The 118,274-nt window shown below is 58.5% G+C and overlaps 1 protein-coding gene across 5 annotated transcripts; it reads left to right on the top strand.

Annotated features, from left to right (window-relative positions):
* Window positions 1–13,120: 13,120 nt before the first annotated feature.
* On the top strand, window positions 13,121–113,092 carry ROBO3 (roundabout guidance receptor 3). 5 transcript variants are annotated; one of them, XM_075909598.1, is made up of 28 exons: window positions 13,121–13,308; window positions 65,851–66,177; window positions 85,279–85,436; window positions 85,816–85,936; window positions 86,190–86,328; window positions 87,049–87,176; window positions 91,926–92,050; window positions 92,280–92,451; window positions 95,137–95,342; window positions 97,108–97,189; window positions 97,964–98,132; window positions 98,543–98,709; window positions 99,452–99,573; window positions 99,906–100,122; window positions 100,883–101,001; window positions 101,119–101,290; window positions 102,061–102,255; window positions 106,249–106,272; window positions 106,900–106,942; window positions 107,043–107,167; window positions 107,441–107,659; window positions 107,788–107,935; window positions 108,890–109,117; window positions 110,283–110,464; window positions 111,067–111,174; window positions 111,381–111,545; window positions 111,939–112,093; window positions 112,702–113,092. In XM_075909598.1, the coding sequence occupies exons 1-28, from the start codon at window positions 13,161–13,163 to the stop codon at window positions 112,711–112,713; spliced, it is 4,176 nt and encodes a 1,391-aa protein (XP_075765713.1). In that variant the 5' UTR covers window positions 13,121–13,160; the 3' UTR covers window positions 112,714–113,092. The 5 variants fall into 5 exon arrangements, with proteins under 5 accessions (XP_075765713.1, XP_075765712.1, XP_075765709.1 ...); XM_075909594.1 differs by lacking the exon at window positions 13,121–13,308 and adding an exon at window positions 50,950–51,267; XM_075909597.1 differs by lacking the exons at window positions 13,121–13,308; window positions 108,890–109,117 and adding an exon at window positions 50,949–51,267.
* Window positions 113,093–118,274: the final 5,182 nt, after the last annotated feature.

A 118,274-nucleotide genomic window follows, 5' to 3' on the forward strand; every position in this document is an offset into this window, starting at 1 on the left:
AGGGGAAGAGAGAGGGTGGGAGAGGGGAGTGGGTAACCTGGGAGGAGGGAGCTGGAAGGGAGAAGCAAGGGGAAGAAGTGGGAGGGGAAGCTCAGGGCCCAGGGTTGGGGGTCTCGCCGGACCAACTTGATTTTCATGCAAACCTTCTCCTGGGTTCACATGTGGCCTTTGGTGGCCAGACTGGCAGCTATCGTGCCATAGACGGCATCAACCCTGAGCCAGTGAGTTGTATCCCGCAAAAGCTTCGGGCCCAAGAAATCGGTTCACTCCGAGGTGCTACCAGGCTTCTTGTTGGTATTGCTGAAGCAGACTCACACGCCAGTCCCTGAACCCAAAAGAGAGACGAGGCTGCTCTGGTCTGACCCCCTGTGGATGACACCAGGCTGGTTCCCATTGGAGCACTGGCCGCTGCAATTGCCTCCATTAGCCAGTGTCCCTGGGACGGGACAGGTCGGGAGTGAGGGTCCCTGGCCTGCGTCCCTCCAGCTCTCAGAGACGGCAGGTTAACATCAGTGTGGGGCCGCACCCCAGGCCTGCCCTTCGACACCCACCCACCCAATGCTAAAGAGGTCCAGAGCCTTCTTGTAAGCACATTTGCCCTGCCCAAAAGTGGCTGCCACGTCCCAGACTTTCCTGTCACGTTGCCTAGTGGCTTTTCATATTTCACAACCCTCCTGGAGCCCCAGAACACGGCTGCAAAGCCAGGGCTGCGCGTGGGATCCTCCTGGGGGCTGCAGAAACACAGGTCCCGGGGGCATGGGTTCACAAGCCACTGTCTGCGAGGGAGCTCGGACCATCGTGCAGTGAAAGACGTCACCACACCGAGAAAGCATTTGGTGACTTCCCCTGAGACCATGGTCACCCAGCCCCCAGCTAACCCTTGTATGTGCGCGTGCGCACGAGTGTGCGCGTGTGTTCTGGGCCTGATTCTGAGTTAGTTTGCTCTGGGACAAATCAAGTGTAATTCCCTGAAAGCCGTGGGTGGCGGGTAACCCCCTGTTCCGACAGGCTAGCCCACTGGCCCCACCCCTTTCCCCTGAGGCCTCACTCCCACCTACTGGGCCCCCAATGCCCTCACCCCCTGTGGCTGGAAGAGCCCCAGCCTGCTTGCCACAGCTGCCAGCCAGTTTGCCCCAGCCACACCAGCTGGCCAAGCACTGGTCTGAGTACCCCTTCTCCCTGGGCCATCCCAGCTTCTAGCTGTTGGCCAGCCCGAGCACCAGGTCTCTGGCTTCAGGGCGGGGGGGGGGGGGGAAATGGGGTTAGGGTTTGACCCCCCCCCTTGGCCTATGATCCCTGACACACTGCTGGAAGCCAGGGCGCTACCCCAGTGCTCGCAAAAGGCATCTCGGACTCAAGCTGTCTGGCAGCAGCATGGCTCCTGCTGGAGGGACTAGGACCATTGTGGTTTGAAGGCTCTCGCTACAGTCCTGCGTGGAGTCGCACCTGCCAGAAGGGCCACAGATCTCCATGGGTTTGCAAGGCTCTAGGTCGCCTCTCGGGGGAAAGCTCCCACATGCTGCATGCACTAGGGACCCTCCAGTCTATCTCGGCTAGGGCTGCCAGGTGTCCGGTATTGACCCGGATAGTCCGGTATTTTCACCTCCTGTCCGGTAAAAAAAATTCAGAAAATACTGGACACCTAAAATGTCAGGTATTTTCTGATTTTTTTCCCAGCCAGGAGGCAAAAATACTGGACACCTGGCAACCCTACGACACACTCAGCAACCAGAGCCAGTGCCTCCCGCCCCCACTTACCTGGTTCTGCAGAGGAGCTGTCTGGCCCGGAACAGGGGGACAAGATGGCCAGCAGCTGCCTGTTAGGAGAGGCAGAGTATTCTTAAAGGGGCCACGCTGGGTTTTTTGTTTGTTTTTTTTGCTTACTAGCTCTCGGGGTCCTTTTTTTTGTTCAACAGCTTTGGTCTCCCCCCTTTTTTTTCCTCAACAGAATTTTTTTCCCGGTGGCTTTTGTGTGTGTGTGTGTGTGTGTGTGTGTGTGTGTGTGTGTGTGTTTGATATTTTTGGTTTAAACCATCTGGCAACCCTAGAGAGGACAGTAAATAGCATTCTGGGACTTTTAAATCTGTATTTATTCCTGCCGTATAAAAACATCTCCTCTAGGCATGCAGGAACTGCTTAATATTAAGAATAACTGAAATGTACTAATGTCAAGAGACTGAGCTGAGCCCCCCCACGGGAGAAGGGGTTACAGCTTTAGAGTGCTAACCCCAGCTCCAGAAGTGGCTTTATCGCCTTTACCCAGGGAGCCCAAGCCCAGTGTCAGAGCGATCCACAGACCGGCCAATGGCCTCAGTGAGTGAGACTAGAGCAATGTTGTGTCTCACTTCTCGGGAGGGCTGTGAGTTTGCCATGGAGGTCACAGGAGTCACAGATTCCCTGGCTTTCTGGGATCTCTGAGGGAGCCTGTGGCCACATGGGGCATGGGGAGCAGGGCTGGGAGGGGAAACAGGAGACATGTCCCCCAGCCCTCCCCTGCCAGAGTCCCCAGGGTTCTGGGAAGCCAAGCACATTGGGAGGGTCCCAGAGGGACTGGAAGTTCATTCCCAGTGTTCTGTCTAGTGCTGGGAGTCAGGGGGCTGATGGGGAGAAAAAGCCCCTGCTCAGGGTCTTCACACTTCCCTCACCCGGAGCCTATGGGGGCCCTGCCCTACGCTGCCTCCCCCCACTAGGCAGAGCCTGAGAGTCAGATCAGGCTCCAGCTTGCCTTACTCTCAGGGCTCCTTCCCTGCAGGCCTGCAGTTCCTCCGTCCCCATCTCTCCCGCTTAGAGTTGTGCAGTCAGAGGGGCCTTCGCAGACACAGAATCGCCCCACAGTGCTCCCCTGAGCTTTGTGGGGCAGGGCCAAGGCTTGCGACGCTATCCCTGCCCTGGAAGGCTGGGTCTGCAGAGCTGCTTTTCACAGCCCCCACCACCAGGCACCTGCGTTGCTGCTGGGGCACTGGGCCCTTTCGCTACCTAGGAACTGTCTGGCACCACGTGACCGTCCCCTGTGGCACCATCAGTGAGCTCTGGCCAGGCAGCACATCCCTCCATCCCTTCCCTGCCCAGTCCTTGGCTCGGTGAGGTGCCTCTGCCCCGTTTGAGCAGCTCCCCTTTCCCCCGACCCATAATGGCTCCCTCTCTCTGTCACCTGTAGCTTGGGTCCAGCTTTCCCTTTGCCCTACATTCCCCTCTGCTTGTGCGACGCCTGCCCGTGCGCCTCACATGCTTCCCTGCTGGCATTCAGCGGGGAAACCCTCCTATCTGGGTATCTCTGGGCCTATGTATTATTCATGCTCTCTCTTGTTCTTGGGTAAGCAAAGAAACCAAATAAATATTCATTCCAGAGGCACACAGACCCCTCCCTCGCTCCTGCCGCGGTGTGGGGCGCTCAGGGATACAGGAGCATTCATCCAGCGGCAAAAGTGGGAAATGAATGACCTGAAAAGTAAGAGGTTATCAAGCAATTATCACAGCAATTGTTCTCTAGTCATTTGAATGAGCTGCCAGGTTCTGCTGACATATTCAATGGAGCAGGAGCAGCCGTCCAGAGTTTCACACACTGAAGAAGTCAGATCTTTTGCCAGGATCACACCAGCTCAGACTGGCGGGGGCTCAAGCCCACAGCTGGGTGATGGCGGGTGTTGCTGTAAGAGGAATTTGCTGGTCTCTGCAGAGTTCCCACTGCCACCAGCAGACCCTCCTGGCCTGGGGCAGAAAGGAGCTAATGGAAGAAAGAGAGTGGGGATGGGGGCGAGGAGAGGCGGTAGTTTTCATTGCTCCTGCTTAGGTTGGCGAGAGAGACCAGTTTTCACACTACAGGGAGCTGTCTCCCAGCCCGGATCTGAAGATGCACTCTGTGTGGCTCCACACTGGTCTCTCTCACCAGCAGAAGCAGGGCCAATAAAAGTTCTTAACTCTCCCACCTTGCTCTCTAGTGTCCTGGGACTGACACAGCTGCAGCCATGCTTGATTCCACAGACAGCCACAGCCTCCGGCTTGACAGCAGGCTCAATCCAGTTCCTTTCTGTAGTAAAAGCAGCTGGGGGCTTTGGAGTGACTGCCCATGGCACCGGGGCCCATTGATGTCACTGGGCTTAGGGCCCTACATTCCTGTGAGGGCTGGACAGAGATCCAAGGCAGATAGATTAACAGTCTGCAGACTTTGGGGCTAGGATGCTGGCAGGAGTTTGGGTGTGTTGGGCAGAGAAAGCCAAGCAACGTGAGCGGGACCTGGACAGCAAGCAGAGACAGAGCTTGCTGGGCACAGAGCTCACGGCAAGAGCAGCTGCTGCTTTCTCTCTTGTGTTCAGGGGAGCAGGGCTTTGTGCATGTTTTATGGATATACAGGCTCACACCAGGAACAGACTGATCTGTATTGCCAGGTTCTTGTCTTCATGGAAACAACCCTGCTGGCAGCCCTGGAGTCCTGGTGAGCCGCTCGGGCAGGAGGGGCCTGGCTGACCTGCAAAATCAGGCAACTCCCAGAGCTGCTTATACTGGGATCTCCGCTCCCATCCAGGCCTGCCTGTGTCCAGCCCAGAAGGTCGCCCCTGCCTGTGCTTTAGGGTGGATGGGCACAAGGCAGACCATGTGGGGCTGTACAAACACAGAGAGGGGTGAAGGGCAGGTCAGGCTAGGAATAGAGTGCTCTGGATCACATGGCAATCTGGGCGCAAGCACCCCCCCCCCCCATTTTATGGCTGGGCTCAGCAAAGGGAGGACCAGCGACATGGTCACAGCCTGTCAGTGCCTGCCTGGGGACTACTGGGAGTGACACACATTCAGGCAGGAAAGAAGGCATGCCTTCTTGGCAGGAACCACCGGAACAATTTGCCAAGGGACGTGGTGGCTTCTCCATCACTCACCACGTTAACAACAAGCTGGTGCTTTTCTGGAAGCCCTGCTCTAGAAATGACCGGGGGTAGGACTCTGGCCAGTGTGGTGCAGGGGAGCTGAAAGGGCCCTTCTGGCCTTGGAATCTCGCCCTCCTTTGGGCCAGCTCTGCATTTGCCTTTTGCAGGTGAAGCTGAGAGGTGGTGGCTAGCCCCTGGGGACTGGTTTCTTGCCACACTGTCACCTCTCACTGAATATCTGCAGCTAGGGCCAGCCTCTTCCCCACTTGCTCCTGCCAGGCACCTAGCATCCCTGCTCCGCCTGGGCCAGACAAGGGCCACAAAGCCTGAGTAGAGCTGCGATGGCTCCAGCTTTGCAGGGCAGAGTGAGTCCTGCCATCAGGAGCTGTAAGCGCTTTCCAGAGGAAGCTAATACCATCAATTGCAGATCATCTGCCTTTCATCTCCCTCCTCTCCTGTTCTGAGCTGCGCCGGGCCCCTCGTCTGCTCTCCGCCCCATGCAATCAGCAGTGCCGTGATTGCTTCTGTCGGGTCCATCTCCGCGCCTGGCTGCCATTCCGCCCTGCCCCCACTTCATGGCCGGGCCAAGCAGCTCACTTGTCGCAAGTGAGATTTAATGAGCTCTGGCTGAGGGAGATTTATTCCAAATGGCGCATTCGGCCTGGGTCTCTCCCCCACCTCAATTCCCTCTCCAGGCATCAGGCCCCTTGATTGCCGCTTGTCTCCAGCACGCCCTCCGCTCACCCATTGCTGCGCCAATGCAGATGGATCACGGGTTATTAGCCTGCTGCAGCCGCTCTCTCTTCTGCCCACTTCAGCTGCAGCTCATTGTCTCCTGTCTCAGGACTGCAAGGGCTGTCACGGGCGCTCAGCTCTGTGGTTCACACAGGGCCCATCCTGCGTGGTCCCGGTGCAGCTGATCTCAGTGCCCAGGCGCCAACCCCTCGCTAAGGTTGCTGCCGAGATTAGCGTTGCCAGATGGTTTAACCAAAAATACCGAACACCCCCACCCCACACAAAAAAACACCAGGGAAAAAATTCTGTTGAGGGGGAAAAAAAAGGTGGAGACCAAAGTTGTTGAGAAAAAAAAAAGAAAGATTCCAAGAGTTATTAAACTAAATTAATTAATTAATTAATAATAAAACAGCATGGCCCCTTTCAGAGTGTGTGCAGAGTCAGAAGAGGGATAGGAACAGCGGAGCGGTTGAGCACTAAGACCCAGGGAAGGCATTGCTTCCCCTTGATCTTTAGGCTTTTTGCCGGCAGACATTTTGTTTTCTTGGTCAAGCCAGAATGCAGCTTCCCAGTGGAATCAGGTAAGCAGGGGGTCCAGGGGCGGGTGGCTGGGGGTATCAGGGGTCTGAGGAGGGGAGGCCAGGGGCTGGGCCCAGTTAGCAAGTGTGTTGTAGGGTTGCCAGGTGTCTGGTATTTTCGCCTCCTGGCTGAGAAAAAAAAAGAGAAAATATCGGACATTTTAGGTGTCTGGTATTTTCTGAATGTTTTTACCGGACAGGAGGTGAAAATACCAGACTGTCCGAGTCAATACTAGACACCTGGCAACCCTAGTTTTCAGAGCGGCGAAAGTCAACAAAGGCAACAGGAGCATCATTTCCAAAGGAGCAACTGGCTGTCGGGTGGAGAATGCAGCCCCCTCTTGGGGGCCCCCGAAGGCTTCCTGGCCTTGCCAGAGACTCTTTTCCTAGTTACTGAGGTTCTTAAAGAAATTTGGCAGTGGATCATTTTTGTTTGCCCCTGCATGATGGTAGCAACAGAACATCACTGACATTTCAAAGCATCCATATATTTAACGTTAATTGAAATCTTGTGTATAGGTTCTATCTCAACAAATGAATTGTTAATGAAGCTAAGTTATTAGCAATTGTTGTATCTAGGTCTTACGATTACATAGGCCATAAACAGGCCAGGTCAACAGTCTTTTAAGTGGAACTATTGTGACATCAAAGGCAAATCAACCAATCACAATCTTTCCTCTACAGCTACATTGCATGCAACAATTCTAATAGTTATTAAAGGACTTGGTGGTATGAGGGAGACTGGACACATGACAGGATTTCTAACTGGCACAGCCACTGCTGCTCTGTAAAGATTCTGCAGCTGAACACTAGTTTCTGAGTTCCGAAAGCACGCACCACACCTCGTGCCTCTCAGATTTTGGGAAGCGTTTCAGATTCTTACACCTGGGTTTGAGTTCTGTAGCTATCATTAGAAATCTCACCTTGGCCCTTTTTTAGTGACTTTATCTGCAGTGAAATTGTCCTTACAACAAACATGAATTATTTGGCAGAATGCAGGTAAAACAGAGCAGGAGTTCAGTTGATGAGGCAATTAATGCATTTTTAATGAACATCATCAGCATAGAGGCATGTCCATTGGAATGGTGGCCAAAGCATGGATGTTTAGCACATCTGTCAAATAAATACCCTGCAGTTCCAGCTACAACACTTTCAAGTGACATTATTAACAAGAAGCAGGCAAAAGTATCTCTGAAATTGTAAACAAACTTGTTTGAGCAGTTGTCTGAACAAGAAGTAGGACTGAGTGGACTTACAGGCTCTAAAGTTTTGCATTGTTTTAATTTTTAATGCTGTTATATTTGTACTTAATTCTACATTTGTAAGTTTAAGTTTAATGATAAAGAGATTGCACTACAGGATTTGTATGAAGTGAATTGAAAAATACTTGCTTTTGTTTTTATAGCATAAATATTTGTAATCAAAATATCGAAGTGAGCATTGCATACTTTGTATTCTGTGTTGTAATTTAAATCAATACATTTTAAAATGTAAAAAACATTCAAAATATTTAAATAAATGTTATTCAATTATTGTTTATCAGTGTGATTAGTGCTGGGGCGACAATACTATGTAATGGGGAGACCCAGGGAAGGGACCAGTCCCTGAATTCCAATGTATCTGTGTGTGAGGGCTCTCTCTGCACTCTAGTCTGTTTCCCTGTTAGTCCTGCCTTGATGTGCAGGAGGCTACCACAGTCATGCCATGGGGAGCTTTCTAGCACTGATGGGGTCATGAATCTTGAAGCAGCAGTGACATTTGGGCCAAACAACTTACTAGTGAGAACTCCTGATCCATAAACCCAGTCTCGTTTCTGCCACTGACTCCTTATGAGCTCAGCCACTGAGAATGGAGCAGTCTCAGTGGGCTCTGCAGAGGATCTATGCTGTGACGGGGCACGGCAGGGCCAGGGGGCTTTTCTCGGGGTCTGATTTGGCCATCCCTGGGGGGCAGCATATTCACATGACTAGGCCCACGGCCTGCAGGGTGCTGGTTGTAGGAGTGGGTTATGGCTCATCACGCATGTTGCAGAGACGGGCTTTTGAGCCCCCTAGTGCTCCAGCCAGTATGCCCACTGATTCCTAAGGCAAGACACTGGCCCGCTTTGGGTAACTAGGCCGGGCATGCCCCCCAATGCAGAGGGAGCCGGGCTGGGCGGGCCCTTTGCTCTTTAAGTATCAGAGGGGTAGCTGTGTTAGTCTGAATCTGCATAAACAACGAGAAGTCCTGTGGCACTTTATAGACTAACAGATTTATTGGAGCATAAGCTTTCGTGGGCAAAAACTGACTTCATCAGATGCATGTCATCTGACAAAGTGGGTCTTTGCCCACAAAAGCTTATGCTCCAATGAATCTGTTAGGGTACGTCTAGACTACATGGCTCTGTCGACGGAGCCATGAAACTAGTTTACCCGACATAGTCAATGAAGTGGGGATTTAAATAATCCCCGCTTCATTAAAATAAAAATGGCCGCTGCGCTGTGCAGACAATCAGCTGATCCGGCACAGCACGGCAGTCTAGATGTGGATCAGTCAACGAGGGAAGCCTTTGTTGACCGCTCCCTTATACCTTGTGAAATGAGGTTTACAGGATCGGTCGGCAAAGGCTTCCTGGTAGGCCTGAGCTGTCCTGGCATATTAAGGACCCGTCAGGAAGCAATAATAATGGGCAAAGGGGCATTTCCCATGAGAGACAGAGGGTCTGCGTGGTGCTGGAAAGAGGAGAATTCCCTATAACAGGCTGGAGGCAGGTGAGGAGGCCTGAAGGCAGAGCAAGAGGAGATCTGGGTATAAATCTGCTAAGCAGGAGACACAGCTTCCAGCCAGTGTGGGGAAAGGACCCTTCCAATAGGCTTCAAACAGCAAAATGAACAGGTTTGGGGGATGGGGTCGGGAGCAGCAATTTCTGCAGCAGGGAGCGAAGAAGCAAAACTCCATCCAGGGGGAGAATGGCTGCCAGGGGACAGGGGGAAGGGAAAGGAGAAACTCCTCCAAAATGTCTGCATTGGAGGGGGAATGGCAAGAGCAGCCCAGCTCGCCCGTGATGAGCTCCCAGCCATAGGGCTCCCCAACACTGCAGGATCTTTGCAGCTCTCACTGCCCCAGGGACACTCCCTGCTGCTCTCCCAGCATCAGAGGCCTTGGGTGGAGTCTTGCCTGGCCAGGCTCTTGCTGTGGGGCTGGGACATGCACAGGGACTGGTGAGGGGTTAGTATACAGTGATCACGCCGGTGGGCTGGGCCAGAGCCAGAAAGCAAGCCGTGGCCTGCTTCTCTGCCACTCCATTCCTGATATGGGGCGGGAGGGTGCCCTAAAGTGACTGGGTACCTGGGACCCTACAAGCCCTAAGGGTGGCATGTAACACATGGCTGGAAGCCACACGGATCAGTGCTATGTCGCATCATGCCCATCCAGGAAGCCTGCTGATACAGACTGGACACACATGTGTAATGTCATGTCTGGCAAGTGGCGCTATGCCACGCTTGAACCAGACAGAGGCATGTGGTTCTGTCTGCCCGAATGTGTCACCAGTGGGAGGCCAAAACCCAAGAACAGCAGATTGACGTGCACACTGAACAAATCCATCCAGAAAGCCAGGAAAAGCACTTCAGCATGCAGCCAAGAAAGCCTCCTGCCTGTGAAGCAAGCCAGGGAGCATTGGGAAGAGACAAGGAGGGAGAAAAGGCCATATTGGCCTCCTCCCTGGGAGGGACTAATGGGGCCAGAGCCCTGGACGTCACAGAATGACAGGTCCTTCAGCCAAGGGGGCTGAAGTGTGCGGGAACTGAATAGAGAGGAAAAACCTGGGTATTTTTGGAATTTGTTGAGCCCTACCAGTTCTCTCCAAATAGGAGGGCAAAAAAACTCTCTCATCTGAATGGAAACAGAAAGTCCTGGATTCACATGACTCCAAGAGCTGGGGATTTAAGAAAACCACTAAACAGCAGCAGGTTCATGATGACTCTTGAGTGTTGGCCGCCTGCATGGAAAGCAGCAATTTTACCTGCATTTCCTGGTCAGGTTAGAGGCCCACTCCGGCAGTTGCCAGCTGGGGACAATTATGTGAGGGTGTGAAGGGAACAAAGCAGCTTTTTTTCTGCTTTAATAAACCATGATAAACGAGGAAACTTCTGTGGTGGGTGACAAATGAAGGTCCTTGCTGCAGGGTAAGCTGGGGAGGGCTAGCCTCCCACTAGTTTGAATTAAGTGGCTACACAGCCCTTAATTCGAACTACTTAATTCGAACTAGGCGTTAGTCCTTGTAGAATGAGGTTTACCTAGTTCGAATTAAGCGCTCCGCTAGTTCGAATTAAGTTCGAACTAGCAGTTTGTATGTGTAGCGCCAATTAAAGTTAATTCGAACTAATGTCTGTTAGTTCGAATTAACGTTGTAGTGTAGACATACCCTGTCTTATAAACCTCTACCTTTTCCCTCTGCTGCCATATCTCCTCCCCTTGCTCCATCAGCTCCCCTGGTGCCTGCTGCCCCCCCCCAACCCGTCACCCTCCTCTGCTGTCCTGACCCCTGCCCTTCTCACTGCCCTCAGCCTTCCTGAGACCTGCCCCCCTCCACCAGCCCTTCTCTCCTCCCCATGCCCACTCTTCCAGTAGCCCCATTCTGATCATGTAAGCTACCCCTCCTCATCCATTCTCCTAACACCTCCCACTACACACCTGCCCTGCCTCTCTCCACTGGTGCTGGTCCCTCCCCTGCAGGTGTCTGCCCTTCTGCTTCACCCCCAGAATTCCCTGGCATTGGTCATTGTCGGCAGACAGGATACTGGGCTGGATGAACCTTTGGTCTGACCCAGTATGGCTGTTCTTATGTTATGTTCTTATGTCTCTAGCTAGATTGAGCTCGTTTTGTGCCTTTGCCTTTCTAATCTTGCCCCTGCATACCTGTGTTATTTACTTATATTCATCCTTTGTAATTTGACCTAGTTTTCACTTTTTATATGACTCCTTTTAGATTTTTAGATCATGCAAGATCTCCTGGTTAAGTCAAGATGGTCTTCTGCCATACTTTCCATCCTTCCCATACAGTGGAATAGTTTGCTTTTGGGCCCTTAAGAATGTCCCTTTGAAAAACTGCTAACTCTCTTCAGTTGTTTTTCCTCTTAGTTTTGCTTCCCACGGGACCTTACCTACCAGCTCTCTGAGTTTATCAAAATCTGCCTTCCTGAAATCCATTGTCTCTGTTTTGCTGTTCTCCCTTCTACCATTCCATAGAACCATGAACTCTATGATTTCATGGTCACTTTCTCCTAAGCTGCCTTCTACTTCCAAATTCTCAACCAGTTCCTCCCTCTTTGTTAAAATTGAATCTAAAACAGCTTCCCCCCAGTAACTTTCTCAACTTTCTGAAATAAAAAATTGTCCCCAATGTAGTCCAAGAATTTATTGGATAATCTGTTCGCCTGCTGTTTAGTTTCCCAACATATGTCTGCATAGTTGAAGTGTGTGCTGGGTGGGTGTGCTGGTGACTGGACATGCTTGAGTGATGGTGTGATAGTGCTGGCGACTGCACAACAGGTGACTGGGTGGTGGTGCTGGTGACCATATTAATAGGTGACAGTGTGATGATACTGATGACTGGACAGTCGGATGATTGGGTGGCAGTACTAGTTAGTGTATCATCAGGTGACTGTTGCAGTGCTGGTGACTGCACAATTGGGGTGACTGAGTGGCAGTGCTTTTGACTGTATCAGAAGATAACTGCCTGGTGGTACTGTATCAGCACTTGACTACACACTGGGGTAGCTGTTGCGGTTCTGGTGAGTGCACACAAGGGTGGCCATTACAGTACTGGTGACTGTGCACCAGAGTGGCTGTCGCGGTGCTGGTGACTGCACATTGGGGTGGCTGTTGTTGTGCTGGTGACTGTTGTGGCAGAGTGGGGGTGCTTTCTGCGCTGTGACCTGGGGTCCCCCTGCGCTGTGATGGGAGATTCTCACTGACTCTCCCAAATTTGTATTAACCCAGACACCCAGGCGCAGCCTCCCAGGGAGAGACAAAGGGAGGAGGGCGGAGACCAGCACCTGGCTGGGGGGCAGGGCTGGAGGAGAGTTTTAGTTTCTGGCTGGTATCATGGAGGAAGCAGCCTAGGCAATGGGCTGGGATTTAGGGGCCCAGACTCCCCCATCTCAAGGGGGGCTGAGGCATCCTAGGCCTGCCCTGTACCCAGATTCCATCTGTGCTGTGCTGTATCCTGGAGCAGCAATAAACTCCCTCTGTTCTACTGGCTGGTGGAGTCTGTTCGTGCCACTACGGGGGTGCAGGAGGCGGGAACCCCGACGTGCCGCCACAACTGTGCACTGGGATGCCTGCCCTGGTGCTGGTGACTGCACACAGGGCTGGCCATCGCGGTGCTCGTGAGTGCGCACGAGGGTGGGTGCGCTGGGGCTGAAGGGCGGTGGCAGAAGGAAGGGAGCCCAGAATTTTATTTTTCTCATGCAAAGTAGAAAGGGCATTGCAGAGCCCGGGCTAGTCATCCGGCCATGAGCTGCCACCGACCGGGGGGAAGGGGCAGTTTCACGCTGCAGGGGGGAGGCGGGGAGGAGAGCGGGCCCGGGGACACACCTGCCCGTTATGCGCTGAGGCTCCAGCACCGCTGGGCTCTGACTCCTGTGAGCGGCGCGCGGGGCAGCTCGTCCGGGCTGGTGCGATTCAGGCCTCGTCTCCCCAGCCCCGCTGAGCCACCCGAGCCCCAGCGCCCCTGGGAATAGCGGCCCAGTTGCGCCGCGCCCCTCTGGACCCGGCCGCTGGACCCAGCCGAGCCTGCGGGGGGAGCGGTCCTGGCGCTGCAGCGCGCTGGGCTGGAGCCGCTGCCCCGCCCCTGCCCGCGCCCCCCGGGGCCATTAATCCCGCAATTAAACATTTATTGGCCCCCGCACCTGCTGCCAGTGTCCGGGGCCGGGCGGGAGACTGCGGCGCTGCCCGCTCAGAGCGCCGGGTGCTCGCGCGGCGCCAGGCGGCTCGCTCCGGCTCGGCCATGCTGCGCTACCTGCTCAAGACGCTGCTGCAGATGAACCTGTTCGCGGACTCGCTGGCGGGGGAGGCGGGCAACTCCTCCGAGCTGCTGCTCGCCCTCAACGCCTCGCTGCCCGCGCTGGACCTGGCCAACCTCACCCACGCCAACGGTAGGAGCGGTGGCGCCGAGCAAGTTCCCAGCCGGCGCCGGGCTGGGGAGCGGCTGTCCCGGGACAGCGGGCGGGCGGGCGGGTGCGGGGTGGCTGTCCCGGGACGGCGCGGGGGGCGGGCGGGTGCGGGGTGGCTGTCCCGGGACGGCGCGGGGGGCGGGCGGGTGCGGGGTGGCTGTCCCGGGACGGCGCGGGGGGCGGGCGGGTGCGGGGTGGCTGTCCCGGGACGGCGCGGGGGGCGGGCGGGTGCGGGGTGGCTGTCCCGGGACGGCGCAGCGGGCGGGCAGGTGCGGGGTGGCTGTCCCGGGACGGCGCAGCGGGCGGGCAGGTGCGGGGTGGCTGTCCCGGGACGGCGCAGCGGGCAGGTGCGGGGTGGCTGTCCCGGGACGGCGCAGCGGGCGGGCAGGTGCGGGGTGGCTGTCCCGGGACGGCGGGCGGGCGGGCGGGCGCGGGGTGGTTGTCCCGGGACGGCGGGCGGGCGGGCGGGCGGGCGCGGGGTGGCTGTCCCGGGACGGCGGGCGGGCGGGCGCGGGGTGGTTGTCCCGGGACGGCGGGCGGGCGGGCGGGCAGGCGCGGGGTGGCTGTCCCGGGACGGCGCGGCGGGCGGGGTGCGAGGCGTCCAGCCCGTGTCTCTACTCCGGGCAGGGAGCTGGGACCCGCCTCCGGGGTTTCGGCGCTTTAGTCCCATTTTTAAACGTGACCGAGGCATTAGCTCGCTCTCACTAACCGCCGGTCCCCGGGTGACTTGGACGCGCCAAAGGGCGGCTGCGCAGGGGCCGCTCCTGGCCGTGGCTGATGCCAGGCGAGCCCCATGCCCGCGGGGGGCGCTGCAATAGGGGGTTCCGCCGGAGGTGGGTGCACCCGAGGCTCTCTGGGCCTTTGCCCGGCTTCGCACCTGTCCCCGCTCCCGCTGGGAAGCGCCGTTTCGGACGCGGAGGTGGCACGTGGACGGGCCAGCGGGGCTGGAGGAGACTTGCCGGACCGGGCGGCTGCTGGCTGGGGAGGCCCGCGGGGCTCTGGAGAGGCTGCGAGGCGTCGGGACTGCGCTCGGGAGCGGGGCCCGAGGAGCCCCTAGGAGGTCGGGTCCCAGCTGGGCGGGGAACGCGGCTCCCTCCGGTAGCTCAGCCCGGGAGCTTGCGCCTGTTTGGGGCCCCGCTGGGGAGCGCGGCACAAGCGGCCCGGCCCGATTCGGTTCTTGCAAAGCTGCCCAGGCCTGCCGGCTGCGCAGAGCCCGCTCCTGCCCCAAGGGAGCGCCCACCCGCCGGCGCCGCGCCAGGAGCACCCGGAACGGATCGCACCTCCCGGGCCGGGACCTTCCCCTCCCTGGGGCGCGTTTCCCCGCAGCTGGGGGGAGCCGGGAGCTGCTGTTTGCGGGGCTCGAGGCTTTGCCTCGCCGGGATCTCAGCTTCCGCCCGGCACAGCTGGGACACTGAGGCAGCCGAGCTGCCCCGCGGCTCGGCGAGTAGCACGGGGGCGGGGCAGGAGCCGGAGTGCGGTAGCCCTTGGCCGGGGACTTTCCCGGGAAGCAGCCCCTGGGGCCCCCTCACTGGGCGCTTTCCCTGCCGGGCCAGGAGCGGGCAAGCCGGATTGTGTAAGGGTGGATCGGGAGGGGGCGAGATGTCCCAACGCCCCTGAGAGCAGGGTCCGGCCGCTCCCCCGCTGGGCCACACCGGGGGATCCCCCTTTGTCTGCGCCTTACCGTCCCCCCCCCCCCGATACTTCCCTGCAGCTCTTCCGCCCCCCTCCCCCGACCTGGGGCTGGAAGTGTCGGGTGAGGGGCTGGGGCAGAGCTGTGTGGAGAGCCTGGAGCTGTGGGGGGACGGGTTAGGGCGGAGCTGTGTGGGGAGCCTGGGGCTGTGGGGGGACAGGGGTAGGGCGGAGCTGTGTGGGGAGCCTGGGGCTGTGGGGGGACAGGGGTAGGGCGGAGCTGTGTGGGGAGCCTGGGGCTGGATACAGATACTTTGCATCACGGGGTTTTTACGCAGATGGAGTGCGGGGCTGGCCGGGCCCATCCCGGGGGTCTCTTGTTGCACTCCAAGTCCCAGAAGGCGGGAGGAAAGTGAATGTCCTGTCACTGTCCAAGAGGGTGAACAGGGTGACCCAGCTAATTCTGGCCTGTCAGCCTGCCAAGGAGCCTGGGCACCACAATGGAGCGCCTGAGGCAGGCCTTGCTGAATAAAGCCGCAAGGAAAAGCAGGATAATTGGTGCCAGCCAACAGGGGCTTATGGAAGTTAAATCCTGTCAAGCTAAATTGAGCCTTTTCCTGCTGAGATTGCAGGTGATAAAGGAAGCAGCGTCGGTTTCATATCCCCAGAGCTCTGACTTAGCGCTGCGGGCCATTGGGCAAACCCCTAGCACAATATGAAATGACCATGGCGCACAGGGCAGGGATTAAAAGCTGGTGCCGGCTCAGTCTCCCCCTGGCTCTGTAAGTCACCGAGCAGGAGTGTTTCTAGCGGGCCTCGCAGGGCTCGGCCCAACGCTATTTAAGCATTTCCTAATGAGCTGGAAGAGAACATAAAATCACCGCTGAGCGAGGGAGTGGTAACTAACAAAGGGCACAGTCCCTGAGAGAGTGATCTGGTGCCCAAGTGGTGTCCCCAGTGACTGCGGGCCCTGGGGCGCTAATTTCCCTGCTGTGATGGGGAGCAGGCTTTTCTTAACAAGCAGTAGCCGGGAGAATTGTTTTCCTTTGGGGGGGGGGGGTAGTATCTCGAGCAGGGAGCGGATGCTGGTTTCATAGAACCATAGAATCTCAGGGCTGGCAGAGATCTCATGAGTTGAGTCCAGCCCCCTGCCCAAAGCAGGACCAACCCCAAATCAATCAACCCAGCCAGGGCTTTGTCCAGCCAGGACAACCTCCAGGGATGGAGATTCCACCCCCTCCCTAGGGAACCCAGCCCAGTGCTTCACCCCCTCCTAGGGAAATAGTTTTTTCCTAATCTCCAACCTAGACCTCCCCCCCCTTCCCGTCCTCCGTGTTTGTTATGCAGCATGGAAAGCAGGGCTATACCAGGGATCTCCACAGCCTCCTCTGTGCTGGACATGGATGCAAAGAAACCATTTAACATCTTTACAATGTCCTCATCCTCCTTAACTGTGCCCTTTGTCCCTAGCTGTCCAGTGCCAACAAGCACTCTCACGGGCACCTTGCTGCTGACTGAGATTTTCGCCTCTGCTCGTTCTTATGCCTTTGGTGATTTGCTGGTTGGAGTCTCTATTGCATCCTAATTTCCACTGTACATTTCCCTGGCTGGGGATCCTGAGCTCAGGGCACATGCCTTTAGTCATCTGATCCGTGACCCAGAGCTGGCTCCCGAGCCCCATGTGTGACCAGGCAGGTGTGTGTCTGGCTTACCTGCCTCCTTGTGGGTTGGGGGTGTGACTGTGCCTTCAGAGCTTGGGATGGGTTCTTTCTTCACCTTTGTGCAGGTTCAGCGGGCTTAATTCCCTCACTTCTGTCCTCAGGGCTTTCTGATGAGCCTCTCCATTTTCAGATCTCCTGTTCTGGAGCCTTGTGGCTCCTGACTACACTGGTCCCTTCCTCCACCAGCCAGGCTGGGCTCAGAGCTGAGTCTCCTGGTGAAACGAGGTCGGGGTAACGCATTGCTCAGGGCAGGGGGTAAAGGGCCCATGCTGCTCCCCGGAGCTCGCGCTATGTAGACAGTGAGGTTTTTCCCGTCACCCTGGCCATTGCCTCTCAGGGAGGGGGAGCGCGGCTGCAGCCCTGAGTTACACCGTGGGAACTTGACAGCTGCTCCCTCCTGAACCAGCTCCCATGTGGCTGTCAGGTTTGGGTGGTGTGTCCCTTGCCTGCTCCCACAGCTGTTCCTGGGGCAGTCGGTTACAGTGTCTGTCTCCTGCCCTACATGAGGTTTGGCTCCTGTCCCCATTGCTAGCGCTGTATTTAATGCTGCCTCCCAGCCTCCCCATGCTGCAGCCTGTCCCAGCCCTCGGCTTGCAGCTGGCACAGCGCCCCAGCCAAGCCTGGCTAGCTTCCTAGCACTTGAGATTTGCCTCCCTACAGATTCTACTTTGGGCTCCAAATGAAGCCTAATCCGAACTATCTAGTCCGTGCCGCGTGTAGCCGCGCGGCACGGGGTTCGCACTAGCCGGCTTTTAAAAATGGCGGCGCCGGCTTTATGCTAATGAAGCCCGGGAAATTCAAATCCCGGGCTTCATTAGCAAGTTCAGTATGCATACATTACCCCCCTAGTTCGAACTAGGGGGGTAGTGTAGACATACCCTATTTTCTTAAATGCTAGCAAATATATATATATAGGTCTTAAAAATGGTTACAGGAAAAAAAAGGTAAAGATAGAAAATAGAAATAATGGTACCAAGTGAAGGCTTAATCTTTAAAGAGCTCTAACACTATGTATATATATACTTAAACAAAGGACCACATCCAGGTACAATTTTTACCCCCTTCTGTGCCTCTCGACTCCAGCGTGTCAGGCCAGGGTCGGTCCCTCAATTCCTCGGAAAGACAAATACGAGGTGGGCGTCTCCTCTGGAACCTCGGGAGGTCAAACACCAAACCCGACCAGCAGATAGGTGGTAGATTGACGCTCAGAGTAAGTGTGCTGCTGGACTCATCTTTATCCCCCTGGGGGCCCGTATTCTCTTTCTTATCTTAAGATGCCAAATTGTACTGGTCCGTTTTGTGGCGCCAGTTCTTACAAGCAAGTTTCAAGTTAATTTACACTTGTAAGAGAGGCAGATAGCTAAATTAGGAGTGCTGGATGTTCTTGCTGGGCGGGAGATTCCTCCCCCCCCCGCGGACGGCTGTGTGTTCGTATCAATATGGGTTAAGTCAAGGGCACTTCTGTGCAGCCTCTTGGTCAGCGATTAGTTTGACCACCCTCTTATCTCTGCTTACAGTTGTCCATGGTCACTGAGCCAGCATATCTAAACCTCCTGCTCCAAGGTTTTCAAAGATCATGCTGTTTTTCACTGCTCTGTGTGCCCTGCATGCTTTCAAGCAGACAAAGATGGATGTTAAAATGGGGGTTCATGTCTGGCTACAGAGAGGTCCAGGTTGGATATTAGGAAAAACTATTTCCCTAGGAGGGTGGGGAAGCCCTGGGCTGGGTTCCCTAGGGAAGTAGTGGAGTCTCCATTCCTAGAGGTGTTTAAGTCTCGGCTTGACAAAGCCCTGGCCGGGTTGATTTAGTTGGGATTGGTCCTGCTTTGAGCAGGGGGCTGGACTTGATGACCTTCTGAGGTCTCTTCCAGATCTATGGTTCTATGATTCTATGAACCCTTTCTAATGCCAAAATATCTTTTTTGAGGTGAGGAGACCACATCTGTACGCAGTATTCAAGATGTGGGCGTACCATAGTTTTATACAGGGGCAGTAAGATATTCTGTGTCTTATTTTCTATCCCTTTTTTAATAATTCCTAGCATCCTAATTGCTTTTTTGCCTGCCGCTGCACACTGCGTGGAGGTTTTCAAAGAACTATCCATGATAACTCCAAAATGTCTTTCCTGATTAGTTGTAGCTAAATTAGCCCCCATCATACTGTACGTATAGTTGGGGTTATTTTTTCCGATGTGCATTACTTTACACTTATCCACATTCAATTTTATTTGCCATTTTGTTGCCCAATCACTCAGTTTGGTGAGATCTTTTTGAAGTTCTTCAGTCTGCTTTGGTCTTTTGCAGGGATGCAGCCAGCTGCCTGCTGCACCTGCAGGGGTGGCATGGAGGGACGTGTAGTTGGGAACCACAGTGCCGCGCCCCTGCTGCCAGGTTTCCACTCTCCTGTGGCACTAGCCCAGGAGGTGGGGGCGGGCAGCCAGGAACAGAGGCCAGTAAATCATGGCTCCCAGCAGGGCTGTTGGCCCCCAGCACTCACCACAGGCCAGCGACGCTGGGACAGGCAGGGCCAGGAGCTGTACAGAGCAGCCCCTGGGGCAGATCTCGTGTGTGTTTCTTCCCCTGCTCGGTTGGTTGAGGGCAGAGTATGGGCAAAGGGCAGGGGAGACCCTCCCCTGATGCCCATCAGCCTGGCTGCATTGGCTGACCCCCGCTGGGCTCCAGTCCGGTCTGCCCCATGCGTGGGGCTCAGCAACGGGCTGGGCTAGAACCAAGACAGAGCGGGAGGGGAAATGGGGGAGAAAGCCAGGGGATCTGGCCCGGCTCCTCCCATGGGAGCTGGCTGCTTCCCTCGGCAGCGGAGGAGTTAATGGGCTGCTGGTCGAGGGCCGATGGCCTGGCCTGGCCAGTGCTGTGCATGGGGACCATGGCGCGTCTGGTCGCTGGGCTTGGCAACCGGCGTGCAGCCCCTCCCCGTGCACGTCCCATGCTGGGCGCTGAGCGCTGGCTAATTAGCTGCAGCAGCGGGGGCTGAGCTGAGCTGGCGCTTGGCTGGCGGGGGCCCGGAGACAGCCGGGCTGCCACCTGCAGCGTGCTGGGCCTGGCTTTGAACAGGGCCCTGCAGGGGCTGCCTTTGCTGGGGCTGTGCAGCCAGGGAGACACGGCCTTGTGACATCCTCCCCATCCCTCCCAGGGCTGTGCCTGCCCTGCTGGGGGCTGCAGCAGGACGCTGGCCCTACAGGTCTGTGCAGCCAGAAACAGGCTCCCGCGCTGGGAAACTGGGAGGCAGAGTTTAATGCAGTGACAGCAATGGGGGGAAATTGCCTCCGGGAACCCCGAGTGGCTGTGAATGCGAACGCGCTGCTCGTCCAGCCGGGCTCCCAGCTCGCCTGGCTCTGGCTTTGCCCACCCAGGGCTGGGAACATCGGAAGCCAGGAGCTGGGCTGCCGGCTGCACTCAGGGGTATGAGGAAGTGCCCCTGATCCAGGGTGGGCTGCTCTTCCCACTGGCTTTCTGGGATCCACTCTGGCTGCAGCCCCTTTGTCTGCAGCTGGAACGAGGCACTTGCCAGGCAGGGCCCAGCTACCTGCTGGAGCTGGAGAGCAAGGGTGGGGGGTGAGCTGCCCTGGGCAGTGCTGGGGGAACCCCCCGTGGGGCTGGCAGAAGGCTGCTGTGCTCAGCCTGGCAGGGGACGTGCTGCTGCTGCCTCCCCCAGGGGGCTCTTTCTCTCTGGATGTGGGGGGTGTCTGACAGCTGGGCTGTGCCACATGCTGTTATGCCCCCCCCCATGTTGACTGTGCTTAACAGCCTGCCAGGAGCTGGGGCAGCACCCCAGTGTCAGCGCCAGGCCAGCTGTGGGGCTGCAGGATGGGTTGCTGACAGTGCCTGGGGCTCAACCCCCACGTCCGGGGTGGGAGCGCTGGGGCACGAATCCCGGCTGGAAGAGCAGTTGGCTGCAGTCAAGTCTCGCGCATGCTGGCACAGCTGGGTGGGTTGGGCAGGAGCCAGTGGCTAGAATAAGGGAGGGTGCAGGCTGGGACTGGGGCTCCGCAGGATTGAGGAGTGTGCTACGAGTTGCCCACATATGCCATGGGGCTGGCTCGTCCTGCTTTGCCCTGGCAGGGTCCTTTGCATCTCTGCAGAGTACTGTGTCCCCTCCCTTCAGGAGTGGTAATCCCCCAGCTGGGGAGGGAGGGAGACTCTGATGTGACTTTGCCGATTGACACGTACTCATCAGGTCCCTCTGGGCCTGGGGGCTGCCTGGCAGAGACCATTGGCATCGGGGCGTGCTCAGTGCGTTCTCTCCTGCAGGGCCCTGGGCTGTCAAGTGCCCCTCACGCTCTGCTGTGGGTACAGATAGCTGGGCTGGATGGTGCTGAGCTCTCCCGTGGGTACGGAGTCTTCAGGGATGGGCAGCTCCGGTGCTTGGACAACTCCTGGCCGTGCCCTGGCAGTGAGCCAGCTGGGCACAGGGACATGCCCAGTCAAGGCAGAGGTCACCACTAATGGAGCCGCATATAAGTGCCCGTCCCACCGGGACTCAGCCAGGAGCCTCGCCCCCCCCCCCCAATCCTGCAAGGGGTTGGGGTGTCACATTGGGAGTGAGAAGAGAGGTGGCGGGGGCAGTAGGGCAAGCGGGAGTGGGGGACAGTGACATAAGGAGGGGGCAGTGCTGGGTAAGCAGGTGTAGTGAGGGCACTCGGGCACCACAGGACACAGACGGGGTGATGCAGTCGTGTGAGTGTGGCATGTGTGTGCAAGCACCTGTGCTTGTGTGAACACGTACCTGTGATTGGTGCTTGTGTGAGCACGCACGTGTGCGTCCCCCTCTGTCGGTGGTGGGGGCTACCTGTGCAAGGGGGGGCAGATGGAGCTGTGACCACACAGGTGTGTTAGGTACTGATGACACCCAGTGGCCATGGAAGGTAATTGCAGAGGAATAGCTGAGCTGGGATATAACATGGGGCCAGCTCCTTCTGTCCACGTCTGTCCATCTGCTTGTCTCAGAGGGTCTGTCTACACTACAAAGTTAATTAGAACTAACAGCCGTTAGTTCGAATTAACATTCATAGACCCTACACATACAAACCGTTAGTTCAAACTTCATTCGAACTAGCGTAGCGCTTAATTCGAACTAGGTAAACCTCATTCTACGAGGACTAACGCCTAGTTCGAATTAACTAGTTCGAATTAAGGGCTGTGTAGCCACTTCATTCAAACTAGTTGGAGGCTAGCCCTCCCCAGCTTGCCCTGGTGGCCACTCTGGGCCAAGCCAGGGAAACTCTTCTGCCCCCTCCCGGCCCCGGAGCTCTTAAAGGGCCACGGTTTGGTTACAGTGCCCATGCCAGGTGCAAGCCTGCCAGCACCCAGCCAGCAGACCCTGCACCTGGCACGGCATGAGCCAGCCACCTGCTGCCACCCAGCTCTCTGCCTCTTCCCAGGACCAGGCTGACGGCTCCCGGGAGCCTGCCCAGGACTACAAGAGGCGGGCGCCCACCTGGTCTAGTGCGGAGATCGTGGACCTCATCCAGGTTTGGGGGGGGAGGCCTCCAACGTCCACAATCTCCGCACTAGGCACAGGAATGCGGCCGTCTAGGGCAGGATAGCTGCCAGCCTGGCCACCAAAGGCCACATGCAAACCCAGGAGCAGGTTTGCATGAAAATCAAGGTAGTCCAGTGAGACCCCCGACCCTGAGCTTAGAACATAAGAATGTAAGAACGGCCGTACTGGGTCAGACCAAAGGTCCATCTAGCCCAGTAGCCTGTCTGCCGACAGCGGCCAACACTAGGTACCCCGGAGGGGATGGACCGAAGACAACGACCAAGCCATTTGTCTCGTGCCATCCATCTCCAGCCTTTTACAAACAGAGGCCAGGGACACCATTTCTACCCCCTGGCTAATAGCACTCCATGGACCCAACCTCCATGACTTTATGTAACTTCTCTTTAAACTCTGTTCTAGTTCTAGCCTTCACAGCCTCCTGCGGCAAGGAGTTCCACAGGTTTACTATTTGCTTTGTGAAGAAGAACTTTATTTTATTAGTTTGAAGCCTGCTACCCATTCATTTCATTTGGTGTCCTCTAGTCCTTCTATTATGGGAACTAATGAAGAACTTTTCTTTATGCACCCTCACCACACCACTCATGATTTTATAGACCTCTATCATATCCCCCCTCCGTCTCCTCTTTTCTAAGCTGAAAAGTCCCAGTCTCTTTAGCCTCTCTTCATATGGGACCTGTTCCAAACCCCTAATCATTGTAGTTGCCCTTTTCTGAACCCTTTCCAAGGCCAAAACATCTTTTTTGAGGTGATGAGACCACGTCTGTACACTGTACTGAAGATATGGCATATCATAGTTTTATACTTCCCCTCCTCCTTTTTCCTCTGGCTTCCCCCTTCTAGCTCCATCCTCCAAAGTTTCCCTCTCCCCTCTCCCACCCTTTCTCTTCCTCTCTCCCACCTCCTTTTCCCAGTCTCCCCAGAGGTTAATCCTCCCCTCCCCCCAGTTTTATTAAATGAAGAGAGTTTCTATTTTTGAACACACGTGTCCTTTATTTTTTACATCAGGAAGGGGGGCTAGGAAGGGGTAAATGGTAGGAGGTGAGGGAGGAATGGGGCACAAGCCCCCGATGGGGAGGACTGGGGTGGCTCTGCGGGCTCCTCAGGGTGGAAGCTCTCCTGCAGGGCCTCCTGGATCCTGACAGCCTCCCGATTGACCCCCCCGGATGGCAGCCTGTGGCAAGTGCAGCCGGGCTGATGGCCGAGTGCTGTGATGTGCCGAGTGTGGGCACTCAGAGCAGGTCTCTGCTCCCCCCCCCAGTTCACACCAGGCCTTTTCTCCCTTGCTTGGGTAGGTGGCTGAGCCTCCTTGGACAGCACCAGTCTCCTCCTATGCCCCTGCAGGCTCTGCAGCCAGAGTTTCCATAGGGACCTGCCTAGAGCTGTGCCAGTCACGCTGAAGGGACGGTGTAGGCACAGTGTGCCTGGCCCAGCTCCCAGCAGGTCTATCTCTCAGCACAGTAGGCAGATCTGCTTGCAGTGAGTCAGCCAGACCTCCCTCTCCAGTGAGGAATGGGGCGATGTGGAACACATCAAGACCAGGAACGTGAGCCCCACTTCGCACTTGCCAGTGGTTCCTGTCTCTGTTTCTTAAAGGCAACTTTCTCCCAAAGTCTCTTTGGTGGAGCTGCTGGTTTCCTTGGAGGTTACCCCAGCGTCAGTCAAATGCACCAGTGATGCTTCTCTGGGGCCTGGGGGTGTTACACGGCCCTGCTCTGGCTTCGAGCTCGTGGCCGGAGGCGCTCTGAGGCAACGCAGGGCTTGCTGCATGTGAGTGCGCTAGGCGGCTGGGCTGGAGAGAGGCTCTCCGCCTTTGAAAAATGTGGGTTCAATTTTGCTATATACAGAAAACGTTTATTCTCCTCTGTGCCTGCAACTCATGGTGCCATTCCCCACCAGCGAGGCATCGGCTTCCCTGGGGCAGCTGACACGGCATTCTGCCTGGTGAATGCTAGGCCCACACTGAGTGGGGTGGAGTGAGTTTGTCAGGCCTGTTGGGAGTTGCTGCTGCAGAGCGGTGAACTGTTTGCCAGCTGGCTCCTCAGCCCTGTCTTCCACTGGCGTAGCACGCCTCTGTCTGGGAGCGGCCGAGGCTCCCGGCTTCCAATGCCCAGAGCTCTGCTCTGCTCTTGAGTGCCCCCGGTGGCACACGGGCTATGCACAGCCATGCACTCTATGGAGCACCCGGTATCTAACCCTGCCATTTAAACTTAACAAACAACAAATGGTCTGGTAGTACTTTCTAGACTAACAAAACATGTATCCGCCCACTTCTTCACATGACCGGAGTTTTGAGTTTAGGATGGGCAGACCCAAAATAAATAGGGGAGATGGGGGAAGGGGGGAAGGGAAAAAAAGGAAAGGGGGCGAGAAACAAGGAGCAAAGGGTATGAAAATATCAAAGGGAAAAACAAGTCGGCAGAACTGGTAACCTATAAGCACCTGAAGATTGGATAGTTAAAAGAAGCAGATAAGGATCATAGGATAGCAATTAGATAGGAAGGGTACTAATGCAAGAATCTACACAGACAAAGAACTGTTGTTACCTTCGTTGAATGTTAGGTTGATAATGTCCCAGCCATCCATTATCTCGACTGAGGTTTTCAGTGGAGGAATTGAATTTGTGGATGAATTGTAATTCCAACTGCTCTCTGTGTATTTGGCTTGTAGAACTGGTTTGTGACAAGACAGCTACCTGGAGATCTTTTAAAGAGTGATTAGGTAAACTGAAGTGTTCTCCAACAGGTTTCTGTATGTTCCCTTTACGGATATCTGATTTGTGTCCATTGAGTCTTTCCCAAAAGTGTTACACTTTGGTTCGGTGATGTGATGGGAGCCTTAAGGGTTAAAGCTGACTACCCAGTGAAAACTACTGGGTGATGGTGAAACAAATTATTTTTATTAAGTGGAATGATTTTTTCATCAAAACTAACAATTAGCAAATGTTTTTTTTTAAACTAGCAATTGCTCAATACTTTTACAGGGTAGAAAACCCTAAACTTAGCTGTACTTAACTAATTACAAACTTCTTTGATTACAATTCAACCATACCAAATCACTGTCTCTAATTTGCTTAACAAAAATACAAAAACAAAGACAATATAATGATAATAAAAACTCCGTCTAAAGCCAGCCCCTCTATGGTTATTTTAGGGCAGCTGGTGGAGTTAGTCATAAATCTCCTTTTACAACTTAACAACTCCAGGGCTTCTATTTCTAACACTTATACTTAACCTAAATACAACACTACTATACAACACAAAATTATACAATTTACACAGTGTGGTTAACAGAACTTAGATACGCTTTACAGAATTACACAGTGAAATTAACACAATTTAACTATTAATTAAACCAATAACTAATACATTTAAGCAATACTTACAAATCCAGCAACGATAACAACACAAAGACACACTAGAACTCGGAGCATGCTCAGGACTCGTGCACCTCTATATTTGACTCGAAGGGTGGGGAGGCTGCCTCAGGGTGATCAATCCTTTAACCGGGCAAAAAAAGACACGTGCCCTCAATACACGGAACCTCTGTCGAACAAAGGGGTAGAGGATCTTTTATACAAAAATTCGGTGTCTAATGCTGTGATGGCGCGTTGGGGGTTCCCCGTCTCCTGCACCCCGAAATGGCACAAACAGACTGCACCAGCTAGTGGAATTGAGGGTGGTTTATTGCTCCTCCAGCACAGCACAGCACAGATGTAATTTGGTTACAGGAATTGGGGCTAAGAGGCCTCAGTGCCCCCCCCTTGAGATAGGGGAGTCCCAGCCCCCTCCCCAGCTCCTTATTCCCTGCCTTCCAGCCAGGAACTAACTAACCCTCTTCCAGCCCTGCCCCCCAGCCAGGGCAGCATTCCACCTTCCTTTGTTCCTCTCCATGGGGGGTGTCTGGCCACTGGTTCAACAAGTTTGGCAATACCTCTGCCTAGTGAGGCTTTCCCTGCTGGGTCTTGCTCCAGACAGCAGGGGTCACCACATCCCAGCAAGTACCCCCACTACGTCACAAATGCCATGCTAGGGTCTGCATTTGGCAGGGCCTGATAGGCTAGTGATGAGGTAGTTTGTCAATACTGCCCTATAGGAATGTTCGTGATGTATGCATGATCCCCTCGTGGACAGGACCAGATGGGGCATAGTTAGTGTGAGACAGTTGTGTTTTATTACCCTATGTTTGCTTTTTCTCTTGCTCCTAAGACCGGTCAAACTATGGTCAAATGAGGCTTATCTGTAAATGCAGCTAGGCGCTATCTAGTCATGCTCACCTCCCTGTTTTCTGGTGCCTCTGAGTCCCAGGATGCCTGTAAGGTCAAATTCCATTCACAGTAACTGCATTCTGCTTCCCATGCTCCTCTGAGTATCTGGGTTTTGTGTGAGGGGCCTTGTGTGGCAGGATGGGCTATACGCGAAGGCCGTGGACAGAAAAAGCTTGCTTTATAACATGCCCCTGTGGCCATGGCCGAGCGGCCCAAATGCCACTGATTGCATCTCCTCCTCGTCCTCATCGCCACCTTTATTGGTGTCAAGTAAAGGTTTCTGTTCAATGAGAAGCACTTGTGCAACAAACAGGCTTTTAAAACAGCGCATCCTAGAACAAGACAAACAATACATGTTATGAATGTGATGAAAATAGAAACAAAAAGTTCTTTGTATCATCCTAAACTAAACCATGAGACTAGCCATTCCAGTCTGAAAAGGGTGCACGATTCCCTGACATCCATGACAATTTGCTCAATTTTTTCAATTACATCACTTACATTTTGTTCAATTGACTTAATTTCCATATAACATTTATCTTTAAACATAGAACCATATTGTGACTCATCTAACCAACTACAAAATCCATTTTCTTTTGCTAACAAGTAATTAAGAGCTAATCTATTTTGCATAACATACGCACTTCTCCAGGTAGCTATTTCAGTTTTAGGAATGCTCTATAAAGATCCTGTAGGTGTTTGTCTCTGTCTGTGGGATTGGAGTAAATCTGGTTGTATTTTAGGGCTTGGCTGTATACAATAGATTGAGAAATGTGTCTGGGATGGAACTGGAGGCATGAAGGTAAGTGTGGGTTTCTGGTATAGGGTAGTGGAAATTTGTCCATTATTTAATTGTACTGTAGTTTCCAGGAAGTGGATTTCTCGTGTGGACTGATACAGGCTGAGGTTGATATTGGAAGTTGTTGAAATCCTTGTGACATTCTTCAAGAGTCTCTTTTCCGTGGGTCCATATGATGAAGATGTCATTAATGTAGCATAAGTAATAGGGGTGTTAGGGGGCAAAAGCTGAGAAAACGTTGTTCAAGGTCAGCCATAAAGATGTTGGCATATTGTGGTGCCATGCGAGTGCCCATGGCTGTGCCGCTGACTTGGAGATACAAATTGTCTCCGAATTGGAAGTAGTTGTGGGTGAGGACAAAGTCACAGAGCTTTGTAATCAGGTGTGCAATGCTGTCATCGGGGATGGTGTTCCTGATAGCCTGTAATCCGTCTTCATGTGGAATGTTGGTGTAAAGGCCTTCTACGTCCATAGTGGCCAGGATGGTATTTTCAGGCAGATTACTGATGTTCTGAAGTTTCCTCATGAAGTCAGTGGTGTTGTGGAGGTAGCTAGGAGTGCTGGTAGCATAGGGTCAGAGGAAGGAGTCAATACAGCCAGATAATCCTGTGGTAAGTGTGCCAATGCTTGAGATGATGGGCTGTCTGGGATTTTCCTACCATTTCAGTCAGTTTCTGTACCACACAACTGGCTAATGTGACACTGTCGTATGGTTCAATTTATTTTAGATTCAAGGGAAACCAGGACACTTCAGGGCTACTTAACCACTTTCTTATTTATTGCAAACCTTAAGCAGTTAATACAATTGTTTAAGTTTACAAGCATTAATAACAATGACTATACAATTTAAATCTTAAATACTATATATTCTAAAGCAAATAAAACAGCACAAAGCAATGCAAAAGCAATTACTAAAAGATTTACTATATGCAATAATAAACCCTAAGTCACTTACACTTCACCCACATGCTACCTACAGTGCCAGGCAGGAGATTGTGGTTCCGTCTTTTCCCACCCATAGTGTTGCCAGCACAGAATGCCCGAGGGAGCAACAGCTGGGTTCGGTGCCCGGTGTGCGCGCTCCAGTAAACACACCGGTGTGGAGAAGCAAAAAAAAAGTGTATTTGAACGCTCAAATAGGTGCCAGGAGACTAGACATCTCAGATCAAGCACACCAACATAAGCCGTTTTCCCTCCTTATATACCCAGGTTGTTTACTTGCAGGAAAATAGTGAACTGTAGCAAGTTTCCCACACTGGGACATACTGCCAGCCCCATCCTCTCCCTCCCCTCTACAGAGACACATCTGAATTCTTCTTCTATACCACTGATAGTAACTAGGCAACCTCAAGGTCTGTCTTGCCGTTCCCAGCTATTAGCGAGCTAGAGAAAAGTTATGCCTGGGGGGGGGAGGGAAAGGGGCGGAAGGGGGGGTGCTTTTAGGGTGCTTGGGCCTAGAGCGGGGGGCTTCATCAATTCTTTTGATCTTCCACTCCTCCGAGTTACCTAGGATCATGCCCAGTGACCCCAACAATAGGAACGCCACCACTGATGTAGCTGGTGTGAAGGGCCTAATCACTTCTAATTACCTGGAGCAGGACATGTGGGTCAACCCTGCCCGTTCCCTCCCACCGATGGTTCTTACTAAACCCTATTAATAGCAGAGAGAGACTTGGTCGTTCTAATAATATTTACCAATTGATTACGTCTTGTGTAGGATACCTAAGAACCCCAATGCCCTATTAGCGGCACATCCTGCTTCTGAGGATGTTGCTGCTCTGTGCGCAGTTCACAGTTTCATGGCTGCATCTGTACTTTGTGCTTATCAGAAACAGAAGTACCAGTGCACGCTGCTTGCCCTGTGTTCTTGACGTGGTCTCGAGTACCAGGCTTAATGGGCATTGTGATGCAAAACAGTTCCTGACTCTCGGGCCTGCCTGCGCGCTTTGTTGCACCAGACTTGAGACCAGCCAGAAATCCACCCTCTAGACCAGGGAGACATCACCATTTATTGCCAAGACAGGGTGGCACAGGGTCCCCCACAGACAGGTTTTAAGATGGCCTCCAGGGGTGACCCCTGTGACTAGAGGCTGGTAGGCCTGACTTCATCCCTGGCTGAAACTCTAGCTTGTGCTGGTGTGTCCATGCCCGGGGCTGCCCCGGGAGGCAATTCCCTGTTCCCGTGCGTGGGTCGCTGTGGGAGGGCATATTGTCAGCGTGTCTGAGAGACTCCAGCCAGGTGTTCTAGAGCTGGGCCAGGGCGCTGTACACAGCACCACTTGCGCTGAGCCCAGTGCAGTGCCAGGCTGGGGTCTGGCCCTCCGAGCATTTGTGATGTGATGCAAAGTAGAAATGTGGACCCTCCTCCACTCTGTCCCCTCCTTGAGGGCGGGTGGGAAGGAGGCTGTGGGTAGTGGAGATCAGGAAGACATGAGAGCATGCTCTGCCACTGCCTTCCCATATGCCACTGGGTACATCACTTAGTCTCTGTACAATGAGGGTGTTGGAGGCTAGACACAGTAAAGCCCGTGACACACTCAGCTACTCCAGTGCCACAGTAGCTCCATAGAGAAAGGTCAGTATTTTATCTAGTTCAGTGCTTCTCAGCCTTTGGGGCCCAGGACCTGTTTGTGGCCTGTTGTGGGTGCAGGCCCTGGGATGGTTTCCATCAGATCCTCGGGTCCTGCCCCACACTCTCCCCACAGCAGCAGCTCCTGAGCGTGTGCTGGCTGAGCTTGGCTCTGCTCAAAGGTTCTGTGCTGCTCAGGTTCGGGCCCTGCCTAGACCACATCTGTGTGAGCTGAGCTGTGGCCTGGCTATAGGGCTGCAGGGCCACTCCCTCTCATCTGCCCTACACGAACTCCTGTCTCCATGACAGCGGGGCCAGGCCCAAGGGGCTGCAGCCGGGAGCCGGTGGCAGTTTGTGCAGTCAGAGGCTCTGTCTGGGGATGGAGGATCTTTGTCAGCGGCCCTGCAGGGATGCTCTGTGAAGGGTTGTATCAGGAAGGAGGCATCTGCCATTTTCTAGCTTAATTTCAAGGCAAGCACGTCTGCCCCTCCCTGTAGCTGTTTGCTAGCAGCTTGCAAGCCCCAGTGTGCAGTCCTGGACTGGCCACCAGGCCACATGCTTGGCCTGTGTGCTGCACCTTGCAGGCTCACCTGGGGATGTCTGGAAGCGCTGCTGTCCCCACATTCCACAGCAGAGGGCGCCAACGTCCCACCAGTGGCTTCGTTACCTCTGGCAGGAGCTGAGCTAATTGCTGGGCTTTCCCTGCACATCACATTAATGGAGAATTCCTACCCCTGGTCCATCGAGCCCAGTATCCTGTCTGCCGACAGTGGCCAGCACCAGGTACCCAGAGAGGGTGGACCGAAGACAATGATCAAGCGATTTGTCTCCTGCCATCCCTCTCCAGCCTCTGACAAACAGAGGCCAGGGGCACCATTTTATCCCCTGGCTAATAGCCTTTTATGGACCTAACCTCCATGAAATTATCCAGCTTCTCTTTAAACTCTATTATAGTCCTAGCCTTTACAGCCTCCTCTGGCAAGGAGTTCCACAGGTTGACTACACGCTGTGTGAAGAACTTTCTTTTATTAGTTTTAAACCTGCTACCCATTAATTTCATTTGGTGTCCTCTAGTTCTTCTATTTAGGGAACTAATAAATAACTTTTCTTTATCCGCCCTCTCCACCCCACTCATGCTTTTATAGACCTCTATCATATCCCCCCTCCGTCTCCTCTTTTCTAAACTGAAAAGTCCCAGTCGCTTTAACCTCTCTTCATAAGGGACCCGTTCCAAACCCCTAATCATTTTAGTTGCTCTTTTCTGAACCCTTTCCAAGGCCAAAATATCTTTTTTGATTTTTGATCAGGCTCTGTGCAAGTGTGGCCGTGGTTTGCACTAGTCACTAATACCATTGCAGGTGGCATTAACATTGGGGTGTGGTAAATAATGAAGAAGTTGGTTCACTGATTCGGAGCCATCTAGATGGCTTGGTAAAGAGCTGTAAGGGGGCTACATGTAAATGTAGAGGAGCAAAGACTGCAGGCCATCTGACAGGGTGGGGGACTCTCCCTGGGCAGCCAGGACCCTGCCACAAATCTGATGGGGGCGGGGTGTGGATAAGCAGCTGAACAGGATCTGCAGTGTGGCCCAAAGCAATTCCTGCTCTGGGATGGAGGGGTGCTGTGCTACAGAGGTCAGAGAGATGATCTAGCCTTGGGGTCAGAGTCCGCTGATGAGGGACATGCACTGGACAAGCAGGTGACCTCTGAGCAGGCCCCAGCCCAGGTGAATGTGAGCCCTCCCAGCAGCCGTGGCCCGATTCTGCCCTGCAGGATATCATGAAGTCATGCTCACGAGCTCCTGCAGATATGTCCATGGCCAAGCTCCATGTGGCTTATCTCTGCTTTCTCTGGCACTCCAAGCCAGCCTGAGCCCCGGGCAGCGTGCCAGGCAGGGCTGCCCGCACTGGGAGCTGATGGGTTTTAGCTGAGCATTACTGGTGGGTGCTTTAGGAGGCTAAGGAACTCCTAGGCTGGCCTCACCCCACAGCTCAACTGTGCCCAGCTTCAGAAAACAGGCTCTGCACAAAGGCTGTTGCCCAAGCAGGACAGGCCCCCTAGGGATGGCCTGTCACTGAGACCTGAACATGTTGGGATCCTTCCCTCACTGCTCCATCTGCACGGAGGCTCCCTAAAGGTCCAGCCACCCTGGTCTGTTCCCCATGCTCCCCATCTCTCCAGCAGGCTGGGTACCGCAGACCCTGCACTACAAGCCCTCTGCTGCTCCTGTCAGGGAGCGGCCCCACCTTTCCCTGAGCCCCTGCTCGGCATCTGAGCTCCGCCCCTGCATCCCTTCCAGGAGGAGGGGAAACGCCCATGATGAATTGCAGACTCTGCCCTTCAGCATGACCTGTCAGTAGCTGCGGTCTGTGACTGCCCACGGCACCTGGGATGGACAGATCTCCCCTCCCCTTTCCCCCACCTCCGCAGCAACAGCCAGATGTCTTCCAGAGCAGGCGCCCCCACCTGAAGGTCACCATCTGGCCCAGCAGTGCTGTCCCACCTAGTCATGAGGGGGCTGACTGTTCATTGCAAGCCAATTGCAGCCCCCTCCTCCTCCCCATTCCTGCCAGCCACAGAAGCCAGGCTCTGCCGGGGGTGGTTAGCCCCAGGACCCGGGGGGTAGAGGTTCCAACAACTGCCATACAATTAGCCCCATGAGCCCGAGTTGGCTGGCACGGGCCAGCCACAGGCATCTCCCTCTGGCCCTGCCACAGGCTGGCTCTGCAACCCTGGGTAAGTGACGCTGCCTCTCGTGCTGCAGCTTTCCCATTATGAAGCAGGAGTAAATTCCCAGCCTCAGGAGAACTGCAAGGCCAAATCTGTCTGGGGGGCACTCGGCTGTTATGGAGATGAGCATCATGGAGAGAGGCAGCTGCCAGGACTGCTGTTCTGTCTCTCACGACCAGTTCTGCACAAGGACTCCTTAAGCTTCTTGGGTCATCAGCTATTTTTCTTTCCACAAAGAGTGATCTAGTGAACCCCAGCCACTCCCTGCAGATGGGGCTGAAATGCAAAAGAATTGCTGGGGTCTGACTTGTCTGGGCCCCCACAAGGCTGGGAGCTGGGCTCTGGGCCCCCACATTTGAATGGTTATGGATGGCACAGGAGCATGTGAACTCAGCACAGGCCCCTTCTGCCCTGTGCCGGGCGTGTTGCGCCGTGGCAGCAGCGGCGTCCGAGAGGTGCCGTGTATCTGCCAGGAATGTCACCAACCTCGGGGAATTACCGACAAAACGGCTTGGCTGATGGGCTGTGACCTCTGACCTCAAGTCATGGATTCCATTTGGGACACGTTGGTTCTTGCACCTGGGAAATATGCAGAGGTCAAATGACAAATGGAGAGCTTTTCTCTCCCCTCGCCCTCCTGCGCTCATTAGAGGAACGCCTGTCAGGCTGCTCAGGCAGCAGAGAACATATGGGGAGAGTCGCAAGATTCACCATGGTGTGTGGGTGCTGGTGCCCCTCTGCCAACAGGGCGATGCCCATGGGAGTGCAAGTCTCAAAGCCCTCGTTCAAATGTGTTGCATGAGCTGACTCTGGCAGTGAAATGACATTTGCTGCTCTAGGCGTCGCCTGACTCTCGGGGTTCTTCTGTCCCAAGTGGGACTTTGCACTTGTCCTTGTTGAACCTCATCAGGTTCCTTTTAGCCCAACCCTCCAATTTCCCTAGGTCACTCTGGCCCCTCTCCCTACCCTCCAGTGCACCTACCTCCCCCCTTGCTTGCCCATTTTGTGGCTGTGGCTGCACGTCCTCTCTGCTGCTTGGCCTCCTCAGACACGGCACGTCTGGGAAAGGCAAAGAGGAGCCTCTGGTTTACATCAGTACAAAGGGTCCCATCTGCATTTCCTGTCCCCGCCTGCACTGCTGCCTTTCTAGCCTGGCTGCCTGCCGCCCAGGCTCCGGAGGGACCAGAAGCCACTGCCCCACCAGCGCTCAGGGCTTTTGGCTGGTGCTAACGATCTCTGTAATTATGAGTTGGACTCCTGGCCTGCCCAGCTTTCCTGGTGCCTGTTAATCATTCCAACGGTCGGCAACTGATGGATCATTGATTTTTGCAGCCACCACATTGCCTGCTAATTTTGTTGCTATTTGTTTGTTTGCCCCACTCAGACCAGTTTGTCCCTTCTGCATGGAGCCTTGCTGGGCAGCTCGGAGCTCCAGTGCCTGGGTACAGGTGTCCCACCAGGTTCAAACGCCGGCTGCATTTCTCCCTGGGCCCTCTCTGGCTGCAGTTGCTGGCATTCAAACAACTGCATGTTTCGTTAGCCTGCGGCATGCAGGGCTTGGGAGATGAGCCTGTGGGAGACAGGGGCTGGCTTCTACACCGGGAGGGTCACTAGGCAGGTGGGACTTGGCCATCAAGCAGACTAACTGGTGGGGAAGGAGCAGGGTTGCTGTGCGAGGAGAGCAGTGCACAGATGGGAATAGGTGCGCTGGCTGGGACAGCTGCTTCCATGGCTCTGCTCTGGAAACTGCCCAGTTTTAGCTCCTGTGTCCACCCTCAGCCCCGGTATCACCGGGGGTCGGGATCTGGAGCTCAAGCAGGCCACTGTGGCCTGTTCTCCTGCCCCACCTGTGCACTCTTCTGGGATGTCACCCACCACAGTCGACGCAGCCCCACGGTGCACCAGCTGACAGTTTGTCTCTGGAGCGCTTTAGAAGCGTGGGTAAGATGTGCGCAGCGGCAAACGCACCTTGTGCCTGGGTAGAGATCAGCCCATCTTCCTCGAATGGTGCTAGCCAAGCCCCTTCCTCGTCCAGCTGCCCCCGTGTCCTGCTAGAAAGGAGTGAGGCCCTGGCGATTTAGTACCTCGTGTCAAACAGCCTCCCGGGCCGAGGCGGAAAACAATTCCCCAAGCTATTAAAGGGATTTATGTCGTTGTGCAAACGTGTCAGCTGTGTTAACAACTCTGGTGGGGAAGAAAAATTCAACCTAGCCCTCCCCCACTGCAACTTGAGACCGCTGCTCCTCGTTCTGCCATCTGCCACCACTGAGAACAGCCTCTCGCCAGCTTCTTTGGAACCCCCCTGCAGGAATCCCTCCACCTCTCCAGCCGCCTAATCATCTTCGTTGCCCCCTGCTGGACTCTCCAATACGCCCACGTTAAGGCTCTAACAATGGGGCCGGGATCGCTGGTCTCCATGCCCACGGAAGGCAGGGCTGGAGGAAATGGCAGAATGTGAAGCAAGCCAGGCTGTGGTTAGACTTTTGATCTCTCAGGGAAGTTTAACCCTGGGAGGTTGTGAAATCCCCATCCATGGAGGTTTTTTATAGACAGACTGGAGAAGCTCCGGTCTGGGCTGGTCTAGGGTTATTTGGCCCTGCCTCAGCACAGGGGGCTGGATTTAGTGAACTCATGGTCCCTTCCAGCTCTACACTTCACCCTTGATTAATTCCTGCCCTGCTGATTTTAGCACGTCCATGTCCCAGAGCAGGGCACTGAGAGTACGTCTAAACTACATGCCTCTGTCGGCAGAGGCATGTAGATTTGTTTGTTCAGCAAAGGCAAATGAAGCCGCGATTTAAATGATCGCGGCTTCATTTACATTTACATGGCTGCCGCGCTGAGCCGACAAACAGCTGATCAGCTGTTTGTCGGCTCGCGCGCTAGTCTGGACGTTCCCCCTGTCGACATCAAAGCCCTTTGTCGGCAGCCCCGGTAAACCTCATTCCACGAGGAATAACGGGGCTGCCGACAAAGGCCTTTGATGTCGACAGGGGGAACGTCCAGACTAGCGCGCGAGCCAACAAACAGCTGATCAGCTGTTTGTCGGCTCAGCGCGGCAGCCATGTAAATGTAAATGAAGCCGCGATCATTTAAATCGCGGCTTCATTTGCCTTTTCCTATGTGTCTAATCTACATGCCTCGGCCAACAGAGGCATGTAGTCTAGACACAGCCTGAGAGCCTGAAAGCCCTTTGGAAACAAACTCTTGATAACACCTTCTTCTTTATGGTTCCTACACCCAAGGGTTGCACAGCCCTTTATGGCCACTTGATAGTTTCCTGTCCAGTGGGGAAGTATCTTCTTTGAGAGCTGGGTAAACTGAGGCACAGGCTTGTCCTAAGTCAATATTAGAGCCAGGAAAGGAGTCCAGCTCCCTGAGCTCCCATTCCTGTGCTTTAGCCAATGGATTGCACCTCTTTCCACAGGTGAAGAAAGATTAATGTCGATGTATGTCCTAGTCTCATTAATTTGTATGTTATATTTAGTTAAACCATCACACTCCAATTTACAACCATTATCCCTAATGTCTTGACTGTCCCCTTACTTCTGTTTGCTCACTTGCCTGGTAATTAGCGCCTTTAAACATTTTCTAAGTGGTTTGTATTTATTGCCTCAAACATCAGTGTATGATGGGTACAAATATTGAAAAGAAGGTTTGGTCTGGAAAAGGGAGCTGCGTCTCTCACTGGCTCAGCACACCATACAAACGGGATAATCGAAGGAATTAAGAGTAGCAAGGTCAAGAGCAGCAGAAAGAAATATACACCATGGCTGTGTCTAGACTGGCCAGTTTTTCCAGAAAATCAGCCACTTTTCCGGAAAAACTTGCCAGCTGTCTACACTGGCCGCTTGAATTTCCGCAAAAGCACTGACGCTCTCATGTAAGATTGTCAGTGTTCTTGCGGAAATACGATGCTGCTCCCGTTCGGGCAAAAGTCCTTTTGCGCAAAACTTTTGCGCAAAAGGGCCAGTGTAGACAGCCCAGATTTGTTTTCCGCAAAAAAGCCCCGATCGCGAAAATGGCAATCGGGGCGATTTTGCGGAAAAGCGCTGTGATGGCGCGTTGGGAGTCCCCCGTCTCCTGCACCCCGAAATGGCACAAACAAACTCCACCAGCCAGTGGAATTGAGGGTGGTTTATTGCTCCTCCAGGATACAGCATAGCACAGATGTAATCTGGTTACAGGAACTGGGGCTAAGAGGCCTCAGTGCTCCCCTTGAGATAGGGGAGTCCCAGCCCCCCTCCCCAGCTCCTTCTCCCCTGCTTTCCAGACAGGAACTAACCACCTCTCCTCCAGCCCTGCCCCCAGCCAGGGCAGCATTCCACCTTCCTTTGTTCCATTGGGGGTGTCTGGCCATACTGGTTTGCATAGTGACTCATCCTGTTTTGCTGGGTCGTGGTACCCACGGCAGCCAGTGGGGGTTACCCCAGAGCCAGCAGCATAGAAACCAGCCAGGTACCCCCACTACGTCACAAGCGCGTCTAGATTGGCACGGACGCTTTTCCAGAAAAAGTGCTTTTGTGGAAGAGCGTCCGTGCCAATCTAGACGCTCTGTTCCGAAAATGCTTTTAACGGAAATACTTTTCCGTTAAAAGCATTTCCGGAAAATCATGCTAGTCTGGACGTAGCCCATGTGTGATTAGCCTGTGGGACTCCTTGCAACAGGATGTTGTGGAGGCCAAGAACTTGGCCTATTCAGAAAGGATATGGACATTTGTGTGGATGACAAGACTTTCCAGAGTTATCATGGTTAACGAGAGCACAGATGTTGGAAGGGATATTAACCCTCATGCCTCAGGCTTTAAGCAATCTCTAGCTATTAGCAATAAGGATTGGACCTACTATGGGGGCAGATGAGCCCAGGTCCCATTGCATGCTACTGCCACGATATTCTTGCATTTTTCTCTGGAGCATCTGGCATTGGCCCGTTAAAGACAGGAGATGGGGCTGTATGGATTTGGGGTCTGATGCAGTCTAGTGATTCATGCGGTTTTTATAAAGATGCAAAAGAGCCCGTTTCACAAGGGCTTGCTGCAGACAGCTTTCAGTGTAACATGCACACCCCTGAACCTGTATTTGGTGAGGGCATACACTTCCATAGATGCAGCCTGGGCAAGAGGTGCTGTTGTATGCCTGGGCCTTTCTGATCATTAGTAGCAGCCAGGAGCCCAGAAAAATACTTCAAAAGTGGGGGAGGGGACAGGAAGGAAGAAGGAAGATAAAAGCCACAGCACCTATGAAATCAGTGTCACAGCAATTTCATCCCCATTTTTCTCCAAGAAAGGCCTGGCAGGAAATGGAGCCCTGGGAAGAGCTCAATATATAGACATAGAGGCAAAACAACCAATTAGCATTGTACCCAGCCCCCAGCCGATCAATCGGATGATAAATTACAAATCCATACAGCGTTTCCAGAGGAAGGGGCAGGGAGCCCGTTCCAGCTATGGACTTCAGCATTCACATTGTTTGCAGTGACATGGCAAGCTCCCAGCAGTGATAACCCATGGAGCTGTGAGAACTAGCTGCTGAGCAGGAGTTCACTAGGTTTGGCCATTCCTCTCCCTCTCGGATTCAAGGGTGGTTAGCTGAGCTCTGCAGGAAGTCAGGGGCTCTTCGGAGTGACTGAGACAAGCCCGCCGTGCCAAGTGCTCTCCTTCAACGGCTCCGGGTGCCTCCGAAAAGGCTCCATTCTGCGCCATGCCCCAGACCTGCAGACTAAGCGTTTACAGGGCACCCTGCTCTCCAGCCCAAGACATAGTGCACGTTCTGCAGCGGCTGCGCTGTCCTGCAGTGAGCTGTGCTGGATCTGGTTTGATCTCTGGTGAAAGACGGGTCCCTTCTCCTTCGGGAGTGTGTTTGTTATGTGGTGTGAGGCTCTGTGCCAAGCAGGGGAGGAGACGGTCCTTGCTCCCAGGAGCTGACAGGTCTAAGAGGCCCAGGGGAGGGGAGGGGTCTAACACAGCAGCACAGTGAACCATGTGATGGCAAAACCTACGTGGGAGTGCCATGACTTTGGGGCAGGGGTTCCTTAGAAGGGGCCAGCCAGCTGGAAAGGAAGGGGAAAGGAAGGCAGAGGAGAGAGGGGAACAGGGGAAGGTGTAGAGTGAAGGGAGGGGAGGGGAAGAGTGGGGCCAGGCAGCTGGCCAGCATTGGGCAGAGAGAGCCACAGGACCAATGTCCCTGCTTTTGTGGCTTGTGCCCCGTTGCCTGGAGTCTCTGCCATTTGCTGGGGTTCACACGCTGCCATTCTCCAGGCTGAGTGGTGTTTCACGTGACAACACGACTTGCAACAAGCCGGCTGGGAATGGGGGGTGCAGCACATTGGCCAGGGCGCTCACAGCTCCCCACAACCCCTCAGGTGCCTCGTCAGCTTGATTGGAGACACCGGCGGGGCCGGGATGTCTCTGGCTGGGCCTGTTCTGGTGCACGGCTAGGGTGAAGGGCTCGGCGTGTGGCTAGAGGGATCAGGATGGGAAAACTCCCTGCCCCGGCAGGAGCTGCATGGGCAGCCAGGTCTGGGTTGGTCCCACAGGCCTTTGCAAAGCTGCTTGTGCAGCAGAAACCCTGGGCAGGGCAAATGCCATCCTTGGTGCATCTGCCCCACAGCACCTGCCCCATGGGTGCCCAGCCTTTGCTCTGGGCACCCATCCGGTCTGGCTTCTCCTTACGTCACTGATGCTCATGGCAGATGTAGCCTGCAGCTGGCTGGCCTCCCTCTGCACAGGCAGGCAGCTGTGCTCAGCCTGACACCTCCCCCCCTCCCCTCCCACACACTCTCTCTGCTGCCACTTGCCTTTAGGGCCTGCTGCGCCTTTGCGGGGCTTCAGACTTAGCATTCCTGGCTGCCTCATCTGTTTGCCCCCAGCGCAAGGCGCTCCTAATCAATAGCCCCATTAATTTTGCATGAGGCTGTGGCTGCCAGGGCTCCCATCCTGCCAAGGCATCCCATCCCTTTTCCAGCAGTTTTCAGGGCATGTGAATCTCCACTTCATACACCAGCGCAGGGCTGCTGCCAGGGCCGGCCTTAGGCCGACTGGACCGATTCCCCCGAATCAGGCCCCGCGCCTATGGGGGCCCCGCACGTCCTGAAGCCGGCCCTGGCTGCTGGGCTCTTGCAAGCTGCAGGTTTGAAGTTCTTCCCCTGGAGCCAGCAGAGACCGTTGTCAAGGAATAATCGGAGACTTTAGCTCCTGGCAGCGTGCACTGGGCACAGGGTGAATCGCCTCAGACTGCGGCCTGTTCAGCAGTCATGCCCGAGAGAGGATTTTGCATACAGATGATTAGGGAATGTGCCGAAATTGCGTGTGCCCAGCAGTGTTGCCAACTCTTGCAAAGGGGCGTGCTGACCACAGAGTCCTTGCCAGTGATGGAGATAGCAAGCGGATGTGGCGGCTGGGTTAATATTAGTTCTGTGTGTTTGTATTTGGCTAATGGGAGCTGTCCCTTTAACAGCAGGGGGAAGCGGAGAATTGTACTGTAGAGCAGTGGGTCTCAACCGGGGGTCTGGGGCAGGTTGCAGGGGCCTGCCAAGCAGGGCCAGTGTGGGCCCAGGGCAGCCAGCGGGACAGGACCCCACAGGAGACTGCGGGAGGGCACGGGCCATCCATGGGGCTCGTTTTGGGCAGATGCTCTTCCAAGCAGCACACCAAGGCAGGTCCTGCCCACACTGGTCAGTGTTCAGAAGAGGAGCCTGCCCTGCTGGGTGTGACCGTGTCCGTGGGCTCCGGATGGGGGGAGGGGTTGGACTCTCCCCGATGTGACTCTTGTGGCACCCAAGGGAGTGGGCTGCACTGCCCCTCTCCTGTTCTCTTCTGGTGGGGATGGCAGCAGGGTGGCTGGGCTGGCCCACCCAGCGAGTCAGAGATGTTGAGGGGCTCGGGATGCAGTAGAAACTCCCTTGTCCTGGGGTCTGTCCAAGCCCTACCCCCGTCCCAACGTCACGCAGAACAAACTCTGCCTGGGATGCAGCCGTGAGCAAACCGAGGCCTGAGCAGGCCCAGCCACTGCCTGGTTTCCCACTGGGGCAGTAACAGGCCAAGTTCTGCACCTCGCAGGCACCAGCTGGGCCCCGGCTCTGCAGTCCCAAGACAACGGTTTCCTGTCACTGCCGTTCCTCCTCCACCACTTCCCCTCTCCGCGCCGCCTCATTGTTCCCTCTGAGCCAACACCAGGCCTGCTCATTGGAGGGGCCTCCCCAGTGCCTATTGATCAGGTGCTGGGGTGTGACAGACCGGGGCGGGTCTGGGCACCTCTGAGGGCATGAGCTCAGGGTGAATTGCTCAAAACCAGGGCTGCTTACAGCCCTCGACTGGAGACCTTCCCAAAGAGGCCTCAAGCCAGTCACTGAGCGCTTCAGCTGCCAATCTGGCCAGCAGGAAGCCTGATGAGCAAAACCCCTCAGACATCCCAGCTCTCCCTGTGCCACAATCAGCCCCAGGCCTACACACAGGAGAGTGGTTATAGAATCCAATCTCCCCTACCCCAAACAGATCCTCCCGGTCCCAAAGAACCAGCCACAGATCCCCGGACAATTTACATTTTGGATTTTCCCACAAGAGCACACGGGGCCAATCCTTTAGAATCTAAAGGTTTATTAATAAAAGGAAGAAAAGGTTGAGAGTAAGATTAAGGAGAATACATTACATGAACCAATCCCCAAGTTCTGGGTGTAGGCTCTTAGCAGAGATGTTACAAACTGCTAGCTTGAAAGTCTTGGGTGTACATCTAGGGTTGCCAGGTGTCCGGTATTTGCGCTCTTTGTCCGGGAAAAAAAATCCGAGAATACCGGACGGAAGTCTGGCATGGGCAGGGGGAGCAGCTGGAAGGTGGGGCCATGATCAGCGCTAGGCGCCTGTGATTGCGCAGAAGCCTGGCGGGGGCGGGGGGAGTGGTTGGGACTCCCAGCTGGAAGGCCGGGTTGCGATTGCCACTTATCCCGCATTCCTTTTTTTTTTTTTTTTTGTTCGACCAAAAAATACCGGGTGTCTGGTATTTTTTGAGAGACCATCTGGCAACCCTATGTACATCCCATGTCAGGATGGGTCAGCAATCCTTCCCGGCTCTCTGTTCCTAGCAAGGCTGCATCTGGGAGCAGTAGCCATTATGCACGGGCTGGTTTGCAGGTTTCCAGACGCATTCCTCAGGTGTGTATTGGCCTCTCCGAGAGTCCTTGTCCCTGGAGCCATGCTAATTAGCACAGTCATTCACTGGACAGTCCTTTACAACAGGAAGTGCAGGCCTATTTCTCTGTCTCAGGCAGAGAACATTCACAGCACCAGCACACAGCCCATATTCATAACTCCACATACAAACATCATGTAAGTACATGAGTAGGATACACAGAATCAGTAGGGCATAAGCTTCCATTTGATACCTCACTTGGGCCACTTTGTGCCGGATGTGGGGCAAACAACGCCCCGTGGGCGCAGCAGTGATCTGTCTGCTCACTTTAAAATCCAGTAACGTGATGGGGGGGACGAGGGCTCCGGCCCGAGTGATGCTGGGGCTGCGGGAGAGTCTGTATATATGCATGAAGCTCTGAGGAGGGCTCTGAGTTGTAATTGCACCTTATTAAAGGGGAGGATTTGGGCCCAGTCTGGGGCCAGGCAGGAACCACCCTGTGGTTTATTGCGGCTACGATGCCCTGTGAAAACCTCCTGTTCTGCTTGTCTGAGGCATCCAATGCTGCTCTAGGCTCTCAGAGAGCAAATGCCAAGCGCTCTGGGTGCCCTGGGCAGGGATGGGGAGGCCTTAAACCCTGCATCAAGGCTAACACCAGCACACCCCGGGGAGCCCCAGAGCTTGGGAAATGACCAGCGGAGGGTCCCCAGCCTGAGTGAGGGTGAGATCTGTGCCCCTCATGAGCTGACTCCTGTGATGTCTGGCAGGCAGGATCCCTGGAACCCGGCTCTGGGGCTGGAGGCTCTCTGGGTGCCCAGCTCTCAGGTTGGCGGCTTGTGGGCTGGCGGCTCCCAGGGGGCCCAGCTCGTGGGTTGCCATGGCTGAGGGTGCTGAGGGAAAGGGTGAGCTTGGTACAGCTGTTGCCAGATGTGGCAGAGAAGCCGGGAGAAGGGCACCTTGTTACTCCAGCACAAAAGCCTGATGTTCTACAGAGGAGGCTGCTCACAGCCACCAGCCCAGGAAAGCACTAGGGAAGCCATAGTTCCTTGCTGCCCAATGGACTCACAACAGCACATCAGCCATAGCTCATGGGAAGCATGATCTCCCTGTGAGCGCCCCTGTGACAAGGCCAGCCTCCAGCCTTCGCACCTACAGCCGTGTCTCCAGACAGCTCTTCTCACACTTACGGGTTTTCATGGCCTTGGGTAAAACTTTCTGCCCAAGTGACTGAGGAGCCGACATCCCCTTCGCTGTCTGTGACAGTTCGACTCTAGTGCCTGAATCACTTTTGAAAATGGAACTTCGGCTCCTTGTCACTTAGACCAGTGTTTGTCAACCTTTCTTTATAAAGCACCCCTTTTTCAGAAACAAAATTATAAGTACCCCCAGTACCTGCAGTTTTCAGACACAACATTTTTTCTACCATTGCAACATATTTGTTAAACAACTTAATTGTAGCTGGCCTGGTGATGAAATTTTGGGTATAAAAAGTACAAAAATAATAAAGCGCTGTAAAATGTAAAACAAATTCAGTTTCCTCCAAATTTCAGTTGTGTTGACGTACCGCCCAGACGTCTCTCGAGTATTCCTGAGGGTACCCGTACCACTGGTTGTGAAACACTGACTTAGACCCTTTAGAAAATGGTGGCCCTCATCTTCATTGCTATTCTCTGATTCATAGAGACCTTGGTGCTCATCGAGTCTGGCCCCCTGCAGAACATTGACCAGAGATGTGCCCCCGGTAACCCTGACCAGAACACCTGCCTGAGCTTGCTGGCTCCAGCAATATGGGCCTAGTAATTTTTCAGAGGGGCACTTGGCTCTGTGTGTCACAGAAAGCTGCTCCCAGTTTAGCAGGACTTGCAAGTGCTAGAAAGCAAACATCTTGGCTCTAGAGTCCCCCAGCCAAGGTTTTCTTCCACCCCTAGGGGCAGCTCAGCGACATCCTAGTAATTATGAATTGTAGAGAAATATGGATGTGATTTATGCAAATCCAATAAGGCTTCCCTAATGCCTTTTAGATCTGAATCAGGATGACGGGGAGATGTGTTTTTTCAGGCTGAACGGAGCCCATCTAACGCTAATCCCTTGCTACAAACCCCCAGTGAGCTTTCAGAGATTCACATACATAACAGCTCTATTCATGAGGGAGCATCAGGAGAGGGTAAATTATTCCGGAGCAAGTTGGGGCCTTTCTGATTAGAATTTAAAAGTCAGGAGATTCTGTTGTGAACTATTCTCATTAGCTTCCTCTTTTTCTTTAACCAGATTCTACAAAGCACTCAGAGTCCACCCAGGCCTGTGCGATGGCTAGTGAGGGGATAGCTGTGCCTTTGCAATTAAGAATTTAGCAGGCTACAGTAAGGGCTTTACAAAGCAAGCCAACAATTCTCATGCTCTGGAGTTTGACCTCACTGTGGAAATCTGCAGTGGTCTCTGAACTTTGAAGGAGAAATACAGCAGCATATTTCACAGCCACAAGTGGGGCAGATTTTTTTCATTACCTTTGGGATCTACACATATAGAAACATTTAGGGGACAATCAGAATGTGCTGAATATTCTAGCTGAGAAGAGAAGTAAAAAGACCACAGAGTTACATCTGAAGAGGGTAAGAATCCATGACGGCCCAGTTCTGTCTTCTGCAAATTTAACACGGGAGTTAGTGTCAATAGAAAGCTGTCTCTTACATTCAACAACTCTGCATTATTGATCTCAATACCAAATATTAGCTATATTTTGGAAAGCAGATTGATTGCTTGTAACACAACTCAGATATCTCTTGAGTAAGGCAATGAAGTTGCAGGACACATCTTTCTAGTTCAGCAAAACTTTGTTCCCTGGGGTTATTTTGCTGGTTTTGCTCTCAGCAAGTTACCATGGGTTCGACTCCACTTTCTTATCTTGGTAAAGGGGCCTTGATAGGTACAGTCACCAGACTGACACCATAGACAGCAAGTTCTGGATCGTAAGTCTGGGCTGGAATTCGGTCCTGGGGGGTGTTTCCGAATGTACAATCAAAAAAGGATTAAATGTTGAGAGTGAAATCTTGCCCCAGTAAGAAAATGCTCATTGGCTACAGGTTTCCTTGGAGTCCATTGTCAACTTGCGATGTGTGACATGGTGGATCCATGTCCAGAATAGTCATGCAGGGCAGCAGCTCCCAAGACAATGGATGAGTAGGGGTGATGGATAATCACACCTGAGTGTCTTTCATGTAGATCTGACTTCGTAGAGTCCTAAGTTGGAGGGAAATGTTCATGAGGGGGCAGTGGGAAGTTGCAGAGAGCAAGCAGATGAAATACAGGTTCTCCACGAGGGTTCATATCTGCAGGAACAATGACGATACATGCACACAACTTGTGTAAGCGTAACCAGCTTTTCAGAGACACCTCCCTGGCCCTCTGTGCACACGATCTAGGGTGCACCTTGAACAGTGGCATGTACATCTCACAATCCAGTAACGTCCCTCCAAATAGCCCATGGTGCTGGCAGGAAGAGCAGCTCTCTGGAATGCCGTCCACTTGCACTGAGCTGACTCAGCCCAGCAAAGGAAGCCGTGAGCTGTATCCCTTCAGGGCTAAGCCTTAAGCCGAACCAGAGGGGCTGTGCGCTTAGCAATATTAGCTTAGGGGGGGAAATGCTGATGTCTCTTTTTATGGAATGAATAAAATCTCATCTGCTTAATGCTCTCCGAGCCCTGAGAGCAGAGCTAGCCAAGGCTGGCTGTAGAATCTGCCTTGGCAAGGGGCTGGTAGGCAGGCCAGCCAGTGTTGCTGGAAAAATCTTTCCATGGAGCTCAACAGCAGGAGCCCTAATTGCAGGGTTTCAGAGTGTAGGGCAGGGGTGGGCAATAATTTTTGATGGGGGGGGCACTCCAAGATTTTGAAAAGTGGTCGAGGGCTGCACTCTTCCATGATATTAATGTCGATGTGGGGTCTGGGATGGAGGTTGGGTGCAGAAGGGAGCTTGGGGTAAGGGACTAGGGTGCTGGAGGAAAACTGGAGTCTGGGAGGGAGTTAGGATGAAGCAGGTGGTTGTGACCTAGGGCAAGGGACAAGAGTGCAGGGGTTTGGGATGTGACGTAGGGTAGGAGGGGATTGTGATCTGGGGCAGGAGGTTGGGGTGCCAGATCTGGGAGGGGGTATCAGAGTTTGGGTATGTGCAGTGGCGGGGGGGGGGGGGGGGGAGAAAGTTGGGGTGGGAAAGGGCTGGGTGCCAGGAGCAGGCTGTGGCTGAGAGACTTACTTGCCAGCTGCCAAACTAGCCTGCCTGTCAGCAGAGTTTAAAATGTTTCCCAGCCAGCCTGCCTGCTCGCTGGGCCATGTGCTTCCTGGATAACTGAGCTTAGGAGAGGGGGTGTGTTTCTTCTTAGCTACCTATTATTCTAACAAGCAGCTCCCATTGGCCGGTTTCTGTCAGCAACCGGCCAATGGAAATATGCTGGGGGCAGGACAGAGCCTAAAACTTCCCCCCTCCCCTCCAGTTTCAAAACTGAAACGGAGCCCTGCAGCTGAGTTTCTGCACATCGTGGAGGGCTACGGGGCAAGCTGGGGAGCTGCCTAGAGCTCCTCACTGCCTCCGCTGGTTGGATCCGGTGGCTTGGAAGGCCGGATCCGGCCAGTGGGCCGTATTCTGCCCAGGCCTGGTGTAGGGCATCCATCAATATGCCATGGGCCTGACCCAACAGAGAAGCTAGACCAGGATGTACTGGGTACTCGGGGGAAGGGAGAAGGGATGGCAGTCGGGTTACATGGGGGTAGATAATAAACTGCACAACAGAGTTTATCTTGATTCTTTTCATATTCTTCCTCTTCTGCAGTCCCATCTCTCCCTTGGTAGGCCTGCTGTCAGTAAGTGCCAGGGCCTCTGCTCACATCTCTTGTGAAAGTAGAAAGAATTATACTGTAAGAGAAAGATGAATTGTGCTGTAATAATTGAATAAGTTGAAGGAATTCTGTTTGTCTTTTAAGAGATCAACGTGGGCCTACCAACTAGCCAGGTGCGCCTGAGTTAACAGGAAAAGGAACATTAGGTGTTAGGCAGAAAGCAATTTGAGATAACCAAGTAGATATGGACAGGAGATTGCTGTGTGCTTGATGTGGAAATGAAGATACTTGACTAAGTCTCACACTAATCATGTGAAGCTTTGCCCCTCCTTTTAATCCTGTTAACTTGACTTTCTTTTGACTGTATAAATCAAGGGGTTTGAACCTTGTATGGTGCTCACATTTTCTGGATGCATTTTAGCACAGCTTTGCTAAAATAAACAGAGCGGTCTGACAAATCTGTGAGTCCTGTCTGACTTTGACACTCTCAACCCACCTCTCATTCCAGGCGAAGCTTAGAAACAGCCCCCTGCCTGCTCTTTGGTGGGGCCTGCAGCGAGCAGGCCACTTAGCTTGCATAGGCTCACCGAGGCTGTCCCCACCCCGGCTGGGCCTAGCGCACACCACCCACGCAAGGAAGCAGAGACACGCTGGCTTGCAGGGTCTCAAGTGGGAAAGATGGAAAGGATCGTGCCAGGCTAGAAGGCGATCGCAGTCAAAGGAGAGTGTGCAGCATTTACAGTTCCCTGCCACTATAACTCCATTAAAGAAGCCTCTGAAAAGGTCTCTGGGTGGTTCTCCTGCATGAGAGGTGCGTTACCCGCTGGGGCGTTTGGCAGGCTGTCTTGTGCTGCCCAGGTCCGAGGCAGTGGGGTCCAGGAGAGAAGGCTGAGCAGAGTGCTGAACAGTCTGAGCTTGGGTAGCCATGCACCTAGCAGGCTGAGAACAGAAGCTCCTTGGCGCCTCCTGTAGGTGAAATGGGAGAACTGCAGTGTGTCTCCTACCTGCTGCCAGGTATAACTTGCTTGCAGTTCAGAGGAGCCCAAGCCGCACTGTCTGGAATTGCCGTGTCCCACCTCCCGAACTACTCTATTGGGGCTGTGCAGCTGCAGATGTGCATGAGGGTGAGGCTCCCTGGTGCTTGTTCCGAGGGAGGCCAAGCTGCCCTATGCTGGGAGCCGGGTCCATGCTGGAAAGTCGCAGAGTGGCGCTTTCTCATGGAGTTGCAGCTCTGATTAGGTACCTTGGAGTCCACCAGCGAACTGGAGAGGACCTGGAAGCAGGAGCTGAGCTGGGCGGCGAAGCAGTAGCAGTAGGCTGAAGGGTCACTGCCCATGGGCAGCCGTGCGCCAGAGAACAGTGGCTGGAGTCCATATCAGCAGGCTGTGTGACGGACCGGGCCGGATCTGGGCACAGCTGAGGGTGTCCGCTCAGAGTGAATTGCTCAAATTTGGGGCTCCTTACAGCCCCCAGACTGGAAACCTTCCCAAACAGGCCACAAACCAGTCCCACAGAGCGCTTCAGCTGCCTGCCTGAAGCCTCCCGAGCAAAACCCCTCCGACACCCCAGCAATATCCATGCCCCAGATGGCCCCTGGCCCCATACACCGGTGGGGGGTCTTAGATCCCAATCTCACCTACCCTGAACAAGTTCTGTCCGGTTCCAAGAAACCAGCCACAGTTCCCAGGTCAATTTACCCTCTGGATCTTACCCACAAATCACGCTGAGCCAATCCTTTAGCATCTAACAACTAAAGGTTTATTACTACAAGAAAGAAAAACATGAGAGTAAGGTTGCTGAAGTATCATACATTACATGCATCGAATCTCCCAGTTCTCGATGCAGGCTCTAGCAGAGATGTTACAGCTGCTGGCTTAAAAGTCCTTGTTGCACATCCTAGATCAGGATGGGTCCACAGGTCTTCCCGGCCCTTCGATCCCTGCATTGCTGCCTCTGGGATGAAGTGCTGAGCTGAGTACCTAGATGGAGTCGACCACATGGCATATTTATACTTCCTTCCTGGTCTCTTCTTGGCTGCAACAGGTCACCTGGCCAGCGGCCTATCCCTGTGTTCCCTGCTGGCAGTCCTTAGGTGTCAGCCCTCATTCTTGAGGTGTGTCCTTGGCCCATTGAGTGCTATTGTCCCACATAGCCTCGCTAATTAGCATGTCCATAGGCCGAGCTTTTCCCAATACTCAAGCACATTCAGAGAGACTTCCAGTCTCCATACAGAGTACAGATTCCTAACCACACACACAGACATTATACAGATATATGAAGAGCAGATTCAGAATCAGAAGAAAGGAAGCTTTTGTTTGACCCCTCACATGGCCCCCTTTGTACCACTTTTGGGGCAAACACCCCCCCCCCCATGGGTGCAGCAGTGACCTGGCTGCTCCCCTCACAATCCAATAACATGACAGGCTGGAGGCCACCCCCACACGTGGGAGGTTCCAGTGCCTGTGGGGAGGGAATGGATGGAGTGGGGGGTTAGGTTCCCAATGGAAGGCCAAGCTTTGGGGGCCTGAGCCAGCTGGATAAATTGCTTCTTTCTTTTCCCCAAATCAGTGTGGCTGTGTTCACAGTTCCTGGGCACCAGCGCATGCTCTAGAGGGCAGCAGAGTGCTTCCATGACTGTGCTGCCAGGTGTGAGCTCCTGCCAAACGCCTGGAGCAGTGACCTCGGATATCCTGTGGAACCTGTCCTGTGCTCTGCTATTGACTCCTGGCAGCAATAACAGCTGCAGGAGAAGTGAGGACAGGAGTGGAGTGTCCCAAAGGATGGAGGATGCTGGAGAACAATTGGCTGCAGGGATGGTGCAGAGCGCTCTGGACTCATGGAGTGATGTGTGGCAGCTGTGGAGTGCAGTCACTGGTTCTGCAGAAGGGCTACTAACCTGCATGCAGCACTTTCAGGGCTAACTGGGTGGGCTGTAAACTACACAGGAAAGGGGTGTTAAAAATCTTGTTTATCCAGCATCCCAGCCTGCCCAGAGACTCAAGATGGCATCGTGGTGCAACAAGTTCAATAACAGGTAAGAGCAGGCGTGCCAGGAGCGTAGGAAGCAGAGAAGAGTGGGAGTGAATCTGAAGAGGTTCTTAGGATGAATGGAAGCCAATGGGCTGGCCCAGTAGCAGAACCCACCACTGTGCCCTGCCCTCTTCCCACTGAGAAGGGGAGAGGCCGGAGATTGCTCCCAATGCTAACTCACCAATACTGGTGCTGGATGCAGGAAGGAATTCTTTCCCAGAATGCCGCTGTTTGTGGATGCTCTGGTCCTGGCTTAGTGCCTGCCTTAGTCACTGCTGGAGGGAGTAAGATGCACGTGAATTAATCTTGCAGACAGTGCTAACCTAGGGGCAGTGCACCCCGGGGGGAATTGAGAGACAAAAGGGAAAATGAGGAAAGAGAATCCAGAGGCATGGAGAAGAGTGGATTAGGAAGCAAGCCCCAAATACTGCTTTGTTCAGGAGCCAAATGCAGGAGTGCCTGGCACCGCAGGCTGAATTCTGGACCCTGCTAAGGACACCGGGTCCCAGGGAAAAGAATTTACAGCAGCGCTGCTGACTTGGATGTCTTTGGAACAGGGTGTTGTGGGCAGTCACAGCTCTGCACCAGGATGGTGCATGTGCAGGTTCAAGCTCACCTGCAGCCTGAGGGAACATCAAGTCACATTCTCGAACCTCCCCTAATACCTTGGAAAGGCACCAGCTGTACACGTCCCTTCCATGTTTAGACATTGGATGGGTTCCTCGGGCGTGTCCGGGGTGCTGCATTCTGGGGATCTTGGGCCATCAATGGGGCCTGAGGTCGCCCATCCAGCTGCAGTGGCAGGTGAGTTTATTTTCAAGTGCTGCTAACAAGCCAGGGTGTAATGCTGCCACTGCGCCCTGGCACCCAGCGCCTGCCGGTGCTTAGGAAGGGCCAGGCTCTCCTTTCTCAGTGCAAGTTTCGCCCACTGCTGGATACTCAATTATTTCACCAAGCCCTTGTGTGGAGAATGCGGCGCTGAAAAGGGTCATTCCCGTCCCAGCTGGAGCAGCAAGGTCCTGGCCGGAGCTGGCAGCAGACGAGGAATGAATGAACCGACATTCCTGTAGCGCGCCAGGCAGCATGGCCACAGATTTCATCCCAGTCCCCCCCCAGGAGCAGCTCTATGGGGCCTGGCTGCGTGTGCGGGGGGCTCGTGACCCGTCCCTTGCACAGGGCCAGAGGGCAGGGAGCCAGCAATACGCGGACAGTGTCCGGCTGCCCCACGTAGGAGAGTGGCTGGGGAGCTTGGCTCGCGCTCCCAGGGATGCAAGTGCCCAGGTGCCCCGGCCTGCTCAGCAGCAACCCCCGCCCCGCCCCGGCCGGGTCTGTCTCTTTAAGGGGCGGGGGAGGCTCCGCCTGGGAAGGGGCCGGACGCTGAGTTGGAGCAAGTTCCCGGTGCTGCAATCGCGGGGCGAGCAGGGCGCCGGGGATCCCGGGAGCAGGGATGAGTTAATCCCTGCCCCCTTCCCGCTCGCGACCCACCGGCAGCCCCCCCCTGCCGCCCGAGCCCCGCCCCCCAGCGCGCACCGCTCCCTCTCGCCCGATCCCCGGGGTCCCCCCGTGCGCCTCGCGCCCCCAGTCCCGCCCGGACCGAGGGGCAGAGGCTCGCCCGGCCCGGCTCGGCTCGCCCTTCCCTGCGGGATGTGGCCCTGGCAGGCCGGGGCCACGCGGCGGCTGCTCTTGCTGCGGAGCCTCCTGTGTCTGGTGCCGGTAGGACCAAGCTTCGGTAAGAGCCCGCGCGGGGCCGGGGCCGGGGCTAGGGAGGGAACCCGAAGCCCCGCGCCCAGCCCATGTCCGCAGCTGGCCCGGCAGCTGCCTGCCCCGCAGCGGCTGCTGCCCGCTCGGGACTCTGGCCAGCCGAGTGGGCAAGAGAAGCCGCGCGGGGCTTGTCCCGGAGCCCTGGGCCGGTGGAACAAGGAGCTGGCCCGACCCCCATCCTCTGCGAGCCAAGGCGGGGAGCCCCGCGCACAGCGCCTGCCTGTGCCGTTGGGGGAACTGAGTCACGCTGGAGGGGGGTGGCAGGAGCAGAACCAGACCCCCCGAGTCCCACCCACGCTGTAGCTGCGAGGCCACCCGCGTAGCCAGGAGAGCTGGCTGGAGGCGTCTCCCGGCACCATTCCCACTAGCGCTGCGAGGTGGAAAATCCCCCAGAGGCGGCAGGTTTGGCTGGTGCGGTGCCCTGTGCCTGTGCTGGGCCTGGGGGTGGTAGGCAGGCTGGTGCTGGTGTAAGACAGGCTCCTGTAAGGTGTGGGTCAGAGAGAAGAGTCCCTTCTCCTGCTCCCCTATCTGAGTCATTGACACTGACAGTCCCCACTCCCAGTCCTTCCTTCCTTGCTCCCCTGGCTGAATTACCCACCGGTCCATTTTCCCAATGGCTCTGCTGCTGCTCCCAGAAACACCCGGCCCCCCGTGGGCGGCAGCTCGCCACATGTGGCTGCTCGGAGGGAGCTGCAGCTGGGCTGGGCAGCAGGGCTGGGGCAATGTGTGAGCCTTTTGTGGGCCAGGTGCCAACAGATCTGTGAGCCCCCGTGTCCTGTCGTGGGCCTCTTCCGAACGCGGGTGCTGGTGAAGGGGACTGTCTGTGTTTCTCAGGAGCCAGGCTGGAGATGGTGACAAGAGGGATGGGCAGTGCTGGTGGCCATGCACTGGCCGTGGGAATGCCCACTGGGGCAAGTGGGTGCAGTGGGGAAGCTGGCATTGGCTCTGTGGGGGGAGGGTAGGAGAAGTGGGGTGTGAAGGATGGGGGTTGGGAGGGAAGGGACAGCCTGGGCAGAGGGAGGAGGCGCGGAAGGCCTGGGATGAAAATGGGGTGTGGGGACGCAGGGAGGGTAGAATCAGGAGCCAAGAGTTCCCCTTTACCATAGCTTTCATTTGGCCTCCCCTGGAGCATGTATCTCTTTAAAAGAGATGAAACTGAGAGCAAAAGGGACTGACTTCAGCCACTAGAGGAGGTAGCAAGATCAGAGCCCTTTCCCCAGAAGCCTCTGGATTTAACACCGCTTTCTCGGGTGCAGAACGGAATTTTGGACAGACGGACAGACTTAATAGCCAGGAGTCCTGCTGCTATGATACTTGCCTGGGCTCGTTTGCCCAGTTCTGAGCCGGAGCTGTCTCTGCAGCTAGGCCAAGCGTCCTGACCCCTGGCTCAAGGAGTAGAGAATTATTCAGATAAGTGGAACAACCCAGTGCGTGTGGGGGAGGGGAAGAATGCAGGTTCAGGTCCCTGCTCCGATGTCTTGGTTTCGTTCCCCTGTGGAATGAAAATGCTGATCCCTCAACATTTTGGGCAAACAAATGATTGTTCTGAGCTCCAGGCTTGTCATTTCCAGAGCAAGAGCTCTTCAGCCGCCCAAGGGGAGAGCTGAAAACCCAGCTGCAGAGCAGGGACAGGAGTTTAGCATAACTAGGGGGGCATACAAGGGGAGGGGACCTGCGGGAACAATGACACTGAGTGACCTGTAGTCTGGGCAGGCTTCTCTGCCGCTGTCTCCTCCCTGCCTCCTAAAGCAGCACAAGTGAGTATACGCTGCAACCGTTGCTCTCACTGGTGCCCTGCTGGGTATGGTGGGCCCCTGAGGATCAGTGTCCATATTGGAAGGATGATTTTTGCCCATCAGAAAGCCCTGATAAATTCTTGCTAGCAGCACGCTAGGCCTGGCATCCAGAGAACAAGCAGCAGCTCTGGTCAGCTGTGGGCACCGTTTTGGTGAACAAACATGCCGGAGCTTGTTGATGTTTGTGTGCAGGAAGCAAACCAGATAGTACAATGCCCAGCACAGGGTCTGCGGGCAAGCCTGTTGGACCGAGCTCCCTGTGCGTTTGCCGGGTTGCATCTGAATGTGATGGAACGGTGCATCTTCTGCTGCAACTCCTAGGCTGTGGTGGTGTTTGCAAGAGGTTCTGCCTGTATTTAGATAGGGCAGAGGAGATGGGGCTCTCAAATCATGCAGGAAGGTGGGTTTTGTGCATCAAGAGGCAAGATTAGAGCCTTTCATTATGAATGCTGCCTGTCCTCAATAATTTTTCCTCTCCAAACCAGCTTCCATCCCTTGGCCTGTGAAGGGATTCCCCGAGTGACAGCTCTGGGGTTGAGTGTCCTTGCAGCTCATTGTATTTACTGAGGGCTGCAAAGGATCAAAGACTCGGGTGCAGATGAAAGTGCAGCCTGCAAGCTCTGCTGCAAGCAAGGTCGTTTGGGTTGGCAAGTTCTGTGCATCACCTGTGCACCTCAGTCCTGTCCTGCAGCACCCCTGGCCTGGCCAGGGTCACCTCTTGTGAGGGGCGAGTTGGGTGGGGTTATGCGATGGTTTGGGGTAATAGAAGACGAGGCTGAGATGATCAGACTGCTCTCAGCCAGCTCCAGGATTGATTTTTAGAGCTTTCTAGCGGTGACCCAGTGGGGCTGGATTCCAGCAGCGCTCAGTGCTCGGGTGCAGCTCTGGCCCTGTGTGCACTAATCCCAGGCCTGTGCTGTCCTGCCCAGCTCACCCCTCCCAGAAGAGCTGCTCTTTGTTGTTTGTAAATATCACGAAGATTACAGCTGTTGGCTGAAGACAGTAACTGCGGTGGCTGCTCCTAGGCCACGCAGCACACCAGGGCAGCAAGACACAGTTATGGTTGGTGCTGGGTCAGTTCGTCCTGTGCTTATTTCCTGGTAAGAGACAGCTGCTGTGTTAGTGGCACTCAGTCATTCTGTGGCCACAAGTTGCTTTGCAGACTACATAGGACTCTCTCCAAGACCTCAGAAATGCAGCCCTCAACTGTGCTCTCGGGTAGTCTGGGCTGTGCTGGAGAGTGTCCACACAGGCCATTGCTGCACCGCAAGTTGCTGCGCTGTACCTGGCCTGCCATGTAGTCGCGCCCGAAGCTCTTGGCCAAACTCTAATGTGGGTAGTGACAGCCCTTGTTAAACTAGAGCAGGAAATGAAGAGCCCTGTATCCCGCCGAGACTCCAGAGGGAACGGAGGCAGTTTTGACCGGGATGCTCAGGTGTATGTTGCTACCCTCACTCCAAGGCCTAGCTCAAACCACATCGTTTTGATGTGTGTCTTATGTCTAAATCGGAGTGCTTCCCCGCCCAGGAATACAGGGTCTCCCAGGCTCAGCACAGAGCCAGGACCACGTCTGGAGAGCTCTCCAGTAACAGCCCTTTGTCACTGAGCTCAGTGGCTCATCCGGGAATGTTATGGCAGGAAAGTGGCTGTGTCTTGTGCTAACTCTAAAGCACTAGGTGTTTTGTCTTTCTGGGGGAGAAAGCTTTCCTTCTGCTGCTGATTCAGGGAGAAGAAACGAGGAGCAGAAGTCCCTGTTGGGGTAGCTCATTTTCTCTTCCCTGTTTCCAGTTGCTTTCACTGACCTCCAGGCTCTGAATTGCAGTGGGAAGCTTGGAGAGCTGTAGAAGCAGCTAGAAACAAGGAGCCAAGTTACCAGCTGGCCTCTCAGGCACCATCCGCAGTAGTGCCGTGGTCCAGGGATGGATAACTGAGTCGCTGCTATAGGGCAATAATAGAAACCTCTGCTGCTTTCACTTCAGATCCACGAAGATGCACCCCACCCGCTTCGGTTACGAAGAGCCAGAGAGAAACCTTAGCTGCATTTGGAAGTTTGCCCCTCGGGGGCGCTGGGGTGTCAACTGTGGCAGATTAGCCTTTGTGAGATGATGGGCAGGCAGGACGGGGCAGCCCTGAATTTTTCGTTCCTCATGTACTGATCTGTTTGGGTCATCGTTAGTCTCGTTCCAGGGCTGATGGGGAGGGAGCCAGGGTGGCTGTTGGCTGGCAGGCTGGGGGAGCCCTCTGACTGTGGCGAATGGGGGTGTTGCTCAGAGCAGCAGAGACGCTGTGATCTAGTGATGGTTTCTGGACAGTCTAACGCTGGTGCCTTCTCCCTTGCCCTGATGGGAGGAACCAGGCTGGTCAGGGATTGACTGGTACCAAACGAGAAACGGCGTTCCGCAGCATCTGCGAGTTGTCTGGTCTTTTTTTGGCATCACCCCTAATTAAGTTAAAGTCTTGGAGTGGCTGAACCCTAATTTCTAGATTGCTGAGGCCCCGGGTGTGAGAATCATTTGCAACGAGCTTTGCGGCTCTCCAGAAACCCCAGCAAGAGGAGCCAAACGGCGGCTTTGCTGCTGCTCCAGAAGGAAGAAACCTGTCCTGCTCAGGACAACAGCCTCTTGCTGGGCTCAGCCTGGTCTGAAGAGGCCGCATGTGGCGTGTGCTCTCTGCAGAGTGCCTGACTGGCAGGCTCCTCTATGCATTGTCACACCGCGCAGCACCTCCCACGCAGCAGCCCTCTTTGTGCCAGACCCGTCGGGCATGTCTTTGGGGGGCTGTGTCTGTGCTGCTGCATGCTTGGTGCAAACCCGGTGTGGTGGCGAATCGGGGTCCCCCGCCTCCTGCACCCCCGTAATTGCATGAACAGACTCCACCAGCCAGTAGAACAGAGGGAGTTTATTGCTTCTCCAGGATGTAATCTGGTTACAGGAACTGGAGCTAGGAGGCCTCAGTGCCCCCCCTTGAGATGGAGGGTGGCTGGGCCCTACAATCCGAGCCCCCTCCCTGGCTCCTTCTCCCCTGCTTCCCAGACAGAAACTAACCCACTCCCTTCCAGCCCTGCCTCCAGCCAGGGCTCCACTCCCCTTCTTCCCATTGTTCTGCTCCCTGGGAGATAACTGATCAGACCGGTTCGGAGCCCCCTTGCATAATGACTCATCCCCTGCCCTGCTGGGCCGTGCTGCAGCCAGCAGCCAGTGGAGGTCAACCAGTGCCCAGCATAGCAACCAGCAAGGTACCCCCCACTACATCACACCCGGTGAGTCCAATGGGGCATGAGAGGTGTCACAGGCATTGTGCTGGCCTGACCAGCCTTTCCCCAGGGGGAGCCATGAGCTCTGTGTGGCTCTCTGCTCCTGGAATGGGCAGGGCCTGCAGGGCCAGCTAGGACCTAGGTGCTCTGTGCTGCTGCATCAGGCCCTGGCTCCTGGAAATGGGAGCCCAGTGACTTCCTCCCTTCAAAACAAAGTTGCCAGCCTTCAGGACTATGGAGAAAGGCTTGAGACCAAGCCCAGTGTAGCCTGGCCTGTTTGTCTGGGGACTCAGCAAGGATGCTCTGAGCAGAGTGGCCTATCTCATTCCTCATTGCGGTGCTGGCTGTGAGCCCCACAGTTCTGGGGGCCCAGACACCTCCCAGCAGAAGGCTACCCGAGCCTGTGTCCCCCAGAGAAATCAGGTGACTGTAGGCTGGGCTTAGATAACGTGACCCTTCCACCTAGTCAAGGCAGCTGTGGGTGTGACGGGGCAGGGCAGCCTGCCCCCCAGCAGTGGGGGTAAATGTTGGGGTACACCTGCCTCTCTGCACAGCGGAGGTATCTGCTGCCACTCGTGGGGGATAAGCAGGCTGTGTTCTGTCCCTGCTCCCCGCACACAGTGCTGCACCCAATGGGGCACCCTGTCTAGAGCACCCCATGATGGCGACCCACCCTCTGAAGGCAGGGATGTGGTGTGCGTTCTTGAGTGGACTAAGGGATATGGCATTTGCCTGGGGAGTGCAGCATTGGGGTCTTGAGTCCTGCCCCCCCAACCCACCCCGGGAGCAGCCGGACAGTCAACACAGGCCGTCCCAGGGATGGAACCAGCTCCCCCACTTGGAAAGCATGATAAGGGACCCACTGAAGGTAGGGAGGTAGAGTAGGCTTTCCAGTGAACTTGTGGTGAACCAGGCTGCCTGGCTCCAGCAAGCCGCACAGCCAGACAGCAGCTGGGGCTGAGCAGCGTGACACCAGCAAAGGGTCATACCTGCTCCAGGAGCTCACTACCCCCGTCCCTGCGGGGCTCTGCTGAACTCCCTTGGGGACACGGCCTGCTACTGACTGCTCAGCACACGGGTGCAGAACACAAGTGGAGCCCAACTTGCCTTGGTTAATGCTCTCGGCGGGACTGTGCCGCTGCTGGGATGGCCAAGAGCCCTCGTCTCTGGGCTGGGGCTGGGCTACCCATACCAGTCACTAGCGCCAGCTGCCCCGCCTGGCATGCACATGGGCTCCCAGAGCGCAGGATTGGGCCCCGTCCTGACGCTGCTTTTTAGCCCTGCACTTTTATCCCGAAGGAGGCGGTTCCTGGGGTGCCTGGGCAGGACTGGCCCTCCCGTGAAGAGTACGCCTTGTCTGTGTTGTCCAGGGAGTAGGGCCCAGCGCCCCAGCCTGATTTGCCTGGGGGCGGGGAGGTGTCACTGATCATAAATCACCCAGTTTGTCCCCGCTGGGTGGGTGGAAACAGCTGCCAGTGGAGCCGGGTGCCCTCTGCACCCTGTGGAGCAGGACTGGTAACGGGAGTGGGGTGGGGGGCTGAGCAGAAGGGCACCTTGTTCCCTGGCAGCGCTGGTTTGGTTCTGGGGCGGGGGTGCTCTCTTGTGAGGCCATTCTGTTTCGGCTGCCCTAATCGGGGTGCGGGCGGGAGAGGGGTTGCAACTGAATCCCCAGGCTCTGCTAGGGAGAGGGGGCCGGGTGATCTGGTGTCTGGAAGAGGAAGGCAGCGTTGTTGGGAGCCAGGCACATGAGCTGCTTGGGACCTGGGGAGGGAGGCTATAGCAGCAGGGTCAGGGTGTCCCCAATGCCCAAGTACCAAACCAGTTGAAATGTACGTGGGGAGCAACATTGGGGTGAGCTGATGAGACCAGGGGCGTCCCTCTCCGGTATGAGAACTCGTTGGACCTGGCTCTGCCTCCAGGGCTTGGACCCGCCCATCACCACATCACGGTGGAGCTGGTAGTGCTGTCGAGTCAGCGTGGGGGCTCTCGGAGGTGACTGCACAAGTCGTCTGGGGTCTGAGCTCTGAGCTGCAAAACCCTGCCTGTGCCTGAGGGGTTAACGTGCTGAAGTCCTTCCCATTTCATTTCCTTAAACATCTGCCAGACCCAGGAGATTTGGCTTCCCTGCTCCTAGGGGATTTGCAGGGCAGGAGTCGGGTCCCCGTGGAGGTTTATTCTCATCCCAGGATTAACCATCTCCAGAGTTCCGATGGCCCTGCCCATGTGATGCCTTAGCAATCTGCTGGAGCTAGCAGGCCAGGCTGAGGTTCTTTAATCCCAGGGGCTGGGGGTGTGGTGGGGGGGGGGGGCAGTGGGCAGCAGCTGACCTCCTGGAAGGTGCCAGCCTGCCCGAGCGCCTGCGGGGATGTGGCTTTGCTCTGCAAGCCCAGTAACTGCTGCAAGGGCTGGAGCAGCAAACCAGCCAGTTTCAGCCCCACCCGTGCTCCAGTGAAGCGCAGCGAGTCTCTGTCCTGTGCTCTCTGCCGCCCCAGCTGCTGGTGCCTTTGTCTGTCAGGACTGGGAATGCAGGGCTGTGTGCCTTGCCTTGAGCACGGCGGAGACTCCTGACTCCTCTTGGCAAGTGTCAGTGGTCTCTCACCTTCCCCTAGGCAGCCCTCAGGGAGGGGGGAATCTTACACAGCTCCCTCCCCCCATGAAAGGGGTCAGTGGGGCTGGGATTAGAAACCCTGAGGCCCCTGGGAGGACTCTGGGACACGTGGGGGCATCCCTTCAACTCCTTAGCACTTGTGGGCAATTATCAGCTACCTGAAGAGCTCACCCATGGCTGCTGCGTGCTGGGTCTGCCATGGAGCAGGTATGCAGATGACCTAGTTGGAGCCGGAATAGAGCCGGAGACACAAGCCATGTGCATGGGGCCTGGGCCTGGGCCAAAGTAGGGGCTAAAGCTTTGCGAGCATAAAGCAGTGAGCAGGAGCCAGGCTCTTCCTGCTCCACGTTCTCAGAGCCCGGCACTGCAACCACACACACGCTGCCAGGCCAGGCTGGGCTTCTTCCTTTCTCTTTCACATAGACAGTCCTAAGGCAGGCCGGGCTCTGGACACACACACACAGTCCCGCAGGATGGTCCCAGGAGATCCCAGTATCACGTATGGCATGAAAACTCCCAGGGTATGTCTACACGGCATTCCTCTTGCGAGAGAGGAATGCAAATGCAGCCCAGCGAAGTTGCAACTGAAGCGCGGATTTGAATTTTCCGTGCTTTGTTTGCATAATCGTGTCTGGCCCCTATTTCGAAATACCCTATTTTGAGATAAAAAAATGCTGTTATTTAGACGTGGTTATTTTGAGAAAAAACCCTTCTTTTGAAATAACCCTTAAACCTCATTTTATAAGGAGTAAGGATTATTTCAAAAGAAGGGTTTTTTCCTCAAAATAACTGCCTCTACCCAGCGTTTTTATCTCAAAATAGGGTATTTCAAAATAGCGGCCAGACACGATAATTTCCCACGCTTCGTTTGCATAAAAATCGCGCTTCATTTGCAATTTTGCTAGGCTGCATTTGCATTCCTCTCTCGCAAGAAGAATGCAGTGTAGACATACCCCAGAGATCACTGGGCCACACTGCCCTCTCAAAGATAAGTTCAGGGTGACAGTAGGAGGAATAGAGAAATGGATCAAACAGTGGGTGGAAGGTAATGGGGGGGTAAAACCACAGATCTGGGTGCTGGGTAACTACGCCAGAGGGGCAGCAAGTAACTTGTTTGTGTGGGGGCATAAAATGGTGTCTCAAAGGGAGAGTCTGTGGCTAGCTGGGAAGGGAATGGAAAGTCCTGCCATGTTCTGAGCTGGGTCCATTAGCATGTCGTTGTATCTCCCTGTAAAGTCTGCCAGGGCCTATCACTGTGCTTCATCGACAATAAAGCTGCCAGGTGCCTTCATCCCTTAACGGCTTGTGTGGTCATTGGCGTGTGCAGAGCTGGGATGGCCAAACATCTAACTACAACTGGGAAATCTGGATAGCCACAGCCTGCACTCGGCTTGCCAAGGGGTGGACTAGAACTGCTGAGAGATGTCTCTGACAATCCTTGGTCCCTGCCCTGACAGCTAGCCTAGCCCCTGGTGGAGGGATAATGGGGCTCATCAGCACTTGACTTCTGCTTGCTAACTGGCTGACTCAGCAAGGCATGAGGGTGACTTTGCGACATGGGTCTGAGAACCACCAGCTCCTCTTGCCTTCTGGCCACTCAACATTGCTCAGATGGAATGTGTCTAATCCCAGCTGGGCCAGATTCAAACCGGTGGCCTGCAGGGTCCCACCAGAGCCCATGAGCAGGACCCGGAGGCAGGCGGTGTGCTCGGGAGCCCTGCTGGGAGAGCTGTGACGGGGACTCTGACATACGCAGTGGCTGGCTCTGGAGGCTTTACCCTGGCAGCAAAGGGTCACAAGCTCGCTGCGCTTATCGACGGTACCTGAGAGTTTTGGCCCACTGCCTTTTATCTGTGCCCAGCTCCCAGTGGTGGCGCCGCAAAGCCCTAATCTTGCCGCGTCCGTTTGGACACAAAGCTGCTCGGCCGCACTAATCGCGGTCTCGTGGGGAGCAGGGCAGGCGCTGTAATTCTCCCCCTCGCCACCGGGTTTATCCGGATTTGCTGGACGTTTCCAGCAGCTCTTGACTGCCCGGGACACAGGGAGGCTGCTCTTTGTGCTGCTCTTCAGATGATAGCGGCAGCATGATGGTGTCTGTGGGAGCCCTGCAGGGTCCATGGCAGCAGCATCCGCACCAGGCAGTGCCCCTGCAGACAGACTGGAGCCCTGGGCCGGCAGGAGGGGCCCGAAGAGGTTACGGGAAGGAAACGCCCATTCTGAGCAGGACAGGCTGAGCTGGGCCTCAGAGGAGAGAAGGACCCTCCTGCCAGCCTGGGGGGGACCGGGCTGTGCGCTGGGGCAGGGCAAGGGCTGGGCAGGGGAGTGGCGCTGATTGCTCTAGCTGGCAGCCTGGTCTCACTGCTGGGAATGAGCTGGGGTGGAGCTGGACACCGGCTCGTACGTGACTGGGCGCAGGTGATGCCCCCTTGCTGTGTAAAGTCCAGGATGTGTTGCTGCCCTTGGATCATTCTGCTCCCAAACCCACTTTTGGGGGGAGGGTGTCACTGACGGCTGCTCTGGGGTGGGGACTCTGCCAGGCTGCTGAGTCTGAAGTATTCTTCCAGAACGCACGCCCAAGGCCTAGTTAGGCTGGGATTGTCCAAAGCCGCTGAGTCACTGGGAGCAGGTGGCTGCGTGGGGCTGTGCTCTTGGGGACCCTAGGGCTGCTGGGAAGGGCCTTAGACCGGAAGGGGCTGTCTGGAAGCCCCAGTCCGGGGGCCCAGGGCACACCCAGAACATGCCATTAGCACTGACCACGAGGTGGGCCCAGGTCTCGGAGTTAGCGCTGAGCTGGGTGGCAGCAAAAGGCAGATTGCTACTGAGCATGGGGGGCTGCAGCCTGCCTTGGGCCGGGGTCCTATCCTGGTGGCAGCAAGAGGGTGGCTTTGCTCTGTGGTTCTATGCGTCTCTGCTCCTTTGTCTGCATGGGCCCAAGGGGGCCCTTTTCAATGTGGGTTGAATGCCTGGCAGAGGGTCTGACGCTTCCTATGGGCGAGCTGGCTGGGCGGTAGCTGAGCTGGGAGTGAGAGCTCGCGGCCTAGGTGGAGCGTGTCAGACGTGCTCCGTCCGTGGGTCAGCGTGGCACACGGGCAGGGGTTCTGGCTCCACGGGCCTCTGGATTCTGTTCCTCTGGTGCATCATCCTCGGGCAGGCTCTGGGCTCTGCCTTGGCTGCCTCCCTGGCAGGGGAAGTGTGTGGGCACGCGTGTGCATGTGTGTGGGGGTACATGTGCAGGGGGTATGTGTGCAGGGGGCACGCATATGCAGGCATGTGTGCATGAGTGTGGGTAGGCATGTGTGTGCATGCAGGGGGTGTGTGAGTGCGTGCGGGGGTGCACATGTGGAGGTTTGCGCATGCATGTGGGGTGTGCGTGTGTGTGGGGGGGTGCAGGGCTGCACATGTGCATATGGGGGCATGTGTGTGCAGGCACATATAGGTGTGTGGGGAGCACGTGTGCATATGTGGGGGTGCGTGTGCATTTGTGCGTGTGGGGGGCATATGTGTGGGGGTGCGTGTGTGGTGGCACACGTGCATGTGCAAGGAGCGCATGTGTGTTTGGGCGCATGAGTGTGTGTGCGGGGGGCACATGCATGTGTAGAGGTGCGCATGTACGGATGTGTGTGCGGGATGTGTGCGCGTGCGAGCGTGTGTGTTGGGGGGCATGTGTATGCAGGCACGTGTGTGGGAGGTGCATGTGTGCAGGTATGTGTGTGTGTGCAGGGGGCGCATGTGTGCTAAAGGGAGGGGGCGCGCGGGGAGGGCACAGCCTGGCTCCCAGGGCTGAATGGATCCAGCTTGCGATGGCGGGGCAGGGGCTTTTCAGGTGAGTCCCCGGCGTTCCCTCGGCGATCCCCCGGCGCACTGAGCTCTGTGCGCTTCTCGGGGCCACACAGTCTGGGCTGCACGGGTGCCCCTGAGAAGGGCAGAGGGCAGCCAGGGAAAGCAAAGGGCTGAGCTATCTTACCACTAGGGGCCCGGGGGCAGGGGGTGCCCGATGGGAGGAGCCATCAGTCTCGGGATAGGTGACATCACTGTGACATGCAAATGAGCCAGGGCAGATGGGACAGTCCGACGACTGGGAGCTGGGCCATGCGGTGGCTGTAACACCTCCCCATGGGTGCACCCTCCACTGTGTCTGGCCTGAGTCCTTGGCTGACAGCCGGGAGACCAATTCTGGGTTCATGGCCACAGGGGCTGCCCTGGGCCCAGGAGCTCTGACCCTCGCCTGGGGTCTCTGCAGTGCTGGAGGTTAATGTCTCGGCAGGGGTCCAGTGGGCTCTAGGTGGTGGCTGCCTGTGGACTTGGGAGATGCCTCCAGCCAGACGGTGGTTCCTGAGCTGGGGGCCTGTCGTGGGTGTCCCTGAGCGGGAGCCCAGTGTTGGCAGGGCCGTAGGCTCGCGGAGATGGACTCATTTACACCCACCCTTTCTGGAGAGCCCTGCCCGTGTGCATGCAGCCCTTCACTGTCCATCTGGGCTCAGTGACTCAACGGGAGACACTGGCTAGGCAGGGTAGGCAGTGCCACACACATGGCTTCCTTGTGCTCTGCGAGAGCACAGCCAGTGACTGGAGTGGTCACCACTGCATCCCTGGGCGTGTTCCCTGTGACCCCCCGGGCCTGGAGCTCCTGAGCACTGCCCAGTGCAAGAGCGGCTGGCTGTTAGTGGCTGCTGGCCTTTTACAAACACCCTGGCTAGGGGTGCAGATGGTCTGGCCCTGGCCTTGTAATCCATGGGCCAGGCGGGTGATGAGGGACTGGGGTGCATCTGGCCCATGTTGCCTCCTCGTCCCAGCAAATCTCCATGCCCTCCTAGCTAGCTCTGCGCTGCCTGTGGGGGAAGGGACAAGGGTCAGGGCGGGAAAGGCAGGAAGGAAGCCCCTGCAGGCAGAGGCTGAGCCTGTGCCATGCTCTGTCTAAGGTGCTGAAAATGTCTCTGCAAGATCCCGGAGGCTGCTAATTGCCGACTCTCAGGGTTAGTTCAGCCCGGAGCGTCCCTCTGACTTTTCTGCCCCTGCTGCTCTTGTACCCGTGTGTCCCGCGGAGCCGGGCAGCCACCCACCGGGCAGGGCGGGGCAGAGAGCTCTCAGCCAGTCAGCAAGAAAAGGGTCTGTAAACCTGCATTTCTGGTGGCTGTGGTCACGGTCTACGCCACCCTGCCAGGCTCTTCCTGCCCCGTCTCCTCTCTTGGGTGTGTCTACACTCCCAGCCTAGTTCGAACTAGGGTGGTAGTGTAGACATACCCTTGTGCACTTAGCTGCACTTCCTGTCCCGAAGCAGCAGCCGTGCCGAGCCTGTTGTGAAGCAATTCCTTTCAGGGGTTAACTGCAATAAGAACAGTCATTTCTCTGCCCCACACCACCCCTGGAGCCCAGCGTCTCTCCTCACACCGCAGACGTCCCCAGGGGTCCTCTCCCGTGGGGAGGGGCAGAACCCTCGCCGTGAGTCTGATGCAATCCTCTTAAGCATCCATGGTCCGGCTTGCTGTCAGTGAGCCGGATGTCCGCTTCGCATGGGTATGGCCACGCTTCCTGCAGTCCCATAAAGGTTGTTTGCAGCCCCCAGTCCCGGCTCTCAGGGTTCGGTGCTGTTATTTAGCTCTAATTCACCCCTCAATGTCTTGTAAGAGCCCAGCAAGCAGTGGAAGTGTTGGTGATGCTGCTAGACAATATTGACCTCCTGAGGTCCGGCAAATTCTCTGGTTCAGCACTAGTCAAGTCCCAAGGGTGCTGGACTGGAAAGGTTCAACCCGTGCCGTAAGAGAGTGATCTTACTGCACAGTGGTTCCAAGTGCTAGGCACAAAGGGTGAGCGGTGGTTATGCAAGGAAAGCGCAGTCTAAACCTTAAACCTTCTCACCCTAGGCAGTGCCTGGGTCAAGAAGTTTTCTCACCCCGAAGGCTGTTACAGTTCTTACTAACCAGGCCTGTCCCTTAAGCCTGGACCAGACGCCTCAGTTCAAGTCTTTGTCTTCCCAGCATTCTTGTTGCTTCCAGCAAAGGCAGGGGAGCAGAAAGGTCACAGCCAAGACATGCCCCTTTGCAGAGTCACAGGTTGGCGCTATCCCCGGAGTGGTCTTGTGCTGCTCAGCTGAGCAGTGTCCGTTGGGTGACACTTGCAGAACTGTCGCTGAATTGTAAATCCCTCGATGACAACACCCTGCCGGTCAGTCCCTGAACACCCCACCTGTGAGTGGTCCTCCCCAAAGCCTGCTGTCATTTGCTAGAGCAGTGCCACGGACATCCATGCTCGGGACATGTACCGCTGTTCAGAGTTGGAAAGAGCAATGGCTTTCAGCCGATCCTGACGTCCCTTTAGCTAGCTTACAGGCCATGCGCGGTGTGAAATGTGCACAGGCAGCTGAGTGCATGTGACGGCGCGTCGCAGAGCCCCCCGAGCCTGCACCCCCGTCTGCAGCACGCTGTGACTCCGCCAGCCAGTGGAATAGAGAAGGTTTGTTGCTGCTCCGAGATACAGCCCAGCACAGGGCTCCATGTAGGCATCAGAGGATAGGCCGACAGCCCTAGTTCCTTTGGGGGAAGGAGCTCACAGGCTCCCTGAGCCCCCTATACTGGTTCCAGACCTCTTCCTCCATGCTTCTCCATGCTCAGACTGCCCAGCTCCCAGGCTCTGCCGCCCAGCCAGGTGGCCGCCTCCGCCTCCCTTCCTTTGTCTCTGGGAAGAGCCTTGTTACCTGCCCAGGCTGGGACTAGGTGTCTGGGCCAATCCACGTGTGGGTGAGTCAGTGGGAATCTCACAGCCCAGCGCAGGGGGACCCCGGATCACAGAGCAGACAGCCCCCGCTACGGCACAGCGTGGCAGTCTCCATTCCCAGCAGGTGTCTGCTCATCCCCTGGGGAACCTTCCCCCTGATCTCTGCTCTCTTCCTCCTCCCAGGATCCCGCCCTCGGCTCGAGGACTCTTCCCCACACATAGTTGAGCACCCCTCCGACCTCATCGTTTCCAAGGGGGAGCCAGCAACGCTGAACTGCAAGGCAGAGGGGCGCCCCACCCCCATTATCGAATGGTACAAGGATGGGGAGCGGGTGGAGACGGACAAGGAGGACCCGCGGTCCCACCGCATGCTGCTGCCCAGCGGCTCCCTCTTCTTCCTGCGCATCGTGCATGGCAGGAGGAGCAAGCCGGACGAGGGCGTGTACGTCTGCGTGGCCAGGAACTACCTGGGCGAGGCCGCGAGCCGGAACGCATCGCTGGAGGTGGCCAGTGAGTGGGGCTCTGGGTGGAGCGGGCTGTTCCCGGGGCCAGTGGAGTGACACTCCCCGTGGTGGGCTGATCTCACCACAGCCAGGGTTACCACAGGCGGCACGGCGCTGGCTCCATGCCCACAGGCCATGGGAAGTCATGCTATGGGCCCAGGGCAGAATCTGGCCTCACGACCATCCCGGCTGGGCACGGCTCCATTTCGGCAGGGCTACGGCCAGGCCTTTACTTTGCTGGGTACGTGCCTTCCTGCCAAGAGGGGAGGTGGCACCTTCCCCCACGTGGGCGGGGGGTGGCCTGCTGGCTGGGGCTGGTGGGGGGGGGATGTCCTGTCTAGGAGTGCACCGTGCTGGGCACGGCAGCCTTGCCCTTTGCCCTAGGCCTCTGATGGGACTGTGAAAGGGGAGCCTGCGAGGCCCTTGACAGAGCGCGCTGGGCTTTGGGCTGGCTCACAGGTGTGGGGACTGAGCTGTGTCGCTGGGGCTGCAGACTTTCTCAGCGTCAATCAGGCCATTCCCGGGGCGCCCGGCATCGCTTTCCCAGCCAAGCTGCGCGGTCCAAGTACATTTCTTTTGCAAGGCTTTCCCCAGCAAGCCCCCAGCAGCCCCCTCTGCCTATAGTAACCCTGATCCCTGCTTGCAGCCTGGCCGGAGAGGCCGAGCGCAGAGCTGCAACGGGACAGAGGCTGCCATCAGCTGGACCCTGTGGAGAGAGGCCTCAGGGTGTTTCCTGCATCACTGAGCCCCCTTGCCCCGCACATTTCTCCTGGTCATTCAGGGAATAGGGAGCCAATTCTTGGCCTCTGTAGGCTTGGGGCGAACACCCCCTACCCTCCGGGCTCGCGACGAACACTGGTGTCCCAAGCGAGCAGCTGGGATTGGGTCGGGGCTCTTAGCTCCCTTCCCTGCCAGTGCTGACAACTGGGAGCAAGCACAGAAAAGCGGCCAAGGGTGGGCACATCCCCTCCTGCCTCCAACTTCTGTGTGTGTGTGTAGGTATTGCTAGATGTTTGGCTGCATCTCTGTGTGCCACCCCAGCCCTGCTCAGGCAGTTGGCACGGCAGCTCTCGAGCGATCTGCCCAGTGACCACAGGAGCTAAGGGATAAAGGCAGCCAGCCAGGCTTGCTGGCAATGAAGCATGGTGCTAGTATCCCAAGGACTCTACCAGGCTGCTAGTGCATGTACCCCTGGAGCAATGGGCCAGCTCTGTGGCACCGCTGCTTTGATAGGACATTCCACCCCCCCAGGCCAGACAAATACCCTCCCTCGGAGATACATTTTTACACCCGGATCCAAACAAGCTGGTACTGCCCCGGCGGAGTTACTGCCCTGACGTGGCTAGTTCTCTCTCCCCATCTTGTGCATGTGGGTTCCATCAGAACGTCTCTGCTGCTTACTGGCATCCCGGCCGGTTCCTTTCCGTGGGGCCAGTGTGTCCCTGTGCGCCCTGGGGATGTTTCTGTCCCCTCCCTGATATCGAGCTGTCCCATATAAGGATGTTAAGGACTAGTCGACTGTCTGATAAGCAAATGCATATCTGATAGTCAAGTCGACTAGTTGATTTCCCCCCCTCCACCGTTGCCTCTATCAGATAGACGCAGCAAAGGGGGGGGGAAGAGGGAGTACTTCAAAGCAGCAGTGCTGCACAGCTGATCCCGCGTTCAGCTGTGTGGCGCTGCCCCTTTGAAACACCGCCTCAGCGTTTCAAAGCAGCGCCGCATGGAGCTGACCCCGGGCTCCATGCAGCGCTGCTCCTTCGAAACACTGCAGCAGCTTTTCCAAGGGGCAGCACTGCATGGAGTCTGGGATCAGTTCTGCACGGCGCTGCTCAGAAACGCCGAGCTGCTGTTTCAAAGGGGCAGCGCCGCACAGCTGCTTTGAAATGCCGCCGCGGCGTTTACGTAGAGCCTGGGGTCAGCTGAGGTCTCCCCAGCTGATTCCGGGTTCCAGCGCAGCATGTAGAGCCCAGGGTCAGCTGGGGAGTTCCCAGCTGATCCCAGGTTGGGCTCTACATGGCATTTCAAAGCGGCAGCGCAGCATGGAGCCTGGGATCAGTGGGGGACTCTGAATCCCGCTCTGACCCCAGGCTTCATGCGGGCGCTTCTGCTTTGAAATGCACAAAAGCCCCCGCTGGGGACTATTGTGCATTTCAAAGCTGGCACCGGAGTGTAGCCCGGTGTCAGCCGGACTTCCCACGGGTCCAAGGCTGCACGCGGAGTTCCGCATTCCCCCTTTGAAATGTATAAGAGCCTCAGCAGGGGCCCAGTGGTGGCTCTTGTACATTTCAAAGGAGGAATGCAGAAGTGCCCATCAACTAATCGAGTAGTCGATGAAAATTCCATCGACTACTCGACTAGTAAATTACTTGATATTTAACATCCTTAGTCCCGTGCCACTTGCTCAGCCTTGTTCATGCCAGGCGCTATGGCCAGCGCCTGCCTCGTGCCAGGCCTCTGATCCAAGGGCTTCTTTCTCCGGCTCTCTTGCCACCCCTGTCTGATGCCAGAAGCTGACAGGGTTAGATGTGGGGAGGGGGAGGGAAGCCAGTCCATGTGCGTCAGGACATGCTGACAGCTCTGGGCAGAGAAGCCCAGGTAGCAGCTCGGAACAGCAGCCAGCCATCTCTAGACGGGAATTATTTATTGATTTTTGTGTCACTTCTCAGTCCATTACCCAGGCAGGAGGCGTTTATGTAATTTAGAGAGGGGGCAGCTGCTGGATGAGCAAAATAGCAGCAAACTGAATGTTGGGAATGATTACAAAAGGGATTGAGACTAGGACAGAGAATATCTTATTGCCTCTGTAAATCCAGGGGATGCCCACGTCTTGAATAGCGTGTGCCGTTGTGGGCACCTCTTCTCAAAAAAGGTATCTTGGTGTTGGAAAAGGGCAACAAAAATGCTGAGGGGTTTGGAACGAGTGCCATATGAAGAGAGATGAAAAAGACTGGGACTTTTCAGCTTAGAAAGGAGGAGGGATATGATAGAGGTCTAAAAAATCATGACCGGTATCAAGAAAGTGAATAAGGAAAAGCTAGGGATCACTAAATGAAATTAATAGGTAAGGGTCTGTCTACACTACAGCACTAATTCGAACTAACTTAATTTGAATTAGTTAATTCGAACTAAGCTAATTCGAACTAGTGCATCTAGACCTAAAAACTAGTTCGAATTAGCATTTTGCTAATTCGAACTAGCATGTCCACATTGAGTGGACCCTGAACCGAGGTTAAGGCTGGCCGGAAGCAGTGCCGGCAGGGCATCAGGTTAGGACTTAGAGTGTGGAGCTGCTGTCTCAGGCTAGCCGAGGGTTGTGCTTAAAGGGACCCAACCCCCACCCCGGACAGACAGTTCTCAGGGGTTCCCCGCTCGCTTGTCTAACTCGATGAGGGACAGCAAAGCAGTCCTGTCTTGGAGTGCTCTGAGTGCCCACACTCGACACATCACAGCACTCGGCCATCAGCCCAGCTGCACTTGCCGCAGGCTGCCATCCGGGGGGGGGGGGGAGGGTCAATCGAGGGGCTGTAGGAGAGCTTCTACCCTGAGGAGCCCGCAGAGCCACCCCAGTCCTCCCCATCGCGGACTCGTACCCATTCCTACCTCACCTCCTTCCACTTACCCCTCCCTAGCCCCTCTTCCTGATGTACAAAATAAAGGACACGTGTGTTCAAAAATAGAAACTCTATTGAACAAAACTCAGGGAGACTGGGAAAAGGAGGTGGGAGAGAGGAAGAGAGAGGGTGGGATAGGGGAGGGCAACTAAAATGATCAGGGGTTTGGAACAGGTCCCATATGAAGAGAGGCTAAAGAGACTGGGACTTTTCAGCTTACAAAAGAGGAGACTGAGGGAGGATATGATAGAGGTCTATAAAATCATGAGTGGTGTGGAGAGGGTGCATAAAGAAAAGTTCTTCATTAGTTCCCATAATAGAAGGACTAGAGGACACCAAATGAAATGAATGGGTAGCAGGCTTCAAACTAATAACAGAAAGTTCTTCTTCACAAAGCAAATAGTCAATCTGTGGAACTCCTTGCTGGAGGAAGCTGTGAAGGCTAGAACTATAACAGAGTTTAAAGAGAAGTCAGATAAATTCATGCAGGTTGGGTCCATGGAGTGCTATTAGCCAGGGGGTAGAAATGGTGTCCCTGGCCTCTGTTTGTGGAAGGCTGGAGATGGATGGCACGAGAAAAATGGCTTGGTCATTGTCTTCGGTCCATCCCCTCTGGGGTAGCTGGTGTTGGCCGCTGTTGGCAGACAGGCTACTGGGCTAGATGGACCTTTGGTCTGACCCAGTACGGCCATTCTAAGCTCAGGACTCAGGGTCGGGGGTCTCACTGGACCACCTTGATTTTCATGCAAACCTGCTCCTGGGTGGCCAAGTTGGCAGCTGTCCTGCCCTAGACGGCCACTTTCCTGTGCCTAGTGCGGAGGTCATGGATGAGGTCCACAATCTCCGCACTAGACCAGGTGGGCGCCCGCCTCTTGCAGACCTGGGCAGGCTCCTGGGAGCTGCCAGCCTGGTCCCGGGAAGAGGCGGAGGGCTGGGTGGCAGCAGGTGGCTGGCTCGTGCCGTGCCAGGTGCAGGGTCTGCTGGCTGGGTGCTGGCAGGCTTGCACCTGGCATGGGCACCATAGCCAGACCGTGGCCCTTTAAGGGCTCCGGGGCTGGGAGGGGGGCAGAAGAGTTTCCCTGGTGGTGCCCAGAGTGGCCACCAGGGCAAGCTGGGGAGGGCTAGCCTCCCACTAGTTCGAATTAAGTGGCTACACAGCCCTTAATTCGAACTAGTTAATTCGAACTAGGCGTCATTCCTCGTAGAATGAGGTTTACCTAGTTCGAATTAAGCGCTCCGCTAGTTCGAATTAAGTTCGAACTAGCGGTTTGCCTGTGTAGCGCCTATTAAAGTTAATTCGAACTAACGTCTGTTAGTTCGAATTAACTTTGTAGTGTAGACATACCCTAACAGATTAAAAACAAACCAAAAGAAGTTTTTCTTCATGCAGCGTGCGGTCAATCTGTGGAACTCCTTGCCAGAGGAGATTGTGAAGACCAGGACTTTAACTGGGTTCAAAAATGAGCTAGATAAATTCATGGTGGTTAGGTCCATCAATGGCTATTAGCCAGGAGAGGCAGGGATGGTGTCTCTAGCCTCTGTTTGTCAGGGGCTGGGTATGGGTAACGGGAGGGATCACTTGATTCCCTGTTCTGTTCATTCCCTTGGGCTGTCGGCAGACAGGACACAGGGGCTAGATGGACCTTTGGTCTGACCCAGTCTGGCCGCACTTATGTTCTAAACCCTCCTCCGCTGCCAAGGCCGCCGGGAGGAGACATCTCTGGGGTGTGGCCCTGCCATGAGCGTGTCACAGTTTGGTTGGTGGCACCGTGGCGCAGGGCGTTGCAGTTAGTGCCGAACCAGGGCTGGAACCCTGCGCCGGCAGTTAGATATCCCTCCTGAATGGATTTCAGCTGGTTTGGCCTTGTTCTTGTGCACTGTGGGGCTGACAATAAACCATGCTGCAGACACCCAGGCGCCCTGTCCTCCGCGCGCAATCGCTGTCTAGCAGGGCCACTTACCCAGCCGTGTGACCAGGCAGCAGCCTAGCTTGGAAGCTGCTCTCTCTTCTGGAGAGCAAGTCCTCCTGCCCGCACCTGCAGGACCTCCCAGCGGTAAAGTGCAGCCGCTGGGGCGGGCAGAGCATGTTATTAGAGCTCCCCTGTAAGGGCTTCCAGCCCACCGCCGTGCGACGGGAAGAGAGCTGCTCTGCGGAGGCCTGGGCTGGCTACAGGGGAAGGAATGAAGTCATTTCCTAAGTAACAGGAGCCCTTTGGGTGACCCTCTTAGCCTCTGTCAGCAGGCAGCATGTGCTTGGGTCACTTGGCTTTGAGCTAGTAACTCAGGAAAACTCCCTTCCTGTGGGGGCCACGGATGGGCTGGCCACGAGGGAGTGGGGAGCACACCGGGCTCTGCTGCCTGGGCTGCGCGCCTGGGTGCGCTCTCCTTTCACATATTTCAGCAAATGTGATTGGGGGGGGGGGGGTAATTTGCATGATACATGAAATCCACCCTTGGCTAGATCTTCCCTGCTGCTGAGCCACAGAGTTGTGTGCGCTCAGGATCTTTCGAAAAATCACCCCGTTGTCGAAAAAAACGCATCTAAACTGCGGTTTCAGTTTCGAAATGGCACTTGTTCGAAACAGCGCCATGATGCGATTATGCAAATGAAGCACGAGATATTTAAATCCTCGCTTCATTTGCACTTTCCAAGTGCTTCATTTACATCCCTCTGCTAACAGGGGTGTCGTCTAGACACACCTCAGAGGTCCCAGTGGGTGCCGATGCTACTGTCAGCTCGGAGACCTTCCTGCAGGGCCTGGTGGATTTGATAAGCGATTCTGTGGTGGGCACTCACAGCCCTTGCTTAGAAAGGAAATCTGCTTGGGAGCAGGGCTGGACCGAGCCATTCCGGCGCCCCGGGCAGACAGTTTAATTGCACCCCGGGTTGCAGAAGGGTGCACGTGTGGCCCCGCCCCCACTCCGGCATGTGGGAGAGGGCGCATGTGCGGCTCCGCTCCCGCCCAGTGCGTGGGGAAGGGCACACGGAGCTGGTGGCAGCAGGATGCACGGGCCTGGCCCAGCCTGGCTACCGCTGCTGGCGTGAAGCCCGGGACCGTGCAGGGCCCCGCAGCCGCGGGAGGAAGGGTGCTGCTGGCTGGCGCTGCGGGGGTTAATGCAGCCCCTGCCCTGGGTGACTGCTGCAGGGTGGCTGCTGGGAGCTGCTGCAGCCCTTGATCCAGGAGCCAGGCGCACGGCATCTGATGACAGCTATAAGGGGCACTATGCTCCCCCTACAGCTGCCATCAGGTGCCCCCCATAGGTTGGCGCCCCGGGCAGCTGCCCGGCTAGCCCATGCCTTAATCCGGCCGTGCTCGGGAGGCCTGGTTCTGTCTCCCCAGGAAGGTTCTCCGGCTGCTGAGGGAGCTGCTGGGGTTAGGGCAGTGGACCTGCAGAAGAGGGGAGAAGCTCCAATATCTCTGCTGGGCTTTCTGTCTTGGCTGGGCAACTTGTGTAAAGTTTCACCCTCAGAGAAACGGGCCCAACTGTCTCCTCGGGGAGGCCTCCCCCCATTTCCCTCCAGCACGAGCCGGGAGCACGGGCAGAGAGTAGAGCTGGCCACTGGGATGGGTCAGGGCCCCGTTTCCCCTGGCTCCAGCGTGAGGGAGTTGGGGGGGTACGGAGAGAGGAGGAGACGAACCTTGCGGGAGGGAGGGGAATGAAGAGAACTTACTAGTTCTCTGTTTGAATGACACAAATGGGAAACAAAAAACTGGACTATGTAGCACTTTAAAGACTAACAAGATGGTTTATTAGGTGATGAGCTTTTGAGGAAGTGGGTCTGGCCCACGAAAGCTCCTCACCTAATAAACCATCTTGTTAGTCTTTAAAGTGCTGCCTAGTCCTGTCTTTTGTTTCAGCCAGACCACACTAACGCGGCTGCATCTCTGTCACAAATGGGAAACACATTCTGCTTTCCTACTTCAAGGAGTTCCCAAGTGGGGCTTTTTTCTGCCTTAAAACCTCCTGGAGTGGCTGAATGTGAAACCGGGCTGCTAGCGGTCAGCTCAGGGCAGTCGCCGTCCTCGCTCTGGGGCGGGGGAACAAGCCCCAAGGAAGAGAGCAGCTTGCTTGTTTGTGTGCACACAGAAAACCAATTGGCTAAGCAGAGGCTGCTGGCACCAGGGGCTTGTCTGTGGGAATTACTTGGCAGTGTGTGGCGGGGCTACAGGGGAGTGGTGTGTTGTTCTGTAGTAGTCTGGGTTTTCCTCAGTATGCTGTTGGCTTTACAGCCTGGCTTTTGTTCCTGGCGTCGTGCTGTGCTTAGAACAGACACACGAACAAAACCTGTTGTGTAGAAACAGGAGCTGGCCAACAGTTTTCATATGAAGTTTTTTCTTTACAAAAATGTCCTTTTTTCAAAAATGAAATTTTTCACAAACAATCCATTTGTGAAAAACGTGCTGCCTTTCACAATTAAAAAAACCTTTAGCAAAGGCACAATTGAAACCAGTCTAGTTTTAGGCAAATTAAACAATTGTCGTTTTGGATGCAAAATCTCTGGGGCAGAATCGTGGGAGCCTGCGTGGGCCGGATTTGCCCTGTGACAAACTGTGACAGACCGGGCCGTGTCTGGGCACAGCTGAGGGCGTCCGCTCAGGGCGAATTGCTCAAATCCGGGGCTCCTTACAGCCCCCCTGACTGGGGACCTCTCCACACAGGCCACAAACCAGTCCCACAGAGCGCTTCAGCAGCCTGCCTGAAGCCTCCCGAGCAAAACCCCTCCGACACCCCAGCAATATCCGTGCCCCAGATGGCCCCGGGCCTATACACAGGTGGGGGGTCCTAGCACCCAATCCCACCTACCCCGAACAAGTTCTGTCCGGTTCCAAGAAACCAGCCACAGATCCCTGGTCAATTTACCCTCTGGACCTTACCCACAAATCACGCTGGGCCAATCCTTTAGAATCTGTATCTAAAGGTTTATTATTACAAGAAAGAAAAGCCTGAGAGTAAGGTTATTAAAGTACAGTACGTTACATGCACCGAATCTCCCAGTTCTCGATGCAGGCTCTAGCAGAGATGTTGCAGCTGCTGGTTTAAAAATTCTTATTGCACATCCTACGATCAGGATGGGTTCACAGGTCTTCCGGGCTCTTCAATCCCTGCAGTGCTGCCTCTGGGATGAAGTGCTGAGCTGAGAACAAAATGGCATCGACCGCATGGCCTCTTTATACCTCCTTCCTGGCCTCTTCTTGTATGCAGCAAGTCACCTGGTCAGAGGCCAATCTCTATGTTCCCTGCTGGCTGCCCTCAGGTGACAAACCCCGTTCTTTGGGTGTATTCATAGCCTATTAAGAGCCATTGTTCCACAGGGCTTCACTACTCAGCCTGTCCATAGCCATGCTTAACCACATTCAGAGAAATATTCAGCTTCCACACAGATTCCTATCTACACACACAGACATTATATACTCACATAAACAGTGTACACAGGATTAACAAACAATAAGCTCCCATTCAATACCCCACATGGCTCCCCCCTATACCAATTTCTGGGGAAAACACCCCCACCTAGGGGTGCAGCAGCGATCTGGCTGCTTCCCTCCAATTCGGTAATGTGACACAAACCCAGGGTGGAAAGCTCTGCAGAACGCATTTTTCAGGCTGGCTCTTGGGAAGAGCCTGGCGTGTGCCCCCTCAGCCTGGGCAGCAGGCTCTGCTCGCGTCTCCGCAGCTTGTGCCTGGTTCTAGGCCGCTGGCAGGCGTGCCTCGTGCCCGGGGCTCAGGGCTTGAGGGGAGGCCATGGTTTCTGAGAGCAACCAGAGACGGAAGTAGGGAGCAGCAGCAGGGTGACAACGCCACAAGCCCCTGGAATGCAAAGCAGGAAAATCCAGCCTCTCCCAGGGAGCCTAGAGGCATCAGCCGTGGGCCTGGAGCTGAGGATTTCCGACCGGGAGCCCAAGCTCTTGCACAAGAATGGAATCTGTGTGTGCCGGATGCGGCCTTCCTGTCAGGAGACTCCAAGGGGAGCAGATCTGGGCTGGGGGAGGCAGCTGCCACAGTCTCTCCGGTCACTGTGCCCGGGGTCCACGGGGCAGCTGCTGCTGGGTCCTGGGGTCCGGTTCTGCTGCCCGCAGTTCCAGAAGGGTGTGGATATTGGAGGGGTCAGCGAAAAGCCACCAGAATAGCTAGAAACGTGAGACTCCCCGAGCTCGAGCTGGGTAGTTTCTCAGGGTGATCTGTGCAGCTTAAGGGGGGACTTGGTCATAATCCATAGGTACCTGCCTGGGAAGCAGAGATTTAACTCTGGGTCCCTCGGGCTAGCGGGCAGTGCTGGCTGGGAAAGTGAGGCACGTTTGCACTGGGGAGAAGGGGCATATTTCTGACGGGAGGGTAACTAACCACTGGAACAAGTCACTGGGGCTGTGGAAGATGCTCTGTCCCTGGGGATAGTAAATCAAGAGGGGAAGTTGCTAGGAACTCCCTGGGGACAGGTCTCAGACGGGGGTCCGGCTAAGTGAGTGCAATTCGCCCCTCTGGCCTGGGACCTCACCAGCGTGACAGGTACCTAGGGAAGCTGCCCAGCAGGCAGACAGGCAGGCGGCAGGGCCCGGGGGAAGTTACCCTGGCTGGGTGTGGTGGTTGCATGTGTACGGGAAGGATCATCCATGAGCCTGTGGCGTGGTGACAGCCGGAGCCCTGGGCTGGAGAGATACCCTGGGAACATCTGTCTCCTTTATCAGAGGAGATTAAAATAGCAGCTCTCGGAGCCCATGGCTCCTGCTGCAGGGGGCTTACACAGAGACAGGGAAGGGGCGTTGCGTGGTGCCTCTTTCAGCTAGAAACCCAAGTACCCCAAGGAGAACAGCGCGGGGAGACGCTGAGCGAAGGACTGCCTGAATGGGGCACTTTTGCCCAGCCATAGGGGTGCAGCTGGCTCTGCCCCTGCCTGCCTAGCGTAGAGCGGGCAGGGCAGGCAGCAGCCCTCCCTTTGTGTGGAGGGGAGGTGTCTGGGGCAGCATGTGTGGGCAGGGATTGGAGAGGGTCAGTGTATGGCCCTGCTCAATGGGGAACTCCCGGACTCCCCATCTGGGGCTGGCAAAGGATGCTGGAGTTTCCTTTGCTGGTCCCCCCAGCTCACAGCTCTACACCTGCCTGGCATTCTCTGGCCCTGAGCTTGGGCCACATGCAGGCCGGTACGTGCAAGTTGCAAGTCCCTGGGCTGGGGGGCTTTCCTTCCCCCCACCGCATGCCCGTAGTCCGATCCCTGAGACCAAGGCTTTCTCCAGCCACCACCTTGGTCCCGCCGCTCTGCTCTGGCGGGGCTGGGGGGAGGCGAGTGCTGCTAATGCTGCTGGAGCTGCCAGCTCTGAGCCTCCGTCTCCTCCCAGTGCCTGTGACTGAGGCGCCTTACCCGGCCCGATTAGCTGCGTAGCTCTGCACTGTAACTACCCCCTGAGAAGTAATTAGGGATCTCGGGCTGGGGTCCCTCACGTACCAGCCTCTCCCTCTGCCAGGCTGGCCTGCCGGTGGACTCCTCTCGCTGGGGGGGCGGGTGAGCGGGGGGGACACAGTGAGCGGGGGGAGGGGTCTCACCTGACCAGGGAAGGGGTTTGGACAAAGGGAGGGTGTGGCTTGGGGAGGGGCAGGGAGAGCGGGGGGGGGGGGGAGCATGGACAAAGCAGACTAACCAGTGTAGGGGGGCTCAGGGGCCTGTAACCTCTTCCCCCAGGGGAACTAGGGCTGTCGGCCTATCCTCTTATGCCGGCATCCGTCCTGTGCTGGGCTGTATCTCGGAGCAGCAATAACCCCTCTCTATTCCACTGGCTGGTAGAGTCACATCTCGCTGCGGATGGGGGTGCAGGCTCAGGGAGCTTCCTGATGTGCCGTCACAGGGGTGCAGTGAGCGGGGGGGGGGGGGGGGGGGTGCAGTGAGCAGGTGCGTTGTCCATGAGACAAACAAGAAAAAGAGATCAAAATTACAAATCGTATGAAGAATCAAACTGTAAAACGTTACTCTTGGTGGGTCTTCTACTCTTACGGTCATTATTAAATTACAATAAACTTGTGTGTTCTCAGATGACAGCAAGTAACAAAGAATGTCACAGAGACTTAAAATCTCTGCTTGGAAAGGTTAATTACAAGATCATTTGTAGAGTAAAATTCCCTATGTATGATAAGAGAAATAACACAGTTCAGGGCAGTTCATAATTAAAATGTACAGCACTTATGTTAAAAGAAATGTGCAACTTCTGTTACTGAAGACAAAGTTGTTTTAGTCAGTGATTAAAATCTTCAGGATTGTTTTTGTATTAAATATCAAAGCATGTTTTTACCAGTGTTTCGAGGTTACTAATCGTACTAATCACCAGCACTTTTTCATATATGTACTTTTGATATATAACTCAAGGAGAGACTTTGAGCCACAAAAATCAAGATTATCTTTAGAGCTCATGTGTATACTTGGAATCAGGATTTCTGAACTTTGTTGCTGTCTCTGATTCATTATGTGAGCAGGGGGGACACAGTGAGGGTGCAGTGAGGAGGGGTATGTGCAATGAGTGGGGGGGTATCAGTGAGCCAGTGATCTCTTCCAGGGCTGGTTTCTCCCCCGAGCAGCTCTTGTGACACATGCCAGGCAGCAGCCATGCCACAGCTGGCCAGGGCGCAGTGCCAGGTGTAAGCGCTGGCTGCATTCCTAGCCAGGCCTGAGAGCGTCCGTCACAGAAAAGGGCACCTGTCCTGCAGGTAGCGCCCTCCCATCCTATTTGGACCGTGTGCCTCCCGCCCCTCACCGCTTGCGGGTTGGGGTGGGTCCTGCTTTGGGCAGAGGGTTGGACTCAGCCCCAGGATTCCGCGTGGGCGCACCGTGGATTTATAGAGGCAATGAGACGTTCTCTGTTTTATTCTCTGTCCCTTTCCTGGTGATTCCCAACGTTCTGTTTGCTTTTGTGACTACTGGCCCCTCCCACACCCCTTCTGCTCTCTGAACCCCTTCTATCTGGCCCAGAGCCTTCATCCTAGCCCCACCCAGCCCCACACCCCTGGCGGAGCCTTCACACTCCTGCGCCCCAACTTCTTGTCCAGCCGGGAGCTCGCTCATGACTCTCATTTCTGACTCCATCTTAGCGCCCACACGCCCTGCCCAGAGCTCCCCCACACACCCCCTTCCGCCCAGCCCAGAGCCCCCTCCCACATGCCAAACTCCTCACTTCTGGCTCCGGCCCAGAGTCCGCCCAGGCAGGTGAAAATGAGTGACGGGGAGGGGGTGGGGTGAGCGGGGCAGGCCGTTGGCATGGGGGGGGGGGGCGGGGCGGGTAAGGGGGTGGTGCTCACCTGGAAGCGGCTGTGTTGCAGACCCAAGCTGGGAGCAGAGCTGCCCCCACCCTGCAGGCTGCTGGCTCTGAAGGAATGCCCCTCTGTGCACCAGGTATCGAGGGCTGGCCTGCTGCAAGGCTGCTTCCCTCGGGGCAGTGAGCCGAGCTGAGCGCAGGAGGGTCCCCAGGGCGCGGGGCCATCTGCCGCTGCTGGCGCTAATGAAGCCTGGCTCTGTCACAATGGCCATCGATCGGAATGCAACACACCCCGCCTGCCGCCCTTTGTCCGGCAGCTCAGTTATCAGGGGCCCTTCCCGGGCCGGGGTGGCGGCTCGCTGCCTCGCCTGGGGGCTGGGACAAGGCCCTGAGGCAGGGGCAGCCCATGGGGAGCGCCCCTGGCCAGTGACACTATTGGGGACCGTTCTACGCCGGGGCCATTTCCTGTGGGTTCCAGCTCCTGCCAGTGGTGGCAGGTCACCGGCACGCCTGGGTCAGGCAATGGGTTGAGCGGGGCTTAGCTGTGCTCATGTGCTGTGGGCGAGGGGCCTGCTGACGTGCCCTGGGCACCGCTGGTGCTTGCACAGCGGGGGCACGGTGCAGGGCACAGGAGGAGTGTGGCAGGGGTGGGTCCCCCAACCCAGGAGGGGTGTGCAGAATGCAGGGGAGTGCTGGAGGGCGCGCTGTGCTTTGGGAGGGGCCCATGACCCAGGAAGGACAAGTGGAGGGCAAAGGGGCTGCTGGCTGGGGGGGCAGAGAAAGGGGCCAGTTGGTTGTAGGGCTTGTGTGGCACGTTACCCCGCTGGCACCGTGTGACGGCGCGTTGGGGGTCCCCCGTCTCCTGCACCCCGAAATGGCACAAACAGACTCCACCAGCCAGTGGAATTGAGGGTGGTTTATTGCTCCTCCAGGATACAGCACAGCACAGATGTAATCTGGTTACAGGAACTGGGGCTAAGAGGCCTCAGTGCTCCCTTTGAGATAGGGGAGTCCCAGCCCCCCTCCCCAGCTCCTTCTCCCCTGCTTTCCAGACAGGAACTAACTCCCTCTCTTCCAGCCCTGCCCCCCAGCCAGGGCAGCATCCACCTTCCTTTGTTCCTCTCCATGGGGGGTGTCTGGCCACTGGTTTGCATAGTGACTCATCCTGTTTTGCTGGGTCGTGGTACCCACGGCAGGCAGTGGGGGTTACCCCAGAGCCAGCAGCATAGAAACCAGCCAGGTACCCCCACTACGTCACACACCGCCTAGCCCCCGCTGGGCACTCCGAGCGACTTGCCTCGTGCATTCCTGGATGCCTGGGCCCCTGCTCAGCACCCACCAGAGCTTGGCCGGAGCTGCTGAGTGACGTGCCCAGTGCTCAGCGACGCCCCAGGAAATCTCGCGCCACCTTTCCAGCCTGGACTGGTGTTGCCTCAGCTGCCGGCCAGGCCCCATTAGACCTTTCACTGCCTGTGTGAAACTGCCCACCGGGGCACTGGCAGCAGGGACCCGTCCCCGCTTCGCCTTCTCCCCAGGGGGCTAAAAACCTTGCACTCCTTGAGTCTGTCCCTCTCAGGCAAGTCTGCTAACCTTTCCCCCGGCTCTTCTCGGACCCTGCCCAACGTAGCCTCCCCCAGGTGGAGCTGTGGCCACCAGGGCCCAGTGCAGGGGCCCGCTGTGGGTCGCACCAGGGCCCAGAGCAGGGGCCCGCTGTGGGTCGCACCAGGGCCCAGAGCAGGGGCCCGCTGTGGGTCGCACCAGGGCCCAGAGCAGGGGCCCGCTGTGGGTCGCACCAGGGCCCAGAGCAGGGGCCCGCTGTGGGTCGCACCAGGGCCCATGCAGGGGCTCGCTGTGGGTCGCACCAGGGCCCAGTGCAGGGGCCCGCTGTGGGTCGCACCAGAGCCCAGTGCAGGGGCCCGCTGTGGGTCGCACCAGGGCCCAGTGCAGGGGCCCGCTGTGGGTCGCACCAGGGACCGTGCAGGGGCCCAGCGGCAGTCCAGTTCCCTTGGGGAAGTGGGTCTGTGCAAAGCTGCAGAGACGCAGAGAGGGCTAGGAGCCGGCTAGGAGCCAGGTGCAATGAGCAGGGCTCTGCGGCTGGGGGTATTTAACCCCTGGCTAGCCAGCTAAGCTCCTTAACCCTGCAGGCCTGAGGCGGGGATGGGATGTGCCCCTGGCAATTCTAGGCCTTCGGACACTGGTGCTCCTTGCTTTATCCGGTATCAGGCCTGGTGCTGCTCACAGGGCAGTGAATGAGCTCGGTCCAGGTAGCTTGCCCTGTCCGCTCCCAGCCGGCGGGGTCGGGCAGCAGCATGGCGGATTTAGTGCGCAGAGACTCGCCCACCCCTCGGAAGGCAGCTGGCTGCTTTAATCAATTCTAATTGGCCGTTCTGGAGCGAGATTGAAGTGCATTTTTCTGCATTTAGCAGGAAAAGCCCCGGGGGAGTGGTGAGGGGTCAGAGGTCAGGCTCCTAACCCAGCAGGGCCTCAGGGCAGCAGAGCAGAGACAGGCCGGACTGTGCCACAGGCTGGCCGTGTTTCAACCGCACTGTACCAGGCCATCCAGGGGGCTAGAGCCACCCTCCAGGGCCAGCCTGCCTGGCAGATGGCACCAGCCCCAACAGCTGGCACCTCCTTGGCAAGGGCCTGGCACCTGGCCAATAGATAGAGCAGGCACAGCCCCTGCCAGCGGCCAAATGGCTTCCCCGCCCACCACCGCGATCCCTGCCCCTGCAGAGCAGCCTCAGCTGGTCCCTCCCGCCCCCTGGCACCTCCCCGGGCCGGGGCTAGGCCCCTAGGACTGCAAGGCTCAGTGGCTCAGACCCCGGCAATCCCACATCGCTCGCAGTCCCTGCCCACGGCGGAAAGCTCCTTCCCCTGGAGCTGCCCGTCATCTCAAGCTTGAGCAGCTGGGCCTCTGGACAGGCGGGATTAGAATAACTGTGTGTGGCTCCGGCCCGGCATGGCACAGGAGTTATTGACTGGAAGGTCACAGAGCCGCCCCGGCAGGCTCTCACAATTCAATTACAGGAGGGGAGCGTGAACCCGCGAGGACCCGCTACGCTGCGCTGCTCTGCTCTGGCCGCCTCTGTCCCGGGCGCTCCCTGCCCGAGCAGCACGGAGCACGCAGCTGCCCCGTCTCTTCAATGGCGAGGTGCCTCCAATTTGCACAGCCAATTAAGCAGCTTGTGCTAATCGCACCCGGACTTCGTTAGGAGACGTGATTAGCACTTTGCATAATGATCCCCGTTAGGGAGGGAACCTTCCTCCCGGTGCCCTGTGATTACGGAGAAAACCAGATTTGTGTAGCACTTCGTTCTGCTGATCGCCCGGTGCCGAGAGCAGCCCCCGCCGGCCCCCGTGGCGGTGCTCTGCCGGGAGCCGGAAGGGGCTCGGGCACATGGGTGCGGGCTGCCTCCCTGGCTCCAAGGAGCCCTTTACGCTGCAGGGCGTGGAGCTGGTGATGAAGCAGGTGGCGCCTTCCCTGCCAGGGCTGCCCCAGGGTGCCCTGCCATTCCCAGCGTGCCATGCCTGTGTTCGCTGTGGCCGAGAGGCCAGCCGCCCCGGCTGCTTTCCTGCAGCTCCGCTCCACCTGTAGCCTCCCGGCTCCCTCACAGCTAGTGCCAGTGTCTCCCCAAGCCAGGAGTCGCCCCCCGTGTGCCCTGGGCTGCATCCCTGAAAGGGCTGGCTGCAGAGAGGCCTGGCTGCACTGAGCAGTCAGGTTCTTCCACTCCTGGGGCAGGGGTCCTGCTGTCATGTGGCCTGGGCTGGGATGTGGGCAGGGCCCATCTGGCTCTCGGCCATCCTGGGAAGATGCCTGGTGCTAGGTCCTGCCCATGTCCTGCCCTTGCTTCTCAGCCTTCTCTCCCTGCCAGACGTGCTCCTCGCGCTCCCCTCGGTGCTGGCCTGTGCCTGGAGGAGCCCCACAGCAGCCCGTTCTGCAAGCTCGGCAGCTGCCTTGGACTCCTTCAGCGCAGGGCGTGCTGGCGTTCTCACGGGGCCCCTCCCTCGCCGCAGTTAGACACTGGCCTGCCACAAAGCAACGGGGCTTATTGCTTTCGAGCTGAGTAATTCCGCGGGCCTGTGGCGGCAGAGCGCTCGGGGAGGCAGCGTGCAGGGACACGGCACTCAGAGCAGGCGCAGATCCGCTGCCTGCCAGAGGCTCGCGGTGCCCAGGCAGTTAGATCTGAGACCGTGCTGGGAGCAGGAGCCTGGCTGTGGAGAACGCTGGTTTCTCTCTTGGCCCTGGGATGAGAAACAAAAGGGGAGGAGGAGTTGGCGGGTAGCCACCGCCAGGTCTCAGAGTAGCCAATCAGACGAGGTGCCATCCCTCTGTCCGGAGGCTGCAAAGTTCTTCCCCTTCCATAGAATCAGTCACAGAATCACAGGAGTGGGAGGGACCTCGCGAGGTCATCGAGTCCAGTCCCTGCCCTCATGGCAGCATCAAGCACCATTCATCATCCCTGCCAAGTGTCTGTCCAGCCTGCTCTTCAATATCCCCAGTGATGGAGATTCCACAACCCCCTGGGCAACTTATTCCAGTGTTTAACCACCCGGACAGGCAGGAAGTTGTTCCTAATGTCCAGCCTAAACCTCCCTTGCTGCAGTTTGAGCCCCTTGCTTCCTGTCCTGTCCTCAGAGGCCAAGGGAACAAGTTTTCTCCCTCCTCCTTGTGACCCCCTTTTGGGTACTTGAAAGCTGATACCACGAGGGCAGGGACTGGACTTGATAACCTCTCAAGGTCCCTTCCAGTTCCAGGATTCTAGGATTCCGTGTCTCTGCTCAGTCTTCTCTTTTCCAGACTAAAAAAGCCCAGTTCTTTCAGCCTTCCCTTACAGGGCACAGCTCATGTTTGCTAGACCTTTGTTTTTCTTCTCTGGACCTTCTCCAATCTTGCCTGAAACGTGGTGCCCAGAATTGGACATAATACTGCAACTGAGGCCTAGTCAGCGCAGCGTAGAGAGGAAGAACGACTTCTCGTGTCTTGCTCACAACACTCCTGTGAATGTGTGGTGGCACATCGGGGACCCCCCGATCCTGCACCCCAGCCACAGCAAGATGAGACTCTGCCAGCCAATAAAGAGGGTTTATTGCTTCTCCAGGATACAGCCCAGCACAGACATGACGTGGTTAGAGGAGCCAGGGCCAGGCAGCCTGAGACCCCTTGGGGTGGGGTCCCCAGGCCCCTGGCCCCTCAATACTCAGCTTAGTCTCCTCTCTTCATGTCATCCCAGCAAAAACTGCCCAGGCCCTGCCCCCCAGCCAGGTGGCCGCCTCCGCCTCCCTCCCTTTGTCTCTCCCCCTGGGAAGAGCCTTGTTATCTGCCCAGGCTGGGACTAGGCGTCTGGGCCAATCCACGTGTGGGGGAGTCAGTGGGAATCACACAGCCCAGCGCAGGGGGACCCGGGTCACAGAGCAGCCAGCCCCCCCTGCATCACAGCGTGCATCCCAGAATCACGTTTGCTTGTTTTGCAGCAGCGTCACACTGTTGACTCCTATTTAGCTTGTGGTCCACTATGATCCTAGATCCCTTTCTGCCGGACTCCTTCCTAGACCGTCACTTCCCCTTCTGTGTGTGTGACACTGATTGCTCCTTCCTAAGTGGAGCACTTTGCATTTGTCCTTCTTAAACTTCACCCTGTTCACCTCAGACCATTTCCAGTTTGTCCAGGTCATTTTGAATGTTGACCCTATCGTCCAAAGCACTCGCAACCCCTCCCAGCTTGGTATCATCTGCAGACTTTATAAGTGCACTCCCTATGCCAGCATCTTAATCAGGGGTGGGAAATCTAGGGCCTGGGGGTCTGCTGCAGCTTGCCTGGATACCGCCTGGGAGGCTCAGGGCTCTGCTCCCCCCCCCCCACCCGCCACAGGGGCCGTAGCTGGAGCAGCAGGAGACAAGGGGGTGGGGTGGGGTGGGGGGATGCGCTGGGATTGCCTGCCTCACTGTGCTAAGCTGTGGACGCTCTGAGTCCCTGGGGCTGGGCCTCGGGCCAAGGCACAGGGCGGAGGAGCTGGTGGCTTGGAGGTACTGAGAGTCCTGGAGAGTAGCTCAGCCCTGCCCTGCCCTGCAGTCCTTCCCCAGGCCTGGCCCACCGCTGCCAGTGTCAGGAATCCCCAGAGAGCTGCATCCAGGAGCGGGGCCAGCTGCTCCATTCTGCATCCCCGGCCCCTTCCCTAGGAGCCCCCGTCCATCTACCCACTGCAGTCCCCAAGTCCCCCTTGGCCAGGCCACGGCTCATACTCCCGGTGCCCTTGCAGTCCTGCGCGATGACTTCCGGCAGGCCCCCAGCGACGTGGTGGTGGCGGCCGGCGAGCCGGCTGTGCTGGAGTGCGTGCCACCCCGTGGGCACCCCGAGCCCACCATCTCCTGGAAGAAGAACAGCGTCCGCATCAGCGACAAAGACGAGCGCATCACGGTGAGGCCTGACCCTCCCCAGGGGCGTGCGGGGTGGGGTGCTGGCATGTCCCGCAGGGGGCTGAGGCAGCGAGCCTCAAGGGCATCACTAGGGCATCTGCCGTGGGGAGGCAAGAGTAGCTCACGGGGGCATCTGTCCTGCAGGGCAGGGGGTGTCTGTCTCATGGGGAGGGGCCAGTAGGGAGGGGTCCTGGAAACCATTAGTACCTTGGGAGCAGCTTTTGGCAGGGAGGGGGGTGGGAGTGGCTCTCTGGGGGTTTCATGGGGAGGTGATAGGGAGGGGGCTGCGGGAGCAGCTGCCTGGAGGGGCTGGTGGGGAGGGGGCTGTGGGAGTGGCTGACCTATGGGGCAGCTGCTCAGATGCTCCCCCCTGTGCTCAGCTCCGCGGGGGAAAGCTGATGATGTCCCACGCCAGGAAGAGTGACGCCGGCTTGTACGTCTGTGTGGCTACCAACATGGTGGGGGAGCGGGACAGCGAGCCGGCCGAGCTGGTGGTGTTCGGTGCGTAGCCGGGGCTGGCGCATGCCCCTAGGAGTGGGAGGGGGAAGGGGGCGGGGAGGCTGAGTGTGCCCCCAGGAGCGGGAGGGAGGCTGGGCGCCCATCTGACCAGTGGGGGGGGGGGGGGCTCCGATCCCCTGGGCCCAGCCTCCCTGGCAAAGGCGGCAGGCGTGGGGCTCGGAGGCTGTGGGCGGCAGGGGCTCCACACGGGCAGGTCACGAGGCTCAGGCGCTGCCGTTCTGGTCTGTCTCGGCAGAGCGCCCCACCTTCATCCGCAGGCCCAGCAACCAGGTGGTGCTGGCCGAGGACAACGTGGATTTCCCCTGCGAGGTGCAGGGAGACCCGGTGCCCATGTCCCGCTGGCGCAAGGAGGAAGGGGAGCTGCCGCGGGGCAGGTAAGAGATGGGGGAGGCCGATTCCAGGCAGCTGGGCTGCCAGTGCACACCCCAACCCACCTACACACACAGCTGGCGGGAGCTGCTAACAGGGTGCAGCTAGCACACTGCTGCGGGGCCAGGGCTGCTCCACGTGAGACAGGCACCCGGCCAGCAGGGTGGAGTTTAGTGTCCCCTTTTCCTCCCCAGAATGGGAGCATCTGCAGGGGTCTGAGGGTCTTTTCCCCAGGCACGCCCTGGTTGCCTGGCTCACCAGGGTAAGATCCGTGTCATCCAATTCCTGTTGTGACTGGTCCCAGGACAGCTCACCCAGAGCTCACCCAGAGCGGTTCACCAGCAATGTTCCCATCCTTGTGTGGAATGAGTTTTGTTGAGTGCACTGAGGCATGTACAGATGTGCACCACCAGTAGAAAACCCTGCTGCTAGCTCTGAGCACTCTGCTAATCAGCCAGGCGGCATCCGAATCTCTCCAGGGTGCCGCCCAAGCGCTCGGCTTACAGGGAGCTCTGATCGCCAGCCCCCAATGCACTGCCACTAATTAGGCAGGTTGGACGCCAGCCAGGGCTGGTGCGCACACTAAGCAGGCTGGAGGCAAGGCCCTGAGTAAGGATATGCCAGGCAGCATTTCTCCACCCAGGACGGGAGCAGGAAGGGCTGACCCCAGGCGACAAGGTGCTGCTGCCAGGCTGGCTCAGCGCGTTCACTCCTGTCCCTCGCAGGGCGGAGATCCAGATTGACAACACGCTACGGCTCAGCCGGGTGAGCGCTGAGGACGAGGGCACCTATACCTGCGTGGCAGAGAACAGCGTGGGCAAGGCGGAGGCCTCTGGCTCGCTCAGCGTGCATGGTGAGGGGTGTAGGGCTGTGCTGAGGCAGCTGGAGTGGAGGAGGAGCTGAGGAGACCCCTGCCCGGGGCCCACTTGCCCCTCTGCAGTGGCTGACACTAGCCGGGCACTCGGTGCCACCGGGGAGGGGGAGGGGGGCTGGATTTGGAGCCAAGCCTGGGGCAGAGTTGCTGATCTCCTTCACAGTGAGCCTCGCACAAGAGCGTGCAAGGTGCATCACACGTCCAGCCACTGCTCCAGCACTGGCAAAGGGCGGGGGCAGCAGGGGCTTGCTCAGGGCTCATTTAGGCTTCAGCTGCAGGTCTGTTCCCATGCCAGGCCTGCGGGTCCCGGCAGGTACCAGCTCCCAGCCCTGTGTGGGGCGGGTGCCCAAAACAGACTTTGTGCTGGGACCAGGCCTTGGCTGGTGCAAAGCCTTTGGCGCAGCGCACTGGCCCTGCTTCGGATCGGCCCAGTCTCGGCTGGCACCCACTCTGCAGCGTCTCCAGAGCCCTTAACCAACTGGGCACAGGCTCCTGCCTCAGGTACCTGGCAACCTACATCCGTTACCCTAGCACCCACAGGGCTCAGCCGGACCATGGCCCACCAGTGCCCAGCAATACTGTGCCGCTCTGCACAGCCGCCTGGGCTGCGGGCGGGAGAGGAAGGAGCGACTAGCATTTTGAACCCTGGGTCCTTTGTCTTCCATTGAGAGGGAAGAAAAGGCTTTGACAGGCGGCCGGGTGGATGGGGGAGGGTTGGTTATTTATGGGCAGGAGGCTGATTTAGGAGATGTGCTCCTTTTCTTCTCTGTCCCTCCTCCCCCTTCTCGTCCCATCTCCAGACCCTGCTCTGAAAGCCAGAGGTTACCGGACCTCAGGGCACTTTCCCCTGAATGTTCTGGCTCTATTCAGCCCTCACACCCGGGTGCCGGGCGTGGCTGCCTCGTACTTCTCCTCGTAACTCCCGGCTGGGTTAGAATTGGGAGGGGGTGCCAGCCAGCATGTGTGCACACCCCCCCCCCAAGTCACGCCACTCCCCTAGCCTGCTTCACAGGACACGGCGTCCTGGGTCCCGGCCAGTCTGGTCGGGGGTTCCCCTGGGCTTCTGGATGGGTGGGCTCCCGAGTTCCACGCCAGAAAGGTTGCTGCCCACAGAAACCACTGCCAGCCAGGAAAAGCCAAACCCTGCCACTCGCAGCTGGGATTTCATCCCCCAGGCCACTGCCCCTGCCTGCTGCCCGCTGCCGGCGCTGTGTGAAGGGGCTGCCGCTGCTGGCTGCTAGCACATGGGAGGGCTTGGGGTCCAGCCGGAGCCTACCTGCAGGAGCTAACGGGGATTTAAAAATGGCGGCGCCCAGCAAGATGCAAATGAAGCCCGGGATATTTAAATCCCGGGCTTCATTTGCAACTTCAAATGCCTACATTAGCCACCCTAGTTCGAACTAGGGTGGCAGTGTAGACAGACCCTGTCTGTGCCTGTGTGTCTCTGTGGATGTGTGGGTGTCTCTCTGTGGGTGTCTCTGTATGTGTGGGTTCTGTCTCTGGGTGGGTGGGTGTGTCTGTCTCTCTGTGCCTGTAGGGGGTATGTGCCTGTGAATGTGGGTGTGTCTCTCTGTGGGTATGTCTACACTGCCACCCTAGTTCGATCTAGGGAGGCTAATGTAGGCATTCGAACTTGCAAATGAAGCCTGGGATTAAAATATCCCCGGCTTTATTTGCATGTTCCCGGGCACCGCCATTTTTAAATGCCCTGTAGTTCGAACTCCCTGCCCGCGGCTATGCGCGGCACAGGCTAGGCAGTTCAAATTAAAGCTCCTCATTCGAACTACTGTTACTCCTCCTGCAATGTCTCTCTGCGGGTGGGTGTCTGTCTCTGTGGGGTGGGGGTGTTTCTCTGTGGAGTGGGGGTATCTATGGGTATGTCTACACTACCACCCTAGTTCGAACTAGGGTGGTTAATGTAGTCATACGAACTTGCAAATGAAGCTCGGGATTTGAATTTCCCGGGCTTCATTTGCATGTTGCCGGGCGCCGCCATTTTTAAATGTCCGCTAGTGCGGACTCCGTGCCCGCAGCTACACGCGGCACAAACTAGATAGTTCAGATTAGGCTTCCTATTCCGAACTATCTGTACACCTCGTTCCTAATCCAAGGAAGCCTAATCCGAACTATCTAGTTCGTGCTGCGTGTAGCCGCGGGCACGGAGTCCGCACTAGCGGACATTTAAAAATGGCGGCGCCCGGCAACATGCAAATGAAGCCCAGGAAATTCAAATCCCGGGCTTCATTTGCAAGTTCGTATGACTACATTAACCACCCTAGTTTGAACTAGGGTGGTAGTGTAGACATACCCTATGTGTTTCTCTATCTCTGTGGGTGTGGGTGTCTGTGTCTGTGTGGGTAGGTGTTGTGTCTTTGTGCCTGTGGGGTGTATGTGCCTGTGGTGTATCTCTCTGTGTGTCTGTGGGTGTGAATGTTTGTGTCTCTGGGTACGTCCAGACTACATGCCTCCGTCGACGGAGGCATGTAGATTAGCCAGATAGGCAGAGGGAAATGAAGCCGCGATTAAAATAATCGCGGCTTCATTTAAATTTAAATGGCTGCCCCGCTCTGCCGATCAGCTGTTTGTCGGCAGATCGGGGCAGTCTGGACGTTCCCCTGTCGCCAGAAAACCCTTTTGTCGACCGCCCCGTTATGCCTCATCCCACGAGGCATAACGGGGCGGTCGACAAAAGGGTTTTCTGGCGACAGGGGAACGTCCAGACTGCCCCGATCTGCCGACAAACAGCTGATCGGCAGAGCGGGGCAGCCATTTAAATTTAAATGAAGCCGCGATTATTTTAATCGCGGCTTCATTTCCCTCTGCCTATCTGGCTAATCTACATGCCTCCGTCGACGGAGGCATGTAGTCTGGACGTACCCTCTGTGTGCGGGTGTGCCTGTCTCTGTGGGTGTCTGTGTGACTGTGTCTCTATGCCTTTGGTGGTGTGCGTGCCTGTGTGTCTGTGTCTCTGTGGGTGGGTGTCCGTGTCTTTTTTTTGGGGGGGGGAGTCTGTTTTTGTGTGCCTGTGTCTGTGTCTCTGGGGGGGGGGGGTCTGTGTCTCTTGGGGAGGGGTCTGTGTTTCTAGGTGGGGTCTGTTTTTGTGTGCCTGTCTCTGTGTGTCTGTGTCTCTATGCCTGTGGTGGTGTGCGTGCCTGTGTCTGTGTCTCTAGTGGGCGGGGGTGGGGGGCTGTTTTTGTGTGTCTGTGTCTCTGTGGGGGGGTGTCTGTGTCTCTTGGGGGAGGGGGTCTGGTTTTTTGTGCCTGTGTCTGTGTCTCTTGTGGGGGGGGGGTCTGTTTTTGTGTGTCTGTGTCTCTGGGGGGGGGGTGTCTGTGTCTCTTGGGGGAGGGGGTCTGGTTTTTTGTGCCTGTGTCTGTGTCTCTGTGGGGGGGGTGTCTGTGTCTCTTGGGGGAGGGGGTCTGGTTTTGTGTGCCTGTCTCTGTGTGTGTGTCTGTGTGTGTGTGTGTCTGTGTCTCTGTCTCTGTGTGGGGGGTGCACGCACACTAGAAATGGCAGAGGGCCAGGCCGAGACCCTGCGCCTCAGCAGAGGAGCTGTGGTGATGGGTCGCACTGAGAAGCTCCGGTAAGCAGCCCTTAGCCCAGGCTGTGCTGCTGAGCTCACCCCTGGAGGCTGCTTCTGGGGGGTGCCACCCAGCTGAGCGAGGGTGTGGGAATGACGCTGATTTTAGAGCCCAGACACTAGCGGGTTTGGGCCAAGGCTCTGGGGGCTCAAAGGGGCACTTGGCCCTGGGTCGGGGACCCTCCCGCGGGGCTTTAGCCTCCAGCCAGTCGGTGGCAGGTGCAAGGGCTGGCACGCTCGCTGTGCCGCTAGCTGGGCGGGGCTCCCTGCACAGACCCCGCTTTAATGGGCCGTCTGGACTGGCTGCCTCGGAGCCCTGCCGGCCAAGCCCTGCCACCGCTGGGCCGCAGCACGGGCAGAACTCACTCCCCTGCCTGCGCGTGGGCACTGCCGGCCTGAGGGGCCCAGTCCCTGGGAAGTCAGGGCCCATGCTGGCACACAGCAGGCACCTGGCGCCTCTGCCGACGGTGCCCATGAGAGACAGCTCGCTCCGTGTGCCGGGCAAGTTGCACACTCACAGTGCACGCGCGGCTCCAGACTGCAGACGCTGGGCGACTAGTGCCAGGGTCCCCAGGGGCCTTTCTTTGACACGCTTATTTGGGAGCCAGGCTAAGGCTCCTGCGGCGTCCAGCCGCGTCTGCCCAGCCGCCAGGCCATGGCGGAGTGCGGGTGCTCACAGCTGTAACCCAGGAGCCTTTGCAGCAAGGGGGCTCCTTCCAGCTCCCTGTAAGGGACCTCCCAGAACCAAGCAGGAGGAACCGGTGGCCTGTTTGCCTCTTGTGCCTCGCGACTCAAGCCCCCTTCCCTGGGTGGATAAGTCCTGGGATGCTGCCGCCCGGCGGGGAGCAACCACCCAGCAGCAGGGACTGGACGCAGCAGGTTGGGAAGCCGGCTTGCTGGGATTGGTGCAGGGTGCCCTCTGCTGGGCACCCGGTTAAGGGACTTGTCCATGCTCCGGCTATTCTGGCTTCCCTGGATGAGGACGTTGGGCTTGGGGCTGAGGGCGGTCGAGTCTGCGCTGCTCTGGCTGGAGCGTCTTGTGGAGGGTCTCCCATCACGTGGCCGGAGCGCTTGGGCGAGGACGTGCCGGGCGCTGCTGCGTTTTAGCAACCCGGCTCTGTTTGTTCCTCACGCTTTCCCTCTGCTCTCAGTTCCGCCCCGGTTAGTGACGCACCCTCGGGACCAGATCGTGGCTCAGGGCCGCACCGTGACCTTTCACTGTGAAACCAAAGGAAACCCGCCGCCGGCTGTGTTCTGGCAGAAGGAGGGCAGCCAGGTAGGCTCTGCATGCCCCCTCCCCCCAGCATGTGCCAAGAGCCCTTTCCCACACCCCAAAGCCCCTGGCTGCACCCCCAGTGCGAGCGGGGAGAGGCAGGGGTGGAGCGAGTGGGGTGGCATGGGGGGGTAGGGTGCTCTGTTTTGGACAGCTGACAGCCCTAACCCCCTCTGTCTTCCCCTGGCTCTGGCGGGGTGGAGAGTCAGGCTCCCTTGTGTCCGCCCTGCAGATCCTGTTGTTCCCCAGCCAGCCCCCGCAGCCCCTGGGGCGCTTCGCCGTGTCCCCGAGTGGCGAGATGACCATCACGGAGGTGCAGAGGGCAGATTCAGGCTACTACATGTGCCAGGCCATCAGCGTGGCCGGGAGCATCCTGGCCAAAGCCCTGCTGGAGGTGGAGGATGGTGAGCGTGAAGGTCCAGCCAGGCCCTTATGGCACTAACGACTCGCTGGAGTTGTGTGTCGGCGCGTGGCCAACCTGCCTCATGGAGAAGGGCGGGGAGTCCTGGGGTGAGGGGCGGGTGGCAGGATGGCAGAGCGTGGTGGGGGGAGGGGTGAAGCACTGGGATGGGTTCCCTAGGGAGGGGGTGGAATCTTCATCCCTGGAGGTTTTAAGTCCCAGCTTGACAAAGCCCTGGCTGGGATGACCGAGTGGGGCTGGTCCTGCTTCGGGCGGGGGCTGGACTTGACGGCCCTTCCTCACCTCGTGTCCTGCCCCAACACCAAGTGGCAGGACTAGCTAAGACCTGTAGAGGCTGAGGGACCCCGATGGGCTTTATTCCACCTTAATCCCACGGCCCATTGGGGACATCAGTTGGTGGCTCCTTCATGGAGCCGTGAGCACGGGCGTGTACCTGGCGCGGTTCACCCCCATCCCGGATGCCTGCCCCTTTCGCGGCATAAGGGAAAACCTGGTGCACACGTATCTGGAATGTGCTAGGTTGCAGCCCCTATTCCATAAGAGCATAAGAACGGCCGTACTGAGTGAGACCAAAGGTCCATCTAGCCCAGTAGCCTGTCTGCCCACAGTGACCAGCACCAGGTATCCCGGAGGGGATGGACCGAAGACAATGACCAAGCCATTTGTCTCGTGCCATCCATCTCCAGCCTCTGACAAACAGAAGCCAGGGACACCATCCTTACCCCCTGGCAAATAGCCTTTTATGGACCTAACCTCCATGAAATTATCTATCTTCTCTTTAAACTCTGTGATAGTCCTAGCCTTCACAGCCTCCTCTGGCGAGGAGTTCCACAGGTTGACTATGCACTGTGTGAAGAAGAACTTTCTTTTATTAGTTTTAAACCTGCTACCTATTAATTTCATTTGGTGTCCTTTAGTTCTTATATTATGGGAACTAATAAATAACTTTTCTTTATCGACCCTCTCCACACCACTCACGATTTTATAGACCTCTATCATATCCCCCCTCAGTCTCCTCTTTTCTAAACTGAAAAGTCCCAGTCGCTTTAGCCTCTCTCCATATGGGACCTGTTCCAAACCCCTAATTCCAGCTCCTTCAGAACCTCCTATTGAGTTCTGCCTGTACTTTTCCTCTCACCTTTTTATTTATGCGCACCCCATCTGTGGCCCCTCAAAGTCACGGGATCACCTCGTCAGCCTCCTCCTGGCCATGGCGAAAACTGCCATATACAGCACCAGGAGGAGGATGCTGCATGGGGGGGTGCTCTGCAACTGTGGGGCCTCCTTCCGTTCCTCCCTGGTCTCACGCGTCCACTGGCTCCCTGGAACAGCTTCGCAGAGCAGTGGGCGCTCTGGGGTTCTCTGCTCGGTGTCCCAAACCAGCTCCCTTGTTTTAACCCTTTGACCCGCACACCTTGACCCTGGTTTTCATTAGTGGTCCCCTGGAATGAGTTGGGTCCTTGGTCCAGTCGTCACTCGCGAGACTCGGGGAGGGGCTTTCAGAAGTGGATTCAAATGGTGACTCCTGAGGTCTCTTCCAGCCCTAGGAGTCTATGGCTCTCTGACCTTCAGGGGTGTCATGGTGCTGCTCACAGGAGGGGTCACGGGGTGTGGGTGTGTCACGGCGCTGCCCATGGGAGGGATCTCGGGGGGGTGTCTCGGCGCTACCCACGGGAGGGACCTCGGGGGGGTGTCTCGGCGCTACCCACGGGAGGGACCTCGGGGGGGTGTCTCGGCGCTACCCACGGGAGGGACCTCGGGGGGGGTGTCACGGCGCTACCCGTGGGAGGGACCTCGGGGGGGGGTGTCTCGGCACTACTCACGGGAGGGACCTCGGGGGGGTGTCACGGCGCTACCCACGGGAGGGACCTCGGGGGGGGGTGTCACGGCGCTACCCGTGGGAGGGACCTCGGGGAGGGTGTCTCGGCGCTACCCACGGGAGGGACCTCGGGGGGGGTGTCACAGCGCTGCCCAAGGGAGGGACCTCGGGGAGTCATCGTGCTGCCCACGGGAGGAACCTCGGGGGAGGTGTCACGGCGCTACCCACGGGAGGGACCTCGGGGGAGGTGTCACGGCGCTACCCACGGGAGGGACCTCGGGGGGGGTGTCTCGGCGCTATCCCTGGGAGGGACCTCGGGGGGGGTGTCTCGGCGCTGCCCACGGGAGGGACCTCGGGGGGGGTGTCTCGGCGCTGCCCACGGGAGGGACCTCGGGGGGGGTGTCTCGGCGCTGCCCACGGGAGGGACCTCGGGGGGGGTGTCTCGGCGCTGCCCACGGGAGGGACCTCGGGGGGGGTGTCACGGCGCTGCCCACGGGAGGGACCTCGGGGAGTCATCGTGCTGCCCACGGGAGGGGCCTCAGTGGCAGCTCCCTTGTGCGAGGAGGGAAGGGTCCGTGTGGGTGAACTTCTGGCTGCCAATGGGGGTGCAGGGCCCGCTGGCACCCCACCCCTCGGCGACACCCTGTCCCCCCACTGACACTCCTGGGCCCTGGGGTGCCAGGATCCCATGGGTCCAGGTGCCAGAAGCCCAGGCTGGCTCCTTCAGGCAGGTGGCCCCTGGTCAGGAGCTGCTGCGGCTCAGCCTGGGCAGCTGTTGCTGGTCCTGTAGTAGCCAGGCTGTCATCCAGGCCAGGTGAGCTGCTCGCTAACACCTGCTCTTCCCTGAAGTGACATCTGACCACTTCCCGCCAATCATCCGCCGAGGGCCCGCCAATCAGACGCTGGCCGTGGGCGCCACAGCCCAGCTGCAGTGCCATGTGAGCGGGAACCCGCTGCCCAGCGTGCAGTGGCTGAAAGACGGGCAGCAGGTCGTGGGCAGGGACACCAGGGCCAGCCTCTCTGACAACGGGACTCTGCAGATCACAAACGTGCAGGTGAGCTGCTGCCGCCCCTCGCGCTGCACGGGCCGGCCAGGCCTCCTGGGGTCACCTTCACATGCTGGCCCTTGCTCGGGGCTGCCTGATTGCCCTGACCCGGGGCTAGACATCCACCCGACTGCCCCGGAGGTGAGGTTGCTCTCCCATGGAGACGAGGCCTCGCTCAGCTCTGGGGCTTGGCCCGAGGGCAGGGAGTCCTTTGGAGCGGGCAGCGTTTGCACTGCAGCTGAGAACCCCCAGCCCAGCTCAGCCCAGCCCCCACCATCTGAGAACCCATCTGGGCTAGCGGGGAGAAGGGAGAGCAGTGGTTTCTCCCCGCATTGCATGTGTGAATTGCACTGCCTGTGGAGGTGGGGGGGACACAAGCGCACGTGTGCAAGAGCGTGTCCGTCTGTGTGTCTGCGTGCACATGTAGGGGCAGGGTGCACACAAGCACACGTGTGTGAGAGCGTGTCCGTCTGGGTGTCTGTGCATGCACATGTAGGGGCAGGGTGCACACAAGCGCACGTGTGCGAGAGCGTGTCCGTCTGTGTGTCTGTGCGTGCACATGTAGGGGCAGGGTGCACACAAGCACACGTGTGCGAGAGCGTGTCCGTCTGTGTGTCTGCGTGCACATGTAGGGGCAGGGTGCACACATGCGCACGTGTGCGAGAGCGTGTACGTCTGGGTGTCTGTGCGTGCACATGTAGGGGCAGGGTGCACACAAGCTCACGTGTGCGAGAGCATGTACGTCTGGGTGTCTGTGCGTGCACATGTAGGGGCAGGGTGCACACAAGCTCACGTGTGCGAGAGCGTGTACGTCTGGGTGTCTGTGCCGCTCCCCTGCCACTTCCCCCACCCCTGCCACATCTCTGTTGGGTGCCAAGCCGGGAAAAGCAGAAAGTATCGGACATTTTGTATGTCTGGTATTTTCTCAATTTCTTTACTGGACAGAAGGCGCAAATACCCGACTGTCCAGTTCAATACTGGACACCTGGCAACCCTAATGGCCCCGGGGACTGCCCGCTCCTCTGGCCACGCTGTGTCATGGGAAAACGTGGGCAGCCCTGCCTGGTGGGTATGTTAAAACGGCCAGTCCAGGCGGGGCAGCCGCCCTCCAGGAGCTGCTTCCAGGGGTGCAGAAACCCGGCCAGGCCAGGCTGTGTCCCAGGAAAGGGGCTGCCTGCAAACTGCTCCTCTCCTGGGGAGCCAGAGGTGTCAGCGCTGCCAGGTGGAGCACCTGGCCCAGCAGCCTGCCCCCGCAAAGGGATCCCGTGGGTCGCCTGTGACGGCGCGTTGGGGTTTTCCCGCCTCCTGCACCCCCGTAGTGGCACGGACAGACTCCACCAGCCAGTAGAACAGAGGGAGTTTGTTGCTCCTCCAGGATACAGCACAGCACAGATGGAATCTGGTTTCAGGAACTGGGGCTAAGAGGCCTCAGTGCCCCCCCTTGAGATGGGGGGTGGCTGGGCCCTCCAATCCCAGCCCCCTCCCCAGCTCCTTCTCCCCTGCTTCCCAGACAGAAACTAACCAACTCTCCTTCAGCCCTGCCCCCAGCCAGGGGCCACATTCCACCTTCCTTTGTTTCTCTCCCTGCGGGGTAGCTAGTCAGACAGGTTTGGAGCCCCCTTTGCATAATGACTCACCCCCTGTCCTGCTGGGCCGTGCTGCAGACAGCGGAGGTCACCCACAGCTCACTGCCCAGCATAGCCCCCAGCAAGGTACCCCCACTACGTCACATATCCCATGGCAGCTGCTCTCTCACTGCCCTTGGTGTGTGCAGGTGTCGGACTCGGGGCGTTATGTCTGCATGGCTGCCAGCGCCACGGGGAAGACAGAATGGAGCGGGGTCCTGACGGTGCAAGGTCAGTGGTCCACCCGTCCAGCTGGGCTGGCCCTGCCTGGGGAGGGCTGGGGGGTCCGCGGCCCAGACACACCGCGCTGGCGGGTCACCCCCTTTCCAAGCCCTGGCCAGTGTCCCGAGGTGCCTCACCCCGCTTGCTGGCGCACAGCTGCGACCCTGTTCCCAGCCCTGCTGGGAGCTCGGGCTCTGCCAAGGCCAAGGCCGAGGGACCGCCCGCTGAGCTGGGCTGAGCTGCTTGGGAGACATGGAGCTGGGCTCCAGGGCCAGCCCACACATGCTGGCACCTGAGGCGGGGAGCTCAAATGATGCCCCCAGGCCCCCTCCTTTGGCCAGCAGCAGACACAATTTTCTGCACTCTGGGTCCTAGTATCCCCCCCCACACACACACACAGTCTGGCACCTGAGGTGGCTGCCTCAGTTTGCCTCATGGTAAGGCCAGCCCTGCGGGGCTCCATGGGCCGTGTGTCAGACTCGCTGGGGCCTGGCCTGGCCAGCACTGCCTGGAGACACTCGCAGGCCTGGCAGCCGACATCTCTTGCCCCCCACGAGCATGGCACAAGCGGGTGTCGGGCACTGGGCCTCTCCCTGCGGTGTCCCACTAGGCCTCCGCACATCAGGCAGTGGCTGTGGCAGGCCAGCCAGCTCCCTGTGCCGGTTGTTGGTCGCAGAGTCCGTGCAGCAAAGGGCTCGGTCTTTGCAAGCCGGCGGGAGGTCTGGGGGCTCCTGCCTGGCCTGGACTCTGTGACCCCTACAGCTCTGTCCATCTGTCCTCTAGAGCTCGGGGCTGACCTCCAGGTGCAGCTCTCCGAGCCTGGCCACCTCCCTGGGCCCCCCTCGGCACCTCTGGTCACCAACGTCACCAGGAACAGCGTGACCCTGGCCTGGAAGCCGAGCCCCCAAGGCGGGGACGCCGCCGTCACTACGTACATCATTGAAGCGTTCAGGTAACGCCCTGCCCAGAGGGGCGACCCCGGAGTGCCTGCCTGGGGAGGGGGCCGGGGCCAGGCTGCGAGTACAAACCCCTCCCGGTCTCCTACCCACTCCCTGGGGGCAGGCTGCATTGGGGGAGGGGGACTCTGGCGCTGTGCCCGAGACCCTTGCTGGTCCCTGTCCCACCGGGAGCCCCACGCGAGCAGCCCCGAGGCCGGAGGCTCGGCTCTCCCTTCGGACACGCAGCAAGAGAGGACCAAGCCCTGCCCGTCCCTCTGTGCTGAGACCGGCACCCCCGGCTCTGCTGGACTCTGGAATCGCCCTCACATGAGGACCGTCTTGGCTGCTGCCCACGGGCCTGGGCACTGCCCACCCCGCCCGGCTCTCAGCAATGACCTGGCGGTGTCCCCCTCCCCGGCTGCAGCCAGTCAGCAGGCAGCACCTGGCAGACGGTGGCCGATAACGTGCGGGTGGAGAAGCACACGGTGAGCGACCTGAGCCCCGACACCATCTACCTCTTCCTGATCCGCGCCGCCAACGCCCAGGGCCTGAGCGACCCCAGCCCCGTCTCGGAGCCCGTGCGCACCCAAGGTGGGCAGGGCCTAGCGCCGGGGGGGGCCCCGGGGGCCCAGTCGTCGAATGGGCAGGGCCAGGGAGAGGGGCTGGGCTGAACTGGGGGTTCTCAGCGGGGGAGGGAGGCTGGGCTGGGGGTTCTCACATGGGGGCCTGGGCTGGGCAGTGGGGGCTCATGCTGGGGGCACTGGGCCTGATGCTGGGCCGGGCAGTGGGGGCTCAGGGCCCGATGCTGGGCCGGGCAGAGAGGGCTCACTCTGGGGGTGCTGGGCCCGATGCTGGGCCAGACAGTGGGGGCTCAGGGCCCGATGCTGGGCCGGGCAGAGGGGGCTCACACTGGGGGCACTGGTCCCGATTCTGGGCTGGGCAGTGGGGGCTCAGGGCCCGATGCTGGGCCGGGCAGTGGGGACTCACGCTGGGGGCACTGGGCCCGATGCTGGGCCGGGCAGTGGGGACTCACGCTGGGGGCAGTGGGCCCGATGCTGGGCCGGGCAGTGGGGGCTCACACTGGGGGCTCTGGGCCCGATGCTGGGCTGGGCAGTGGGGGCTCAGGGTCCAATGCTGGGCCGGGCAGTGGGGGCTCACACTAGGGGCGCTGGGCCCGATGCTGGGCCGGGCAGTGGGGGCTCTGGGCCCGATGCTGGGCTGGGCAGTGGGGGCTCAGGGCCCAATGCTGGGCCGGGCAGTGGGGGCTCACGCTGGGGGCGCTGGGCCCGATGCTGGGCCGGGCAGTGGGGGCTCACGCTTGGCTTCTCATCAGATGTCAGCCCCGCCAGGCAGGGGGTGGATCACCGGCAGGTGCAGCGTGAGCTCAGCCAGGTCGCGGTGCAGCTGCAGGCACCCGTCATCCTCACCTCCACCGCCATCCAGGTGTCCTGGACTGTGAGTGTGGCGCCGGCTGGCAGGGTGCAGGCGGGCACAGCCGTGCAGAGCAAGTCTGGTGGGCAGCAGGGCAGATGTGGGGAGGTGTCAGTGGGGCAGGCAGGTGGGGGCAGGCATTGGGGCAGAGGCGGTGCAGGGCATGGGGGGAGGTGTCAGTGGGGCAGGCAGTGGGGGGTGGAGGTGGTGCAGGGCATGGGGAGGAAGAGGCAGGCTTGTGGGGAGGTGTCAGTGGGGGGCAGCAGATGGGGGTGGTGCTGCAGAGCGTGGTGGGGCAGCCTGGCTCCAGGGGTCTGGGGCCACGGCGAGCGCTCCCCAGGCCTTCCCCTCCCCAGGTGAACCGCCAGGCACAGTTCCTGCAGGGCTACCGGGTGCTGTACCGCCCGCGGGGCGGGGCCTGGCAGGGGCAGGATGTGCCAGTGCCCGCCCAGCGCCGCACCGTGCTGCTGGAGCTGCACAAGGGCCAGGACTACGAGATCAAGGTGCGCCCCTACTTCGACGAGCTGCAGGGCACGGACAGCGAGGTGCTGCTGGTGCGCACACCCGAGGAAGGTCAGCGAGGGGGGCTGGTGGTGCGGGCGCCTGAGGAAGGCCGGAGGGGGGGGGGCTGATGTGCAGGTGCCTGCGGAAGGTCAGGGGGCTGGTGGTGCGGGCGCCCGAGGAAGGTCAGTGGGGGGGGGAGCTGGTGGTGCGGGCGCCCGAGGAAGGTCAGTGGGGGCGGGAGCTGGTGGTGCGGGCGCCGGAGGAAGGTCAGGAGGTGCCAGGCACCAGCGAGGGAGCCGTATGAAGGGGCTGTGCCCGCCCCGGGGGCGCTGGGACCATGAGGAATGGCTGCCTGACTGCTGCGCCTGGCTCCCTTGGGGGCCGAGGAGCCTGGTGGGGAGGGGACGGGCGGGGCGGCTGGGGGTCCGGTGCTCTCATGTGGGGAGAACTGCCCAGTGCTCCCAGGCATTCGCTAACCTCCCTGGGCCATGGACGAACTCCCATAATGCCCCCCTTGGCTGACCTGCCTGGCCTGGCAGCTCCATGGGCTGCACCACGGTACCTGTCACGGAGCCAGTGGCCAGGCTCTGGGACCGGCCCTTTCCCCGTGGCCCGTCTGAGCTGTGGTCTGTGGCCGGGAGCAGCCAGGGCCGGAGCTGGCAGCCGGGCGTGGCGCCTGGACTCCCTGGGGGCAGGTGCGGGGCCCGCTGGAGGCTCTCACAGCTGGGCATGGCGATTAAGGCTGGTGGGTGTTCTTGGTGCCAGTGCCAAGCCTGATCCGCCCTGGGGGCACTGCCACCAGCACTCACCCCTCTTTCCTTCCTGCCAGCCCCCAGTGCCCCTCCTCAGGAGGTTTCCGTGGTAGCCGTGGGCAACAGCACCAGCATCAACGTGTCGTGGGAGCCACCCCCCGCTGGCGAGCAGAACGGCCTCATCCAGAATTACCAGGTAGGGGCTGCTGGTGAGAGTCGGCAAGTCCTGCAGTGCCCACGGGCCCTGGCCAGGCCAATGCCAGGCGCCTGGGGGCAGCTGCTCCACGGGTGACCAGTCTCTTCTCCCGGGCAGATCTGGTGCCTGGGGAATGAGAGCCAGTTCCACATCAACCAGAGCGTGGAGGGCGTGGTGCGTTCAGTGGTGCTGCAGGGGCTGGTGCCCGGCATGCTCTACCGCACCCAGGTGGCCGCTGTCACCAGTGCTGGCGTGGGAGTGAGGAGCGTGCCCGTCGCCATCTGGATCAGTGAGTTGCACCTGGCTCTCGGCCCTGCCGTGCTGTGCTGTGCTGAGCCGTGCCGTGCTGTGTCGTGCTGGCCTGGCTGCAGTGCTGAGCTGTGCCGTGCTGAGCCGTGCTGGCCTGGCTGCAGTACTGAGCTGTGCCGTGCTGTGCCGTGCTGGCCTGGCTGCAGTGCTGAGCTGTGCCGTGCTGAGCCGTGCTGGCCTGGCTGCAGTACTGAGCTGTGCCGTGCCGAGCCGTGCTGTGTCGTGCTGGCCTGGCTGCAGTGCTGAGCCGTGCCGAGCCGTGCTGAGCCGTGCCGTGCTGTGTCGTGCTGGCCCGGCTGCAGTGCTGAGCCGTGCCGTGCCGAGCCGTGCTGAGCCGTGCCGTGCTGTGTCGTGCTGGCCTGGCTGCAGTGCTGAGCCGTGCCGTGCTGTGCCGTGCTGGCCTGGCTGCAGTGCTGAGCCGTGCCGTGCCGAGCCATGCTGGCCTGGCTGCAGTGCTGAGCCGTGCCGTGCTGTGTCGTGCTGGCCTGGCTCAGCGCTGAGTTGTGCTGAGCTGTGCACTGCCCGAGTGTGGGGGGCAGCGAGGCACTAGTGGGGCACCTCGTGTGACCCTGCCAGGACCCTGCCTTGTTGGGGCTCAGGGCCACGTGGCTGCGGGTGCCGGGTGTGCATGACAGGGGTTCGGGGGGCTGCGTGAGGGGGCTGTGGTGCCTGCTGCCCTGCAATCCACAGCCCCAGCAGACCACGTAGATGCCCTCTCACTGCCTCTCCTTTGCCCTGTGCCCGCTGCAGAGCCTGCCCCGGAGCAGGGCGAGGTGCCTGTCAGCAGTGGGGAGGGCGTGAGCCTGGCTGAGCAGATCACAGACGTGGTGAAGCAGCCGGCCTTCATCGCTGGCCTGGGCGGGGCCTGCTGGGTCGTCCTCATGGGTTTCAGCCTCTGGCTCTACTGGCGCCGCAAGAAGAGGAAGGAGCTGAGTCATTACACGGGTGAGGGACCAGCCCCCCAACTGCCACGCGTCAGAGACCAGCCCCCCCGACTGCCACATGCCAGGGACCGACAACCCCCCGACTGCCACGTGCCAGGGACCGACAACCCCCCGACTGCCACGTGCCAGGGACCAGCCCCCCCGACTGCCACACGCCAGATACCAGCCCCCCCGACTGCCACGTGCCAGGGACCAGCCCCCCCAAACTGCCACACGCCAGATACCAGCCCCCCCGACTGCTACGTGCCAGGGACCAGCCCCCCCAAACTGCCACACGCCAGATACCAGCCCCCCCGACTGCCACGTGCCAGGGACCAGCCCCCCCAAACTGCCACACGCCAGATACCAGCCCCCCCAACTGCCACGCGCCAGATACCAGCCCCCCCAACTGCCACGCGTCAGGGACTGAAACCCCCCCGACTGCCACGCGTCAGAGACCAGCCCCCCCGACTGCCACGCACCAGGGACCGACAGCCCCCGCCCCCGACTGCCACGTGCCAGGGACCGACAGCCCACGCCCCCGACTGCCACATGCCAGGGACCGACAACCCCCGCCCCCGACTGCCACACGTCAGGGACCGACAGCCCCTGCCCCCGACTGCCACGCGTCAGGGACCGACAACCTGCCCCCCCGACTGCCACGTGCCAGAGACCGACAGCCCCCGCCCCTGACTGCCACGCGCTAGGGACCAACAGCCCCCCGACTGCCATGTGCCATGGACCAGCCCACACCAGCCCCATCCACGCACCAGGGACCAACACTCCGCACACACAATTCCTCCAACAGGCCAGGGACCAACAGACCCACACACACAACCCCTCCATGCGCCAGGAACTGGCAGTCCCCACCCCCGACTGCCACATGCAAGAAACCAGCCCCCCCGACTGCCACATGCCAGGGACCAGCCCCCTCCAATCCCATCCATGTGCCAGGGACCGACACCCCCCACACACAATTCCTCCATGCACCAGGGACTGACACCCCCCCATAGCACCAGGGACCAAGAGACCCACACACACAACCCCTCCATGCACCAGGGACCGACAGCCCCCCCCCCCCATTCTCCTACACGCACCAGGGATAGCGAGTAAGACAGAGAACATTTTACTGTCTATAAATCCATGGTACGCCCACATCTTGAATACTGTTTGCAGATGTGGCCGCCTCACCTCAAAAACGATATAGTGGCACTGGAAAAGAGTCAGAAAAAGGCAACAAAGATTGTCCCATATGATGAGAGATTAAAAAGACTGGGACTTTTCAGCTTAGAAAAGAGACTGATCGTACATCTACACAGCAGGGCTAACGCTGGAATGAACTACACAACTTGAGCCACCTCAGTTGCATAGGTTATGTCAAAATAGCTTATTTTGGCTTTTGGTGCTGTCTACGCAGCAGGAAGTCGAAGGAAGAACACTCTTCCCCCAACTTCCCTTACTCCTCGTGCAAGGAGGGCTACCGGAGTTGGAGTAAGAAGCCTTCCAGCTCACATATTTCAAAATATATAGTAGCCCAATGTCTGTGACTCTGTAACTCTGAAATGCTGGCTGTTCCCTCCCCGCTGTTGCCTGAGTCACGTCCTTCGCCTCCTGCCGTGGCGCTCGGCTGACTTCTGCACTGCTCAGCTGGGTCACCGCGTGGGAGCAAGTGGTGCAAGCGACCGTTAAGGCTCTGTGCTCCCCGTGCTGCATGGGGAGCGCGATGCCCAAACGGCCATTTGGGCTCTGCGGTCCTCCAAGTGAGAGGCAGGAGGGGGAGGAGAAGAGAAAGAGAGACAGAGAGAGAGGCAGGAGGCGGAGGAGAGCTGAGAGAGAGGGGGGGGCAGTAGCAGAAGGAGGAGAGAGAGAGAGCGAGAGACCGGAGGCTCAGGAGAGAAGACCGATCTGGAGGAGAGACCTGAAAATCCTGTCTTATGACGGATGGGCTAGTTGGCTAGTTTCAAAATAAAGGCTGGCAGTGTAGACGCGCACTGTTATTTTGGAAAAACGTCCATTAGTCCGAAATAACACTACTGTGTAGACATAGCCTAAGGGGGGGTATGATAGTGGTCTATAAAATCATGACTGGTATGGAAAAAGTGAATAAGGAAAAGCTATTTACTTGTTCCCATAATGTAAGAACTAGAGGTCACCAAATGAAATTAATAGGCAGCATGTTTAAAACAAACAAAAGAAAGTTTTTCTATACTCAGCACACAGTCAACCTGTGGAACTCCTTGCCAGAGGAGATTGTGAAGACCAGAACTTTAATGGGGTTCAAAAAAAGACTAGATAAATTCATGGAGGATAGGCCCATCTGTGGCTTCAGATGGGTAGCCGAGTTAGTCTGTAGCAGGAAAAACTTAAAACACAACAAATAGTCTGGTAGCACTTTAAAGACTAACAAAATATGTAGATGGTATCATGAGCTTTTGTGGGCACTGTGACGTAGTGGGGGGTACCTTGCTGGTTGCTATGCTGGGCAGTGGGTTGTGAGTGACCTCCACTGGCTGCTGGCTGCAGCACGGCCCAGCAGGGCGGGGGATGAGTCATTATGCAAGGGGGCTTCGAACCTGTCTGACGTGTTATCCCCCAGGGAGCGGAACAATGGGAAGAAGGGGAGTGGAGCCCTGGCTGGGGGCAGGGCTGGAAGTGAGTGAGTTAGGGGGGTTTCTGGCTGAGTTCATGGAGGAAGCAGCCTAGGCAACGGGCTGGGATTTAGGGGTCCAGGCTCCCCCATCTCAAGGGGGGCTGAGGCCTCCTAGGCCTGCCCTGTAACCGGATGACATCTGTGCTGTGCTGTATCCTGGAGCAGCAATAAACTCCCTCTGTTCTACTGGCTGGTGGAGTCTGTTCGTGCCCCTACGGGGGTGCAGGAGACGGGGAAACCCCAACGTGCTGTCACCGGCACATCTGAAGAAGTGGGCTATGCCCACGAAAGTTCATGATCCCACCTACATGTTTTGTTAGTCTATAAAGTGCTACCGGACCATTTGTTGTTTTTTAAGTTTTTCCATCAATGGCTGTTAGCCAGGATGGGTAGGAACGGTGTCCCCAACCTCTGCTTGTTACAGGCTGGGAATGGATAACGGGAGGGATCACTTGATGTTTCCTTGTTCTGTTCACTCCCTTGGGGGCATCTGGCATTGGCCACTGTCGGCTGACAGGATACTGGGCTAGATGGACCTTTGGTCTGACCCAGTCTGGCTGTTCTTATGCGGGCATGTGAGGCTCTGCTTGGGACCATCCCAACAGCCTGGCTGCTTCCCCCCAGAGCCAGCTCGTGTGCACAGCTAGCCTCCTCTAAAAGGGTGTTACAAGGAGGAGGGAGAAAACTTGTTCATGTTGGCCTCTGAGGACAGGACAGGAAGCAATGAGCTTAAACTGCAGCCCGGGAGACAGGTTGGACATTAGGAAAAACTTCCTGCCTGTCCGGGGGGTTAAACACTGGAATACATTGCCTAGGGGGTTGTGGACTCTCCATCACTGGAGATATTGAAGAGCAGGTTGGTCAGACACCAGCCAGGGATGACCTAGATGGTGCTTGATCCTGCCGGGAGGGCTGGGACTGCACTCGACGATCTCACAAGGTCTGCTGCCCCAGCCTGGCACTCTTGCATTCCCTGGTGAGGTAGAGGCTGCAGGGAAGGGGCCATCCAGCGTGAGGGGTGCGCCAGCGACCGGGCAGAGCCAGCCTCTGTTATCACCCCTGAGTTGACCGTCCCCCTTGGGCCGGCCTGGGCAGCCTACTCCTCAGGCTCACAACTGTGCCGGCGCTCTCGGGCGGCTCGCAGAGCCTATGGGGACTGGGCCACTGCTGAGAACTCAGTCCCAAGTCACCCATCGGCAAGCCCAGCCACCCTGCGCTGCTGCCCTGGGCATCCATGGTGGCAGCAGCTGGGCTGGGACCCAAAGGAGCAAGGCCTGCTCCACTCCTGGGGCTGCCCCTGCCCTGCTGTGCCCTGGCACTCCCCTGCCTGCAGCTGCTGCGACTGACTCCCCTGCTCTCTTGCAGCCTCCTTTGCCTACACGCCGGCAGGTAAGGCCCCTCCCTCGCCCAGCCAGAGTTCCCAGAGCGGCTGGGCCTCAGCCGGACTCGAACCAGCGACTGCCCAGACCTGGCCCGGAGCAGAGGGGGCGAGCGGCCGGAACTTTCTCTCCAGGCCAGGTCCCCCGCGTGTCTCTCGCTGCTGCTGCCTCTGCCGTGGCCCCCACCCCAAGCCCCTCTCCCCTGCTCCACCCCGCCCTCACTCTGCCACTTTCCCCAAGTCCCCGCCTGGGCCCCTGCCCTCACTCCACCCCTTGCCCAATCTCTGCCCCAGCCTAACTCTGCCCTTCCACAAATCTCCATTCCCGTCCCTGGCTCCTCCCCAACAGCCGTTTGCGGAGGGGTCGCCAGCTCTCCGGCCGCGCCACTGGGGGCTGTGTCCATCCCGTTGGGCTGGACCACTCGCGGCGCTCGAGGAGGAGGGGGGGAGTCAGTGGGGCTGCCAGCCGGAGGCACAGAGTCAGCTACAGTGTGAGCTGCCTGCTGGCCATGGCCTTGCCACTGCTCCGGAACTGCACCCAGGACTGCCCCCCCAGCCGGGTCCCACCCCACCCCCTGCAGCCGGGTCCCCTCCCACTCCTCACAGCCAGGCCCTACAGCAGCGTCCGTCTCTTTCAGTGGCGTTCCCACGCGCGGAGGGGCCAGCCTGCAGCAACAGCAGGTAAGTGGAAATGCCCCACCCCGCGCCCCATGCTGGGCAGCCCCTGGGCAGTGCTGCCGGCATGCAGAGCACGGGCCCAGCCCTGCCTCTCTCCCTGCAGACCCGGCATGCTGGCCATGGCCCCCAGCGCCCCTGCCTATCCATGGCTGGCGGACTCCTGGCCCGCGCCCAGCCTGCTGTGCAATGGGAGTGCCAAGGAGCCTGGCACAGAGAGATACTACAACGGTACGGAGCTGAGGGCTGGGGCAGGCGGGCAGGACTGGGAGCCGTGCTGGGAACAGGCCCGTCAGGAGCAGCTCCAGCCAAGGAGCAGAGCTGAGTGCAGGGCAGGGGCCCAAGGCAGCTTTGTGTCCCGGGGAGCCCCGGGGCCGAGCTCCTGCCCAGGTGCAGGGGCAGCAGCGTCAAGCCTGGGACCTCTGGGCTTCCCCGTGGCGGGAGGGGCAGGAGACGCAGGCGAGCCGCCCACAGCGAGGTGGCCTGTGTGTGACTCGCCCGCAGAGGCCGGGATTTCCAGCTACCTCGCCCAGGCGGAGCTGTTCGGGGCGGGCCTGTCGGACGGGCCCATTTACAGCACCATCGACCCGGCCAGTGAGGAGATGCGGAGCTTCTCGCAGCGCACCACGCCTTACGCCAGCACGCCCGGGGGGCCCTGCGGGGCGCCCAGCCTGCCCTCCCCCGGCGAGGAGGAGAGCCCCTGGGGCAGCCGTGCCCAGCACGGTAGGGGCGCTGCGGGGCGGGGTAGGTGGGGGGCCCAGTGAGCTACCCCGGGTGTTCCACTGGCCGGACCCCAAGCCCAGCCCCCACTGCGGGCTGCCCCGCTCACTGTGCCTGTCTCTGGTCTCTAGCGGTGCCAGTCGGCAAGGCAAGGGCCGTGGGGAAGGCGGTGAAAACGCCGGCGCTGAGCTGGACGGAGCTGCTGCCCCCACCGCCCCCAGCCAGCGAGCTGAGCCAGTACGAGGAGGAGGAGGAGGAGGAGGAGGAGCTGGCTGCCAGGTGGGTGCGCTTACTGGATGGTGCCACTGCCCAAACCCCAGCAATGCCAGGCCCCGATCCTGGAGCCCACAGCCACGCAGTCGGCACATGGCCATGCGTGCTGCGCTGCCCCCCCGGCCAGAGGAGCTGCAGGGAGCCGGGAGGGTCCTGGCAGACCTGTGGCATTGCTGCCTGCCTAGGCCACCTGCAGCTCAGCAGGGGCTGTGAGAGGGCCATAGTCATGGGGAGCCTGGGTGGCAGCATGTACCACAGCTGGGAGGCTCTCGGCCCCTCCCCCCAACCCCATAGAGCCCCTGCCAGGGGCTCCCTGCAGTGCTGGGGGTGCCCCAGCCTCTCCAGGGCAAGGCAGGGTCCCACTGGCCATGAGATGGCACACAGGGCTAGGTAGTGCCATGGGAGCAGAGCCAGGGGGCCATATGGAACCGGCAGAGTGTGGGGGGTAATGTAGGACTGAGCAAGGATCTGCATGGGGCGGGGAAGGATTAGGGAGGCCAGCATGGCTGGGCGGGATGAGGGGGGGCTGGGCAGGGCGGAGTGGGATGAGGGAGGCCAGATGGGGCTGGGCGGGATGAGGGAGGCCAGTGGGGCAGGTTGGGAAGATGTGAGGGGTGGGATGAGAGCGTCCGGTGAAGTGGGGTGGGACAAGGGGCTGGGCGGGACGAGGGGGTGGGCGGGGAGCAGCAGGAGACGTGTGGGGTGGGAGGAGGGCGACCGGCGGGTTGGGGGGGCTGGGCGGGACGAGGGGGTGGGCGGGGAGCAGCAGGAGACGTGTGGGGTGGGAGGAGGGCGACCGGCGGGTTGGGGGGGCTGGGCGGGACGAGGGGGTGGGCGGGGAGCAGCAGGAGACGTGTGGGGTGGGAGGAGGGAGGTGCGCTGGGCAGGGTGGGCGGGATGAGAGCCAGAGGCTCTCCAGGCCGGTGGTGCCCAGCAGGGTCTGACAGTGCCTGTTTGCAGCATGGAGGCGGGGGAATGGGGCCCCCCACTGCCCGAACGCACCTACCTGGGAGAGACCATCCAGGAGGAGCAGAGCCGCCCGCCCCTGCCCCACGGCGCCGCCTCCTCGCCCGCCCACTCCTACGGGCAGCAGTCCACCGCCACGCTGACGCCCTCGCCGCAGGCCGAGAGGAGAGCTGCCGAGGACATCCCCCGGCTGCGTCACTTCGAGATCCCCCACCCGCCCCGGTAGCAGCCCCCAGCGCCCGCACACCTGGGGCTCCGGCTGCCGGGAGCTCCCCGCAGCCCTTCCCAGGAGAGAGCTGGGCGGGTGGAGCTCCCCTCACAGCCCTGTTGGCCCTCACTGCCCCCCCGCCCCTCACTGCCCCCCCCCCGCAGCCCCCAGCTCCCCTCACAGCCCCCCTGCAGCCCCCAGCTCCCCTCACAGCCCTGTCGGCCCTCACTGCCCCCCTGCCCCTCACTGCCCCCCCGCCCCTCACTGTCCCCCCGCAGTGCCCAGCTCACCTCACTGCCCCCCGGCTCTCCTCACTGCCCCCCCACCCCTCACTGCCAGCCCACAGCCCCCAGCTCCCCTCACAGCCCCCCAGCTCTCCTCACTGCCCCCCCGCCCCTCACTGCCAGCCCACAGCCCCCAGCTCCCCTCACAGCCCCCCAGCTCTCCTCACTGCCCCCCCCCGGCCCTCACTGCTCCCCCGCTCCTCACTGCCAACCTGCCCGCAGCCCCCAGCTCCCCTCACAGCCCCCCGGCTCTCCTCACTGCTCCCCCCGGCCCCTCACTGCCGACCCACAGCTGCTGGCTCCCCTCACAGCCCTGCCGGCACCTCTCACTCCTGACCCACGGCCTTCTGCTCTCCTCACAGCCCTACTGGCGCCCCTCACTCCCGACCCACAGCTTCCACTACCCGGCCCCCAGTTTCCCACACAGCCCTGCTGTTTCCTGACTTGCAACACCCACTAGCTCTGGCCTGGCCCCTGCTGTACTGTGGCTTGAGGAAAGGAGACCCCCCCTCGGGTTACAGAGACCCCAGCCGGTCGGGGGCGATTCCTGCCCAGGGTGGCCCTCTAGGGACCTGACGAACGATTCCCCGTCCCCCCGCATCTCTGCCCTTGCCACCAGCTGGGAGCCTGCCCTGTGCATCAGGGCTTCCGTGGGCTGGGTGCAGAGCGGGGTCTGTGGCACGGCCCGTGGGCAGCCCGGGGAGCTGGGTTGCGGGCAGGGGCCCCTGGAGCAGAGCCACGTGTCCCCTTGCCCCACTTGGGGGCCCCAGAGGCCAGGCTGTCCTCTCACGTGGGGCACCTTGGCAGGGGCAGCTGCAGGGTGCTGGGTGCCAGGTGGCTGCCCCGGCTCCGTGCCCATGTGTGTGTTAACTGAGCTGCTCTTGCTCTGTTCCAGGCGGTTGCCAAGCGGCCCGGGGGCATTGCCCAGGGTGTCAAGCCCTCCCCTGACCCAGTCCGACCCCAATCTCAGTGCCCTTCCGGAGGGGGCTGATGGCCACACACCCAGACATGGGCAGAGCCACCACCGCTGTCCAAGCCCCACATGCAGCGCTGAGAACATCATGTCCCCGAGCCCAGGTAAGTGCAGCCCAGCCCATGATGCTCCCACAGCCCGCCCAGGCAGAGGAGGGCACCTGTGCCCGGCCACGGGGACCTGCCGGGCAGGTGCTGCAGCCAGAGAGGGCTTTGCTAGCCTGTGCCTGGCCATGGGGACCTGTCAGGCAGGTGCTGCAGCCGGGGAGGGATTTGCTAGCCTGTGCCCGGCTAGAGGGACCTGCCAGGTGGGTGCTGCAGCCGGGGAGGGCTTTGCTAGCCTGTGCCCGGCTAGAGGGACCTGCCAGGTGGGTGCTGCAGCCGGGGAGGGCTTTGCTACCCTGTGCCCGGCTGGAGGGACCTGCCAGGCAGGTGATGGGGCCGGGGAGGGCTTTGCTACCCTGTGCCCGGCCATGGGGAGGTGATGGGGCCGGGGAGGGCTTTGCTACCCTGTGCCCGGCCATGGGGACCTGCCAGGCAGGTGATGGGGCCGGGGAGGGCTTTGCTAACCTGTGCCAAGCTGGGGCTAGAAAGCCTGGCCCCTTACAGACACGGTGCTGCCCATGGGTCCAGTGCTCAGGTGGCAGCGCCGGGCAGAGGATGGGAGGTGGGGGCAGGCCAGGGGCTTACGCTGCCTTTGCCGACAGGTAAAGCCCGTCCTGCCCCCAGTGACGCGTCCCTCACCCCTGCACAGAAAATGGGAAGTAAGAAGAAGGCCAAGTCTAGCCACTACCGCCGGGAGAAGCAGCAGGGAGGTGAGTGTGGCCAGGGCCCAGGCAGCACAGAGAAGTGGGCAGCACAGCTCCAGGCTCGTCGGTCAGGGAGCCGCTGGCCCCAGAGCTGCTGTATCAGCCCTGCCCTCTTTCCCCTCCCCCGCAGGGTCCATGGGGACGCTGCTGGTGGGCGCCTGCCTGGGTTTGCTGGGGGCCAGGCTGACACCCCTCCCCTGCTTCACACACAGACTTGCCACCGCCCCCGCTGCCACCACCCAGCGAGGACCCCGGCGCCTTGGCGCCCCCACCGACCTGCGGCACCTCCTGCCCAGCGAGCGACGTGAGCAGCGCCGGCGGGACAGAGCGTAGGGCTGGGCACCGGGCCATGCCAGGCCAGCCCCAGCACCAAGAGGGTAATGCCGACCACCGCGCCGCGGTCTGGGGCCAGGTTCCCAGTGTGCTCGGGGCCCCTGTGCAGCTCAGGCCGGTGTGGGGCCATTGCACACCCTGATCCCCATGTGCAGCCACCCCGCTGACTGCCCGGTGTGCCCACGGGGCAGAGGCACTGCCAGCCAGGCTGCAGGGCGCAGAGCAGGCCTGGTGGCCATGCAGGTCCATGGCAGGCTCCGGGGCCCCTGCAGTCGGCCTTGGGGGGAGGCCCATGCCCAGGAGCCGCGGTGCTGGGCACACAACAGCTCAAAGACCAGCAGGCTGAGCTGCAACGAGCGGCTCTCTGGCCCTTCGCCTGCCGTGTGCTGTGCGGGGGGAAGCCAGCCCCACCCACGCGCCTGCCCCTTCCCTTGCAGCGGCGGCGATCGTCCCGTACAGCAGACCCACCTTCCTCGCCAGAGGCCAGGTGTCTGGCAGCTGCTCCACCACTGGCAGCTCCTCCTCCCGGGGCTCGACGGGGTCCCGGGGCCACAGCTCCAGCCGCAGCAGGACCGCGGGGGACCGCAGGGAGGTGAGCGCCCCCCGTATATGGGGAGCAGGATGAGGTAGGGCCAGGCGGCCTGCAGGGTGGGATGGGGCTGGCGTGTGGGGTGCCGAGTGTGGGAGCATGGGGGCCACTCCCTTTCCCACCTCCGCCAACGGCACCGGGGCTGCTTTGCTCACCTGCGTCTCCGGCTGGCGGTGCAGGTAAGCTGGGGGTACACGCAGCCCCATACGTGCCTGGAGGGCTTGAACCAGGCTCCCTTAGCACTGAGCGGCCTGGTCTAGGGCGTCCCCTAGGAAAGCCACAGCCGTTAGGGGGCTTTAACTTTGTTCTGGGGTGGAAGCAGCCCCATCCCCATGGGTCCTGGAGATGCCCACCGGCTCGGAGACGGCCGGGGCTCCACGGTGGCTGGGCAGCCAGGCTCCAGATGCCCAGCTGGCTCACTGGCAGCAGGCGGGAGGGGAAGCCCGGCTGCCAATGGGAGGGCAAGGGGCCCCACAGAGAGAGGAAGAACTTGGGTCCCTGGCAAGGCTGCTGTGGTGTTCCCCCGTCGCCAGGAGCTCCCCGTGCTCTGCAGCGGGTCCAGCCCCAGCCCCTTCCAGCTCCCCTCTGCTGAGGCCTTTCTCTTCCTGCAGGAGAAGAGGTGAAGCCGGCGGGGCTGGCGCCGGAGCGGACACTGGCTGAGAGCTGGGCTGGGCTCCGGGCTTTCACTGATGATGCGGTGACTGGAGTCCCTTGTAAATAGGCAGGGTGGGGGGGGCGGCAGGCCGGGGGCTCGTGGGGGAGGCTGGCACGGGCCAGTTGGGTCCCAGGCCAGTGGCTCTGGGAAGGAAGCTTTGCGCCCGGCACAGCAGGGGCAGGAAGCTGGAGCAGGCCCGGCCTCCAGCCTGGCGTAGAGAACAGCCCTCCGGCACGGCCTGCGCTGGCCCCTGGGCGCGGCCGGCCCAGCCACCCCTCGCCTGGGCGGGGGGGATTTGGTACCGAAGGAGCCTTTTGTAAACCAACCAATAAAGCTGTTTGCTACCCTGGGTGGAGTGAGAGCCTTTGCTGATTGCAGCATGGGGCGGGGGTGGGAGGTGGCAGCGGGGGGTGCCCTGGGGCGAGGGTGGGAGGTGGCAGCGGGGGGTGCCCTGGGGCGGGGGTGGGAGGTGGCAGCGGGGGGTGCCCTGGGGCGAGGGTGGGAGGTGGCAGCGGGGGGTGCCCTGGGGCGGGGGTGGGAGGTGGCAGCAGCGGCGGGTGCCCTGGGGCGGGGCTGGGAGGTGGCAGCGGGGGGTGCCCTGGGGCGAGGGTGGGAGGTGGCAGCGGGGGGTGCCCTGGGGCGGGGGTGGGAGGTGGCAGCAGCGGCGGGTGCCCTGGGGCGGGGGTGGGAGGTGGCAGCGGCGGGTGCCCTGGGGCGGGGGTGGGAGGTGGCAGCGGCGGGTGCCCTGGGGCGGGGGTGGGAGGTGGCAGCGGCGGGTGCCCTGGGGTGGGGGTGGGGGTGGGAGGTGGCAGCAGCGGGGGGTGCCCTGGGGTGGGGCTGGGAGGTGGCAGCAGCGGGGGGTGCCCTGGGGCGGGGGTGGGAGGTGGCAGCAGCAGCGGGTGCCCTGGGGTGGGGCTGGGAGGTGGCAGCAGCGGGGGGTGCCCTGGGGCGGGGGTGGGAGGTGGCAGCGGCGGGTGCCCTGGGGCGGGGCTGGGAGGTGGCAGCGGCGGGTGCCCTGGGGTGGGGGTGGGTGCCCCTTGCTGCACTGTTAGTCAAAGCTCACTGCAAGCGATAACCCCCCACTAATCTTGTGCTCCCTGCCAGGGCCTTTGCCCACTGGCCCTGCAGGCTCTGGCCCATCCCCAGCCGAGGGGGGTCCCTTCAGACCTGTGGCTAAGGCGGAACAGGGCCTCAGAGCGATGGGGCTGGTTAGGGGCTGGCCAGCCCTGCCCGAGATGGAGCACTCAGCACCGGGCCGTGGCCATGTGGCTATCAGGGCAGGGGGCCAAGTGTCTCTTCCAGCTCAGGCACAGCCGCACTGGTCACCTCCTCGCCTGGGCTGTGGGAGACCGCGCCCACCAGCAGCCCCACAAGGGTGCAGGGAGGGGGCCAGGAGACGAGGTCTGCGCAGGGCAGGTGTGGTACCCCCGATCCTGCACCCCGTAGCAGCAAGATGAGACTCGCCAGCCAGTGGAACGGGGGGTTATGGCTTCTCCAGGACACACAGCGCAGGCGTGATGTGGACATAAGGGGTGTGTCCAGACTACAGGCTTTTGTCGACAAAACTATACCAGCGTCTACACTACGGCCGCGTCCTGGTGACAGGCAGTCGACAGAACACGGCAGTTTTGTCAACGGCAATAAACCTCGTTTTCCGAGGAACGACGCCTTTGTCAACAGAGATCTGGTGACAGTAGGGCGTGTGTGGACGCAGGGAGCCAGTTCTGTCCAAAAAAAAAAAAAAGGCCTCCAGGAAGAAGCCCTGGTGGACACCCTGCCGGAGCTTTCATCTCTGTTGTTCCTGCCTGTAGCCATCTTTCAAAGGTACCCAGGAGTAGCCTTGTGGCCGCGAGCCAGCTCCAGCCAGGATCCTGACTGCTGAGCTCTTCCTGGTAGGGCCACTCAGCCATGTCCCAGGGACAAGGCCCCCAGACCCAGGGACACATCCCTGCAGCAAGCCAGGGGCACCCTCGTGGTCAGGGAGCTCTGGTCTGAGGAGGAGGCTCTTCAGGCCCCACAGTCCAGGAGGAGGACACCAGCAGGAGCACTGTGCCCCGACCCTGGAGCCAGACACCCAGATGCAGGAGGCCTCCCAGACGACTTCGGACCCCGGGCAGGGAACATCAGGTAAGTCCTGTGAGGTCCAACACACACAGGGCAGGGGATGCCGAAGCAAAGTGGATGGTGCAGTGCTGTGACGTCATGCTGAGCGCAGCCTGGGGGCCCCACACATGGCTGACCTCAGGGAGGGCCGTCCTACCCTGCACCCACATGGCTGCGAGGCACCGCCTGCTCCTGCAGACACTGATGCCAGGTGCAGGCATGGGTTGGGGATGCTGGGATTGCCACACAGCTTCAGGACTCTGGTAGGGAGTCGGGGTTCCCCTGCCTCCTGCACCCCCGTAATGGCACGGACAGACTCCGCCAGCCAGTAGAACAGAGGGAGTTTATTGCTCCTCCAGGATACAGCCCAGCACAGATGGAATCTGGTTACAGGGCAGGCCTAGGATGCCTCAGCCCCCTTGAGATGGGGGAGCCTGGGCCCCTAAATCCCAGCCCGTTGCCTAGGCTGCTTCCTCCATGATACCAGCCAGAAACTAAAACTCTCCTCCAGCCCTGCCCCCCAGCCAGGTGCTGGTCTCCACCCCCCTCCCTTTGTCTCTCCCTGGGAGGCTGAGCCTGGGTGTCTGGGTTAATACAAATTTGGGAGAGTCAGTGAGAATCTCCCATCACAGCACAGGGGGGCCTGGGTCACAGAGCAGACAGCCCCCCCCCACTACGCCAAGGCTTCTCAGCAACCTGTGAGAACCTCCCCACACCGCAGCCGGGACCCTCGGCATCTCCGCTCTGCCATATCCAGCTCATGCTGCCAGGCTGTGTCTAGACCGGCAAGTTTGTCTGCAAAATCATCTGCTTTTGCGGAAAAACTTGCCAGCTGTCTACACTGGCCGCTTGAATTTCCACAAAAGCACTGACGCTCTCATGTAAGATTGGCAGTGTTCTTGCGGAAATACTGTGCTGCTCCCGTTCGGGCAAAAGTCTTTTTTCCAAAAGACTTTTGCGCACAAGGGCCAGTGTAGACAGCAGAGATTTGTTTTCTGCAAAAAAGCCCCGATGGCGAAAATGGCGATAGGGGTTTATTTGCGGAAAAGCGCGTCTAGATTGGCACGGACGCTTTTCCTCAAAAAGTGCTTTTGCGTAAAAGTGTCCTGCCAATCTAGATGCTCTTTTCCGAAGATGCTTTTAACGGAAACGTTTTCCGTTAAAAGCATTTCCGGAAAATCATGCCAGTGTAGACGTAGCCCCGCTGTCTCTCTCGATCCTGGCGTTCCGTCTCCCGTTCCTGACATTCCTCCCTACGGTCTTGCCGCCCTTTCTCTTGTGACTCCAATTCCTTTAGCCTCAGCTCGATCTCCAGCCATGGCAGCTCTGCCGGGATGGACCCTCGCCCTGGATGAACCGCTGCTGGCCGAGCGTGGCCTGGTGGGCACCGTGTCTGTCTGGTGGACTCCAGCCCCCCCCTCTGATCTGAGAGCCTGCGACACTCCCAGGGGGTGCCTGGCTGCTCCCCGCTGGGACAGGCTCCAGGCCCCTGGACTGGTCAGTCTTTCAGCCAGGCAACCAGCTGGGCCTTGGTTGCTTTCCCCATGAGCAGGCCCCTCGCTCTGCACAGCCCCACAAGGTCTGGCTTCAGGAGTCAGGCATAAGCCATCTCCCCGCCGATCCCCGGGGTGTAGACTCACTGATCAAGTGCTGCAGTGCCCCATGGCTCCCAGGAATCGCTTCGCTCTGCCTCCAGCACATCTGGCTCTTGCAAGCCCCTTCCTTCTACTGCGCCACAACACTTGCTGCTGGAAGCTCCCTCCACGGGGTGCAGTACATCCCACCCCTGACACCACTGTGGCGGCGTGGCGGGTTCCCCCCCCCCCGACCCTCCACCCTGTCTGCAGCAAGATGAGACTCGCCAGCCAGTAGAACAGGGGGGTTTATTGCTTCTCCAGGATACAGCCCAGCACAGCCGTGATGTGGACATAAGGAGTCAGGGGCTGGCTTCCCTAGACCCTGGGGGTGGGGTCCCCAGGCCCCTGACCCCTCAATACTCAGCTTAGTCTCCTCTCTTCATGTCATCCCAGCAAAAACTGCCCAGCTCCCAGGCCCTGCCCCCCAGCCAGGTGTCCACCTCCACCTCCCTTCCTTTGTCTCTCCCCCTGGGAAGAGCCTTGTTATCTGCTCAGGCTGGGACTAGGTGTCTGGGCCAATCCACGTGTGGGTGAGTCAGTGGGAATCTCACAGCCCAGCGCAGGGGGACCCGGGTCACAGAGCAGACAGCCCCCCGCTGCGTCACAGCAGGACACAGCACAGCATGGAGACTCTGGGCTCGCTGGCAGAGCGCCTGGCTTTGGCTCGACCCTTCTCTGCTTCTTGGTCCTATGGAGTCAGGCAGGCACGTAGAGCCCGGCTCCCTGCGTGCCTCCCTCTTCTCCGCCATGTGTGCCGTGCTGCCCAACTCAGCCTTGCCCGCCCTGCCCCCCGGATGCCCGCCCTGCCCCCCGGGTGCCCAGAGCTGCCAGGGTGCCTCAGAACCAGCTCACGCCTGGGGAATGTCACAGGATGAGGGGGGCGAGTGGCAGGCTGGCTGGCAGGGGCAGGGTGAGAAGCCACAGGGCTGGGAAGAGGCTGGCTCCAAGCTCAGGGCTGGCTCGTTTCGTGTGTGCTGTGGCACTAGGGGCCCTGGGCAGGCCAGGCCATTGTCAGCATGGCTGGCACTCAGCGGAGTGTGGGTGGGGCGGGGCGATGCTGGCATGCCCGTGTCGGCTGGACACTGACCGCGTGAGGGCTGCTGTCTCCAGGCGAGCCACGACTGGTAAAGTAGCTACTGGGGGCTCGCGTGGGTCTGGGCCCGCCTGGGAGCTGCTGCCCGCACTGCGTGGGGGTCCATTCTACAACAGGCTGGGGGGCCAATGAGCCACGGCCTGGCCGTAGCTAGTGTGACCAGCTGCTCTCTGGAGCGAGGAGACCTGGTGAGACCAGGCAGCTCTGGGGACCTTCAACTGGAAACGCCAAGTCTGGGCTGAGAACCGGTCCCTACCGGCACTGACCCCTCGTCTGCTCCCTCCCTGGGAAGAGCGGACCCCCCCAGCGAGGGCCACGCCCCACCAGAAGGACGTGGGATTGGCGGCTTGGCTGCGGGGCAGGCGTTTCTAGACAGAAAGCTCAGACTGTAGCTCATTGGCGGGTCTCGGCTCGCTCGCGGTAACCGTGTAACTAACTCGATTCCTCTCCAGGGCCTGCACCCTCACTGCCTTTCTTGGACTGGTGGCCCTTGGGGTGGGCCCTACAGTGCAGCTGGCCTGGGGCAAGTGACTGGCCCTTTGGGACTAGGAGCAGCCACCTATGGTGGAGGCTGGCCTGGGGTTCCAGCGCACACTGCACTTGGGGTTTTGGGCTTTGCGCCCAGGTGGCTTTGGCATCCCCTCTCCTGGTAGTGCCGGAAGGGGCAAAGGGAGGGGGGTAGCAGGAAGGGGTTGG

Source organism: Pelodiscus sinensis, chromosome 26 (assembly GCF_049634645.1).
Source record: "Pelodiscus sinensis isolate JC-2024 chromosome 26, ASM4963464v1, whole genome shotgun sequence".
NCBI lineage: Eukaryota > Metazoa > Chordata > Testudines > Trionychidae > Pelodiscus > Pelodiscus sinensis.

What these genes read in the sequence shown, in the direction of transcription:
- ROBO3 (XM_075909598.1), top strand. Translation starts at nt 13,161, where the DNA reads ATGCTGCGCTACCTGCTCAAGACGCTGCTGCAGATGAACCTGTTCGCG. An exon ending in CGGGGTCCTGACGGTGCAAG is followed by an intron (nt 97,190 to 97,963) that starts GTCAGTGGTCCA and finishes TCTGTCCTCTAG; the next exon opens with AGCTCGGGGCTGACCTCCAG. An exon ending in GCCTCATCCAGAATTACCAG is followed by an intron (nt 101,002 to 101,118) that starts GTAGGGGCTGCT and finishes TCTCCCGGGCAG; the next exon opens with ATCTGGTGCCTGGGGAATGA.